Source organism: Salminus brasiliensis, chromosome 23, assembly GCF_030463535.1.
Source record: "Salminus brasiliensis chromosome 23, fSalBra1.hap2, whole genome shotgun sequence".
Lineage (NCBI taxonomy): Eukaryota > Metazoa > Chordata > Actinopteri > Characiformes > Bryconidae > Salminus > Salminus brasiliensis.
In genome coordinates this window covers 4,275,377-4,419,555 of record NC_132900.1, presented here as the reverse complement: position 1 = coordinate 4,419,555, position 144,179 = coordinate 4,275,377, and the positions used below count along the sequence as shown (strand labels likewise).

Here is a 144,179-nt window from a genome sequence, read left to right as displayed (position 1 = left end):
GTTTTAAGGGGTTAATAATCTAAAAGCCTAATCACAAAAACCTATTTTTAATAATAATATTTAAGGTAATACTAATTAATATTAATAATAATTCAAGATTATAATGCAAATATTTCGTTTGTAGTCATGGCAACCCCAGGTTCTGGTTCCCTGCCACAGTAAATAAATCTGAGGTGCTGTGTTATTTCACACCAAACAATTCCACTCTGAACGACTTATTATACTTGTTATAGAGTTTCAAATATGTTTGGAAAATTCTATGGAATTCCGCTTTAATACAATCTGAATTTAATACAATCTGACAGTAAAAATAGTAGCCACACATGAGTTTGGTCTTATAAATCAGCAGAATCAATATATGACCATTTCCATTCTTGCAACATAACATCCCAAAATATGCTAAATAAAAAATATAAGTACATAAAGTACAATAAATATCATTTATTATGAATCAGTAATTGTTGCACCCAATCGCATGAAAACATGGACGCATTTCTATAGAAATGAAGCCAGAACTGTCCGCCATGTTGTCAAATGTGCAACCAAAGTCTGAGCAGAAGACACCAGAGGCAAAGCCAGACTCATCGCCTACTCATTTGGTAGACTCACCCTCTTCTCCCATATCAAGTGTGTCTCAGACCACCTTCACTGAGCTCACAGCCCAGAAGCAGTGCGAATTTCCCCTGGATTCCCAGTTTCTTTGGTAAGTGGACGCTCCAACAGTAAAAGTGCAGCTCATGTAAGTTCCTCTACAACTCAGCTCCTCCAGGTAATGAACAGAAAGTACACCATGCAGGTCCTGCAGACGACAGGTCTTTTCCAGCCAAGGCTGTCAATGTCATGCAAGCTAGCATGCTAATTCTGGAAGTGTTTGTTATCCACTACCTGTTGCAAGATCAGCAGATAATTGGGAAAAAAAAACTACCACTAGATAAAACACACTATGGAGGGGGGGGGGGGGGGGTGCAACTCTATGCTAGCTAATACAATCCAAGGGGGATCAGTCTGACTGGCTAACTAGCATGATAGCTAATACAGTCAAGTGGGGTGGACCAGCTCGGCTGGCTAACCAGTAGCATGTTCGCTACATCGGCTTGCTAACGAGTAGCATGCTAGCTACATCAGCTGGCTAATGAGTAGCACGCTAGCTACATCGGCTGGCTAACCAGTAGCATGTTCGCTACATCGGCTGGCTAACGAGTAGCATGCTAGCTACATTGGCTGGCTAACGTATTGGGTCCTAAATGGTCCGGGGGGATAGGAATCTAATGGAATCACATGATCTTCTGACGACAGGTCAAACACTTAGATGGCTGCACCACTCAGGAGCACCAGGTGGAATTTCTTAAATTTATTGGGGTCTGTAGGTAAGATCAGAAAAAAGGGTTATGCTGGAGTACAGCCGTTCTCCAGGACCTGAACTGGAACCACTGCACCTAATCAACAGTACATCAGCTTCTAGGCTAGCTTGTGGTGATAATTTGTCATGATGTCAGTTTGAAACACATGATCTACAAGCCTGCTTCCTCATTCACACAAACAGTACATAGATTTGCCGTAGGTCCACCACAGATCCTCGAGTTCCTCCCTTTGTGCTTGTAGCCCCACCAAGCCCGAACAAGTGCTAAAGGCCCATATATCACAACACTTGCTAACCCTCAACTTCTGCCCTTGAGGAAAACAAGGAGGCATTAAACGTCAGCCTCGACTTCCTTCGCTTTGTAAAAGACGTCTTTATGCCCGGGTGTTTATGGAGGGCCAGGATAAGGGGCTGTTCTTGGCTCTTGTGGTTGGGGCGGTGATAGTGGATGGGTATCTGGGAGCTTTTCAGCTGTGCGAGGGAGTTGGAGGAGTGTACATGGAGCCGGACAGACGGAAGGGTCTTCTCAAGGCAGCGCGAGATGCTCTGGGTGGATAAGGAGACACCTGTGCACGTGGTGGACATGGCCCGGGTCAGCATGAGGCTCAAGAACATGAGGCATCAATCAGTAACATGGTTGTATGAGGCAGTTAATGATTAACGCAACTCCCAGGATGGCGTCCCCCTTTAAACTTGACGAGAGCAGGAGGGACTTCATCATATGTCTGGGATGGAAATAAATACATTTACCCCATCTTTAAATCTTTAGCATAGTTGCGCCAGTAAATGTAGAAAGTTCAGTTTTAGCATGTGTTGTGATATATGGGCCTTTAGCACTTGTTAGGCCTGGCAGACCTACAAGCACAAAGGGAGGCTCTAATATACCAGAGTTCAAAATACAACATATCCTCACTGCCACGCAAAAACCTTGTATCTTCAAAATAGCAACTTTACAGAAGACGGATAAAAACTTTTCTTAACTTTAAATTTAAGATTTTATTCATTTTAAGTCATTTTGAAGCTTTTCTGTTGGTCCTTGGTCATAAAACAGAACAGCTGCCAGATTCACATTACGTCAGAAAGTAAACAATGGCAAAAATGGATATACAAGTTTTTTTGTCTGACAGACGCGAGATGCTGTTTTTGCTGGTGATCATCATATTAATATCATTGCTGGTGATACGCAGAAGTGGCCAAAATTGGAGACAACCGTTGTTAGAGGACTAACTGCTAGCTAGCTAAAAGCTTCAGTCACAACCAGGCATTTTGCCACAGTAATGTAAAATGAACTTAGTTAATGTTTTAAAAAGAATCAATATTCAGTCAGAACCGATGTATATTACCAATAATCACTTCAAAACTGAGCATTTTTCTGTTGCGAAATGTTTTATTGTTACAGCAATGCTGTATCCAGTTAGCTGTAAACGTCCATTTGGGTCTGCTGGAACTGCCTGGGTGAGCTCAGCCAGCTACGTTGATCTATCTATAATCTATACTTTTGGTATGATTAGTGCCAGACATCCCCCCAGTTGTTGAAACATTATTTTGGTTGAGGTTGAAATTGTAAAATAGTACTGATATTTGTTGAAAAATATCAGTACTATGTTGGATAAGCGGTGCAGTAACGATGAATATTGCAGGTTCCAAACATTGGCTGCGATAAACATTGAATATACATGAAATTATTGCTGACCAGGAGATCCCTGAGCTCACCCAGGCAATTCCAGCAGACCCAAATGGACGTTTACAGCTAACTGGATAGAGCGTTGCTGTAACTCTACGTCAATAAAACATTTCACAACAGAAAAATGCTCAGTTTCGAAGTGATTATTGGTAATATACATCGTTTCTGACTGAATATTGATTCTTTTTAAAGTATTAACTAAGTTAATTTTACATTACTGTGGCAAAATGTCTGGTTGTGACTGAAGCTTTTAGTTAGCTAGCACTGAGGTAGATATAAACACTGACTATTTTAGCATAGTAAGCACTGAGGTAGATATAAACACTGACTATTTTAGCATGGTTAGCACTGAGGTAGATATAAACACTGACTATTTTAGTGTGGTTAGCACTGAGGTAGATATAAACACTGACTATTTTAGCATGGTTAGCACTGAGGTAGATATAAACACTGACTATTTTAGCATGGTTAGCACTGAGGTAGATATAAACACTGACTATTTTAGCGTGGTTAGCACTGAGGTAGATATAAACACTGACTATTTTAGCGTGGTTAGCACTGAGGTAGATATGAACACTGACTATTTTAGCGTGGTTAGCACTGAGGTAGATATAAACACTGACTATTTTAGCGTGGTTAGCACTGAGGTAGATATAAACACTGACTATTTTAGCATGGTTAGCACTGAGGTAGATATAAACACTGACTATTTTAGTGTGGTTAGCACTGAGGTAGATATAAACACTGACTATTTTAGCATGGTTAGCACTGAGGTAGATATAAACACTGACTATTTTAGCGTGGTTAGCACTGAGGTAGATATAAACACTGACTATTTTAGCGTGGTTAGCACTGAGGTAGATATAAACACTGACTATTTTAGCGTGGTTAACACTGAGGTAGATATAAACACTGACTATTTTAGCATAGTTAGCACTGAGGTAGATATAAACACTGACTATTTTAGTGTGGTTAGCACTGAGGTAGATATGAACACTGACTATTTTAGCGTGGTTAGCACTGAGGTAGATATAAACACTGACTATTTTAGTGTGGTTAGCACTGAGGTAGATATAAACACTGACTATTTTAGCATAGTTAGCACTGAGGTAGATATAAACACTGACTATTTTAGTGTGGTTAGCACTGAGGTAGATATAAACACTGACTATTTTAGCGTGGTTAGCACTGAGGTAGATATAAACACTGACTATTTTAGCGTGGTTAACACTGAGGTAGATATAAACACTGACTATTTTAGCGTGGTTAGCACTGAGGTAGATATAAACACTGACTATTTTAGCGTGGTTAGCACTGAGGTAGATATAAACACTGACTATTTTAGTGTGGTTAGCACTGAGGTAGATATAAACACTGACTATTTTAGCATAGTTAGCACTGAGGTAGATATAAACACTGACTATTTTAGTGTGGTTAGCACTGAGGTAGATATACACACTGACTATTTTAGTGTGGTTAGCACTGAGGTAGATATAAACACTGACTATTTTAGCGTGGTTAGCACTGAGGTAGATATAAACACTGACTATTTTAGCGTGGTTAACACTGAGGTAGATATAAACACTGACTATTTTAGCGTGGTTAGCACTGAGGTAGATATAAACACTGACTATTTTAGCGTGGTTAGCACTGAGGTAGATATAAACACTGACTATTTTAGCGTGGTTAGCACTGAGGTAGATATACACACTGACTATTTTAGCGTGGTTAGCACTGAGGTAGATATAAACACTGACTATTTTAGCGTGGTTAGCACTGAGGTAGATATAAACACTGACTATTTTAGTGTGGTTAGCACTGAGGTAGATATAAACACTGGCTATTTTAGCGTGGTTAGCACTGAGGTAGATATAAACACTGACTATTTTAGCGTGGTTAACACTGAGGTAGATATAAACACTGACTATTTTAGCATAGTTAGCACTGAGGTAGATATAAACACTGACTATTTTAGCGTGGTTAGCACTGAGGTAGATATAAACACTGACTATTTTAGCGTGGTTAGCACTGAGGTAGATATAAACACTGGCTATTTTAGTGTGGTTAGCACTGAGGTAGATATAAACACTGACTATTTTAGTGTGGTTAGCACTGAGGTAGATATAAACACTGACTATTTTAGCGTGGTTAGCACTGAGGTAGATATAAACACTGACTATTTTAGCGTGGTTAGCACTGAGGTAGATATAAACACTGACTATTTTAGCGTGGTTAGCACTGAGGTAGATATAAACACTGACTATTTTAGTGCGGTTAGCACTGAGGTAGATATAAACACTGACTATTTTAGTGTGGTTAGCACTGAGGTAGATATAAACACTGACTATTTTAGCGTGGTTAGCACTGAGGTAGAGTCTTTAGGGTGTCTGAATTCAGGTGTTTTCGCTCGCCCTAACTGACTTTGAATGATGGCCAAGTCAGTTATATAGAGCACTCAGGTGGGTACATGGGACGTTTATTGGAGTAAATAATGATTTTATAGGTTTTCAACGGCAACTGCTGCTTTATAGCAACAAGTTATAGCACTGCTTCCATGTAGAAACAGTGTCTTTCACACACCTACACACACACACATACACATGCCGCCCCGTCTTGCCTCCCAGGGTCAGGGGAACGTGATTACAGGCCATTTATCTCCCCCGCTCCCCCGAAACGGCCTTGTGGCTCCGGGGCAGAGGGAGAGGAGCGCCATCCTTGACAGACACCTTCAGTAAGCTCTTCCAACCCCCCACCCCTCCACCACCACCTCCAATCTAACCCCCCTCACCAAACACCCCAGTGCCCGTGCCCCCTGCCTGCCTCCTGCCTCTCTGCCTTGATAAACACTGCTGCTGAGGCTCAAACGAGGGTCAGGATAACCTCATGCTGACCTAGAGGCTCCGTCTTTTCTGTGTCTGAGGCGCACACACACACACACACATACACACGCACACACCAACCCCCAACCCTCCAACCCTCAACTCAACTGCTAGCAGTGCCACTACACACCTGCTGTCACCAAAGCCAATGTAGTGTAGCCCACCTTTTTAAAGGAGTAGTTCACCAAAAATGAAATTCACACAATTTTACTCTTACCCTGAACGTAGTTCATCAGTCACATCAGACACGTTTGGTTCTTTTATTTGGCACCAGAATTACTACGCTAATGCAGCTAACAGGTAATGGATGTCTATGTCACCCAAATCCTAGAATTTTACAAACTTTTGCCTGGGGAATGTTGCACTTGGAAAAATGGGGCTTTTGAGGGTTCCTTAGTCAAGGCCTTGGATCTTTATAGAGCATTTGGATGCTTATATGGTTCTAAAGAGTTTTCTGATCGGTGGAAGACCTTGTAGATCAGTTTATGCAGAACCTTTTAGAAAAGCAAGCCCTGTATATTATCCTTAAAGCTACTTCCCATCCTCCAAGTCATCCCAAACACAGGTCTGGGCTCTGGGGTGGTCAGTAGGTCAGTCAGCAGCTCCAGCGGTCTGATTTCGCTGTTTGCTTTTTCAGCAAGAGCTTCTCGATCACCTCCACGTTCTTGAAGACCCACAGCGTTGAGTTGTCGTCTTGCAGTGGAAGGATGGACACAAACACCTGGAGATGTTTTCAGATCTGAAGTGAGAGTGGAGCTTGATCTTCTCCTCTCTCTCGAAGATGAAAGCTGTAAGTGCTGTTTATCTGATGAGGGCAGTGTTGGTGGTCTACCAGGTCTTGCATGGGGTTGTTAGCAGCCCCATTTTCTCTGGGTCTTTCAATTATCACCTTAATGCCCTGCTTTCTTTCATCTTGGATAAATGGGTTATCTAATATCTAATATTATCTGACTAGAGGTTCTCCTGAAAAATGGGGAACTTGTCTTTCAGTAGTCTGACACACAGGACCAGTCAAAAGTTTGGACACGTTGAAGGTAAGCTGTGGTTTTTAATATATTTTAATGCCAAGGTTTATGATAAAGTACTCTGCACAAATAAACCGGTATCTCCAAAAGTGCAAAACTTCTGTCAACTGTCAATGGTCAAGTCATTTTTGAGCATTTCTATTGGTCCATTCATCATTGAACCTCATTGAAATGAACTGGACACAGTGTAAAGAACAACTGACAGATCCACATTATGTCAAATGTCAAAATATGACATTAATATGTCAAAAAATTATGCGGTTATGAGCAGCCAGAAAGGCCTCAGCATGTGTGTATCTTCTTTAGTCCTTCTATAAGGAGGAGTGTCCAGTTCATGACTGGTACTGCATATTGAGGGTTGATGTGAGTGTAATTACAGTGCCGCATGATGACATGATGTGCTGGCCCTCAGATCGGCAGATGGACGTCTATGTGTGTGTGTGTGTGTATACACAGTGCAAACAGGACCCTTGTACTGCAGGCCCAGAGCAGAGAAAATATCCCCCAGTATCTGAGTCTGCAGCCAAATTGTTTTTTGATAAGGAAGCATTCAGTGATAGCTCTTGTCTCAACTTTGATATGAAAACCGGAAGCACACACTTCATAACACTGCCGCTTCCTCTAGGCCCTCAGACTGACCCACATGGTGGTGGAATCGACTCAAAATCAGCACTTTGACTTTTGTGTAAAATATGAGGATCTGAAATCAGTTCTTTTAAAGGGAAATTTCACCTTCAGAATCAGATCAAACAATGCCATTAATATAGTACTCTGCAGAGGTTTTAGGCACCCAATCAAATTATTTAACCCCTAAACACTCCAAGGCTTATAACACACTAAGGTGTATTAGGAGTTTGTAATAACACGTTCGGCCCATTGGTGGTCCATAGGCTTTTTAATGGGGTTAACCCATGGCTTTCAGCAATGAGTTTTTAACATAGAAGCTCCAAATCCCATTAGAACAGATGTAGGTGAACATAAATCCAGTAAAAAGGAGAAACAAGAGCTTCTTATTCTGAAGAAAGAAAGTAGTGAGATCTTGTCTGTGAGCTAAGAACAGAGCTCGGTTCCTCCAGGTTTCTCCTGGACGCCCCAGTCCAGTCCAGCCAGCACAGCGTGGAGGATGTGTTCAACTCCATCAGCAGCAGCAGCAGCAGCAGCTCACCTGATTTACCATCATTAAGCCCTGATTTACCACCAAACCAGGTGTTGATATGAGGAGAACTCTAAATAACACTAGACTCCATGAGAGAGGAGAACTTTGGAGATGTTCTAATGATGAACACAGTGATGGAGAACCACCACCACTTTCTGTAGGAATTTTATTAGTATTTAAATATTAGTGTTTTACTGAGGAAATAAACATTTACTGCCCAGAGAAGCCGGTAGGGATCACTACACTTACAAATTCGAGATGATTAATCAAACCTGCCATGTCTTCATGGTTTAACAGAGTCTTATCACACATTTCTAGGCATTTATCTTATCAGCTGATTATCTAATGAGCTCTACAGTGGGGATTTCTCTGGGCACTCTGAGGCGAGATGACTAGGGCACCTGGCAGGAATTTATGATGCATTAAACTAAACCAGCTAATGCTGAATATGTGTAAGAGTCTTTTTTAACATGTTTAAACATCTGGACATTTGATCTTTATTTGACCGGTTTTGTGAGTGGTATCCCCATGGCCAGATCTGAAGAGCTCTCTGAGGCCTTCAGAAAGAAGGTTGTAGGTGCAGAGAAGTCTGAGAAGAGGTTTATAAATATCTCAGAACAATCAGTCATTCCACTGTCCGATCAATCATTTACTAGTTGAACAACTGACCAACATGGCCAGGTCAGGCCGTCCTAGCAAGTTCAGCCCAAGAGCAGAAGCCAACAGTCCTAACAAAAACCTACAGGTAGCTCTTCTTCCACAGCTGATGTTAAAGTACAGTATCCACCATCTGAAAGAGACCAAACAGGTCAGATGTTATGGAAGGTGTGTATGGAGGAAACCCTCACAGTCTATAAAAACATCAGGGCAAGACTTACGTTAGCCAGAAAACACCTAGACCAAGACCAGGACTTCTGGAGTCTTGCCTTGATGTTTTTGGTGTTTTTAAACCGTAAAACATTAAAAATGTAAACAAAGCACAACAAAAAATGGATTTCCAAGGTTTTTATTGTGACAGTTGCACCGTGAAGATGCTTTGATGTTTTAATTTCTCAACAAACATCATTAAATGTCTCTAAAATCTTGGATTTTATCATCTGTTTCGTTCCAAAACCATAAAGTCTTATATGTTGGAATATATGTTGTGTACAAGAAAGCTTTGTTGTAGTTTAGGAATATCAAGAACATATCAGTGGAAGACAGTCAGTCAAATTTGAACATGGCCAAAAATTCCCACTAAGGTAAATAAACCAAGATTGTATTAGAGTTCCACAGGGTTTTATTGTAGGGCCTAAGAAATTCCCATTAATTATGAAAGTAACATTGTTATGAAAGTGAAAACTTGAAATGTGGGCTTAGATACAGGGACATGGATGTGTCTATTGTGTTTTTAAAGTGTTTCATTGTTTATATAACACTGCATGCAAGCTCCTGGAGGGGGGGTGGGGGTTCCTTCTGCCTGATTACTTACCTACTGCAACAAGAGGAAATTCATCATTTATTAGCATATTATGATTCATTCTGCAAACTCTGACGTGCATGGATTTCAGCTTAAAGGGTGGAGACGTTATGAAGTTGTTATTTTGGTAATGTAACTGTAGTAATGAGTCTGAATACAGGTGGGACCTTTTCTGTTTAGCTGTCAGTAACGTCACACTGTGGTCAGTGAAACAATAGCAAGACAATGTGTGAACTGGGGTTACAGGTTAAACATTTAGCTCTCATTAAAGCCTGTTGGGTCTGAGGCAACACAGGAGCATTCCACTGAGAAGAGCCAATACAGACATGCCGGCAATGCAATATTGTCAGCAGACATACTGTCACACAGTGCAATCTTGTACCTACAGTCACTGGCCACTTTATTAGAAATACCCTACTATGAACTTCCACTCAGTGGCCACTTTATTAGAAACACCTACCTTATAGTTTCACTCACTGGCCACTTTATTAGAAACCCCTAAATTCTGTTTCCACTCACTGGCCACTTTATTAGAAACCCCTAAATTATGTTTCCACTCACTGGTCGCTTTATTAGAAACCCCTAAATTCTGTTTCCACTCACTGGCCGCTTTATTAGAAACCCCTAAATTCTGTTTCCACTAACTGGTCACTTTATTAGAAACACTCTACCCAGCAATATTCAGTCAAGAGTGGCTCTGCGGTCAGAAATGATGAAAGTCCTGAAAGACGAACTGGACATGAACAGATGACCAACATGTACAATAGCAAAGTGGAGCTATAAGTGAGGAGTTTCTAATAAAGTGGCCAGCGAGTGAATAAGGACTGACTGATGAAGATGAGAATGACCTCAGTATGGATGCTTAAGTGGTGTACAGAGAAACGCAGCATGCCTCAGATGTTTTAGGTGGTTTTCAGTCTGTCGAGCAAAGTGTGTTACATTGCTTTCCCCCGGCCCAATCTGCCTACATCTCCAGGTTTACACTGCATGGAGCCGCTCTATCCAAGCAGCAGCTCATCTGTCTGCTGGCCTGACACGCAGGCTAAGCCACCGCAGTAGCTTCACGCTCTTATCAGACACTGACAAATTTGAACGGATCAAGTGAGTTCAGACTCTCAGTAATGGCAAATACTGTAACGACAGTTGAGGCTTATCAGCAGCTCACGAATATATACTGTAGATTATTCCGAAAAATTATTCTTACTACTAAAATAACTATGTTTTTTTCATTTTAAAAAACATTGTTCTGAAATAATATTTACGTATAAATATTATACGTAAAATAAATGTAAATAAACATTTTTAATGTAATAATTTGAGCCTCCAAGAACAAATAAAGCCAAAAGAATGAGAAATATGAGAGAGTTTTAGAGACGGAGAGCAGCTGTGGTTCAGAGGTTGTTTCTCAAACATCGTTTTTCTAAATTAGAACGAGAAAAACATGCCATGTCCATGCTCACACACTCACACACACACACACACACTCACACACACACACACAAGGTCCAGGTGTTCCATTCTCAGGCAGTGGACTGACCTTGGCATTGGTGCCTAGTTGCCTCACCATTTCATGCCCAGTGTTCTGCAATGCATCGTTGCCTTTGAGTAACCCCTAACAAGTTGCATTAAAGGGCTCGTATCATATCGCAACGCTAAGCTGCAAAAACAGCCCATTTTGCCCATCACTGTTTTTGTGATGTCATTTATATCAATCTGGCTTAGACTGATCTTAGCCTCGCTCATTCATCCTCAAGTTGTACTGGTGGTTGCTATGGGGTTGCTAGGCAGTTGCTATGCAGTTCCAAGTGTTTTCTTTGAGGTTGGTAGGCGGTTGCTATGCAGTTGCTAAGGCATCACAGGTGGTTGCTATAGGGTTGGTTGGTGCAATGTAGTTGGTAACAACACAGCGTTCCCTCTGTCAGGCTGGGGTTTGGGTAGTAGAAGCCCCTACACTGTACTTCCACTCACAGGCCACTTTATAAGAAACACCCTCCTTTTACCTCCACTCACTGGCCACTTTATAAGAAACACCCACCTTGTACCTCCACTCACTGGCCACTTTATAAGAAACCCCCACCTTGTACCTCCACTCACTGGCCACTTTATAAGAAACACCCTCCTTTTACCTCCACTCACTGGCCACTTTATAAGAAACACCCACCTTGTACCTCCACTCACTGGCCACTTTATAAGAAACACCCTCCTTTTACCTCCACTCACTGGCCACTTTATAAGAAACACCCACCTTGTACCTCCACTCACTGGCCACTTTATAAGAAACCCCCACCTTGTACCTCCACTCACTGGCCACTTTATAAGAAACACCCACCTTGTACCTCTACACTCTGGTCACTTATAAGAAACACCTACCTCAAGTTATGTATGCTGTGGGGTTGGTAGGAGGTTGCTATGCTGTAGTTAAGGTATCCCAGGTGGTTGCTATGGGATTAGTTGGTGTAAAGTGTAGTGGGTAACAACACCTGCCTGACTGGGTAAGCACACCGCTCTACACAAGCCATAAAAGCTACATGCCATAAATGTAAATGTCTTTGCTGTTCCAGGTGGTTGATATGGTTTCTTCTTCAGGTGGTTGCTGGGCAATTTCTGCGTTTTACCAAGCAGTTTCTATGCAGTTGCTAAGTAGTTGTTATGGCGTTCTAGGTGGTTGCTGGATAAATGCTAGATTTTTCCAAGCCTTTTCAATGCACTTGGTCAGCAGTTGGTTGTTGTGGTATTTTAGGTGGTTGCTTTCCAATGCACTCAATCAATTATTATTATTATTATTAGCTGGCTGTCCACTGCTCTGTGTTGGCTGTCCACTGCTCCCTAGTTCACTAGTGTGTGTGTTCACTACCACAGATGGGTTAAATGCGGAGGACACATTTCGCTGTACAGTGACAAATACGTACACCTTTAATTAATGTAATTTTATTATTATTATTATTATTATTATTATTATTATTATTATCACTGTCTTTAATGAAATTCAGATATTTGATGGCTTACATTTTACAGCAATATCATCATGTTGGAAAGCTAGAACGCTTATCTGGGACTAATTGTAGTACCTGAATCACAGGCTGTCAGATAAGAGACTTTATTAACCCCTTGAATTGACTTAGACTATTAATTATTCAGTAACAGCGATTACACCAATACGTAAACAATGGGATTGAGGTGTAGGCCTAACCGACACGGTGGCTCGCGGGCCTTTAGCGGTGAAGGATTGAAAAGAATTCATTGATCAGCGATTGCACTGTTATCCGAAGTGACGTACAGCTGAATAATTCAGGAGCATCAGAAGTTCCATTGGCTGGTTGGAAACTAAAACGAAGTAGAGTAAAGACTCGCAGATTCACTCGCAGTACTGAAGGCGGCTCTGTCTGGACTTCCTAACAGGAGTAGAATTTGCTTCATAGACCCTTCAGACAGACAAAAACAAGTCTGCATCTGGCCGCTGCTGCTGCTAGCCAACCTCCTGCAACCTTGGAAGGAGTAGACTGGAATGCTAGGGCACTATCTGAAAGGGAAAAAAACATACTGAGGCCTTTTTCTGTTCTTTTGGACAAGAGAACGAGCTTAAAAAAATCAATATTCCAGAGTCCATCATGGCTCTTTCTCTCTCTCTCTCTCTCTTTTTGCTCTCTCGCTCAGGTTTGTAGACGTATGTGAAACTACAGAGTGACCCCTGGCAGAAGTTAATGCCTAACTCCGTTATCTCTCTTTTACAGCCAAGGGTTGCACCCCAAATCAATAGATGATGCACAAATCTCCCAGCCCTCAGCATTCCCCGCTCAAACACACCACCTTCAGACATGCCACTTTTTCCACGGGCCTCAGAGGGCCCAACACGCAACTCCGTTAAATCGCCCATTTCACTGAAGATGGAAACGGAATTCAAAATGAGGCAAATGTATGAAGCACCAGGTGATTTGTGTGCTGGTAGGTTGGGTGGAGCTGTGACTAGGAATGTAAAAACACTGAGTAGGTAAGTAATTAAGTAAGACGATTGGGTTGGGCTGCCTTTGAGCCTTTGTAACTCTTCGATACATTTCAAATAAAATACATTTCATTTCTTATCAGTTTTCAATGTTTTAATCACAAGGGTTGACCATTCAGAAATGTGGGAACCCATCTCTAAAACAGTGTCTCATTTGTTTACATGGTTTCATGCCTTCTGTCTTGGCTGAAAGTGGATTCAGTGAGTAGCAGAGGTGAATTTTAGTGTAGAATCACCAAATTTACACAGTATAGTTGCATTATTATAGTAGCATCCATTCTAATGACCATTCTAACTTGCTGTAAAATAAATTATTATAAATTAATTAAAAAAAAAACATCCAGGCAAGACTATAAAGTTGTCTAAAGAGCACCTACACAAGTCCAGGACTTCTGGAACCATATGCGCTGGACAGATGAATCTTGGCCTTGGTCTGATGGGTATTGTGCAGTTCTTCTTTTTCTGATGGTAGATACCATACTTTGACATCAACTGTGGAACAAGAGCTACCTGTAGATCCTGTGATGGCATTTAAGGAGTTTTAGAGATTACTGATATTGTGGTTATGCTCCTGGGCTGAACTTGCTAGGATGGCCGGACCTGGCCATGTCGGCAGCTGTTTCACCCGGTTTTTAAGCCCCTTCACATCCCAGACTCATCTGCATCGACAGCCTTCTGTCTGAAGGCCTCAGAGAGCTCTCTGGATCTGGCCATGCTGATCGTCTTCACCTCTCACTTCAACAATCGAGAGCCGACCAGACTAAACGTCCTTTATAACCATGTTCTGATCATCTGCAGCTGATGTCCTGCACCTGGTTCTTATTCTACACATTTTAGTCTGGATTCCCAGTCGTGGATTAAGCCTGGTCCTGGATTATAACAGCAATTTTTAATGGAGATGAATGAATTGGCTTAATCGGTGTGGCGCAACAGATAACACCACTACCTGCCACGGTGCTACCACACCATGTGGGAGACTGGGGTTCAATTCCCGGTCTGGGTGATTGTGCTGTGCTACACCAATAAGAGTTCTTGGGCAAGACTCCTAACACTACGCTGGCCCTCATCTGTTATATGAGTACCTTGTAAGTCGCTCTGGATAAGAGCGTCAGCTAAATGCCAGAAATGTAAATGTAAATCTCTGTCTGGGAAACCAATAAGTAAATTACTATAAGTCGTAATAAATGTGGGGGTGTTTCCTTATATTACACTTTTCTTATTAATAAAAATGAATGTAATTAACAATGTTTAAAGGCATTAAATATCCATCTATTTAAATATGATAAAAAAAAAGACAAAGACTAAGACAAAGACAAAGACAATGGGGTTTCCTTATTTAAAAAAAAAATTATAACATGACTTCACATGTTGTATACATATATAAATGTTTTTATACTGTATATATATATATATATATATATACATACACATACATATATACATATATATACACACACACATATATATATATACATACATATACATATATATATATGTCACAGAAAGAGAAGTCAGTGCTAATATTTCCTGCACTGATCCAGCTGTAAACATGCTTTCCTCTGCAGTGTACAATACGAGGCCTGCATGTGATGACCTCTCAGCCTAACCCATGCTAACCCATTTTATGACCTTTCAGGAACAACATGTGCCTGCCACATCATTAAGCATTCAGCACACAGTGATAAAATGCAGGCCTATGGGGAGATTCAAAAAGTTAAAAAGGAAAAAAAAAAGGAAAAGTTCAAACCTGAGCACACATCCAGTCATCTATCTCCAATCAGGGAATCAAACAGTGTTTCCCCAGGTTTACAATCCAGCCAAAGGTTGCGCTCCGAGAGCTTTATAGAATTATTAAGTAAGCAATTATGATAACCCGCCGTTTTAAAGATAATAGAATGATAAGATTCTGCCAGAGGTGCACTATCACTCACTCCAGGCCGCTCTCCTCACATCCGCGAGCACTGCGTGTTTTTCCTTTTCCACCCCCCTCCCCCCTCCCCCCAAAACAAAAAGCCCACGTTATGTCTCCTGTGTGCTGTTTTCTCTTCGGGAGGCGCGTTGGCACCTGCAGAGGGAGGCAGGCTAGAGGGTTAAAATGACCCCACTAAGCTAGTGGCATTTTTATCAAAGCTCATAAACCTTGAATGACTATATATTGATAAAGGCTGTTTAAAGTGTCATTGGAACGATAACATTTGCACTGTAAATGTGGCCTGGAGGCTCCAGCTCCAATCACGGCCCATTGATAAGCGCTCGGGGGCTGAACTCCTCGCAGCATCACCACACACTTCAAAATACTCCGCTTGATACTAGTATTTAATAATAGGATCAGATTATTTTGCTGCTAATAACTCATAGCTGTGCCATTTCAAATATCTGTGTCTGCATTACCACAAAGGATTTAACACCAGAAAATATAAATATAAATATAAACATATGATATTATGCAGTTACTAGACTGCTCATACGCTCATACAAAACCGTAACAGGGTGGTATCCTTAAACATTCAGCCTTTTCTGACTACAGGCTTTTTCATTCTATTTATTTATTTAAATAAAAATGTCCCAGTAGTGAACCTCTAAGGGACACTACTTGGACTACTGGGACTATTGGGACTATTGGGACCATGTTGAACCTTTTAGGGTATATTAATTTTAAATATTTTTACATAGTTTGTATCTTGCTGTGCAGAAATGTGTCCATATAGCGCTTTCTCACAGTCAGTAAAATATGTATAAGAACTACTTATAGATTGAACATTTCCCAAACCATCTCATAGTCAGTTTACACAGATCTGAACTCAATACACAAAACAGAGGAAACTCCAGAAGAGATTGTACTAGAAAATGGCTCATGTTTATGCTGGGAGATTATATATATATATATATATATATATATATATATATATATATATATATATATATATGTGTGTGTGTGTGTGTGTGTGAGTCAGCCATTTTCTACATATATAGTTTTTGTCATGTAAAAACCCACAAAAAAAGCTACTTTACATGTGGAGGGAAAAAACTTCCACATCATTTTTGGTCAGATTTATATTATATATAAGTTAAAGAATGATCATGAATTAATAAATACATAAATAAATAAATAAAATGTATAAAATAAAATAAAAGTATATATATATATATATATATATATAGTTGCTCATCTCATATCTCCAAAATGTCAATACGCAGCTCAGCTTCTCAGCTTCTAATAGAAGTAAATGTAAAAAGATTTCATTCTAAGTAATTCTGGAACGTTTGTATTGGTCCGTTCATCTTTAAATTCTGACACAACTGCCAGATTCACATTATGTGAAAACTTGAAAAACAGTGAAAACTGAGTTACAAGGTTTTTGTTGTATATATATATATATATACACTGCTTCTGTACACTGTGTAAATAATTCTGGATGAATGGACCAATAGAAATGCTCGAAATGACTTGGAATAAACTCTTATTTTACACGGACTTCCATTAAATGTGTGTGTGTGGTTGTGTGTGTGTGTGTGTGTAGTACATTAAGTACATATAAAATGTAAGTGTGTGTATAAAAATACATCACAACAACATCAAACAAATTGTCAATAAAATGATTAGTGATCAGACTGTGTATCATTACACTGCTCTACACACCTGTACGAGGTGTAATCAGGTACAATCACTCTGAGTACCGCTGAGCACTGTGCAAGTATTCAGTTATTCCAATAGTCTGAATTTCAGATTGTAAAATTTTCAGGTTGACCTTAATGATCTGTTCCACGTACGAAAGTCTATGTGTGTGTGTGTGTGTGTAAAATGCAGCTGTAATCTGCGGTGTGGTACGAGTCCGCCACACTGCTTGTTTGCTGAGCCGTTGGCGTCTCTCCCTGCTGAGCACCTTGAGCAGACACTTTGGCCACAGCAATATACATAAAGCAATCGGTGAGTCAGGCACCACGGGCAGGGAGTGAATATGGCTTCTTTATGGCTTAACTGTTAGGGTGGGGCGGGGTGGGGTGGCGCTGCCGTGGTCCGAACTCCACGGCTCTGAAGCCCAGAAGGCCCCGTCCTGGCCCTGCGGCCTTTGACCAAGCCTCGTCATTAACACTCAGCCATAAATATCCTCCAGCAGGCAGCGGCGAGGTGACGTGTGAGGACCTTCAGCCACACAGAACAAAGTGTCTCACAACAACACGCTAGCTAGCCATAACCTGCTACTACACACTAGGTGTGGTGGTAGTTGTTCACCTTTGAGTCAAGACCCGCTGCTTTCGGCCAGATTAGGACTGTTCAAGGGTCTTGAGTATGGATTTGGGAGGAAACACTACAGCTGGATCAATCAGGCGTTCCTCAGGGACTGATATTGCCCAGTCCTGAGCAGGCCGCTAACAAGCTCTGAGGCTTAGCATGATGACTATGCGCTCCAGATCATGGTGGAGAGAGTGCACTGCCACCTAGTGGTGCATTCTGGAACTGGGACATTGTCTTGAACATCTCGGAGGCATTCACACCTCTTTCTCTCAATTTACCTGATATCTGCTTTCTGAGGGCAGCAGAACCCTGGTGTGATAGCTAGCATGATCTGTGCTAAGTCCTAGTGGGGGTCTAATAGGGCTGGTTCTCTCCTCCAACACCCCACAGCCTGCTGTCACTCACACACAGCGGGAGTCTGTGTCTGTTTACTGTTCCCTGTAGAGAGACGGGCCAGTCAAAATGGAAGCGAAAGAATGGTCTGGAAGGGTAATCACCTCCCTGATTGTTTTTTTTTGGTTCTCTGCTGATATCAGAGCAGTTTGATGGTCTTCTTTTTCAGGTTGGCAGGAGAAAGCAGGTTTTGCTAGAGCTTTCTCCAATTATTTCACTGAAACACCTCATTTCTGAGTAATAGTTGAGTAATTGGTGTTTGCATCTCCAAGAAAAAGGCTAAAGAAAAAGCATGGCCTATTAATAGCAATCAATATATGCTTTTATATGCTTGAGGTTCTTCATGTGTTCTCCATAAATCAAAAGTTTAAATATAAGCCATGCTGGAAAACACCACCACCACCACCACCGCCGCCACCAGCCCGGACAGCTCAAGCTGCTCAAGCTGGTTGACCAGGATGATCATAGGATGTGTTTTTGTTTGAGTCTGGTGGTTTAGCTAGACGTGACCAAGCTAGACAACCAGTATGACCAAGCTTGACCAAGCATATGAAGCTATGACAACACAATTTTGGGGATAAGGAACATACCTGAAGCACCTCGACCACCTTGACCATCAAAGACCAGCTTAGACAAGCTTAGTACAGCATAAATGGGCCTTAAAATGAGATTTTAAGCCATACATGTTTCTCAGAAATATTCGAAAAGATGCCTCAGACTTTGGGCAGTGTTTTCATGACAATTCATGACCATAGAGGCATTAACGTCTGGCTTCATTCACCACCAACGTGACTCCCTAAGCTTGTCCAGAACAAAGAATTTTATGCCAAACCACTCTGAGGTGGTGGGATCTTCTTAGGATCTCCAGTGTGGTCTTTAGCCATTTCAAGGCACCTACAGATAATTACAGTGGAACCATTTGATGGTTTAGCTGGTCTACAAGCTTGACCATGCTGGTTGACCAGCATTTGAAGCTGGAACATGCCTGAAGCCTCTCCTCCCAACCCAAGGTCTTATACCTTCAATCTCTACCTAGGTTTTCATTTGCTGTGTTTACAATGGAGAACATTTGCATTTCCAAATTCCAAGTTTTTCTTAGACGGTAGGAGGATCTTCTGAGGATCTTCAACATGGTCAAGGCACCTACAAAGAGCATTTCACTGTTGCTCCAATGCTCAAAACCATACAACCAAACAGTGCTCAAACTTCTACAGGGACTAAGTTGCAACATGGTCCAAACTTCAACATCTGCAGGTTCAACTGTAAGAGCACTTAATCAACCGGCCCATTCTTAGTCAACCAGGACTGATAAGACTGATTAGCCGATTAATCATCAATGGCTTCATAAAGCAGCACAAATACCCCTCATTCATTTTTACAGCATTATGAGCGGCCGCAGAACTAAACGGCAGTTATTAGGGATATCAGGGAAAAGAGCTTGATTGACAGCTCTATCTCCCCCTCCATCTTTAGGGCTCCTATTTGAGCCATGCTCCTTCTTCTAGAAACCAGTAGGGCCTGTTCCAGTTCACTGGTCCAAACCATAGCAGCTACACCCACCTTGACAAGACCTGATACCCAGGGGTGTCAGACATAACAGCATCCCACAGCTCAAACACAAACACACACACCCACACACCCCCCTCTGGATCTCCACTATAAGCTACTACATAAGGAGATGGACGGATGATGAGCAGATTGACACTGGAGTACTAATAAATAATATTTAACATTTAAACAAAATAATAATTAATAAATAAATATATAAATATATAAATAAATAAATAAATAAATACATACATACATAAACCAACATAGGAACTACTTTTCCTTCCACCCTCGTCCAATACACCACCTTTACTAACTGTTACTAGGCAGGGATGCATTAATAGACGTCATCTTAAATTATAGGTTGATGAATAGGCACATTGTTTAGATACTATATGGACAAAAGTATAGGGACATCGGATTATCCATTGTTTCCTCTGAATTAAAGGGTATTTAAAAGAGTTTCTCCTGCTTTTGTTGAAGTGACTGTCTCTACTGTCCAGGGAAGAAGGCGTCTTTCTACTAGATTTGATTGCATTCAGCAACAAGAGCATTAGTAAGGTCAGGGTGTTGGATGATTATCACCCCACCTCTTCATCATCCCCAACTCATCCCAAAAGTATTAGCTGGAGCACCACCATCATTCCAGAGCACACTGCCCTAGTCTAGGCCATGACATATTATTGGCTCCAGAGAGTCCTATTCTATTGGCAGTACTTCTCTACAGGGACTAGACAAGCTGTATTCTAAATGCAATCATTAGAAGGAGTTTCCACAAACATCGGGCCAACAAGGTAGGTCTAGATTTGCTGGTTTGCTTTGAATCATTGTCTTGTTGCATGACCCAACTACGCAGGGAACGGTGACCTTTTCCTGAAGACTTCTCTGAAACAGAGCAGAATTTATCACCACCACCTAGGTGGCTGATTGCTCAGTGAAGCACTCACACTGGTGAATGGTCACTGATCCTAATTACTCTTCCATTTGGACGCTTTATCTGGAGGGTGGGGTGGGGTGGGCAAACCCCTTTCACACCTGTAGGTTGCATAATACACATAGATATCAAAGGCATGCTAGAAGTCGGCGTCAATGTTCTAGCCAGAGTCAATCTATTCACATTAATAGCAATCTATATTTACATTAATGACATGTTTGAGTTAACTTCTTACCTTACATTTACACCTGGTCACTTGTTTTGTTTTTTTCTGAGCATTTTTGGTGGGTTTCCGATATATTTACATTGAATTTGCGTTATATTTTGAGCTTGGATTTCCAAGTTTGGTTTGAGTGATCGGATTACAAAGCTTCCCGGAGACGCACTACACCCCGTTCACACCTGTACTTTGTGCTGGCCACTTATGATCAGATCACCCAGGGCGCACGTTAACACCAGGTGTTAACACAACAGGGCCAGAAATCCAATTACTGTATGGGGGGAAAAAAGGCTAATTCCGTCTTCACGCTTTACCATTTTAATTTTACTGAATTACAGAATTACTGGTGTTGCGGTTGTACTCGGAGGAGCTTTGGTTGTTGAATGAGTCTTGGGCTCTGTTCAGACTGCAGGTAAATCTGGTCAGATGACTCAATCACAAACCTACCTGCATGGGTTGCTGTGGTAACCCCACGTTGTCTGTTGAGTTGCAAGTGATGCAAAAGAAACTTGGAAAATCTGATTTGAAAGGCCAGAACGATCAGACTGAGACGCAGCCGTACAAATCAGATAGTAATCGCATTCCAAACCACCTCCAGGAAGAAGGTTTGGATCAGATTGGCCAAGAATTGGATTTCATGTGGTTTGCGGCTGCTCAGACTATCAAACATCAATCAGCATAGAATGTAGATATGGCAAAAATTGGACTGGGGTTGGGGCTGGCAGTCTGAACATAGCCTTGGAGAGACGGATGTATCTACACTGATATACCATGAAGCTCAAATGAGTCTCGGACCACCTGTTGAAGTGGTTTGAGAGATCAGATTTGAATCTGGTTTGGGTGTTTTCACACTTTAATTTTTATGTGGATTGGCCCCATTTAGATAGAATCATTTTTTTTATCATCAGTTCTATGGACTGCTTTTGTCAATTTTAAGGTCATTTGACCCCATAGCCCTACCCCATAGTCATTAATAACGAGTGTACTGTACCAGTCATGAAGTCACCATGACTGATACCCGTGTACCTTGCAGCCTTGTTTGGGTTTCAGTTGTAAAATGTGTATGTGGGTGGTGTAATTTACCACTGAAATCACAAAGACAGAGTGTGTCCAGCTCTGGTCTTGCTGATGCAGCACTCTCGCTTTGCCACAGCAGCACCGGCTGTTGAGGTTTAAAAACGGCATGAATCACTTTTATGTGAGCTGTGTACTCCAGATTTGTCCGACGCAGGGATACGCCGGCCTTGAGAGAACACACTTGGACAGTAGTGAGCCTGTTAGTGGAGAAGGCCACTCATTGAGAAAGTGGGATTATGAATAGGCCTCTCAAAGAGCATGTAAACACTTCTTGCGATGACCTGCCCGAGGCTGAGCTGCTGCTGCTCCAGCATCAGTCTTTTCCTGTAATTCTTCTCTCTGGGCAAGTCCCTTTAGTTTGACACCACAGAAATTGAAACTTACTGTCAGCAAACTATTCCAGCTCTCTCTTGTGTTTTTCTGTATTTCAGAACAGATCTATAAAACAGTGAAACTACGTCAATGTAGAATGTAGGGACGAAAATCGCTTGAGTAGTTGTACTCCATCACTGTATTTAGACCTCCAATCACCCACGGCCAATTAGATGTACTCAGTTAGTTCCAAGTTCCAGCCTAAGTTGTAGGGCTGTGAGTGAGTGAGTGAGTGAGTGAGAGAGGAGAGAGAGAGAGACCTTCTAAAATCATGCAGCCAAGTTAAAGAACATCAATACATAAATCTTTACTCGTTTACCAAAAATAGTAGACATTATTATAATAGCTCATCTCTTCCTTTCAGGGGAAAAATAAAATTAATAAACAAATTGTCAGTTTTACCACCTTTCACGTGTTTTATTTTCATGCCAATATGAAATAAATATTGATAAATTAATCAATACATTAAAGTCAAACCGATTCATGCTTTTTTACATCGCTTTTGGACATCTGTAGGCTGCAGTCAGTCAGCTGTGGTGGGAAACAATGGTTAATATAGATGCAAATACATGTAGACCAATAATGGTGGTAAGAAGGTGGGGCATCTGAGAAAAACGAGAGGTCTGATCACTCTAGTTAAAATATCCAATTTTAAATAAAACTATCTTGCAAAATTAAAGAAAAAAAAAAAAAAAAAAAAAATCCACGATGCTGACTCAGCATAGACAAAGCGTAATCTACCCTCTGAGCTCAACAGTAGCGACGCCGTCACCAGGCTGTGTAAAGAGAGAGACCTATGATGGAAATCGGGGCCAAATTTGGTGAGCTGATTAATTTGCGTTAATAAAAGTTAACATGTTAAAGTTTGCAGATTAATCACGTGTGTGAATACGATAATGCTGACGGCACTAGTTTTAACACTGACGTCCATTCAGAGTAAAGTTGGCAAGGTTTTTGTGCAACAGCGACGTCGAGTCGCACATTTCCTCATACAAATTAACAAATCTCCTTTACATCAACATCTCATCACTTACTCAACTTCACTACTGACTCGGTCATCAGCAAAGACAGAAGCACAGTCTGTGATTCCATTAGATCTTTATTCAGCAATGCATTTCTTTTTAAAAGCACTTTGCAATACATAGTGAACAGCTGTTTTCCATGATAAATGTACTGCATACATCAAACATTCATGCCAAAAAAAAAAAAAAAAAAGAAGAAAACAAACGTATCGAAACCTTTAAACCTGGAAGTCTTTATGTACTGAAAATAAGGTACAAAATAGGCCTTTAAGTAACCATGACAATACAACACATACAATACTACCATTAAAGTACATTAGTGCATCTAAGCATTGAATGTTAACTCGATGACTGAAAATGATACAAAATCTTAAAAAGGCAAAGTATGAAGCTACTTTTAGTTTTATTTATTTCGTCTCCATCAAAATCAAACAAACAAACAAACAAAAAAAAAAAGGTCTGGTAAAAGCTAAGATGGAACACGTGCCATCTTGATGCAGACTCTACAGAACTAAGTGAGACGAAATGGCTCTGTAGGTTTACCTGAACAGAGCTGCGGCATGTTTGTTGGTTGTTGAAACACTGTTGGTAAAGAGGATGGAGATCCAGAAACGCAGAACAGAGACGCGATCCCAATCTTCGATCTTCTAAAGGCGTGTTAGAATGGATGGACTACAAGCGCGGAAGGATGCGGCGTTTTGGGAAATTGTCCTCCCTTAGGCTACAAACTTGTTTGTTTTTGTTTTGTCTTTTTTCTCGTGACAAAAAAAAGGTGAGGACAATGACGCCCGAGTGTGGGAAAAACCCCAAAATCATAAAAACCTAGTTTCCTACTTGCTGGTAACCTTAGAAAAAATTCTCTGCTATTCGAATAACTTTTTATACCTCTTCTTGGCTTTATATTAGATTGTACACCCTAGTTCAGTCTTAAGTTTGGAATTAAAAAGATGAAAACATAAATAAAGACAGTAAAAAGGTAAAACAGCACCTTATCCCCAGAAGGTCTTGGACTATTAACATTTTTTTAGTTTTTTTTTTTGGAAAAACACAAAAATCAATGGTTATTAGCAGACTGTCTTTTTGCCGATGCCTGGTAATACAGCCTTGAAAACACAGCAGGACTGGTGGAGAACTCAACAGTGTGAAGAAAACCCCAAAAACATCAATTCTAAGACAACGCAGACCAACCTTGAAGCCTCCGAAGTACCGATGTGACGACAATACTCTCCTACACATGTGCAACGCAGCTGGTCCGTAGAGTAACCATCACATGCAGGTAAACGGAGGTCAACGTTGAGCATTACTGTGCGGCACACTCCAGGCATCTCCGCTTTCACTCATGGCTTTAAAACCATGGTTAAGGTGGAACAAAAACAAACCAAAAAACAAACCAGAGGGGATTTACTGAATGTAGACACGACAAACTCTGTTGTCTAAATGGCAGCGTGTGGGTCTCAGGCAGTTTTGACAAGAAGGTGACAGGCTTTAGTGTTCAAGACGTTTCTCGGCCTCACTGGCAACACTCTCGCTGATCACTGATCGACACTGTGGCTACAGATGTGTTCGCAGCAGGCCTTCTAGCTCAATATATTAGAAGGAAACGTGAGAGTGAGTCTTCTGAGGCTTGCAAATAAGGACTGACAGCAGAAAAAGACCATGCAGGTGTCAGAGTGTCAGAGCGCCAGAGCGGGAGCTGATCTTTGCAGCTAGAGCTCATTAGAAGCTGAAGGTAAATGTAAAAGTAGAGGCAAATAACCAGCAGGAAAAGAACCCTCGCTCTAAAAGCTTTCTTTGCAGTGTTAAATATATACCCCGTATAGACTGACCAGCCATAACATTAAACCACTGGTGTGGAGGGAAGTGAAGAGCACTGATTATGTGGTTACAACAGGGCCTGTCGATGTGGTGGATCTATTAGGCAGCAGGTAAATAGTCAGTTCTTGACGTTGATGTGTTGGAAGCAGGACTTTGCGAAGGACCAAACGGCTACACGGCTGGGTCAGAGGTGTTCCCAGTATGCAGGGGTCAGTACCTGCCCCCCAGAAAGACAACATCATGACTCGATGACAGGGTTCCCTAATGCTCATGGAGGCCCAACCTCACAACTTACAGGACTTTAAGGATCTGCTGCTAACGTCTTGGTGCCAGATATCACAGGACACCTTCAGGGATCATGTGGAGTGCAGGCCTCAACACATCAGAGCCGTTTGGGTGGCATGAGGAGAACCGACACCAGGCAGGTGGTTTTAGTGTTATGACTGATCAGTGTATACACAAACGTTTGTGGACACCCCTTCTAATGTGAAGTGAAATCAGCTTGCTGACAGGTCTTCACAGGCACACAGCTTGTATGACCACCGCTGAAAGTGGAGAACTGGGTGCTCTGGAGGCTTTGGGAGGCACACAACTGCCTAAGATCACCATGTGCAATGCCAAGTAAGGGACAGAGGGGTGTAAAGCTCCCCAGCGTTGGGCTACATAACTGTGTTCTCTGGAAGGATGATGTTACATTCAATCACTGGACTTGAATGAATCACCCATGCACCTTACTCATGCCTTTAAGGCTGAATGCAATTAAATCCTGACAGCAATGTTCCCAAATGTAGAAGAAAGCGAGAGCTGAGACAAGAGGATAACGTACTTAACCTTAACACCCCTGATTTGGAAAGACACAATGTATAAAAGCAGGTGTCCACAAACCTTTGTCCATACAATGTAGATTACGTGTAAATATATTGGAGTTCTCCTTTAAGACCGGCATAAGACTCCGAGTGCGAGTCTCAATCTTCTCAGAGTTAAGATGCTTCCGGGAAAGCCGAAAGCCCCCGAACAGTAAATGGAGAGTGCAGAAAGCAAAGGTCTCCTCAACGGTGTAGTGAACTTTGTCCCGAAAAACAACACTTTCTGCTGACAAACAGAAAACATACTTTGAGGCATTGAATACACTTGAGTCCAGGTTGGGTAAGAGCAAATAAAACGGCGAGGAGAGAAAGGTAAATGACGTAACACTGATGAATCTTAGCTTAGAGTGAGCCGCAGAAAGCCATGCGACCCGCAAGAGCAGCTACTGCAGCGATAGTGAAGGCCCAGCATTAGGACCGGAGCCCTAGTACAGCAGGATCCGTCGCTCGATGGCCTTTCGGCAGATGGGGCATTCGCTCATGCGGTCGCCACACAGCTGGCATGTCCCGTGGCCACACATGAAGATCATGTTCTTCAGGCGATCCAGACACACCGGGCACATGGTCTGAGTGGAGGGGGGAAAAATGGATGAACAAACAAATAAATAAATATTAAGGTTGGTTCAGACGTTAGCTTCCTACACGTAACAGCCTGGACTGTCGACCCAAAACTGGTTGGGTCAATGGATTCATGATGTTGGCACCAAATTCTGACTCTACCATCTGTGCGTGCCACAGCAGAAATCTACCATCTAGATAGGCTACGTTTCTCCAGCCTTCAACTGCTCAGTATTGGGGAGTCTGTGCTGAGCCACTGCAGCCTCAGCTTTCTGTTCTTTGCTGAAAGAAGAGGAACCAGACATGGTCTTCTGCTGTTGCAGCCCATCCAGCCTCCACAAGGTTGGACGTCGTGGTGTTCATTCTGAGATGCTTTTCTGCTTGTCCCAATTGTACTGGTAATCTGAGTTACATTTACATTTAAGGCATTTAGCAGACGCTCTTTTCCAGAGCAACTTACAAAAGTGCTTCACTGTTTACCCAAGAAAAACCTCAGCTAGTTTTAATAGACTAATAATTCAAAGATCCTCTAATCTTAGACTCTACTAAACAGAGTCAATATGGAGACCACTCTGCTATTCACCCAGGTTGTCTCAGAAGAGGAGGGTTTTCAGTCTGGGTTTGAAGAAAGCGGTTGTTGGACTCTGCTGTTCGGACACCCAGGGGAAGTTCGTTCCACCACAGCAGGACAGAAAAAAGTCTGGACGCTCGTCTTCCGTGGATTGAGTTACTGTAGCCTCTCTGACAGGTCCAACCAGTGCTAGCTAGCTGTTCTATTCGCCATTCTGAGAAACTCTAGGGACGATCATTGAGCTAAAAAACAAATCCCAGGAGATCAGCAGTTCTAGAAGTCACTGAGATCACATTTTCCCCATTCTGATAGTAGATGTGAACTTTACCTGAAGCTGCTGGCCCATACCTGCATTATGTGTTATGTACTGTAGCCACACGATTGGCTGGTTAGATAACAGCAGGAATGAGGAACAGCGACAGGTAAAAGTAAGTGTGGTGCTCTGTTCCTTACCTGTTCTTTGATGTCCTGCAGCTGCTGCTGAAGCTTCTGCACGTCTGCATTGACATTAGTGTTGTCCTTGTCCCTCTGCAGAGCTGGGATATTTCCACTGGCTGCAAGGCAAAGACGGACAAGGCTTGAGAAAACTCACTAGACCATCATCAACCACTGGTAAGAGACACCTTCTCCTGCCAACAGGTACCTGCTAAACCATGGGGCTTCAAACCATGGGGCTTTATGAACCCAGTTTAGGTGAGTAGTGACTGGGAGCTTAGGATGAAGGCAGCTGCTTTTATTTTATTAGTGGTTTATAGTTTGGTTTAAACGTGGTCTAAGGAAAATCGTCATGATATCTGACCCCACGTCAGAGATCCTCCTTGCACAGCAATGAAGCCAGTAGTCAGTCTTTATGTTCAAATGTCAATCTGACCCCTGACTATATCTAGAGCCATCGCTCGATAGAACCATCCACTCATGAAGAGCAGAACGGCCAGTCCGCCGCATGCTGAGACAGTGCGAATGAGCTTTGGACCCTGAGGGGCAGGTAGCTTGGAAGGAAGCTTAGAAGGAACAGAACCAAAGTGGGGGGTAGGAGTGGAATACTTACACCAACTTAGCGCCAGATTGTTGGGCTGGAGAAGATCCTGCGACCCCCCTGCCATTGAGTTAGAGCCCCCTGCTGAGAAGCAACCAGTCACAGTGTTACGTAATGCATGCTGCCCCGTAAAAAAAGATATTACTTTATATATCGCTCAGGGCCAAACTAGCCCAGCCTACTGCACAGTCTCAGGATGCACTCATTAGGCGGGAGAAAAGAAAAGAGCAGGTTAAAATGATCGCTTCGGTATCAGCTGTTAAAAGGAGGGCGAGGTTGCAGGGCTGTTTCACGGCAAGGCCCTTACAACGGTGGGCCGGTTGCAGAGAAGGTTTGAGAAGAATGGTTGCTGCTCAACAGCAGAGTCTGCTGCGAGAGCGAGGAACCGACTCGCTCGTTCGGACAAAAGCAGCAGTAAGAGGTCAGAGAGAGCAGGGGTGTCGAGCAGCAGAGGGGATCATTTTTAGCAAATGGCAAAATAAACAAATTAGACCAACCAGATGGTTTATGGAAAGTCCATCAGCATGGGCTACCTAACTCATGATCATACAAACAAAACCTGCCTTCATAAACTGGATTATTAATCCTACAATCTCTAAAAGCTGGAAGCTCGAGCTCTGTAAGTAACCCTCCATTCCCACCCTGGTGTTTTTACAGGCTGTGGTGACCATCGTTTCTACTTTTAGGTCAATGAGTCCTCGTATGTGGACGCTGAAGTGCTCGGGTCTGGTTGGAGAGTGTCTGGGATCCGAGTGTGTTGCTGTGACCTTTCGATAGGCTGTGTCCAGTGGAAAGAATTCTATGCTGTCTCTTACTTAGAGCCTCTTTAAGAAGGTGGAGAGGAATGCAGCAGGTACTTGAGAAGGTGCTGTGGCCCAACTGTATACTATACACTATATAGTGATGTCGTCACAAAGCTTTTAAATGGATTGGGTTCAGAGTACTACTACTACTACTAATTGTTCTACAATGTGCTGTAAAGCTCAACGAACTGCTGGAGAACATCAGCTGCAGAACTATGACTTCTACATAAACCCCCCCCCCCCAAAAAAAAACATGACATTTGTTTATATTTTTAAAGCAACCCAAAAGTTGCCATTTTACTAAAAAGGTGGTAGTGGAACCCTTTTTAGTGCCATGGAGAACCCTTAAACATGGTTGCATAAAGCATCATGACCGTAATAGAGATGAGTGTGAGTGTGAAAAACCTTTGAAGCCCTTTAGTAAGTACGGCCCAACTGGTGGGATGTGGCGTGGCTGGTCCTCTGGTTGTTTTTTTTTTTTTTTTGGGGGGGGGGGGGGGGGGGGGGAGACGTTTAACGCAGAACCCTCAGATCTGAATGTGACGCAGTGATCAGCTTTAGTTCGGCTAGTTCATCTAATCTGCTTTCACAGCATGCAGCGTGTCTCTACAACACTGCCGAAACGCCGCAATACCCGAGCTAATCAATGTACATATGCCAGACATCCAGGCCCGGGTCAGACACTTGCTCGTTTTAGGCCCGGTGCGCTCATTTAAACGACAGAAGAGTAAACGCTGGGCTTAAGATATGCTGACGTGGGGGGTTTCCCTTGTTATTCGCTAAAACAGCCAGACAAGTTTCGCTTTGCCTCTGATAATTTTACCACCCCGTCACATTACCTCATTAGACCATTTCTGACACAAAACTCAGAGCTGATTTGAACAAACGAACACTGCTGCCTCCAAGAGGCTGGAGTTACTCTAATCTACTCTGTAGATTCTTCTTACTGGAAATTTCCATTCCACCTTTAATAGAATATGAGCTTAACGCTGCGTGAAGAGGCAAATTTGGCAACCTTCGCTTTTTTAAGTCTTCAATATGACAATTCAAAGTAGTAAAGTCATGAAGTGTCAGTACCTTATAAGAAAAAAAGGGAAAAAAGACTATAATAATAAAGATACCACAGGATTCATGACCTGGACTCTTGATTATCTTTCTACAGATGATGTACAGCCGAGTTACTGAGTAAAGGTCAGATTCTCAAGCTCCTCACTGCTCATGCCAAAAGAACTCACTTGCGAAAGGGTTAAGATCTGAAGAACCTCCACTAGACATAGAGGTTCCCCTTTTTAACGGCTCTTCACTCTTAAAAATGCTTCTTTACGGAACTGAAAACTGTTGTTCTATGGCATTGCTCAAAGATCTCGCCAACACCTGGTCACTTCATGAGTATAGAGTATCAGGATTATATCTGGATGAGGCCAAACCACATAAAATGCGAGTGTAAACACAGCCAAGACTTAAACCAGATACAAACCCCATCACTCAAACCACTTCAGGAGGCGGTCTGATCTGAGAGACATTTGAGCCACGTTATAGTAGTAGTAGTACTGTTGACAACCAACACTCCTCCCAGTACAACCAGAAGACTGGTAATAATTGCATATTCCATCTCATACAGCAATCATTAGATTTTAGTCTGACTAACCGGAGACGCATTTGACTATCCAGTGTAAATGCATAGGGGCTACAACCTTATCAGGATGGAAGCCTGATACTAGTCATATGAAGTGACCAGGTATAACCGGAATCATCTGAAGCACCTTTATTTTTAGTGAAGAAGAGTTCTCTTGTATTTAAAGAGCAATTTAACCAGGTAATGAGCCATTTATCATCAAGTTTCCATACAGAACCACTGCATTATTAGTGCTATTAGCACAAAACAGTGAGTAAATATTTAGGACCCTACTTGCCACTCTCACACTATTAAGATCAGTCCACAATATATATGGAGTGCTTCCATTATTAGTGCTCAGTATACAGCCGGGACACAGCAACTGAGGATGGATGTCATTCTGTGGGGTTTGAAGCTAAAAGTGGCCCCCTATGACAAACAGAACCCAGGCATGGTAATGGGGGGGTGTGGGGGAGATAAGAGCAACAAGTTGCATTCCTCTGTTGAATGTGTGTGTGTGTGTGTGTGTGTGTGTGTGTGTGTGTGTGTGTGTGTGTGAGAGAGAGAGTGTGTGCACGAATGTGTGTGTGTGTGTTCGTTCATGACTAGGTCACCGGGGAATGTCAGCGTGGAAGAATCCGCCTGACATCTAAGCGTGGCTACAAAGAAACAGATCCCTCGAAAAACCAAAACTGTATACAAGTGAACTTACACCAGTGTCCCTTTGAACTTAAACTAAACCAACAGAAAACATCAAAGGGAGGACCATGAGCACCGTATCGATGATGAACGATGAGGGAATACAAACAGAAGACAGAAACATGAGAAAACAGAAACAACGACAAACAGTAAAACCCAGGTTTACACGTTCATTTTTACATTAAACAAATCCTTTAAGTAGTTTAATGGTTTCTCCTAATGGCCCTGAGGGCGTGAAATCCTCAACTGCGTTGTTACGAAGACGCTCCAGAGCTGTTGCTAAGCTCATTCCTGTACGATTAAATGGTCCTATTAGTCATAACCTTGGGGGGAAAACATGAGCATGTGCAAAAGCAAGACAGAGTGAAGCAAACAAAGCCAACATAAACATGGAAACATGGAAAAACAATAAGAACCAAAGGAGAAGGAAAAACAGTGTGAAATAATAAAAGAAAGAAAAGGGAACTTGTGGAAGTTCACTCACTAAGGTCCTCATCATCAGTGGCATCCTCCATACCTTTCCCTCCACAGCACAGGACGAAGGGTGTGCGCCGCTCCACCACCGCCCGACACTGTACACACTTCTTCATCAGGCTGGCACAGTCTGCAGCACACACACACACACACACAGAGAGAGAAAATAAACAGGGTGAGGGGTTAGGACCGAAAGCTACCTCATTAGCAGCCAACAATAAGGTGCATGCTCTCCAGTGTCAGAGGTTATAAACACAAGCCTTAGGCCCCGGAAAGGAACGTGCTGGTTTGTGCTATAGCTACGCCGGCTGGCTCGCTCTGCGTCCCATTCTAAATCATTCACGTCATCCCTGCAATCAAAACTCCCTGCTAGCGTAATTCCATGTTTCGTTAAAGGACAGCTGACCTTTACATTAACAGCCATTGCAATTATGACCATAACCATATAGTCTATATACCCTCTTAAGGTTAAAATGAAGGTGCTCTTTCAGTGATGCCATAGAAGAACCGCTTTTACTTCTATAAAGATCTACAGAACCTCCACTGACTGCAAATATTGTTTCTCGTACGTCTCTATTACAAACATGGTTTTTCATAGAACCAAAAATGGTTCTGCTATGGCATTCTTTAAAGAAGCATCTGAAGCGCCTTTATTTTTTAAGAGGTATTTAAAGAGCTATTTGAGGTTGAGAACGTCTGCCTTTATTACAGAACCCTGGGGTTCTCTGAGCGATGCCATAAAAGAACCATTTTTTGTGTGAAGAACCTTTTAAGGTAAAGAAAAGGTTCAAAGAAGCGTATGTAAAGGTCCTGTACCAATTTGAAGGTTCTTCAAGCTCACTTCTCACATGTTTTTCAGAGAAATGGTTCTTTATGGTACCAATAGTGGTTCTTCAATGGCACTGCTCAAAGAACCACCTGAAGCATCTTTATTTTTAAGTGTATTTGAAGAGCTATTTAACCACGTAAGAAGTATTTGTTGTCATATTTCCATATAGAACCACTGTCTATACTACAGAAACTTGTGGTTCTCTAAGCGTTGCCATAGAAGAAGCTTTTTATGAAAATATAAAAGGGGTGTAAAGGTTCTGTACCAATTTATTCTCCTCTCTTTCACTGAAATGGTTCTTGATGGAACCAACAGTGGTTCTTCTATGGAATTCCTCAAGGAACATCTACAGAACCTTTATTTCAAAAGTATAAAGGAGTGTTCTTGTATTTGAAGAACAATTTAAGCTGGTATAAGAACCATTTGTGGTCATATCTCTACTACAGAACCCTGGGGTTCTCTGAGCAATGCCACAGAAGAACATTATTTTTTGTGTGAAGAACCTTTTAAGGTAGAGAAAAGGTTTAAAAGAAGTGTATGTTAAACTTCTGTACCCATTTGAAGGTTCTTCATGCAAACTGCTCACTCATTTCTTTCACAGAAATAATTCTTTATGGAATCTACGTGGTTCTTCTATGGCATTTCTCAAACTTTTCAAGAGTGCAGGACCAAACACTGAGGGGTAAAGAACCATTTCAGAGCTATTCCAAATATCGACTGTATTCAGGATTAAGAGCTGGGAGGAGGCAGAGGTGGTGCGTGGTGAGCTGTTAGGACCTAAGCTAGCTGTAAACCATCATCCACTCCACACCCTGAAAGTAAAGCGAGTCAGGTGTCATATGATGTGCTGGTGACCATGATGGTCCACAGAAGGCCTGGATGACATGCACCAGCGAGGCGTGTGAGACAGCAATACAGAGAGGTGTAGAGGGGCGAGGAGATGGCTGACTTACTCTCACACGCGCACATGTGACCGCAGGGCTGGAAGAGGACGGCTGCTTTCTTGTCTGAGCACACCACACACTCCTCAATCTGAAGGAAGAGAAGAGTGACCTTGGTGTTAAACATGTATGCACAAATACATGAGTGTACACACACACACACACACACACACACAAAAGAAATCAGCAGCATTGTGCGTGAATTTAACCATTTCTAAGGATTAGTATTTTTGACCTCATACAGCTTTAATTTCATAAAATTTACTAAAAACATTAGGTAGATATATTTATATAGAGAACAAGAAATGAACTACTTTTTTCAACAAATAAAAAATAAATAAATAAATAAAAACTGACAAATTGACCATTTTTAATCCGTTTATCCATCTGTCCAGTGATCAGCATATATCCACTTTTCACAAACTTTATCCTTATGACTGCATATTAGCGTTTCCGTCCTCCTGCTCACAAATTGTGTCAAACATTATATCTGATTATAAAACTTCATACAATCATTATATTTGCCATCACTTTACTTGGACGGACCACTGCCTCATAGATGCTAACCTGACATTCAACTGAATATGCATTTAATACAACTGATCTCTAAGCTGAATGTAAAAGACTGTCTACTGACTGTAACCCTAAACCTAACCTTAAATCTTACCCTGAACCAAACCCTAAATGGTTAAAGGTTAGGTGCATCTGGCACACTGATCTGTACTCCTTATACAGCGGTAATTCCGTAAATGATCATAACCAAAAAAATATTTATTGAAGACCTATATTTCACAATGAAAACAAGGCAAGAACTTAAAAAAAAGAAGCAATAAAGAAAAAAAGATTTACGACACTACTTTTGTGAACAAATAAAAACTAAATGATAAAATCTGACAAATTAATTGAATTTTTTCAATTAATTTCTCCCCTCCTCCAGCTCTCAAACAACTTGGTAAAATCGTATGATATAACTTAAAGTACAATCATTATATAAGGCATCATTTTACTTGGGTGATCCATTGTAAAATCCTCGTAGACGCTCACCTGACATTCAACTGAACTTGCATTAAATACGACTGAACTCTGAGCTGAATGTAAACGACTGTCTACTGACTGTAACTCTAAACTGAACCCTAAAAAGTTAAGGTTAGGTTTAGGTGCAACTGCCACACTGATCTGTGCTGTGATGAGTGGAAGCAGGACACCGAGTGGAAGCAGCCTTGCACTAGGCATCTAACTTTAGCCAATTGCTGGAATTTTACCATTTAACAGGTCAGGTATAAGTGAGGAAATGGGGAAAGTGCTGGAGGGCTGCTGTACCTTGGTCCGAGACTGGACCTGGTCTTTACAGATGAGACACTTCTTGACCCGTGGCGAGCAGAGAGAGCAGGTGGCGATGTGGCCGCAAGGGCCGAACAGTGTGTCCCTCTTCATATCTGAGCAAACCATACACTCCTCCAGCGTCTCATTGTTGCTGTTTAGAGACGGGCTACGAGAGCCCACCTGTCCACTGAGGGAGGGAGGACATGATGGACAGAGGAATGGGTTTGAAATAGTAGAAATGGGTTTGAAATGTAAGGAAAGCAGCAGAAGGGAGAGAGAGAAAATGAAAAGCCACAAATGAAGGGAAAGGAAAACATGACGTAGTAAAGAAAGATAGGAGAAGGAAGGGGGGGGGGGTAAGAGAAGGCACTCATTAATATTAGAGCTGCATGATATTTTTGTGACTGATTATCAACCAATAAAATCCTCTGTTGAGACTAAAAACAAACTGATCTGGACTAAAAGGTGGGTACCTGGTCTTCTCTTTGTGACACTTGGCCAGGGCCTTGCAGAGGCTGGGGTCAGGACACAAGTCCAAAGGAGACTGGCCCTTCTTGTTGCGGATGGTGAGGTCGGCACCGTTTGCGGCCAGGAAACAGGCGATGGAGGCGGCGCTCTTCTTCTCTGCTCCCTGAGTGCCCAGTCCCATGATCAGCTGTGGAGAAACAACAACAAGATGGTTACAAGAGTGCAGTGAAGATGAAAATTCAGGGTAAAATCTGGTTTAAACCCAAACAAACCCAAAATACGGGTCATACAAGCTGACCCCGACCAACAGAAGGCTTGTATGTGCCTTATCCGGCAATATCTGGGGCATCGAAAAATTATAATATCACAAAGCAAAAAACGTGACAGTGTTGTGGAAACATGACCATGCATCTTGGAGCACTGATAATACTGTCAAATATTTAAATATATATATATATTGATAAATGAAATATATGATATCTAAAGCCATTCCAGTGTTTGAACCCACTCCTGCCTGTTCCTGCCAGGCCTTAAAGTCCTACTGCCTTCCAGCCTCCCAGCCCCGTTTTTTCTACTGCTGGTCTTATGGACCTCAGTGTCAAGACAGGTGACACAAGGATGTCACATTTAAAGGTTGTAGGTCTACAGAAAGTAAGTTCACGAGACTTTTTAAGATCCATGAAATAACTGCATTGACTGCGTTACTGGTTTGTTGTGGGCGTAGATCAACACAAGAGGGCAAGCCCACCGAAACGCATAAACTGCCAGCAGGTGTTACAAGAAAAAAAAGGCCAGCCTAGTTTTGCCAGACTGCCATTGGCTGCATAGAATTGTCAATAGCATTTCAACAGTGGGGAGTTTGGGACCAAAATCTCTGCTCTTTATTTATTTATTAAAATAAATAAATAATAATAAAAAACATTATAATAAAAAATGTAAAATCACCTCTATTTTGTTTCCTGTAGCTTTTCCTTAAGATGCTGACCACTGAATTACTCAAGTTTTAAGTGTGAAGGGCCTACAACCTCACAAACATGGCTTGTGACCAACAGCCATGCTGGACGAGGCCAGCGGTCATCGCGGTAGCATTATTAACTCCAAGGAAATGATGCTGTGCACGACTGACTGTCGTTGTGGTAGCGAACAGGGCTGCACAATACAGCATAGGTTTCAGAATAGTCATCGCAACATGCACATGGCAACAGTCATACTGCAGGATGTGCAGTGTCACATACGCCAAATTAAATCACATACATCAATTCTACAACTTGCTTAATACAAAAAGAATCTATCAATCATATCATTTAATATCATCCACACTGTAGAGGAGAAACTGCCCCCAAAAAACACATGCAGAAAGATCAGCAGATGAGTGGGGTGAAGATGTATGGCTGTTCTTTGAGCACTCGCTCTGAACTAAATGGAACAGTAAATGGCACGGTCAATCCATAACGCAGTGCAGAGGCGGATAATTCATTCATCTGCCGCGTTTAAGTTCGACGCTACATTCAGCAAATTAAGATGATTAAGATACTGGATGGATGGATTGAATGGATGGCCAGGCTCCGGGCCTGCGCGGCGGATAATGGGGCGATGGCTTGATAGAGGAGAGAAGTCACGCGGTGTGTGTGTGTGTGTGTGTGTGTGTTAATATATGAAGGGCAGCTTGATCTACAGCAGTCACAGGAGGAGCTAAAGAAACAGGGACAGGTCTGGGGGTCAGCGAGAATGGGCAGTTTGGTGACCGCGTCTGAGGGCTGGATGCTAATCCACAGGTTTAAGGGCAGCTGTTGGCTGTGACAGATGGAGACAGGAGGTCACAAAAACCTTAAGTATACAGACTGCACAAGGGTATTAATGAGGATGAGAGGTGGAGGATAACGGCAGGTCACACATCAGTTGCGCGAGACGAATTCAAATAAATGTGTGATGAAGGCACTGGATTTAACCCAAGAGGAGCAGACTGCCATTACAGACCAAAAGGGACTTTACAGTAACAGTGTTTGGGCTTTGACTGAAAAGAACAGGGCGTCTAGTGCCACACATGGTTCTTCGAGTGATGCCACAGAAGCAAGAAACACTTTGTAACCTTTAAATAGAGTGGGATTCTTTTATAAACTAGCTTTTACCCAATTACTCCCAATACCCCACCCACTCATCAGTACTCTCCCCCACTGGGAGGGTGAAGACTGACACACGCGCAACGGCACGGGGCAGCCAACGCACTTTCAGGAAAGTGCCTGGTACCCAGCTGCGATTCATTACACTGAATTGCAAAGACATTTACATTTACATTTCTGGCATTTAGCTGACGGTCTTATCCAGAGCGACTTACAAGGTGACTCGTATTACAGAGGTGGACCAATGTAGTGTTAGGAGTCTTGCCCAAGGCAAGGTCTTATTGGTGTAGCGCAGCATAGTCACCCAGACTGGGAATCGAACCCCAGTCTCCCACGTGGTGAGGTAGCTCACTAGCAGGTTGTGGTATTATCTGTTGCGCCACACCAACCATCAAAGACCAGGAGCATAACCCGGGAATCGAGCCAGCGATCCAGCAAATTGAGAAGGAAGCACTAGTAGAACGGTAACAGCACTGAAAAGATGATAACAGCTCTTCTATTATTTGCCAAAAACTATTCACTGTTCTTAAATCAGCACTGGCACCAATTCCCCTGATATTTCTCGAGGGTTAAGCGCTTATATTTACTTGTTCAAGGCCAGCTTTAGCCCATCAGTCTGTCTAGAATCAACTTATTTACACGTTAATTTAGTTTTAAGGGAGTTTCTATAGAATATGTCTGGAAGAATAAGTGAATTAATAAGATTACAGACAATTTAAATAAGCTAAACATTAATCTATGTAAAAAAATAACTGATTAGTAAAAGTGTCAGTCAATTGAGCAAATGTAGAGTAGACTGAAGAATATTTCTTAAAATATTTATATTTTTTATATGCAGTGTATATTAAGGCTGCACAATATTGCAACAAACTGACCTGGAGAAATGGTGAAATCTGGTGCAAACGCCTTTATTTTTTTAATATTGCAAAGATGTCATGATCCAACCGATCATTATATCAATAATGCACTGTATATCCATGCCTATAGCAAACATAAATAAGACTCTGGTCTATTAGATCTATTAGAATAATGTGCATTTTATTACATTTAATGTAATTTGCCATAGCAGGTCCCGTGATGAGACTATTCTATATATTATGTGCCGCTGTTCAAGGAAGAGCTAAAAGGAGGGTGCTAGCAAAGCATGTGGTGGCTCGAGCTTGAGGAGAGAGTATGAGGTAGACAGAAGCCTAATTGAGATCTGCCGCGCGTTCGTTTTTCCAATCCAGCGCCAGCACGACGGGGAGAATTGAATTAGCCGGCCCAGCGGCTCCGTCAGAGCAGATGTTAGAAGCGCTGAAGCGGGGCACGATCAGGGAAATGATCCCGAGTCATCGGAACGAGAGCTTTCCCTTTCGCAGTAGCCCTCGTCTGTTCCACTGACCCAAGCGGGAACGAGTCGACAGCGAGAGCTCTCGGCGAGAGGAAAGATGGCAGCCGGAGTCGCAATAAAATAGCTTAACAGCTGCTAAATGAATCGCTCGTTCTCAGACCATTAAGGCCCAAATTGGCGCTTTGAACGAGAACATACACGCTCTGAAGTGCCAGTTTATGAACATTTACAGCAAATCAGTGACTCCCAAACCGGTCCTGGAAGAACCGAGGCGATTGTGCTGCTGGACACTGACCCCTGTACGTATGTATGTATGTATGTACGTGGAGCTGGATGGGTGTTATAGTTCGATACTGCGCAGCATGTTTGATGCTAATGTAACGTTTACTACATTCAACCCCTGGTGTTCGCTTGTCTCTGAAGGCAATGAGACGTGAACGTGAGCATCAGAGGCTACACAACTGCCTCAATTCAACTATTATGGGAGTTCGGAACCAGTTCCAGTGTTGTACTGGAGGCAAATCCGTGATTATCGGAGTATATGTGCTGATGCTAGAGATTTTACTGCTAGTAAAGTCAGTCAGTAAAATTACACTACAAGTAAATGCAGAGAGAAAACACACACAGCTGCAGTATCTCTGTTGTGTTCACAAACTTGTGCTTCAGATGACATCCAAAGCCTTTGCATGGGGCTGATTTTTCATAGGGATGGTCCCAGCAGCAACCCTGGCCTTTCACAAGTAATGGTCTCAGTGCTGCTTATCCAGGCAATCTGGAAGTGCGATGCAAGTGCAGTTAAGAAAAGTGATGTTCCACCTTCAACTGCAAGCTCTCATTCTTCCGTAATCAAATCAACAGCCTCAAACTACATCCTGTACCATTTTGGTCCACTTGTTAAACTCTCCTCTATAAAGTGTGCTGCTATTAGAATCACCCCCTGGTGACCATTAACCGCAGTGCCAAAAATATCCTTACATAAACGTACCGTCATCCCCCCTGCAGTAAGAGCATCTGTGTTGATTGAGGGTGAAATGGCACTCGTACCGTGTTCTTTGAAGGCTCCCAGGGCTCCACCTTGCTGACGTCCTGCATGTCCTGGAGCTGACGGAGCTGGGACAGCGTGTGGTGACGCAAGGCCTCATGCAGTGGCGTGTCCCCGTCCTTGTCCTGCACGTCCAGCTTGGCCTCCGCTCTGACCAGCAGCTGAACATCAACACAAAAGGCACACACAGTTAACGTGGCTGGCAAAGCAAGTGATCTTCATCTGGTCATCTGGTCTAATGTCGGTACTGGAGGATCCCCTGCCCTGCACATTTGAGAGGTTTCCTGCGCACCACCTTCAACTCAGGATGGTTTACGAGCGGAGAAGCTGGATCAGGTGTGTTGGGAGCTGGGTAAAGTCTCCAATGTGCAGGGCAGGGAGTCCTCCAGGGTTGGAAACCTGAGAGAATGCTGCAGATCCAAGCTTCTTCTAGGAGTGTAATGAATTCATTAATTATCAATAAATGAGTTATAACAGCTGCAAAACATTAAATGTATTCAAAAATAATAAATGTGAGACTTTCATAACCCCTTCTATAATTTCCATATCTGCATTAGGAAACTTTCCTCCGTTCAGGCACTGAAGCAGGAGGTGCTTTCCCACCAAGCGTCCACAAGATGGCGCTACAGCAGCCTTTCCCAACTTCTTCATCCCACTCAGTTATTTCTTCTAGCACGGACTGAGAGTGTTGAGGACTGAATTAATTGAATCGAATGAGCTAATTCTGCTGCAGGAGGCTGTGCATCTTAAAGCCAAGCTGAGTTACTCTGAGTTTACCTCTTAAATGTGCACAAGTCTGAGGCGGAGGAGGAAGGGGAGGCCAGAATAGGGAATGAGAAATGGGGTAGGGTGTAAAAAATTTTTTAAATAAATGCAAGAAATGCATTGATGCAGAATGAGGCATCAATCTGAAGGCAGTGATTCAGCTGTAGTGATTATGTCATGGTGGAATCACTACTATTCAATAAAGTTCACCCTCAGTTTTGGTCAAAGATAAAAATAATAATAAAAAATATATATATTTAAAAAGGTCTGATTTTCATTACTAAGCATAACCCCCTGGCTAGGCCTTACCCTATTGCATGAGGTTACCAATCAGCAATGGCGAAGGCTAAACCCTGTGCATTTCATTTATAATAAATACATCAACTATAAGCAACTCTGAACATCACAATTTATTTGAAGCATAGTAAATTAGGACCCACTTCAGTCTAACTGAAGTGAGATCATCGATCGACACCCCTAAAGACAAGGCTCTCTGATCAGCTGCAGCAGAGAGAGAGAGAGAGAGAGAGAGAGAGAGAGAGAGAGAGAGAGAGAGAGAGAGAGAGAGAGAGAGAGAGAGAGAGAGAGAGAGAGAGAGAGAGAGAGAGAGAGAGAGAGAGAGAGAGATGGGGAGTGGGGAGAGACCGCTTACCCGCACTATCTGGGTGTGCTGCCGCTCCACGGCCAAGTGCAACGCCGTCTGCTGGTTTACATTCTGTATGTCCAGACTGGCACTTCCCTGGAAGGCAGAATGGCAGAGACAAAGATTTAGCCTGCAGCACTTAATCACATTTGGCTGAGTGTGTTCTGTCTAGACGTCAGCTCTCTCACGGTACAAAATACTTTCAATCAAACCCCATTAGGGAGATGGCATAAGCATGGATCCACTACCAATGGACTTGGCAATAAAATATGCAGCTCTTCAAAGAAGTGCATGTAAAGAATGAGGGGTAAATCTAATCAATAGAACCCCAGGTTTTAGAACGTAAACAATATATATATATATATATATTAATAAAATAAAATAATAAAAAAATTATAATAATTATTATTAAAAATATATAAATATAAAGTCAAAAATAAAAACATTGACATTCACTGAAAGTTAAATATAGTATTTAGTATTTTATATATTTTATGTATATAAATCTTTTCATTGGCTTCCACTGAAAGCTAAAATATAAAATTATATAAATTAAAATTCCATAAATAAAACATTTAATTTGTATATAAATCTTTTTAGATTTCTATTTTTTTTAATTGACTTCCATTGAGAAAAAAATACAAAATTATATTACTTCGATTTCTATTAATAAAACAAGATTTCACATGCAACATTTCTAAAGATATACATTTTATTTATTATACTTTTTTATACTGCCATTAAAATCTCATGTATAGCTGTTTCGATTTTGCGTGACTGCGATTATATAAAATTGCGGCCACTTAGTTATTCATTTTTCCTTCTTAACTGTACTAAAACAACCAATTTTAATTACTGTGCAATTTCAGGGACGTTCAGGAATCGTTTTAATATAACCAGAGATGAGAGATTTGCACATCTAATATATATATATATATATATATATATATATATATATATATATATATATATATATATATATACACATAGATACAATAGGCACCTCTTTCTGGACACTGCTGACCTTTAGGATGGTGGTCTTCACACATACAGCTTATACACACACACACATTACCTCCTCAATTCTGAAATCATTTTAGCATTATATGGTTCCTTCTTTTATACCTCTGCTCCTCAGCACGCTTCTAATTCTGCTCCCACAGGCTGTGTTCAGAAATGCGAGCTATTGGGCCGTAATGGTAATTTGTATTCAGATATTCCCTGGATGAAACCCCTTAGCAACACAGCCTCTCTGCACTGCTGCAGTGCAGCTCCTACTGCGGCTCAGCGGCGGAGGCTAAAGTCACTGGTGTGAACCCTCTCTGCCTCGCTACCGGCGTGGCAGCTAACAGACAAAAGGGACGACCTGAGCCTGCACGGCAGCCTCGCGGTGCCGCTGGAGTGTTGCAAAAGCGGCATCACTGAGCTGTGACACAATGCTGAGGCAGAAGAAAAACGTGGTGGTGCAGGGGAATGCTCAGTCAATGTGGCTTAGGAAAAAAAATAAAAAATTATATATATATATATATATATATGATGCTGGGCTTGTGAATTGCCCGGTCCATGCTCCGCCCACAAATGGGATCTTCTGCATCAACTCTTGTGATGTGATGTTGGCATACGCCTCCAAGAACCTGGCAAACCACCCTCCACTTAACACAACCTTGTATGTGACCTAGTAAATCACTTGAGCGCTGCAAGATTTACCCAAAGAGCTCTTGTAAAACTTTAATTACCGCAACTGGATCCATTACCAGCCTTAACTAATGCTGACCATTATATGCGCAAGTGCTTCCATACTAGGTTGTACAGCCAGATGGGAAAGAATCCCACTAACATGATTTGGTTAGTAGAAGGTTTTCAGATTGTTATAACTTTAGGTTCTCAGCACTCTGAATCAGAAAGAAATTCTAATAAATGCAGAACAAAAATAGGACTCTCTGGAGCAGATAACCGTTGAGCGTAATGGCACTGTGCTGCTTAATGCCAGGCCTGTGCTAGAGGGGTACACAGCCCCCCAGCATTGAACTGTAGAGCGGTGGAACGCCATATAATATTGCTGGGATGAGTTGGGGAGTTGTGGATGATGAGGTGTGGTGGTGATCATCCAACATCCTGACCTCACTAACGCTCTTGTTGCTGAATGCAATCAAAATCACACTGCAGTGCTCCTCCAAAATCTAGAAAGCCTTCTTCACGGGACAGTAGAGGCAGTTACTCCAACAAGAGCATGATCAACTCTTTTTAATACCCTTGATTTTGAAAGAACAAGGAATGAGCAGGTGTCCCAATACTTTAGTCCATTTAGCGCAAGTGTAAATTCAGAAAATATTCTATTCTGATCTTTACTGTACTTCAGATGTTCTTCAGATCTTTAAAAGGTTCTTCTATGGCATTGCTCAAAGCTTTATATATATTATTTTTTAGACTATAGGGATGAAAAGGGTGTGTGCATTTATACTCAGAGTGGCTACCTGGTGGACCAGAAGCTCCGCCACCTCCACGTGATTGTTCAGAGCGGCAAGGTGAAGAGCAGTGTATCCATCGTCCTTCTTCTCGTCCACTATCCAGGGCCTGGGCAGCTTGGACAACAGCACACGCATGGCACTGCAAGAAAGAGAGGTAGAGAGAGAGGGGAAGTCAGAAGCGGAAAATAAGCAAGTCTCTGTGCAGTAAAACTAACCACCATCCAGTAAGAGCAGTGAAGGCTAAGCCTAGTTCCTTTCGAGAGCCCTGTGCAAAGAACATGATAAATCTGTGATTCCTATGACCGAACACTAGTCCTTACTAATGGAGGGCTCGCAGTGCAGATTTGAAGGTTATATAGAGGGTACTGTGCCCCAGGAAGCAGTGAGCGAGATTCTGCAGAGAAGCTGAAGGGAGTTTAGGATCAGCTCTTTAAAACCTCCTCCCAGATCTGCTCTAATATGAGCAAAAAGCAGAGCCTGACCCCGGATCAGACGCTAGGGGCAGAGCGCGTGCCTCTGAGCTGCATGGGAATCTGCACAGCAGCACCTTGTAATGGGAGAGGGAAGACGAGCCCCAAGCATGTGACGAGACGAGGGAGAGAATCTTCTACAACAGGAGAACCAACGAGGGAAGTAAACAAATGAAAGGTGAACATGGAAGCGAGAACGAAGGAAGAGAGAGGAAGAAGACTGCTTCTGTTACATTACATTAAAGGAATTCTCCAGCGGCCTTCAAACTAACCTCTAACTCTACTGTTCAGTCACCACACACACACACACACACACACACACACACACTTTGACGCATTTCTCAAAGAACAAAAAAGCCATCGAATTCACACTCAGTAGGCTGAAGCAATCATTGACCACAGGACACACGGGTATCCAACGATGTCGTAGCTGGGAGGGGGGTTCAAGTAGGCCTAAGCTGTAAGTTGAGCTGAACTGGTCAGAGAGGCTATTAAGGCTATTTATTGATTTCACTAAATGAGCAAATGTGTATATATTAACCCCTTAGACCCTGTAGCCCACATTTCTTCAGCTTCATCACTACATTACTGCCATAACGTCCGTTTCACAGAACCTTGAGGTGCTCCACAACATATGCAGAAGTAATTGCACATGATTTGGTAGCTGTACTTCAGCATAAGGATTGATAACGGAACAATAAACCTGGGCTTAATGTACATCATCATACTGTAGCTGCAGGGTTTGAGAGGTATTTCCACCCTCACACACACACACACGGCCCTACAACATGGGCCTAATTAAAACAGCCCAGCAACGACATCTTCGTCATCGTCTTCGATGGATACCTGTGTCCCCCCCCACTGTCCTCTTTCCAAATACAAATATTAAAAATAAACAGACCGAAACAAAAAAAAAAGAATGAAGGAAAAAAAAAAGCAAAATTGGTCAGCCTAGTATATGGATCAAATGATATCAAGATGATTAGCAGATTATACTTTTGACTGGTACTGATTTTGTTATTATAAATAAAGGTGCTACAAAGGGTTCTCTGAGAAATGCCATAAAAGAACCACTTTTTCATTAAAAATAATTAAATAATAATAAAAATTATAATACACACACACACAAACAGATATAAACACACACATAATATAAATGCATACACACATATATACATACATACGTACGCGTGTGTGTGTGTGTATATAATAAAATACATAATTATTTATATATATGGAGATAAGATAATCCTTTATTAGTCCCACAGTGGGGAAATTCTCAGTGTCACAGCAGAAAGGGATAGCAAGACACTATACAAATAATTGACACTATATACACACAATATAAATAAGTAAAAAAGCAATAACAATATTATTTACAGATTAAATTATTTACTGATTATACACACACACACACACACACACACACACACACACACACACAGTATTCAGGCATACAAAGTGGACGTCACCCTGCTGTAAAGACAGCAATTCCCATAAGCTCCCGAACAAATACTTAAGCCAGACCAAGACATCAAAGTAAAGAAGTGAAAGGAGCAGGGCAGCAAAAACAAAAAAAAATGAAAGTGTAGTGCAAACTGACCAATATAATGTCAGCAATGAGGCAGGTAGCGGAGTTCAGCAGCCTGGAATTGCGCTTTAGCTACAGGCTGGATTTCGCTAATGCCAATGTATGTACGCTTTTTCTTTTTTTTTTTTTCTTTTTTTTTTGCTGAAGGGGGAGAGAGAGAGAGAGAGAGAGAGAGAGAGAGAGAGAGAATGTGAGTGTGTGAGAGCAAGAACGAACATCAGCAGCTCTGTACACACTCTGAGGGCTGCAGAGCCAGGCAGCAGTACTGCAGTGTGTACATGATGTACACAGAAACGCACACAGCCTTGAGGACTATTGAAACACAAGCTTTTAAAGCAAACCGGCCGTGAACATGCTGGTCCTTATCTTGTGGCAGAAAGGGTGTGGGTGAGGGACGCACAGGTGATGCATTTATGTAGCAGTTATGATGTCTTAATGCCTAAGCCTTGCATGCCAATAGGGACAAAACGTCCCAACACCCATTAGGGTCAGGTTCTCCAGAAGCACCCTGGGCTCGAAACAGCCGGTGCACTTCAGGTTCCCCTGTTTCGGCAGAACACCACCGCAGCAAGGCATGAAGTGACCGGTGAACAGTAGCGGTCAAAGCTCACCCCTGCCATCCTAAGTGTTAGTCACATGGCTCTGGAGCAGGGCTAGCCGGGTATCAGCCTGGATGAATGGACGGCTCCTGCACTAGCAGGGCGGATTGACAGGCTCCCTGCCAGGCCGGTAGAAATAGGCAGGCATTAATATTAATTCTGCTGGCTGGCACTGCTGCATTGCAGTTAGCTTGTCCGTCGGACAGGAGTTCAAAAGGAACAGGAATTGCAGGATTTCGAGGCGGGCCCCGCCCTTAAGACCTTCGAGGAAATTAAGCTTTGCAAAGAAATGAATTTCTTTTTTTTGCAGATAGACCATTTTTGGGTCAAAAGGGTTTACAAAGCTTTACAAGGGTTCTGCTCTCTATTCGCCTGGAGTTTGGCCCAAAGAAAAGGGACGGGTGGGATTGGGTGGAACAAGGTTAAGGGGATTCGCTGGCAGGGAAACTAGGAGGCTAAAGAAGCCGTCAACGCAGCACGAGAGGGGAGAAGAAAAGGAAGGAGGAGAGGAGAGAAGAGAGGTGAAGGAGAGGCGTGATGGAACTGGGTCACCCTGTGAGATGCGAAGGTCCCTCAGGAGCGCACCGGCGGCCTGTTGTCTCCAGCAGCCGCGCGGTAATTTGTCATAGAGCGGGAGCCCGCTGCCACTGAGAGGTTGGCACCAACACCATGTGACGCTGTGCCGTATTTGAGGTGGTCAGGCAACCTTGCCGAGGTAGCTGGCTGTGAGGGGACGAAATGGCAAAAGCGAGGCCCATCCTTATGTCAAGGCATTTGGGGCGAAAAACGGGGCAACGTCGCAAAGCCAGAACTCCATCCTAGTAATCACGACATTGCTGATGATGCACATAGTAAAAAAATTTAAAATATTTGGACAGGGTCCTCTTCTCCCCATTAAAGCAGCTTGCTACAAATACCAGAACTCCCACTGTTATTCAAACCATCATAACAGTTTGTCAGGACATCTGCTTCGTCTCAAGGTCAGATGAACGTTCGTTTTGGTTCCAATGCTAAACCACAAACTGATTTGAAATATGGCCGTCAAGCACAACTCTGTGACACCTGACTTCCTTACTCGCGGCTAGTACGGCTAGACAGACGGCAATCTTTCCATCATAAGGGTGGTCTCACCCCAATTCTTACGGAGCTTAAAAACATGCTTATTAATTAATAAATTCAATATTAATTAAAATAAATGTTAAGGAAGCCCTTAAGAGAGAAGTGAGTGCGCTTTCTGTGTAAGTACATGCAATAGGTACATCTTCAAAGTTATGCTAAAACCTTGCATCATCACAACGGCGGGAAAACATTCCTAACTTTCAATGGAAGTCGATGCAAAATATTTTATTCCAGTTCATTTCTGGAGCATTTCAAGAGGTGCAGTCACCATGAAATTAGAATTTTGTAAATACATCGTAAAAAGAACAACTGCTGACTCATATACTCTCAAAAATAAAATAAAAAAAATAGTAAAAATCTGAGATACAAGGTTTTGCTACAATGACAACTAATAAATGTGATTCTAAGGAATCTAAAATAATAATAATAATGATGACCAAGAAGGGCCATCAGCCATTAGCTACCAAATAAAGTCGTGGCCTGCAAAACGTGACCTTCCCCTGCATTCATCTACACCGGTCCAGTGGGCGTGTGCTGCGATTTAGCAGTATTAGCATGAAACCTGGGCTCCACCGCTGAATTTCTAAAGAGCTGGATGTTGCCACCGAGCAGTCGGCACCGTGATCAGGGGGAGCGGTTGTATTCTTAGGTCGGCATAAGTAGCACAAGGTCAATGGAAGAGAGCAGCTTGCGTGACACCTCGTCTTAACAAAGCATTCACTTAGCATTACAGATATGTCCTTCTTACGCGGATCGCTTCGAGTCAACGAGGGACCCAATGGCACAGTAATATCCATGACCCAATTATATATACTCCGTTCCTCCAGGCACGCTGATAAAAGGCTCGTTCCGTTTAAAACGCAAGCTCCTCGCTCTCTCAGCAACACGTTTCACATGACTCGCATACCTTAAACACAAGACAACGGCAGCAGAACGATTCGAGAAGTCAATGACAGAACGGGAAGGTAAAATAACGGGACCAACACATTAAAATGAGGATTACAGGCTGTACAAGATTACATCAGACTCTCTTTATGTGATCACACATTTCTGGACTGAATGAGTGCGATCTGAATCTTTACAAGCTAGACTTGGAAGCTAAGTGACGGGGCTGGGATTTTTTGCAGAAGTATCCGTCAATCAAGTGAAATGGTAGAACGAGTCGATCTGTGAAGCTCTGTACAAGTGAATATGCGCACACACACACACACACACACACACACACACACACACTTACTGGAAACAAATCTCCAGACAAAGGGCAGTTTTCTATCAGGCTGAGTGGTGGCTGGGATACAGGCCTTAGAAAGTAACTAGCAGGCTAAGGTTGGCTCCCGATTGCTGGTGAAAATAAAAATTCTCTATTAAAATTCCCTTTTAAATGTAAAGGATGCCCCTCAATCTGGAGCTGGATCCTCAAAAGTCTCTTATTTTTTTTTCTTAACTTCGTAATTAAACATTAAAATAATGGCAAACTTCAAATACCCTTTCAGAACTTTTCTTTCATTCCTACTTTTCTCCAAAATAATAACAATTGGTATTCTTTCTTAACCAGTTTGCAACTCCCTTTAGCACTAGCAACGCTCCCTTCACACGAGGAGGGTAAAGGCTTAACACGTCTCCCCCGATACATGCAAACCCTGCCGCCGCCTCTTTTTCTGAACTGTTGCCGATGTGGCACTGATTTTCAAAGGAAGGCTCCGGGTCTCCAGCTCCACCATACCAGCTAGCAAATGCCTGTGCCGGCCAACATTGTTTAAGAGTGACATTGGAAGAGAGCGCCATCTACCCACCTGGACACTGATTGCAATGCCGCATGGCTCAGGATTCAACCTTGTGACCCCCTGGGCCATAGTGGCAACGCAGTCGCCAGTTGATACAATTAATACAATTCGTATTAATATAAGAGTCCTTTATTAGTCCCACAGTGGGGAAATTCAGTGTCACAGCAAAAAAATTGATAGCAAGACACTCAGATGCAAAAATTTAGATAAATTACCAATATATACACAATATAAATAATAGAAGTAAAAAAGCAATAATATTATTTACAGATTATTTACAGGTAATTGCAAATGACTCTTAATTGCACACGTGGGGGGGGGTATTGCACATTGTATTTTTACATAATAGAATATAAATAAAACACAAAAAATAAATATAAAGAGATTTTTCATATGCACATCAAACAAATCTAGATTTCTAAGCTTAAATTGGTCTCACACGAGGTAAGATCATTTTAGAGGCTGAAGAGGTCATATTTGGGCCTTTTACCCAAATATGGCGTCGCCTCTGCTGGACGTCTGCCGAGAAAAGCAACTTCATAGACCAATCTTCCAGCCCTAATATTCAAATGGAGATGTGTTTGAGAAATTTTGCCGTCCAAACAGTGCTTACCGTTTTAAAGAACTGCTTGAACTCAGTGGAACAATTTGTATAGAAATACATACAATTCATACTGGTTTTCAAAATTATTATTAACTATTATGAACTAACTGACTATAAAGAAACACTACACCAGTAGCTTCCAGGAGTCTACCAGATGGCCTGTAGAAAAAACAAACGTCTGGAAGGAACTCTGAGCAGGGGTACACGTACAGAACAGTGGTATACGGCCCAAAAGACCCCATAAAGCTCTTTTAAAACTGAAGGACAAAACACACGACCGAAAGGCAAAGCGGAGAATTATTGTCTTCACGTGTTCGAGAATTCAATTCCTGGGACTCAGGTCTTCGATCGGTGGCCGACTGTGGCTCGGCCGGCAGAGGCTTTGCTGATGTATAGCGAGGCTATAAATCTCAGTCTTTAAATCACTTCAACTCCAAACTGTTTACCGGAGGTGGCAAAGTCCAGTCCACCTCAGTAGTAGTGGTCTGAACCTAGCCAATCAAAACTCACCGCAATAAAGATCTCCTCCATAACCACGATACGCTGAAGCTGTACAACTCTGAAAAACCTCCCTACTGAGTTTCACGTGTGTGGAGGAATCGTACTGCACATGGAAACGTGGTCGAGAGGAGAGAAAGTTGAGACAAGTCAACGGGCATCCGGATAAAGTGGCAGAGTAGAGGGTATTTTGTGTATTTTGTGTCAGTAGGAGCTGAAGAGATGTACCAGGGTACTGATGTACAGTAGGAAGCTCATTACTGCCAGTGATGCATTTTTAACAGGTACATCTAATGAGCTGCAACTGGGTTCTGTGAGCAGCGTAAGAGTACACAATGTGTTTGTTCAGTCAATAACAGTCAAATATTTTTGCCGCCTGCCAAGAAGAAAGCAGATTCAAGTGAATACCTCAATCAAACAGCCCTATGAGTTCTATAATAGCCTTCAACTGGATAAGTTAGATTATATAATAACTGTATACAGGAGAATTTAGACTATACAATAACTGTAGAGCAGAAAAGTAAAGACTATATAAAAACTGTACACTGAAGTAGTAATAATTATACAGTAAATGTAAAGAAATAATTTAGACTATATAATAACCGTACACTGGAATATTCAGATTATTGTCCATTCACATTATTCTGCATCAATGCAGCTCCATGAAATCACCCATTTCCTGCCATTCTCACTTCTCGGACGCCATAAGGGTCATTTGAGAAGCTGAGCCTGAATTATTCAGTGTTCATGGTTTGAGCATGGTTTAGAGGTTACCATACATCACCGTGTACTATAGATTTTCCTAATCCATTCACATGATGGAGTCGGCGCACTGGGAATTTATGAATCATGTTGCTTTTTTTTTTTTTTTGCATTGAACAGACTTTGCAAACTCTGAGAACATTCTTTAGGCACGTCTGATAAACATACAGCCAAAGACGTAGAGTTTGAGGAACCGAAGCCAGACCGACTGCACAGTCGACGTGATGGCACCATTAAACTGACTGAGGATTCCACAGTCTAGGTTTCGAAAAGTGCAGGAGAAGCACTTCTGGTCATTCACCCAATCTACCCCATTACCTCTCACCCCTACAGCCAAGGCCCTCAGTATTACAACACTGACCCTATCGGCAGGGACTCGCAGTCTGACCCACCCCAATAGGAAGTACAAGCTCTGTGATTGGGCACTGGGGAGCGGTGTCAGATTGTCCAGGGGTGTACTGGCTCCATTGATCAGTCCTTTGTCCTAGTGGTGGTGGATGCATGCCTGTAGGGGAAAGGTCAAAACGTGCCTACTCCAAATTCGCTACTCCTAACTTGCTCCATCCGGTTAGGTTACAAATGTACGTTCAGGTCGTCCACAAACTTTGTTGTGCAAATGACCCAGAAGTGTCGAAAAGTTAGATAACCGGATGGATGTCCTGTACGGTGACTCAACAACTCAACATTAAGATTCTGAAGAAATCCTTAAACAGCTTTGGGACCAACCACTACTCATTCCCTTCGCTGAATCAAAACAGATCCTACCAAATAATCTGTAAACATGAAATGAAACAAAGCACCTCAGCACTCAAGAGTCTTTTTACGCAGCATTTTCGCCGCAAGTCTTGCGGGACGGTGACTGGGCTGAGAATTCAGACTGGAGAGCAGCTACAGCCGCAAAGGGGCCGACTGGAACAATGGCCGGGGGCTCGGAGACCGCCTGCCACAGGCTTCCCCCAACAGCACTCGGGTCGGCCCTCTGTAAATCACTTTTATGCCGTCTGCCGCTCAGCAGCTTTAGCCTCCCTGATGATGGAGCGCTTAAAGGGCGGAGAAGGATGGAGAGAGAAAAATGGAGAGAGAGAGAAAGTAGTTTTCAAAACCAAGTGCATCAAGCAAGAAGTGCAAAGCCATTTCACAAAGGCTTGGGAGTAACGATGTCGAATGTCCTGGCGTGGCAAACGAAAACAACAAAAAGGTCTAAAGAATATTCATAATAAAGATTATTTTGAAGAGCAACACCAGTGATTGTGTATGACCGAATAAAGCCTGCTTGACAGCTAAGTTTAATTCGCATGACGTGACGTCAGCATGGACTGGGGGCCCGGCCTAAAAACAAGCCCTCAATCCTCAACACTTTTGGATTAGCCTTTAGCTAAAGAAGCGTTTCCCCAAAACTGGCCGTGACGTACTGCTCTGGTCTCCCCTGCTTCCAACAGAACTGCGCCAACTAACGTATACAATCAAACCCTGCCAACACCGAGAAATCAGCCACGAGCCCCACTAGTGCTCAGACTATGAGAAGATCTATGCGCTAAACTTTCTATGGCCTGCTGGTCAAAAGGAAGGACACCTAAACTGGTGGGAGAGGAGGAAGAAGTGTGGCAGGCGAGCTGGAGGGCGTGCTAGGCTAACGGCTAACACTAGCTGTTAATGTAATCATTTAATGTGGCTAATGTTACTGTAGTCATAAACAACCTCTTACTAAGGGGAGTAACTTCACGGCTCCGTTTGGGTAGCATCTTCCTGTGAAATGACCCGGCCAACGATTACGTCATGACGACCAGCGGCCAGGTTCTCCAGGACCCCCAAGGAGAGTGAGAAAGGAGGCGGGGCAAAAAAGCTGCTGGGGTCTCCAAAAACATCAGCAAATAAATCTTTATGGTGATGTCAGACAGCTTTGCGAGAGTCTGGAGGGGTGGGGGATAGTTGGTCGTAACAGCTGTGCCAATATAAACCAGAAACCAATAGCATTAAGCCAGCCATTTGTCTTTCGCACCACACGGCTCAGGGTAATTAAAAACCCCGTTTGAAACTTTCACAAATCATGACCGTTCTCCTTTTCAACCCCCACCGGGCAGGTATTGATGTGATTGAGGAGACCCTTTGTTAGGAGGGCACCAGAACTCTTACTGGGCACGTTTCAGAACCAAAGCAAGGTCTGTGGGCGGTGCATTCACTAACACAAGCAAACTGCCATTTAGCAAAGTCTCAAATCCTGAGCAATTTGGATAGAAACCGAAGAAATCGAAGGAAAGCTCTGCAGAACTTAGCAGCTGCATTTCCAAGCAGAATCAGCCATCCTGGCTAATGGACACCATCCTGATTTGCCCCGTCAGCTAAGGATTATGAATAAAGCCTTAAAAATAATCAGAATCTCTAGTTGTATTAGCATTGACATTTGCTCTCCTTGTTGCCAACTTTAAAAAGGGATGCCAACTGAAGCCATCAGCTTTGGAAAAGGAGTGGACTAATAAATTTGGGTTTTCTAAAGAAGGAAAAAGAGTGAAGTTGAAAGTTTCTGCCACTTCTTGGCACAGAAATTGACGAGCCTGAAACAAATTGGTCAAAAAATAAATAAATAATCGATACCAAAAACCAAACAAATTGCTACAAAATCACAAATTAGCCACCAGATTTCACTAATTAGCTTCTGAAAATGTACTTACCCACACACTTGCTCACGCCCAAGACTCGATCACACTGCCACGATGAGCTAAATTTTAATTATTTGATAGATCTGCTAATGACTAGAAGCTACAAAAATGTTCCTCAGGCAACGTCTTAACCACTACTTTTGGTTCCTTAAGGCATTGTGTTTCTCAGTGCTGGTCCTGGAGGCACCCTGCCCTACACGTTTGAGCATTTGAGTGGACTCCCTGCTTTAACACACTGCCCTGAAAGGACTTGTTGATAAGCTGATTAGTGCTTTTCCTGCTCCCAACACACCTGACTAAAACCTGAGAAACACTGCCCTAAGGAACCACTTTTGCAGTAGAGATGAAGGTGAAGAAGCTGGTGAGAAACTGGTGCGAAGTCTTTGAAAGGTTCACACAATAGCAAAAATGGTTGAACCTTTGGACTCGCTCTTATTTTTTTTAGGAGTGTATGCCAACATTACATTTACGGCATTTAGCAGACACGCTTATCCAGAGCGACTTACAAAAGTGCTTTGCTATTTAGTTAAGAATAACCTCAGCTAGTTAGAATAGACTAATAGTTCAAAGATACCTTTAAGCTTTAGACATTACTAAGCACAAGTCAGTAAGGTGACCATAGTACTCAGCTATTCGCCCAAGTCCTCTCAGAAGAGGAGGGTCTTCAGTCTGGGTTTGAAGACAGCAGGTTGGTGCACACCCAGACGCTCCAACAGCCATGTTTAGTGGTGGGCTGGGCCTCAAGAAGATGCACAAGTCAGCAGAATGCATTACTACACACCTGGCAACTAGTCAATCTTTGTTAGCCCCATAAATACGGGGTAATCGAGCCACCGTACATTAGCCTGGCTATGCATTAATTAAACTGTACTTCACGAAGCAAAAAGAATCGTCTTGAGAGTCGATTCGGATTCGACAATCCAGTCAAGCAGAACGAGACAAGCTCATGATTTAATTTACATCAAAAAAAGGATAAATAATAAAAGTTATTCTGCTACACAGCAGCTAGCTTGGCATTGTGAAGAGCACCAAATCAACGACAAGAGGGACCTTAGGTCAACTACCTCTTGAAAAGCCACTCTTATTTTAAAAGGGATATTACGCTAAGCGTAAAAGATTAGCCAGTGCCCTCGGCACCATTACCTTAGTGGGTGTAAACTGGGGGTGGAAGAGGTAGGAGGGCAAGAGGGTTACATTATTAGATCAGGCAAATGTGGCACAACAGTTAAAGACCTAGCAGAAAAAAAAAGGGAAGAGCGGAGTGGGCATTGCTTGCTCGCTAGCCGCTCAACTCCGCGACAGGACTTTCTAATTAAACAGATATTTCGGTGGCTGTGCCTTGGGAAGCTACAACGTGGCACTTGAAAATTAATGAAAGCTCAGAAGGGAGGAATAAAATCTGCACCCCTGAGGTAATCCTCGCGACTGCCCCAGAACTGAGACAAATTGTGTGCTGGGTCCAGGTTGCTGGGAAAGACAATAGCTGGGCTATCTTCAGCAAAGTAGGAACAGCTTCGATCCACGTTGCTCTCTAGTACTCGAACGGGCCCCCAATTTCCAGTTTGCCTTCCTTCCCCTTCCTTCACACCCAACTACACGTTACTAAGTATAGAGGCTAGCAGTAGGAAGATCTACTGTACCATATGCTGGACTATTTAAAAGAGGATGGGTGTTCAGAAGATGCAATGAGGAAAAAAAGAGGGGGGTGCTGTTACAAGACCGAGGAGGGGAAGAAGGGAGTGAAGGGAAATAGAAGTGGGACCATGAGAGACCACTTTATTTGGCAGTACTAAAAATAGAGCAGCGAATGGCAGCCAGGCAAGCAGGTCTTACGCTAACGCAGGCTAGCTGCTCGCCTTGCAGGATGCACAATCGATAGGTAGAACGCTGGATGGGAGGCTTCCCGGAGTTCGTGTGTGCATCTGTGTGGCGGTGTGGGGAGGGGAGGGGGAGGCGAGGGCTGCACTTGGAGAGGGTGGAGAGGGGGGTTATTTTTTGCACTGGTTGACTAAATATGGTCACAGGGAGGTGAGTGAGTGAGACACGGGAGAGGAGCCTAGTGACTGATGCGAGCGTTTTTCGAATGCTTCCCTGGCCGTAAAGTGCTAACGGCTTAGATCTCTGCACTGAAAAAGAGGCCGACCACAGTCACGGCTGGCGCCTGATCCTTGACCTTAGCCTCACAGGAGGCAGGCAGGACCACGGAGAGTGCTCAGAGGAGGACAGGGGATACTCATTTTACTTCTGGTCTGAATTTCCACAAGATTAAAAGTCTACTACAATAGAAAAGGAGAGGAATTATAATAGAGGGGGGTGTGTGTGCAGGGGGGGGGGGGGGCACTTCGAGTACTGGGCAGAATACAGACGGATCCTTTTCATGACAGAAGCAGCTCTTCACCTTTCCTCATTTTCCCTGCCCTCCAAAACTGCTGACAGCAGAAAACGTGGTTCTACCAAAGCGTTCGAGGGGAAAACTGACTGAAAGATGCAATGCCTGAGCACAGCCACGCTTCTCTAGTGGTGGTCTTCGCAAAACGCCCTGAACACACACACACACACAGGGAGAGAGCGCGAGAGCACGTGGCAGAGACTGGAGAGGGAAAAGTGCTGCAGTTTTAGAGTAGCGACGGCAGCTCCTCATGTCAGAATGATGCCTATCCTCCTCTCCTAAAGGTAAGGGTGCCTTCTCCTCCTCTATCTCTCTCACTCGCCCTCTCTCTCTCTCTCTCTCTCTAGCTCAACTGCTCCCCTCCTCCCTTTAGCAGACTTGCATGCTGGCTCTCCCTCTCTCTCTCTACCACACTCTCTCACTACCCCCTCAACCCCACCCCCCAGTTAGAGCAGCTGATTCAGCGAGTCGGCATGCGATGGCTGCAGCAGCTGGAGAACTCGAGGTCGTTATGGCTCTTCACACACTTGAGAAAAGGGGGCCAAAAAAAAAAAAAAAAAAAGGCGGAGCAAAGAGCGCAGGGAAACTGTGCTGACAGGTAATATACACTCCCTCGTGCCTTCCTCTCTCTCCGGACAAGACTTCCTCTACCCCAACCAAGCCGGACGGTCCGCAGCGACTACAGACATCTTCCGCCTTTGCTTCCTTACCCTGTATCTACTCCTGCTGCTCTCTCCTTCCTCCCTGCTGAATGTGCTGTGGAAGAAACTGCATGGTTCGTCAGCCCGGGTGTTGCGCGAGTGAGAGTGTGCGTGCGCGCGAGTGCATGCGCGAGTGCGTGCGTGCGTGCATGTGCAGAGCGGTCGGCAAAGGGGGAGTGGAATTTACTGTTCTGCAGCAGTGCACTCGGAGGAACGAGAAGTACTGCTCCTCCGACAGCACCTTCGGGAAACGAGCAAAGGGGGGCTCCCCTCTCAACTCGCAGGAAGGCAGCGTGGTAGCAGGTGACAGCAGAACCCGGGGAAGGAAGTTGCTACCTTCCACATGGATTTGCTTGCTTGCTTGCTTGCTCACCCACTCTCTCTTCCTCCATACTCATACTCCTCCTCCTCCTCCTCCTCCCAGCCCCCTCCCATCCCACACAATTCCATTGCTGTCCAGGCAGCAGGCTGCTGCAGCACAGCACTCTTTGGCTCATTAGCCCCTCATGGCTGCAGCGCTACTCCTACCCAATGACGGACTTGTAAACTCACTCAGTACCCTTTTTTTTTTCTCCTGTAACTTTCCAAAAAAAAAAAAAAAAGCCTTGGACTCTTCCACTTTGAGGCGCTTCCAAACGGAATACAGTTCTCCGCTGGGACGGCCACACACCTCGAGTTGCCTTTTTTCGCAGTGGCCAACGCATGGTGTTTCAACGTGTGGTCGCCCTTAATTTCCAGGACTGGTTTTTGGAGTTCCTGGCCCGTTTCTGGACACGGTAGGGGGGGGGGGATAAAATGCACATGCAACATGGATAGATGCTGACGGACTTGTGGTGGGATGCGAGTTTCAGACAAGGTGGGGGTGGGATGGGGTGGGATGGGGTGAGAGCAGATTGACGGAAAACAGCTGTGGCGCCGTATTAATTCTCCAGTTGGGTGGGGGTGGGGAGGCTGAGGTGGGTCGACAGGGTGGCTTCTGGGTATGTGTGTCAGTAGCTGAACCCATGACACTCAGGATAATAACCCACTTTCGTCGTGTGCCTCTCTGCATGCTCTCTAATCGCCAGGCAGAGGCAGGGGCAGGGGCAGAGGCAGGGGCAGGGGCAGAGGCAGGGGCAGGGCAATAGTGCTGCAATGCCATCCCCCCCAGCTTCACCTAAAGGAGCAAATATCTCTCTCTCCCCCTCTCTCTCTCTCTCTCCCCTTCTCTCGGTCAATCGTGTCCATGTCATGTGGCCTTAAGCCAAAGGAAAACATCCCTCGTTCACTCCGCTCCTCGGCCCTCTCGGACTGCCGTGACATTTCCTACACGGGACGTCATAGTTTGAGTCGCGCCTCTGCTTCCCTCCTGATTCCAAGCCTTTCTAACACTGTGGCGTCATCGGGCATCCAACTAATACCGGCTCGGTTCAGTCACGCCACCCTAACATATCTCTGAACTCTGAAGCACTGAGCCTCATCAAGGATTTCCACCACGGCCCAGAATAGCACGTCCAAGTGCCCTTCTGTTATTTTATCACCCCTGGCCTCTCCTGTCAGGCCTGTTCGATAGGCTTCGGCCAAGGGGGGCGGGTGGGTGGGGTGGGAGGTTTGTGGGTGAAAGAGGGCGGCGTGGACTTGTGGAATGTGTGGAGCTGGAGCAAAGATTCATTAGAGAGCTACTGAACATTTTACGCTACCATGCAAACTGTGATTGATCTTTAACATCTAGCCTCTGAGCTGAACAGCTGCTTCTTCTTGGGTACGACTGGAGGAAAGGCAGGGTTAAAATTAGTAAGGTGCACTACTAAAGAATTAAAAAAGGGGATGGGCTTAAAGGGGGAGGGAAAAAAAGAAAAAAAAAAAAAAAGAAAAAAAAAGAAAATCAGCACACCCAGTACAATCCACAAGTGCTGAGTGGGCATTAGCTCTTGCATGTGACCTCTGGCCTGGTCTGTGTGCCTAAAGCCCAAATCCCACTCACAATAGCTTCCTGTTCCACTTGGATCAACCTTGCTTTCAAACATCAGCAGCCGGTCTGTTCTACGACTGGGAGAGGCGGTCAAACGGGCAACTGCGGGGAGATGGAGAGGGGCAAAGTTAAAGGGTGTGAGTAAGTGGAGGAAGAGAGTGGAAGCGAAGGAGCTTTAATAACCTTAAAATGTGCCTTTGTTGCCAGGATGGTACAGCGAACTTCCAAGGACCTTAAGAGGAGTACTGAAGTCAAACAGCAAGGACGCTTTCCTCCCCCCCTGTGTCGACTCTTTTGCCTTTGCTATACTTTTTTTTTTTCTCCCAGGACAAAAACAGTAAGGACAGTGGTAACCTTTTTTGTATTTGCAACAGAAGTCCTGGGCGTTCTTTTCCGTATTCCCTATGGATTCTCCCAGATCTCTAGAGGACAGCCAGGGTCACTGGAGCAGACGGCACTGTGTGGACCTGAACTCGTCTAAATGTGTACTGGCGAGAACGTCCGGGGTCTGGGGTGAGAACTAGCCCGTACCTTTATTTTACAGCACCACTGAAAGTCACCTTACTTACATTATAGAGTGTACTGCCATACCACTGCATTCTGCAATGTGGGGTTTGGAAAGGAGGGGGGGGGGGGGGTTGAAGGGGAGGAGGAGAGGAGGAAGGGGGGGGGGGGGTTAAGCTGCTGGACAATAACAGAACGCAGAAGGTTGGTTTATCTAAAATATCAGCAAGACAAAACCTTACCAGACCAGACCAAACAAGGTAAGAGCACTGAGCTATGCTTGGAGTTACCTACTTGGTGTACATACTTCTTTATGTGCCCATATGAACATATGACAGCTATGGAATGTAAAGAAGTATGTATTCTTGGTCAGGTGCTGATCCTCAAATTAGGACTCTTCTCTGAATTAATGCTCTTCGTTACAAGGTTTTAATGAGCGTAAGTATGAGGGGACTGCGTCGCTGGGGCGACAGTAGTGTTGAATGAGGGTGCAGAGGTTTACTGCAGCATATATTCTGGAGGACGTTATAGCTCCCCATCAGGGACAACACACCAATATGCTCCCCCGTTAAGAAAGCAATCTGCATGGGAAATTGCTCGTTGGAGCAGGTAGCCTACAAAGTTCAACTGTCTCACAGGGTCGTTAAAAAGGGACATTTTTCGAGGCTTAAATGACTAAACACTACCAGAAGATACGCTGGTTTGTAAGGGCTCTAATATCCCAAGAGCATGAGAGAAGGAAAAGGAGAGAGCGAGCAGTTTCCAGTGACTGCTATGCAAAAAAAAAAAATGGTTGACCATCAACCAGAAATAGACAGTCGTTGAAACAGGGGCTCTTTTCATTACTGGCGAGTTTGCTGCATTATGGGCCTTGAACAGCAGCCAGCCGCAACTTAGCCCCTACTTCCGAGGAGGTAGTGGTATGGCGGAGCCAGTTCCAACGAGTAATACCATAATCTTCTCTGGAAAAGGTGAGCTGGGGACAACTCGGTCATTCGCTCAACCACACCAGGAGATTCTGACCGTTCCAGAAAGGTGCTGAGAGCATGACCGTTCGACCATTAACTGCAAGCTTACCTACAATGCCTGACAGTATAGCCGCCCACTCCATCCAGGGCCATCTACCCCATTCCACCACCGCAAACCCCAGCCCCACGTCCCCATTGTTCACGTTTGCAAGGCTTGCCAAAAGCTTTGGTGGGCTACAGAACAGTCAGATTAGGGTATGGACAAGTGACAATGCAGGATCAGTGTCAGGTCTGCCTGTCAGCTGATTTCAATTGTCACCCGCCTCTACAAACAAAAAAAGAACAGAGAAAAAGTGTTGCGCTGATGGGCTGGGGAGGTGGGGGCAGGAGAGGGACTGCGCACCATTCCCCTCATAAAACACGCAGACTGTCATGTTCTCAAACCGTTCCCCCCCTTGAGGGGTTCCTCGGGGTAAATTAGATGCTACACAGAGAACGCTGCATGTCATGGGAGTCTGTTCTCGAATGAGAACCTCTGATTTTACGAGAGCGGTTACGGCAGCACAGCGCTTTCTGCTTGTTGAACCCTGTTCCTGTTACCCTGACAGCAGGTACAGGTAATGTGCAGGAAGCTGGAGGCAGCGTCTGACTGTAGTTTTTACACTTTGCTGAAACTTCTAACCTACTTCTTCTCTTGAAACTTTACATTGTGGTGCTCCACATTGTTTCCTTTGTTGAGTTCATGCTTGATTTATGAGGGGAAATACGGTGAAAGCACTGCCGTTACTTCTCGCCATCCAAAATCTAGGCTGCTGAGACCTGGAGGACCTGGATTTTAACATGAAGATTTGAGAGTTAACGGATTTGGTCATGACTGGGCCTACGATAGAGGCAGAGAGAAATAAATGTGGCCCATTTCTCTGCACTCCAATGCAGGCTGTCCTCTGTGCCCCCCCCCCCCCCCCCGCTCTTTCCAATTTTATGCAGCGCTTGCTGTATGGGTCATTCCTGTCAGTCGTGTAGCTGGGATCCCTCCTCTCGTTCTCTCGCCCTCAACCTCAGCCTGACTGACACCCACAGCAGATGCTGACATTATAAAATGTTCAGCTGCTGTCCCTGGCTTTTGCCCACTTATGGCCAAGCATATTTGGGGGCAGAGATTTGCCCAGGTTGTCAAGCAAGAGTGTGTCTATCTACTGAAGGGAGGGAGGGAGGGGGACGGGACTGGTGGTGGAAATAGCACTTTACTGACCCGTGCTTAACGAGTGCCATATTGAGCAGCAGTGACCCCACTCTTTTATGCGCACGCGCACACACACACACACACACACACACACACACACACACACACACACACACACACACAGAGAGAGAAAGAGTTAGCAAGGATTTCCTTTTGCTATAGAGCAGTTCTGCTACTTCCAGCTGCTGGAACAACGCTCAAGCCTGCCTAACTTACTGTGAGCCAGCGAAACATCATAAAGCATGATGGTCTCCTTTGATAATGGCTGTCGAGAGCAGACGCTTGCGGGAAGCACAAATATCTCAGTTTGTTATTTTAACGTCACCATGGGAGTCGTCTCAGAGGAGCCCTGCTTCTCGACGCTCTCCGTAGTTGAATTAAGCTGGAAAATTAGCAAGGCTTTGAAACGTACCCTGGGATGACAATATTGGTAAAAGTTGAGAGTGTGCCGACTGCTACCGAGCGAGCAGCTCATCCCCGCAGCCTGAGCGGCACTGTGCCCACACCAGGGCCCATCCATCAGCGGCTGTAATTGCTACATGACTCCCGGACATGTGACTCAAGTGTACCACGACAAATTATTATTATCCTTTTTCTCTGGGTGCAATTTTTCTTTCTCTGCGAAGAGTGGGGAAAGCGGTGCAGGGACGGGAGGACGGGCCGGATTGGAGGGGGACGAGGGTGCCGAGACGCGGCAGGGCGATTGCGAGCCGTCCTGTACTGCGTTTAGGGGGTAGGGTCTTCTTTCCCCTAGAGTTTCAACAGGGAGCCTTTCTGCGTAATAAAGAAGTTGAGCATTTCCACAGGAGTTCTTTTGCCCGGTCTCTCCAAGCGGGGCGGTCCGATCAAGCCTTCCTGACCGGCGCAGTGACAGACGAGAGTCTGGCGTTTGTAGTGCGAAGCCCCAATGCTTTGCTAAAGCTGGTAAAATGGAACCAAATCACCTCTTCAATGGATTTGGTCCCCTTCAACCAGCTGTAGCTATGCTTTGATGACAACAGGAACATCCTGGATTGCTCCTACTGTTAAACCTGAACTGCAGTGTTTCTTTTCCTTTTTTTAATTACCATATTAAAATGTCTCTGACTCCTACAGAAATAAACCTTCAAGACAAAAAAAAATGGTTGCTTCTTATTTTCTCTTCTTCAGTGTTGACAAAATGATTTGGCCTCTGATCCGTGCTTGTGCCTGGATTAGGGGCAGGGGATACTCGTCTCTGCAGGGCGGGACACCGCGTGCTGAATATAAAATGCTGAGATGCAGCGTGGTGCAGAGGTGGGGTAAACCATGGGGTTGAAAAGCACACTAGAACATCTCAGAATGCCTTTTACAGGGAGGGGAAGGTGTTGGGGGGGGGGTGAAGGAAGCAAGCAAGCGCGAGAGAGAGAGAGAGAGAGAGAGAGAGAGAGAGAGAGAGAGAACACGAGAGAGCGCGAGAGATATACACACACAGTATGAGCTCACTGCGACACGCCCGGGCTCAGTAGCCTCTCTGCCTCTCAATAATCCTCCTGCTCACAAACAGTGGGAGAGGAGTGGAGATGAAAGCCAGATGCTATAGAGTGCGGGGGGCTGCGTAGACCCCGTATAGACACGCACACAAATCAGAGACAAGCGAGCAAGGTCCCCTTGCACAGTGCTGCAACGGAGGCATGCGGCGGCGCTGGGGCGCTGGGGCTTTCGGTAGAGCTTCTCCTTCTCCCTCTCGCTGCATCAGAATTCTGCCCCCAATTACTCAAATTCATCGCCGTGGCTTGCTGACCCTGTTGTGTCTGAATGGCTTGGTGGACCAACACCAATTACGCAAAGCAGCATGCACCGAAGACGTCCCTGTGGCACATGACCTTCAAAGGAACTCTGGCCATTAAAACAGAATGAACGGTCCGAGGTCTTAACGGATTTACAGTGAAGTCGGTTACTTGTTCTTATAGTGCACGAGTAAGAGTTACGGCTGGAGGGTAAAGGGGGGTTGGGGTTGGGGGGGTGCACTTGCAGGCCTTCCTGTTGTTGGGCTTAAAAACTTCTGGCGAATTATCAGTTTTGGTTTTAGGCACAACTCCTTGAGCCCGAAAGGCCTGCATGTCCTTCCAAGCTACTGAATCATCTATAGTACAGACCAAAGCACTAATAGTAGGTACTGAATCCTTATATACACACTGAATCATTATTGCAGTTAATGAATCATTTATAGAGTAGATACTGAATTGTTTTTAGCAGTTACCAAATTATTTATATAAAAATAAATATTCATAGTAGGTACTGAATCATTTACAGTATATAATGAATCATTTATATAGTAGATACTGAATTGCTTTTAGTAGTTAAATTATTTATAAAGGTAAATATTTATAGTAGGTACTGAATCATTTGTAGTAGACACCAATCACTTTCTAAAAGTAATGAAAAAAACTGTTATAGGTACATAGCAAAGCATTTATAAAAGATATCTAATTATATTATAGTAGATGCTAAATTTATAACATATGTATAACTGGAATCTAACTGGATAAGTAGATGAATCATTTATTGTAGACAATTCATTATTTATAGCAGCAACCAAATTATTTATAACAGTAAAGCATTTAGAGTAGATACTGAATTCTTTATAGTGCATATTGAATTCTGTAAAGCAGTTAGTAAACCACTGATAAAATACTTATAGGCCACTTAGTCTAAAGCAAATTATTTATAGAAGATAATGAATCATTTATCTAGATCAGTATAAAATCGATACTGAACCATTTGTATAGTAGATAGTGAATCATTTATAGCAGTAAAGCATGTCTAGTAGATACTATATATTTTATATAATAAAACATAATATATATTTATGTATACTGAATCCTGTATAGCAGTCATTTATGTAGTAGATACTTAACACTTTATAATAGATACTGAATCATTTATAGAAGTTCCAGAATCATTTACAGCAGTTTAGCATTTATAGTAGATACTGAATCATTTGTAGCAGATATGGAAGTCCTTAAATCGTTAGTTCAACTTTATCACCACTAAATAAAACCTGAGCTCGCTGATCAGGCGTCAACATCACAGCTATCCAAATTCCTCTCCAGAACTGTACGGTTCTTCCACGCAGCAGCATATTTGAGGATGGGACAAGAGTTGGGAAAAAAATTATACAAAAAGTGCAAGACTTATAAAGCGTGCCTCATCTGCCTCTGCAGGGTCCGTTAGAAGCGCTGCCGTAAGTCATGGGCTATTAATCGTATTGTTTACAGTGCTGTAGCAGCACTGGCTTCCAGCAGCCCAACACAGCGTCGTGGAGAGGAACCGGGAGGCTCAGGGCTGCAATAAACACACATGCACACGCGACGGCAAGAAGTGTGGATAACCGAAAGCGCTTCAGAGAACTCCACTAAACAGTTTAAACAATGTAAACGAGGCGGCGAAGCCTTAAAGCAAACCTCGTCAGCAGTCGAGAATCAAGCCTGAAACGAGTCCAAAGCCCAGAAATGGCAGCTCATGCAGGAACAGAAGTATCCAAACATTACACTGTGGAAATACAACAAAATCTATATCTACATCCATATACACACACAGTGCTGCGCAGAAGTCTGAGGCACCTAAGGACATCATTTAAAAAAGGATCACATTAGAACAGATGAAGAAAGTAGGTGAGATCTCGTCTGTGAGCTAGTCTGAAGAACAGAGCTCGGTTCCTCCAGGTTTCTCCTGGACGCCCCCCCACCCCAGTCCAGCCAGCACAGCGTGGAGGATGTGTTCAACTCCATCAGCAGCAGCAGCAGCAGCAGCAGCTCACCTGATTTACCATCATTAAGCCCTGATTTACCAAACCAGGAGAACCTTAAATAATACTAGACTCTATGAGGAGAACTTTGGAGATGTTCTAATAATGAAAACAGTGATGGAGAACCACCTCCACTTTCTGTAGGAGTGTTTATTTTAATATCAGTGATATTACGAACACTTACTGCTCAGATTAGCAGCTTTACATCCCAATTTCCACAGGGGACTAAACCTTTTGCACAGTACTGTACATAGAGTTGAGCACGGTGGGTGTCGACATTCACTCCTCAACTTTTCTGGCACGCAGTTGGACTCCTGTGATTTGTCTCTCTGTTTGGGATTCCTCTGTGGTGTGGTGTCCAACTTTCTCCAAGTATCCACCAGCACCGAAAGCACTCGGGCCACCATGAGAAAGGCAGAACTATGGTAAAGCACAGAGCGCGTTCTGTCTGCCTCGGATATTCCTTGCAATTTATGCAGTGTCAGTTAACCCTGAACACCTCAATTCTTTCAAAACTGAGCTCCTACCAAGCCATACTGTCCTCAAACATCTCAACTCAACCTCAAACACCAGGACTTCCATCGCTGCAAGATCCCACAGAAATCAGCTTGGGAACATCTCCATATATCAGTAGCAAGTCTAACCTAAAGCTCTTGAGACAAGATCAGTAGCAGTACAGAAACAAGGCTGCACGTTCTTGGCCTGTAGACACATCAAGCAGAGCGTCCAATTAGTCACATTTACAAGATGGATGGCATATTTGATTAATTCTGCTGGAAAACTGCCGCCCAGGACTGCCGTGTTTTCTTTCCACAGCGGTGGGTGGGTTGGAGGAGAATGGAGAGGAGATAGGGACACAGGCTCGGGAAGAAAAGCTAGCAAGCACTACTTAAACTCAGAGTTTATCTTAACAGGGTCGGAGTCGAACCGAGGCCTCCGTGCAGGCTGGAGAGGGGCTGCTCGGAGAAGATTGCAGCAGTGGGCACTCGAGCGAGAAATAAGAGTAAATGGTGAGTTGGAGAAGGGCTATATATCTTGAGGACTTTCTGATGACGGTGGGACAGGGCTTAACTCCAAAGCAACCCTCCACTGTACAAGCATGCCATAAATACTGACATGGGCACTTTTTCATCTGCAAAATCAATAAAGAGGATTCCCATGTTGCCGTCAAGAGATTGAATGAGAGATTGATAATTTTTTTTTTTTTTTAAACCTGATTGCCAGAGCTGGAACGTGTCAGGGAACAGGGTGGTGACTGTGGTGTCATAGCACAAGCAGTGCTACATCTACAACTACTGCTGGGTTCTGCAAGCCAAAGGAAAACCCCCAAAAACAAGGGCTCTCAATAGGATAAACCTCAGTAACAGCCAATCAAAATCAACCTCTAAATGACTCCAAGTGTCTTAACGATCAAATTAATTGACCAAAAGTCTCAGAATCAGAATCACAGTCTAATTAAATTATTGTTTAGTAAAATACAACAACAAAAATAACAGGGAAAATTAAATTTGGTAAATAAACGAATGCAATAACGAAGAAATAACTTTCACCCACTTAGACAAGATGAAAAAAGTGGGACATAAAATAAAACCCAGATAATTAGGCAGTTTCAAGCTTGACAAACTGCATGTTTACTCCGAGCTGATGATCTTAATTCTCTTAAATCTTGACAGAGCAGCAGAATTCTCCGCATCTGTTTTCATTCTTACCGCCTGAGCATAGTTAGGCCGCTGTAAAACTCTCCCAATATATTGATTAACCCATAGATCAACAAAATTAAGTTCATAAGCTATAGAAAAGATCATTAACTGTGTTTCAGATTTCACAGAAACCATAAACCCACTGGTAATCCTCGCTTATTACGCTACTCGCTCTCAACGTCATGGTAAATCTTGACCCCGGTGTGCTTTATGAATCCGCCCCATAATTGCTTATAATCGCTGGTCAAGCCCCTTGTTTTAGTCTTCCAGGACAGCTGGAGGTTCCACAGTGAACTATCAGGGATATCAAAACTCCACCACAACAAATTTCACACAGTAGACAAATTAAACCGCTAATGTAACACAGGCAGCCGTACCTGGGGTTCCCCCGGAGCGCAGCATGATGCAGAGCATTGAAGCCATTGTTATTGGTGATGGTGACATCAGCACCAGCCTCCAGCAGAACTGACAGCATATCATCCCTCTTCTTGCTGATGGCATCATGCAGAGGTGTGTCTCCTTCAGAGTCCTACAGGGGGCAGCAAATATTAGCTATTTTCTTAATCATTTATCAGTCCAGTCATTGCTGTTGACGCTACACAAGTTAGCAAATCATTTCCACATTAAGCCTTGGGTACCCTACAGAACCTACAGGACCTTTAAAAAAAAAAAAAAAAAAAAAAAAAAAAAAAAAAAACACACTGGGTAACTTCAACTCATTGCTGGACCACGTCTGTTTCGCGATACCGAGGAGATGCAGCTTTGCACCTTTGGATGGGTGAGGTTGTGGGTGGGAAGATAGAGTCAGCATGGTCTGTACAGACATGAGGCAGATGTTGTTCCATTCGGGGGGGAACAACACCTTTAACTAAAACACCTTTAAAGAAAGGAGGAGAAACGCTTTGCCCAGGAACAGAGATGGTTTTGATGGAAGACGAAGCAGAGGCTTGGGGCTGCCTAAAAATATTCAAACGAAATCAAAGCAGACTGCAGTGCAGGAGAGACAGAGACAGAGACAGAGAGAGAGAGATAGGGGAGAGAATATAAGTGTACTGTGATTCTTAGAAGTCTGTGTTTACTGCTGCTTGTCATGAGAGCATGAGAGCAAAATGAATATACACAGAAAATTAATCAAACGCACCAATCGAGTGCGTACGGTAATCGGGTGTGTAATGATTAGTGTAGTTATCTAGGTAGGCGCGGGGATTGCTATGATTAATTAGGGTTTCACTTCAACACAGCAAAAAAAAGTGCTTTCCATTCAAGAATCTATGATTTCTAAAACATCTGTACTGGAACAGATTCCTAATGATGAATATTCAGTTAAAGCTGTACTAATTCTCCCAGCTCAAGGACTGGAGGTAGTGTACAATCAACTGTACACTACAATCAATCGGGTTGGAGATTTTATATATATATATATATATATATATATATATATATATATATATATATATAAAATATGACCCAAATTTGCATTTTCTATTTATTTATTTATTTTTTAAATCACACAACGGAAGTACACACTACACACTCTTCAAGGGTCTCACCCTGGTTGCTTTCCCTTTCCCCTAGGACTGGACTCGCCCACAGATGTTGCAACCGTTTGTGCAGATATCCAAGGTGTAATTTTTTTATTATTATTCTACCTGAAAATGATTTTTTTTAGGATCTGAAACTAATTTATTTTTGATTAAAATGTGCCGAACCACGCTGGTCGAAAAAGCCCAACACTGATGCCACAGAAGAACTGCTTCTGGATCCATAAAGAACCCTTTTTGCAGGAGCTGTGACTGTGATTAACCTTTTGAAAAGGTAGTCAGTGTAACGGTTCTTCACCTGTTCAAAGGTTCAAGCAATCCCATTTCTCGTTTCAAAGACCCCTTGGAGGTCCGTGCTATGCTAATTTTGTGGGTCCCCGATGTAATACGCCTGGTTCAACTCGCAAGGCAGTGGTGGCTCAGCGCTTAGAGCACCTGGCTATTGCAGATGGCAGGGTTGTGGGTTCAATTCCCCAGGGTTAGCAAGTTGCCACTGTTGGGCTCTTGATCAAGGCCCTGCAGCAATGGCTGCCCACCGCTTCGGGCATGTGTGCTCAGTCACTGTGTGTGTTTTGTCATTAGTGAGTATGTGTGTCCACTGCATGGATGGGTTTACTGGTTAAATGCCAAATTCTAGCTATCTGTGTCCGACACTAATGGTGAATATGGTGGTCTTGTCTGGTCTCAATAAACACATGCAGGATCAGGGGAAAGGACACAGACTGGAAACGGCCCTCTGGATCGGTTTCTCCTGCCCTGTAAATTTGCCATAACCCTCTTAACCCCTTTGCTTCTTCCCTTCTTTCTTTTCCTCTCTCTCAAACCCTTGTTCTGAGATGACTCCCTGTCTCAGTCCTGCCTCAATCCAGCTATCCATTCCCTGCTTCAAGCTCGTCCGGCTCTGCTTCCTTGCGTTGATTTGTATACAGCAGGATGATGCTGCTTAACTGCGCAAGTAACTAGACTTGCTTTCTTGTATTTCTTGGTGCTATCCGGTGTCGACCACTTTAAATGATCCTACTCTGTCCTCCTCCCATGAGGTCCAACCAAAAATAACATGATAAAATGCAGTATCATACAGAACACTTTTAAACTGGCTATAGCAAATAGTTGCATGCTTGCAGAGCAGCATGTATGAATTCTAAACCCAACATTGTGTGTGTTTCTTAAAGATGCCCTAAAATGGAAAACTGTATATTCTTTGGCACAGGTGAAAAATCTGAGCTCGGTACATGGAGAGCCCAAACCATAAACCTGAATCTGAGCATCTCCTCATTGAGTTAAATGGAAATTCCAGCAGAACCAAAACAGAGCTGGAAAACTCCAAATCCCCCCCAAACACAGTTTGGACTCATATTTACACTCATGAAAGCCCACTAGTGAAACGCAAGAATATGGAAGCAAGGTTAAAATGGCTTAAAGCTAATGCTACTTGACTCATGATGGCCACGGGAAAGACCAGTGAAGCAGGTGCTAGCTAGGCTTTACCGGACCCTATTACTATTATTTACTCAGCTAGGAAACTGTACAAGGTGTCGAGTGTTAAAAGCTATACTAGGATAGGCTAGGCTAAGCTTGTGGTGCCATTTCATTAAGAGGCAAAATAACAGGGTGGTAAACAGGCAACATCTGATCATTTTGCACCCCAACCAAAGTTAAATACTTACTATTTATACATCAAAACTCAACAAACCAACTCCACGCCACATGTAATTGCCTGTACAGCAAAACAAAAGCATCATACCTGAAGGCTGGGGTGGCAGCCGAAGTCCAGAAGGGTCTTCACCACCTGGAGGTGACCTTTGTTGACAGCAATGTGTAGCGGTGTCTGCCGGCGCTTGTTTCTGGCATTCAGGTCGGCGCCGCCTCTGTGAAGCACCTCAATGACCGAGCCTTCATCTCCAAATGCAGCGTGATGCACGGCCCGGTCTCCATCCTTATCCTACACAAAGCACAGGGTGGTTAGTACAGGACATGCACTACCAAAAAAAGACTCTTTTATGAGTGAGGCTACAACAGAAGTCAAGGCTGGACTTCTGCAGCGTGAGGGTCTAAACTGCCTTGTCTTGTCTAGGCACAATAAACAGCATTCAAGCTGTCAATTTCCCTTAGTTTTGAGACGCCACAAATCACTCAAGTGGATTTTCTCAAGCAGCTTCATGAAGAGTCACCCGGAACACTTCTGAAACAAATACATGCAGACATTTTAGACACCCAGGCACATTATTAAATCATGTCTCTGAGAAATAAGAGGTTTTACTGTAGAAGCTCCAGATGCAGGTGAACATAAATCCAGTAAAAAGGACAAACAAGAGCTTCTCATTCTGAAATCAGAAAGTAGTGAGATCTTGTCTGTGAGCTAGTCTAAAGAACAGAGCTCGGTTCCTCCAGGTTTCTCCTGGACGCCCCCCAGTCCAGCCAGCACAGCGTGGAGGATGTGTTCAACTCCATCAGCAGCAGCAGCAGCAGCTCACCTGATTCACCATCATTAAGCCCTGATTTACCACCAAACTCTAAATAACACTAGACTCCATGAGAGAGGAGAACTTTGGAGATGTTCTAATGATGAACACAGTGATGGAGAACCACCACCACTTTCTGTAGGAGTGTTATTAGTGATTATTCTTATTATATAATAACCACTAACTGTCCAGCTAAGGAGCTTTTTAATTATGTGTGCATATATATTATATATATATATTTCAGACTGCTAGCTTGGAGAACAGCGATTTCTCCGTAAGCAGGTACAATTTCAGCATCTTTTCGGCTGAATAATAGCATATACCACTTAACTATTTCTCCCATGACACACTCAGGTCCCTTTTGCTCTCTAATGATAGCAGCAAGCTTGTCAATGACTGATTCTGTTCATTATAGGCAACCAAACACAAAAGACTACACCAAATATTTGCGAAAAAGAAAAGGGGCTGCAATCAAAGCCAACAGCGGGAATGGCCTGCTCAGCAGCAACAGACACCTCTCGGCCCCTAAATACCACCAGATGCCAGAACATAAATATTCCCCCTTGATTGTGAGCGGAGAAGCGGTCACATGTTTGGAATAACAATGCCTTGCTTTCTCAGTGTACAGTCCTCCCTCCCTCTCCTCATAAGTAAACAGCGGATGCGCTAGCTGCATGCTAACGTTCGCTGCTGTTCTTAATATGGGCGCTGTAGAAGCTCAGACAACAGCACTCCTCCGTCGTGTCAATATGTACCTTGGAGATGCTGGCTGTACTTACTGTCTTAATGTGTAAAAACTGTCCTTTCCACGGCCGAACATTGAAGACGCTGTGGCCTTTAAAATCAATAAGGCGCTTCCTTTGCGTCTTCCACACCAAGCCATAAAATAAGCCCAATAAAACTGAACAAAAGCATTTTTCGCAGCCCAAAACAGCCGTTCTTAGGGAAGGGAGATAAGCTGTTTAGAAATTACAGTCTGATTAATAGCCCAGGCACAGGAGGCAGAAAGCAACATTTTTAGCAGTGAATTAAGTAACTACATACAGGAGTCCTCTTTACAGGACTTATGAGGAAGGAAATCGGAGGGAAACATTAGGGCTTGTAGCAATAACAGGGGCCGGCGAACCTCAAGTAATCACTGAGGTAATATGCTCAAAACTGGTCTATGAGGACTACAGCTTTCATTCCGTTCAGCGAGTTAATTTCTCTTAAGAGAAAGCCGAGACATTTCACAGACAAATAACTCACAGTGTTTGATTTAGCATCATTAAGCACTGATTTACCAAAGCAGGTGCTGGATGATTACTATAAATAATACTAGACTCCCATGAGGAGAGCTTTGGAGATGTTTAAGGGTGTGTTTAGACCTGCAGTTCTGTTCCCTTGGTCCAGACCAAGCACTGGCAGGATGAAGGCAAAGCAAACCAGCACTAAAATTGGACCTATTTGCAATCAAACCAAAAGGTATGACGCACGTATGACAGAAGGCTGAAAGTGGAGGTGTCCGCAGGTCCAGTAAGGAACCAGTAAGGAAAAACAGCTGGATCATTAAACCAGTCTTATTAAAATCACGCTGTCTCGATCAGTATTACGCCACGAATTCTGATAACGTACACATGCTGACGGTTAAAGCTGTAAAATGTACCATTACTGTGGCTGCATCCCAACTCACACAGCAGCGGTGGCTCAGCAGTTAGGGCACCAGGCTATTGATGACAGGGTTGTGGGCTCAATACCTGGCCTTTACTTTACTGAGGCAGCTACACTAATGAGTGCAGGTCTAATGGGGACTAGTTGTGAATCACTGTATAGTTAAGTGTGGTTTGGGACACTAACTAAAGCATCAGACAGATGAAGGAAGGTGGGCAGGTCTGCACAGAGACTCATCCGTGATGAACCGGGCAGATGCGGACGGTATGACGTTGGCTTTCGACCCCCAATGCCCGTGCGCAACGGAATAGGCAAAAAAACGACCCTGCTGTTGTGGGGTGCGGAGTTGGAGGGGCAGTGTTCACACTCACTGATAACCAGAGGTCATTTTAATTAATTAAAATTGATTGGTCATTTTAATTAATCAGTGCCTGAAAAGCACTACTTTTTGTTTGTATTTATTCTAATATCAGAGTTTCACTGCTAATGCTGGGTGATACGACCTCAAATCAACATCAGGATTAATTGAATAAGTTCCCTCTCTTACTTTTATTTCCTCTGAGCTGGATTACTGCAACGTGAAAAATTTAGGATTAAGGCTGACATATATTGGCCATTCACATTCGGTTCAAAGTGGAGCAGCCAGTCTTCTAGTGGGTCACTGGACAGCTCAACACGCTTGAAGGAGAACACCAACTCCAAATTCTGTTGCATCAGCTAACAAACGCATATGTTAACTTGTATTGAGCTGAGTGATGGGGGGGGGGGGGTCATAATGCCCAACCCAAAAATAGCAAGGTCAATTAAACCCTCTTGGATTATCAGTTACAGATGGATAGATGGGTGGATGGATGGGTGGGTGGATGTGGCATCACCCAGGATCAAACTGAGGCACAAGATGCTCTGCTCTTTACAAATCGTGAGAGAACCAGGAATGAGCCAGAGGGGAGAAAACTGGCACCACCTATCCCTCAGAGGTCTATTTAAAAATAAGGACACTTGTCAGGCAGTTTAAATATGAGTAACTGCATCTATTTGCTTTCAGTTAGCTTCACATCACCGCTTTCAGGTCCTAAACGCAATTTAGGTTAAAAGAAAGAGGCAACAGTCCATTAAGGCAGCTGCAGGATGAAGGACTAGGTGGAGGACAATAAGATGAATCGTGTCGGGTGCACCAGATTACCTCCGCCTCCAGGTCCACGTTGTGTTTCAGCAGCAGCTTGAGCACGTCCACGTGGCCGTTCTGGCTGGCCGCCTGCATGGCTGTGTGTCCAGCACACTGACCGTTCACCTGGAAAGAAAAGGCAGGAGAGGACATGAGTCATGTGACTTATGTAGATATGTAGGACCGCATGCACACATCGATATACAGTACTGTGCAAAAGGTTTAGGGCTTCATGGTGGTAAATCAGGTGAGCTGCTGCTGCTGCTGCTGGAATTGAGGACATCCACACTAAGCTGGCTGGACTGGGGGCGTCAAGGAGAAACCTGGAACCAAGCTTTGTTCTTCAGACCAGCTCATAAGACCCCAGATCTCAACCACTTTCCTTAAAATGAGACGTTCTTGCTCCGTTTACTGTATTTATGTTTACCTGCATCTGTTCTAATAGCTTTTACTGTAAAACTCATTGCTGAGATGCTTTTTTCTCTAATGCTGCTTTACAGCAGATCACTAACATATGTCCGATCAACTTTCACAGGCAGCAGCAGCAGAGTAAAGCAGAGGTTTCATTTTCTGAGAGCACACACAGTGCTGGATGCTCTCGGCTGAATTCCAGCCTTCTATGAGGCTCTGCATCTATATAGTGAACTTAGATGAAACTACAGAGAAGCATTCATGTGTGGATGGAGAAGTTCGCAGTTTTACTGAGCAAGATGGATCCTAATAAAGCAGCCAATTTTCAATTCCACCTTAAATTACCCAGGCACCAGTAGTAACTACAGCGCTACTGGTGCTCAGTAGTGGCTCAGCGGTTAGAGCAGTGGGCTATTGATGGCAGGGTTGTGCGTTCAATACACAGGCCCACAGGCACCTCTCTGCCCACTGCACCACGGTCACTCTGTGTGTCTTCTCCAAAAGTCAATGATCCAACATGCCACGATATGACCGTGTAAGATTGGAGTAAAATATATAATATAAATATATGTAAAAAAAAAAAAAATGAAAATATTATAGAATTATAAAACCATCAGAATATGAAATTATTATATAAAAAATACTTACCTTTCATATTATTCTGATGCTTTTATAATTCTATAATTTAAAATAATCTGTTTGGTTTATATAAATTATAAAGAGGGAAAAAATGTGGTATTATAATTCTCTAACAATTTAAAATATTATATAATATTATATATAATCTGTAATATAAATAATGAAAATTATTTCATTTGCTTTACATGACATCCTGCAATGTGACTACTGCACATGCACTGCATTGTCGATTGCTGAAACGATTTATTGTGCAGGGACTTCTCATGAACAGGGATTTGGTGATTGGCCTTAATCCTCAAGTAAAAAAAAAAAAATATTTGTCCACAAAAAATAAATAAATGAATAATAAAATAACTAAAATAAAATTATGTCTAGAATGACTCTTTTACTGATACAAACCTGGCTAGTGCGCCCCCTAGAGGTTAAAGACTCAGTTCTGCTGCATCTGTAGCTCCGCCTCAACTGATGCTGAACTAGTGAATGATTTTGGTCCTCTGTTATGAAGCAGTGGGCAGAGACCTCCTGAGCGTTGACGCTCCCACTAGTCGCTGCAGTGACATTTCTTTGTATCCCGCCCACTCCTCATTAAGCTCCGCCTCCGCAGTAATTATTGACCTCCTTACAAGCATTTTTAAATGTGCTGAGAGGGCGGGAACTAGCTGCGAGTGATGGCGGATATATTCGGTACTAAGATTAACACAACTTCTGAAATTCTAGCCATTTATCTATACCATGGTATCGTCGATGGTCAGCACTCTAATAAACATGTATGCATGTTTTTATTTTATTTATTTATTTATTTTTTAGATTAAGCTTTTTGCTGAAAAGCAAGCAAAAACAACTAATCTAGGCTGCTAAGATTTAGGTTAGGTAGACAGTATTACAAGTACAAGCAAAAATAACACTGATGTGTGTGACCATGCATCCCAGTGCACACTGTGTGTGTGTGTGTGTGTGTGTGTGCGCATGAGAGACCGTGTGCTTGCTTTGCAATGCTCCTCTGTGTGATCTGCAGCACTGCGGTAAGTTAAAGCAGTGTGTGATGGCATGAATATTGATGCTGGAGCTCCTGGAGCGTTCACGGGACACGTCTTGTCCTGCTGGGCAGATCACTTGGCCAGTCGCCCCTGCTCCTCCCCCAGCCCACCTCGTCCCTGTTCTCTCACTCCCTGTGCACGCTGTAGGCGATTACTCCGATTGGGGACTGACTGGGCAGGGCACTGGACCAGGCCTTGCAGCGCTGGCACCAGCACAGAGGAGGCAGTAAACCCAGCGAATAGGCAAAAAAAGAAAAAACCTTTTGCCCTAATGAGTCGTTGCAGGCATAAGAGATTCACAGAGGGCATGTGTCCCAGCGGAGCCATGAGACTGGCTTGACTACAGAGAAGCTGAAGGGTATTTCTGACCTACTGGGGGTCAAAAGGGCATCTAAAGCCATGGTGGGGGTGTACAAATGCATGGGTGTAGACAGACATTTCTGCTCAAATACAAATAAACTTCTTTAACTGCTCATTATGTAAAATTGCAATGTAATTTACATATGAATGAAAGTGCACACCATGTCCAAATGTTTGTGGACATGTGGCTACTTTTTTGCACCCATTGCTGACACAGATGCACCCACACAGTTTGTCTAGTCCGCCAATAGAACAGGACTCTCTGGAGGAGATTAATACCAACCTATTGGCACTGTGACTAACGTCAGGTGCGGGCTAGAGGGGTATACACCACGGAACAGCAGTGTTCTCATCTTTGCACCTTGCACCTCACGAATGCTCAAATTCTCACAGCAATGCTTCTCCACAATCTAGTAGAAAGCCTTCTTCTCTGGACTGTAGAGACAGATACTCCAACAAAAGCAAGATCAACAACCTTGATTTCGTAAGGAACAATAAATGTCAGGTGTCCCAATACTTTGGTCCATATAGTGTATACTGTCCTACGACTAGCACGTTAGCTCGAGGCTACAGCTAAGTGATTAGTCTGGGACAGTAAAAGGCACAGCTCTCATCTGAACCACCAAGGCACTTCAGATACTCAAATTCACTTCAGTTTGTCGCACTAAGCATTCAAGACATTTTCTCAGCTTTATGATCTCATAATATTCCACTACATTAACTGTGAACCGTATTATTTAATACCATTTAGCAAGCAACCGAAAACCTCTCCAGTTCTCCATCAGCTCTGTTTGACAATATGTCAACCTTTAACTATGAAATATCACCATTGGGGAACTTGTCAATCAATCTTCCTACAATATATGAGACCTACTTACCAAGTAAAAATTAACATTCAACATAATAAATGTCCAACTTTACAAAAAGATGAATTTAAGACTTCTCTAAAAGTATGCAACTGACTTTCAAGGACAAACAAGTGATTTTTCACCCCTCACTGAACCCTAATTACCACATTATCCACAATTACATGTGCCTTTAATGCTCGTCCCAAGCGTGAGCTATAAAAGCACTCGCCTCTTTGTTACATAAACAGGTGGGCCTAAGGGAGAGAACAAGGGAATCTCATACATATAATAACAGCCACATTGCTTTGATGGAGGGTTTGATCTGATCTTGGAGAAGAAAATCTGAAGCTGCTTTTCAGGACTGTAGCAGTTCAAAGTCATGCTTCTATAAACGCAGATCCTCAGTGCACATGTGGCTCTACGCTACAGCAGCATCTTGGTAACACTAAGGGCTATAAACCTTCTCATCCTTCTTATTATGAATGGACGGCGAGGTCCGTTATTGATCCCTAATGGATTCATATTAAAAATAAACCTTTGTGATCCTCAGTACTGTAACTCGGGCCTAGAGAGCAAATGAGACTCTTACGTCGACATCTGGTCTCTTCAGGATGTCCTCGACTTTGGCGAGGTCTCCGTTGGCTGCTGCCTTCACCAGCTCCTCGTTGATGTCTCCAGACTCCTGGGTCTCAAACAGCTTCTTCAGTAGCTGAGACAGGCGCTCTGAGATGCAGAGTGTTTATTAGTTATGTTTAACTACACAGTTTACTGAACAATTCAGAACAGACACTGGATAATAGAAATACTTTTATACACAATAAAAGTCCTGCAGTTGATTCTGGTTGACTGGCTGATTCTGGAATATGAGAGTATCACTATTAGGTCACTATTGTAAGGATAAATCCTTCTATGTCTCTCCAGTCACACAATAGCTACCAACATGGAGGCATCTGGGTCTGCATGTGGCTAGACTCCGATTACAGCAACATTATGTAGCACATTTACCTTAAAATAGGAGCTTCAGCGTCATGTGGATGCGCTACTGACTATAATAGGGAGAATAGGGTCTTGGTCATTGTCACTCCGGGCCAGAACACTTGAAATCCCCTCCATATCTCTTAGTACATAGCTGTCAATTAAGGGGGCGCTTATTGGGGGTGAATACGGCTCTCTACATAGAGTGCTGACATTGGAGGGGTCTTCTGCAGCTCCAACGAAGTTGCATAGTGCAGGAACAGCACTCCTGCCTGGAGGGGCAATGACGGAGATGCAGAATCTCCCAATTCTCCCAATTGAGTGTTATTTTATTTTAAGGTAAAAAAAACAACTGCTACATAATGTTGCTTTAAAAGGAATCAATTAAACTTTAGGGTCACTTTTGAGCAAATAGGACAGACAAATAATAATAATACAAATATGATTAATTCCAATCAATTAAGTCATTTGGCAGCACTATAAGTTATTTATTTATTTATTTATTAAGTGTAGGATTGCCGCGATATACTGGTTTGCGTCATAGCATGGTATGAAAATTGATGGTCATATACATTTGCTAAATAAAATAAATAAATGAATAAAAACCCACTAATTTCTTATTATTTTCAGTGTTGAAAAAATGAAAAATATATTAATTAAAGAAGAAAATCATCAGCAGATTATTCCACAATAAAAATAATAAATTAGTTGGAAACAAAATAGTTCAAAAGCTCCACCTCACATACAGATTTACTTTCATTAAATTATTCTTTATAAAACAAAATATTGTAAATATTTCATTCAACCAAAAAGAGAACAATATACATAATAATAATAATAATAAAAGGAAGAAATGCTAAAATAACAGGGGGATACCATAAAAAATTGCAACCCCAATTCAGTGCAGCGAAAAGGACGGAAGTGTTCATTACCTCCAGAGGCATTGGTAACAGCAGAGCCGGCAGGGGCCACTTTAGTGACGGCGGCTGGGTTGTAGGTCCAGGATGTGCCGCACACCTCCACTTTCAGGTCACTGTCAGAATAGATCTGCTGTACTCTGCCCACTTTCCCCAGGGTCTGCAGAGGACAAAGCAAAACAAAAGACATCAGAGTGGGCGCGAGACTCTGCGTGGGGTTTGGGGAGGGGGTGTAAGTACATACTTGTACATTTATGAGAAAGAAGAAAAACAAGTAAAAGAAAGAACAAAGTTCACAGGTATAACAGCACCTGCAGAGCCACTGACAGCACCATACACAAACCACTCCATAACGCGGACTGAGAGAGTGGAGGGGATGAGGAAAGAGAAAAAGGGGGGGGGGGTGGATCAATAAGCCCATGGTTTGCCTTTTAAAAATGAGATGAGGCTCATTTAAGAAAAGAATACCCAAAGGGTCCTGAGCTTGCAGCACCATTTCTCATCCCTATTGCTCATAACTATAGCTATTGGAATTCTGTTAAGCTTCGTCCATCGAGGAAAACAAAGGCATGCTGTTCAAAGAAACATAAACCGAGCGCACCGGTCGAGGCCACTCAGCACCTGTCAAGCCTCTCATCCACATGCTGTAGGAAAGGAGGAGGAACGTGGGGAGTAACACCCAATAAATAAACCACAGCAGTACGAGTTTGAAGGGATGAGGAGCATCAATATCACACTGTGGGCAAAGACACAGTCATGTTGACATAGCCCAGGCTTGTTCATCTACAAAACGAAAAAGTACAAGGTTGAAGAAGGAAGGCAGACATTAAAAAGCAAATGATCAGACTATTCTGATGGACTGTGGTAGTCCACACTCTTAAAAATACAGGCACGGCTCAGAGCGGATCAGCGGTCTAATGAACTACCACTATGGAGCTATGGAGCTTTGCCATCAGCTGCCAGAGTCTGGCCATGCTCTCTACGGGTGGGTAGATGATGCTCTCTCTGCTCTCATCACTCTTAAGCGATGGTGGCCAGCATCCAAGGACCCGGCACTTTCCTCAGAGTGTGACTGCTGCTCAGCAATGCTGCATCGGCGGCAGTTCAATAAAATGCGCTGGCCTGCTTCATGTGCATCAGAGGAGACGTGTGATACGGCCTTAAGCTTTTAGTATCAGGAGGATTGCTAGTGCTAGGGGGGGCTTTAAAAGGCTGGGTTGACTGGCAGAACCAAATTAGGAGAAAAGGTAAATAATTCAACAAGGTAATTTATTAAAATAAATAAAAGGTGCTACAAAGGGGTCTCTGAGCCATTAAGGAACCATTTTTGGTTCCATAAAGAACCATTCTTGCAATAGAGATGAATGTGGGAGTGTGATGAGGGTGGCTCTTTATGAAACCATAAACAGTTCTTCCATGGCATCTCTCAAAGATGCCTTTTGTAGCACATTCAGTTTCAGGAGTCTATGGTCACTGAGGTACAGTAACTCTATGCACCTCAGTGTGTGAATAAACTGGACGCGATACAGGAAGCGCACCTTACATTTAGTTGTGAAAGCTCAACGTTTCTCAATGCCATTACCGCAGTACCGATACCCTTCTCTACGCTCAAGAGGCTGGCTGAAGACGCTCACCGGAAGCATGGCCTCGGCCCACTCGCCATGGCCCCTCTGCAGCAGCTTGATGCGGTCAATGTCGTAGCAGATCTGGACCAGGTCTCCAACCATGAACTGAGAGCTCCCTCCCTCAGCGCCAGCTGCCACCTCCCCGCTGCGTGCCACGTTGGCTTTGGTTAGCACGGCAGGATTAAACGTCCACCTACGGGACACACACACACACACAGTTTGCATTTATTTTTGATGTCCTTCACCCAACTAAAAGGTCGGTATCCGAGTCAATTAAATTTTTTTTTTTTTAGGCTAATTCCCCTCATCGTGCTCCTGTATGGCACAGAGAAAGGGGACAAATGGCAACTGCTCTTTCAGAAGTTAACAAGCAGTTTAATGCGTGCAGTGTGGAGCAATTTTCAGGAGAAAACAGCCCAACAGCCACTTCGTGAAATCAGCAAGGCGAGCTACCTCTCATTAAAAAGACACTTTACCTCACTGTATATGCGCTATAATAACAGCACCTGCAAAGCTGGGAAAGAGGATGTTAACCCTGCATGTTAGAGCAATGTGAAGTAAAGTGAGTTTAAAAGTGACTTAATCAAGACAACAAAACCATGGACTGGTCTCTAATGAAGTTCGAGTGCACAGTGGGGCTGTGTTATGCAGAATTATATGCAATTCAATATAAAATGAAACCTCTTCCCAAGAGTCTTCTCTAGTAACCGTCCCAGAAAAACTTACCATGGGACTGAAACACACACACAAAAAAAAGATGCATACTGGACAACGCAGAAAAGCTGGCCTAATGGTTCTCACCAAGCTTCTGCGAGGCCACTAAAGAGAAACTGTTTTTGATAATTGGTTGCTAAGGTGATGCTGGGTGGTTGCTATGGTGATGCTAACTGGCTGTTATTAGTGTATGTGTTTTTATCATGACACGAGAAGGAAGCACAAACTTTTGCACTCCATTAATTCCTATGGGCAATTCCTATGGTACCCAAAATTCGGGTGATTTGCAGAAACTGTGGATTCGACCCAAAATCTGTACATAAGCCACAATTTGCCAAACTGTCTAAAGCTGGAACGTCTGGATATGAGTTAGTCTGCCGAAATCCAGGAGAAAAAAAAAGCCCTGACCTGTTGCCGCTGGGATACTGGACGACGATGTCGTGGTCCTCGTCGATGCCGCACACAGTTCCGGTGGTGGTGAGAGTCTCGAACATGCCATCGGTCCAGCCTCCATGGCCGTGCTGCAGAGACTGAACGATCTCCAGGTCCAGGTCGATGTTGACCAGGTCTCCAATCTGCAGGCCGCCAGGGTTTCTGTTGCCATTTTGCTCACCTGGGGGGGAGGGCCCATTATTAACATGGTTAACTTGAATGCATCATATAATAAAATAAGAGGAAAATGAAGACAAATAAAGAGCGATAAGGAGACAGAAGACAAACCGAGAAGAGAAGAAGGTGGGAGGAAAACAGAGAAAAGGAGAGGATGAGAGAAGATACGTTCATGAGGTGAAAAGAAGAAGAGATGAGAAGAGAGAGAGAGAGAGAAGATGGAGATACAGACAACAGCACAGAGGATAAGAGGAGACGAGAAGAAGAGAAATGAAATGAGGAAAAAGGAGGAGAAATAAAGAGAAGATAGGAATGGAATAGCAGAGGTGAAACCAGGGGAGGGATAACCATTCTGAAGACTACGACTAACGCACACTACACGTCCAAATGTTTGTGGACACCCCTTCTAATGAATGCATTCAGCTACTTTAAGCTGCACCCATTGCTGGTACAGATGTGCAATTGCACACAAACACATACAGCTTGTCTAGTCCGTGTCGAGAAGCATTTCCAATAGAACAGGACTCTCTGGAGGAGATGAGCATAAACCCATCGGCACATTTACATTTAAGGCATTTAGCAGACGCTCTTATCCAGAGCGACTTACAAAAGGGCTTTGCTATTTACCCAAGAAAAACCTCAGCTAGTTTTAATAGACTAAAAACCAAAGCTCCTCCAATCTTAGACTCAACATAAGTCAGTAAGGAGACCATAATACTCTACTCTTCACCTGAGTACTCTCAGAAGAAGAGGGTCTTCAGTCTGGGTTTAAAGACAGCGAGCGTTGGACTCTGCTGTTCGGACACCCAGGGGACGCTCGTTCCACCACTTTGGTGCAGGACAGAAAAAAGCCTGGGCGCTCGTCTTCCATGTATTTGAAGGGATGGCGGGTCGAGCCGAGCCGTACTTGAAGCTCGAAGGGCACCATGCTCCCTAATGCCAGGCGTGGGCTAGTAGAGGGGTATAAAGCCCCCCAGCATTGAGCTGTGGAGGTGTGGAAGAACTGTGTTCTCTGGCTCCATCCAGTACTTTTGGGATGAGATGGGATGGTGATCATCCAACATCCTGAAGCTCTTGTCGCTGAATGCAATGAAATCCTTACAGCAATGCTCCTCCAAAATCTAGCAGAAAATCTAACAGTTGCCCCCCTTGAAGGAGCAGGCATCCCTTTTGTCCACATAGTGCATCTGCTGTACGTATTAATCAGTGATAACTACGTGCGTTTGGAGAGTTCCCCACAATTACAGTGATGGTAGTTATTTAGAGTATTCAGAGCGCACTGAGTTACTGAGTGTTTGCTCTGCAAGTGCACACGGTTTTATTCAGCCTCGCAACAGCAGCTAGGACAGGACAGGGTCAATTATGGCCTGGGGCCAGAAAGGCTTTTAAAGGGAGGCTGTGCCACCACAGCTTATGCCTGAATATCGCTCTTCCAATAGGGTGCTGACATCTAGTGGAGGCAATTCAGACCATACTAACTGAAAAACAGCACAGACAGATAATGACTGTGGCTTGTGGTTGGTCATTTTCACCACTTCCGACACCACATGTTTCTATGTAAAACACATTATTCCGAACGCATACGGGACGAGCACTCACCCAACACTGGACAGTGGTCTCTATAGAACGTGCCGCCTTTTGCATCTTGCACACATTTCAGGTCTGACTGTGATGACAAAAAAAAAAAAGAGGAGGAGAAAATTAACAAACCATTACATTTTCTTAAGTGCATTTATATGAAAGATCATAAAGTCTATTTTGGGCCTTAAAAAAGTACAACACACCTGCTCACAATTAGCTTCCAAGCTACTTCTACATTATGCTACTTGTCCAGCAGTGTCTACATCATGGTCCTATTTGCACATATCACCACAATTCATCATTTCAGTGTTAATATTCGATGCAAATAGCTGACCGTTGTGCTGGAGCTGAAATCTGATCTGCTCCACAGGCACCACACTTTGCATACTGCTGAAGACACCATTTTACATAAACTGAAAATAACCGTCAACTATGATATTTATGGATTTAACTGCAGTCAACCATACAGTTGTGGGTAAAGACTAACCAGAAGTCATAAAGTCATCGACACTTCCTTAGAAATACCACACGGCTTGTGTTTTTGGTGATCTGTTTTTAGTACTAAGCTTTGGGCTCATTTACTGTCAGGAGTCAACAGCTTTGGTCCTTATTTGCATGCATCTTACAATTTAGTACTTTGTGCATGTGCGTTTACACTATATGGACAGAAGTACTGGGACATTTCACCTATAGGAGCTTTTATGACCTCCCATTCTAAATCCATAGGCATGATTAATAAGAAGCTGGTCCCCCTTGCTCTAACAGAGCACTAACAGCAGCAGCAGGTCTGGAGCTCTGCTGCAGTTATTGAGTCAGTTGGAGGCTTTTCTGCACTCTGCTCTGAGCTCAGCACTCGGCCCTGACCCCGCTCTGTATCTTTACGTGGTCTGACAGACACTCGGTGGACACTGAGCTGCTCTCTGTGAGCTGTTCCTCCTAAACTCTTCCACTGTTCAATAATAATAACAACACCACTCACAGCTGATGGAGGAAGATCTAGGAGGGAGGAAATTCTAAAATTTCACCAGCTGACTTGTTGTTGTTGGTGCAGCGGTGTCTCCTATTACATACAGAACCACGCTGGAGTTCAGTGAGCTCTTCAGAACCTCCCGTTCTTTCACTGGTGTGTGTAAGAAAGGCCGACTGCATGGCTAGGGGTTTGATTTTACACACCTCAGTCAAAGGGACCAGAATTAAATGATTAAGAGGTGTGTCCCAATACTTTTCTGTCTGCACATGTATGCTATTATTTTATATGCTTTTTCTAATTTAGGGTCTGATTATTGTACGATACTGTGTAATATACCACCCTCACTGGTGAAAGAATAAATAAATAAATATATATTTTATTTTTAAAACTTCGACAATTTATAATAATTTACAAGTTAAAAAGTTGATACCACCCAAAACTCAATACGCTGGACCAAATATGCATTAATTATCTCTGCACCTCATCAGCTCCTTTTAAACCTAATATATCTACTGGCAGATGTCCCATCCGAGGTGCTCTGAGATTTTAAATAACAAAGAGCAAAGCTGTTACTGACTGAGCAAGCTGATTGGCTCAAATTTAGATGCAGCAGACCGCTTCCCGGCCAATGAGCACGCAGAATAGCATTTCAAGTAAAATAAAGAGAGGCACACTTTCTCCACACCACCCCCTCCCGGCCCGCTTTCTCCTTTGACCTCCAAGTCCACTCTGCAGTCCTTTTTGGAGAAAGGAAAAGGCAGCAGATTTCCTTTGTCATGTAGATGGAGCTTCCAGCTGCCTGAACAATAGGGGCCTCGCACATGCCTGCTGCTTGGGTTTCACAAATGGGACTCTGCCCAAGAACAGGCGCTGCTCGGCATGCATGCATCCGCGCGTGTGTGCGTGTGTGCGGGCTAGGGCGCAGAACACAAAGGCTGGCAAACTCCCTCTCTTTTGTATGGGCGTAGTAGGGGTGGCTCACCATGCCCTCAAAGCCGACTCGGTAAAGGTTCTTGGCCCCATTGTCCCAGAGGACGTAGGCTGCACTGTGGGGGCTGGCTGCACTCCAGTCCTGAATCTCTGTCACCTGAAAAAGGGAGGGGGGAGAAGAAGACATTTTGACCCTCACTAACCAAGACAGAGATACACCAGCCTTTTTAACATGACGGAAATTATTTAGTACATCTTTCAAATTTCAAAACTGATAGGAAGGCATCAGAGTACAGAATCAGTGACTGTGAACGCCCCTTAAAAAAATGAGTGTAGCCATGCTGCCGTGTCAAGATCCGAAGAGGCTGTTGTGGCTCAGTGGTTAGAGCACTGTTAAATTGATCACAGGGTTGTAGGCTCAATACCCTGGTCAACTAAGAGGTCACTGTCTCTGCCCCAGGAGTGCCATATCATGGCAGGCCCTGTGCTCGGACCCCGGCTTTCTAAGCTGAGATACGAGAAGGGAAGAATTTCACTAGTACTGTACAAGCATTAATGACAACGAAGGCAAACAGCCAATTATAGAAGCTAAAGCATTGTTTTTTTTTAATAATTGTGAACATGTGAAAAATTATCGGGATGGGTTGGGTTGGGGAGCATAAATCCACTGCATGAATCTTCTTGATATGGCACTAATTTCTTTCTATTATCTACTTTACAGACTGAATAATGGCCCAATTTGTATGTGTCGAGGCTAAATAAGTATTCCTTAAAGGATAATAATGGTCCAGAAATGCAGGCGGCTTTAAAACAAACCAAAAAAAAAAAGTGAATTACATTATGTCATGAAAGCTGCCCTTGGAAGAGAAGCGATGTTTATTTACTATGAAATACTGTCTGGCATCAAGTGGCGTCTTGGATCATTTTTGGTGTCATGCATAAATTTGCAGCAGCGAGGCTTTCGGCTTTATTTATAACAGCAAAAGTGAGTCAGCTTGTAACGTAGCACGGCAGCCTCTAAATTTACCAGTAGGGACTGTTTGGTTTAATGGCCCGTGGAACAACATGCAGGACGGTGATTAAACAGAGGTTTTACACTGGTCTAAGCTGAAAACAAGCCACAAATGCATCTGAAGTAGCATGGCTGGGCAGCATGACAACTGTGATATGCGATTCGATATGATAAAGCCATAAAGCTTAATGTTAAAGTATCAGTATTTACTTGTAACATCAAAAAACAATAGATAATTAGCATAATTTGCCCAACAGCGTACTCCGTTGATTTCCACACAAACACCCAACGCACACTCTTTTATGGAACGCTAGCCTGCATAGCATATGCGATATCGTGAATATGGTCATTTTAAATATCTTGTATATTAGAGTTTTGAATATATCAATATCTAAGATGTTACCCAGCCCTAACTTGAAGCTACAGAATGGTCTAAAGGTTAGAGAAGCAGGCTCTCTCTCCATAAAGCAGAATTTCTCAGCTAACCAGATTACTGGTTAGTCCAAATGTGAGGACTGTCCAATAGTAACGCCACTCAGAATTTCATTAAACTCTCATTAAACTGAGAAATCGAACTTGGTGAAATGCCCGATATGACTAACTCATTCTCACAGGGCTGGCACGCTAGATCAGGGCCTTAATAATCAGTTTAGGGAACCGTACTATCATGATTTTGCTGGATAAATGAAGCCTAAAGTCAAGTCTGTCCACCAGAAGAAGAGCTAGGGGGTATATTTCTAGTGGACAGTCCCCAACTTTGTCTCTGTCAGAAGGCACAACTCCACAGTGTGGTGCAGATTGTCTCAAATATTGTGCTTTTAGGATGCTGAATGATCCAAAACAGAATCAGTAACATGTTATCCTGCATAAAAAACCCAAACAAACAGGATTTAAAAAGCTTTATTTACCTTTCCTCTCCTGCCATTGCCTCCATCCTGGTCCTCCCACTGCCAGTCCACGCCTCGCACCACTCGGCCACCGGCGAAGATGCCCCGTGCTGTGATCTTCTTGGATTTGCGACGGGACTCCAAAAGCACCCTATGCAAAAAACAGAACAGCACATTATTACATTTTGCGAATTATGGAGGTTTTTTAAATCTCCAAAAATATTTAAACACACCCCTCACGGGTTCTCCTCAGCGTTTCCCAGTTCTAGCCCTAAAGATCTTCCACAGCTGCCTAAAGCTCATCTGATGCAGAGTGAGGTGGGTTACAGCACGATGAACACAAAAGTGTGCAGAGCATGGAGTCCTAGACTGGGAATCCCTGCTTTAAAGAATCAAGGCTCTTTACACGGTTCTTCTAGAGCATTTACGTTTTCAGTGTTTCAAGGCTGTCAGGGCACAATTTGCTCGCAAGAGACCTTTTAAAATGCCCACATTTCTATTAACCACGACCCTGAAAGTTGGAACTGCATCCTTAACAATATGCTTTGATTTTCTCGTAATGTTTCTGCTTTGGATTCCCAGAGCAGAAAAACAGAGCCCTCAGTACACTAGCCGGCCATCTGGAGATCACCACACGCAGAACCACAGCAATCAGGGAGCGAGTTCGCCAGATGGCAGTCTCTGCTCCTCCGAGCTTTGCTGCTATAGGAGTCATTTCTCTACTGTAATTCCCGACTCTCTGCGAAGCCTTTTTCTACACAAGAGGCAGAGTTACCGGATCAGGTCCTCCCCTTACAACAGTAAATAAGCATGCTACAGCTCGAGGCACTTCAGTGACTCGACTCCGAGGTACAGAAATGGATTCAATAGAGCCGCATTTGGTGCAAGGCTCCCATCTCCGAGAGCCCATTTTAGCCCATGTCTTCATTGAGTTTACAGAATTATCTACCATTTAAAGCCGAATAAGAGGGGGCACAACTGAATTATCAGCCTTACATTGCAATTAGTTAATTAATTAAGGCTCACTTAATTAATTAATTAAGATTTTTTGCTTTTTCACGGCATGTGATATGTTTGATATGGTTGAACATTAATTAAATTACAGTTATAAAGTTATAAATCACTATTCATTAATTATGTGATATTAATGCCTTAGAAATTGGATTAAAATAAATAAATAAATAAATAAATAAAATAAAATAAAAGTTAATAAGGTACGTAAATATTTATAAAGTAAATGATCGCCATGTTCGCTCTGTCTAAATTTGTACTCCGGATTAATTACCAAATACATTTATACACAGACATTTTGTATATAGGCTAGGAGAGGGGTATAAAGCCCCCCCCAATCAACTGTGCTCTCTGGAATGATGGATGTTGGTGGTCCATCCAATACTTCTGGGAGGTGGGATGGTGATCATCCAACATCCTAACCTCACTAACTAGCTCTTGTCGCTAAATGCAATCAAATCCTCACAGCAATGCTCCTCTAAAGTCTAGCAGTAAGCTTCCCTGAACAGTAGAGACATTTCTTCTTCGTCTGGATGGTAATACCCTTCATATCGAAAGAAACAATAAATGAGCAGGTGTCCCAATACTTTTGTCCATTTCATGTATATAATCCTGTAATAATACTGTATGAAGAAGATACCGCTGTTAACATGTCTGAACATCAGCAAAGGCCTTATGAACTCATAGATATCCATTTTACTCTCCCAGTAGAAGGTGAACCCTACACATCCTGCTGAACAAGCCTTGACTTGATTATAGATGACTTGCAGCTGCAGCACAACGCCCTGTTTAACAGTTTAGCATGAAGAATTTAAGAGCTAGTGTGGTGCATGCTAATTATCATGGTCTCCGAGACAGCCACTTGCAAGAGCGTCAAACTTTTCAAATGCAACTATCCCTTAAAGTGTCTGCGAAGCTCATCCTCCAACCGTTTCCTAAAATTCTGGCCATTCAGGCCATTATTTACAACCTCATCACACTTTCCAAACTTTTGATCTCGTCTGTGTAAAGGAGTAAACGTGTAAACGACGGCCGCCCAGGCCGCTGGAGCAGACCTAGCAGCTGGTAAGCAAGGTCTGAGTTCATCAAAAGAGACACTCCGTAATGGCTCTAAAGCAAAAGGACTCCTGCCAGCCGCCGTCAACCTCCCCCATTACTCCTTCCAAACGTCCCTCCTACCTCCTCCAGCCACTGTCGTAATGCAATATCCATCAGCTCCCCCCAGGGAAAGGGAGAGACTGCACGGAGCTGAAAAGAGACCAGCTGCTGAACTAAACTATTGTTTCCCGTCTCGTTTCGAGGGCAGTTGTGAACGGCAGCCATGAGAGAGTGTCTCTGAAACGGGACCTGATGAAGGGCTGGCGTCTCAGTGGTTACAGGGTTGTGGGCTTAACACCCAAGTTCACACTGATTGTGTTTTGCTGGATAGTCTACTCATCTGAACTCCTGCAAGACATCTAAAGGAGGTTCTGGCAGCCAAGCTTAAAAGTACCAAACACCTGAAATGTCCATCCATGCAATCCATCCAAAAGCTATACTGGCAGTGGCTCAGTAAATAAAGCGCTGTGGGTTCAACACCCATGTTCGCCAAGCTGTCTCTTTTGAGGTCCAATGAGCAAGAACCTCAACCTTCTCTGCTATGCTGTAGCTTGGCTGACCCTGAACCCTGGCCCAGACCTTCTCGGCTGTGAATTTCATTGGCCAGGGGGGGGAGTCTGCAAATAAAAAGGGCACATATCCTGAATTTGGGTGTGTTTCTTCCTCATGCAAAATAGACTTGTGAAAGTCTGGACAGTCTACAGGATCACCAACGCTACAAAGCAAATGACCCACTACGCCATGCCAACAGTGGATATTAGGAAAGGATATGGGTTTAGATATTAACAAAATTGGCTGGATCTGGTATCGGATAATTAGGGTGATCCACGGAACCGATCCTTCACTTTAACTTGCTGGTGTGAGACTGAACTAAATGTTTACATGTTTGTTTAATTACGTAAGCTCTTAGATTTTATTTAGAATTACTGTTTACACCAAATATTAAAAAAATACGGTTAATTACTGTTTGACAAAATGAAGCTACTTATTTATTTTTAATCTATTTTATTATAAGAAATCTTAAATATAAGAAGTTTGACTCCTTTTTTTAATGCTGTGTGAAGGTCCTGCACAATTGTTTATTATTTTAGTGAGAAATAAACAGCAATTTAGTACATGTATCTTTGTGTGTTAATTTGTTATATACATATATATATAAGTTTAAGTCAATGCAAACGCCCTAAGTCTCTCCCACATGGTGATGTATACAGTTTATTCATTCAACAAAATTATATCAGATTGGTATCGGGTATCTATTGATATGCAAAGTTTATGTATTGGTATCAGAACTGAAAAGGCACACATGGCACACTGGGGGTCCCGGGCCAGCAGAACACGCTCCACCACTGCTGTTTTCACAACCATCACGATCAAACTGCATGTCACGTAAGGAGGACATCTGTGAAAAGCCACCAGCGTAAACACAAACGCAGCAAACCCAGCTGTGTGGCAATGCATCGTACTGCGTTAGAACATCCTAACGTCTGGGACGGCTGCAACGCAGCCTGTGGAGGACATGTTCGTTAATGCTCGGCTCCCAGCTCAGATCAGGGCACTATAAACACAGCTCGGAAACCAGTCTGAACGGATCAGGTTAAACTCTGTTCTGAAGTCTCAAATAGTTTGTTTTTTTTGCAGCTACTGATGCATTTTGTCTGCGATCACGTCTATCGTGAGGTATTTCGAGTATCGTGAAAATGTCTTTAAATATTGTGATAGAATATTTTGACCATATCGCCCAGCCCTAGGTGAGAACTACGAGGATGTGTCATCATTGCTATTGTGATACTGTGTCACTAATGCAGAATTAACACTACATGATCTCATCCCTGACTTTCCGTTCGCTGACAGGTTTTGGATGTTGCAGAGAAAAAAAAAAAAAAAGCAAAACAAAGAACATCAGCAGCTCACAGGCAAATCTGTGTTCTCTCGGGGTTCAAAAATTGAACAAAGTTAACGATAAATTAATAAATAAATTAGAAATAAAATAAATTAAATCTGGCATGCTAAATATCTGGACCTGTCTGCTAGTGAACTCTTGTAGCGTGAAAAGAGTCATGACCAGGTTACAACTGGAAGTGAGTGCGGTGTCGCACCCCAGCCAATGAGAACGCAAGGAGAGAGGAAAGCCAAGGAAGAAGCAAAAGGACTCCAGTCCTTGTGGTGCAGGGAGATAATATAGTTTCTATCAGAACACACTGGTGTAATAGCTACATTTTCATTGCAAAAATGTATATTTATTTACTTCCAACTCCCTCTGCAGAACAAACAATCCCTGCTGGTCTCGCACCCCAACCGACTACTTCACCCATATTCTTTAATTTTTCGTTTTTTCTGTACACAAACAAAATGAACCGCTCGCTTCTTGCAGACATCCACATTAAAATGTGTGTTGAAAATAATAAAAAAGAAAAAAAATAATTATTTGAATCCTCCTCCGTCACTTCTCACGTGTTTTCGTGACAAAATGAGAACACTTATATAATGTGAAGTAATAAAAATTGAGTTGTGTAGTTCGAACATTACACAGCGCCACAGTTGCGAGCTTGAACACTGAACAACTGTACTTTTATTACATAGAAGAGACGACCAGGATTAGCTGTAATGCATTTAGCGCCCCCCATCAAGTAAAATACAACAAAAACGCTGCTCAAAAAAATAATAATAAATCAAAAAACAGAAAAACCTGACACCCACTTTTTATCATAAATGTCTGATACTGTACTACGGTCATAAAGTCCACCACTACTCTCCTCTGCACTGGGGTTTGTGACCCCAAAACCAACCGAATTTAATTTCCTAACCGTCTGATTTCTTCTGAACAGTTTCACAAGTCAGCTACACCACCAACCACCACCACCACCAACCACACTCGCACTGTACTGGATGCTAATGGCGTACATTCTGCAAAGGCTGATACACCCACATCACTAGGGCAAGCGTAGGAGTGGCTACTCTGTTGCCTGGCAACAGAAACCCCATAACCCACGAATGCATGCATCGGTTGGATTCTAGGCTCCACTGCAGTGTCCAGGCATGGAAAATGAGCAATACTCCCAAAAACAGGCCGATTCATTGATCGGTGCCATCCTCACCTTTCGCTGCCCGGCGTAGTGATGCGGTAGAACCTGTGCCGCAGGTGGTGTTTGTCGCCATGGTAACAGGTGGTGCACAGGTCATAGTTGGTGCACTCCGCACACTTCCAGCGGATGCCGATGATCGGCTGCTGCCGACAGGTGTCGCACATCGTGCCATCATGCTTGATACCTGCAAGACGAAGAGTTGAGTGTGTGTTATCACAGGATATCGATAATTAAAACTATTCACACACTTTATTCCTCATCCTCAAATTTAATACCACCCCCTTCCACCAAACCCCCCCCCCCAAAAAAAAAAAAAAATACACACCCACACATCTCAAATGTCCGAACTTTATCCCCAGGACATCAGATCCCCCAGGACTGACAATGCATGCTTTTAAAGTCACACCTTTTCCCAGATCCTTCCAGACCTGAGGGCATCCAAAACACAGTTTATCCAGACACCTCAGATGATTTGTAGATACCCGTCCTATCTCCCGTAACGTCCAGACAGCGAAATATCCATTAAACTTAACTTATAACCCAAACCCCCAATCCGACACTTTGAACAGACAACCACATTGCTCCAAATCCTAATCACAACAATCCTAATAATCAACAGCATTCCCACACATGGGAGATCTCCATACCTAAATACCCAAATTCCACTTTCTCCCAGATCCTTCCAGACCTGAGTGTAGCTAAAATCACTGACACTAACAGTTTGGGTCATTCGGAGATACTGAACCTACTTTTCAGAACTTCCTGACATCTACACTTGCCCAAATCTCTGTTTCACTGGATAGTCGGTTCATTTGAACATGGGCAGAACATCAGGATCTGATCACCAGGACAGGTCCGAAAACCTCCCAGACCTGAAGATCCTACCCCTGCTCAAAAGCATCAGCATACATTTCTACAAAGCCTGAGAAAGCTCCTCTTTTGAGAAGATAGGAACTGTGGTTCACTGGAGACCCCTCATTTGAACACCTGCAGGCTAGCTATAGAGGGTTTAGTGATACCTGAAGAACCTCCCTTCTCCACAATCTTCCAGACCTGAGCTTCCAAACACCCCCCTAAGCATTAAATTACCCTAAATGTCCCCTCAGACCCCTCCATCCTCTAACGTCCAGTGTGTTTCTGAACTCCGGACCATTTCAGCCGGAGAGCTTCCCTCACCTGTGGACGCACTGTCGAGAACATAGGAACTGTGGTTTACTAGAAACCCCTCATTTGAACACCTGCAGGCCAGCTATAGAGGGTTTAGTGAAACCTGAAGAACCTCCCTTCTCCACAACCTTCTGCACAACCTCCCTTCTCCACAACCTTCTCCACAACCTCCCTTCTCCACAACCTTCTGCACAACCTCCCTTCTCCACAACCTTCTGCACAACCTCCCTTCTCCACAACCTTCTGCAGAGCCTCCCTTCTCCACAACCTTCTGCAGAGCCTCCCTTCTCCACAACCTTCTGCACAACCTCCCTTCTCCACAATCTTCCAGACCTGAGCTTCCAGACCTGAGCTTCCAAACACCCCCTCCTCCACTTTCAACCCTTCCCAAAAGCATTAAAATGACCCTAAACGTCCCCTCAGACCCCTCCATCCTCTAACGTCCAGTGTGCTCCTGAACTCCTGACCATCTCGGCCGGAGAGCTTCCCTCCACAGTGCGTCCACAGGTGAGAACATAGGAACTGTGGTTTACTGGAGACCCCTCATTTGAACACCTGCAGGCCAGCTATAGAGGGTTTAGGGAAACCTGGAAGAACCTCACATCTCCACAATCTTCTGCACAACCTCCCTTCTGCACAATCTTCTGCACAACCTCCCTTCTGCACAATCTTCTGCACAACCTCCCTTCTCCACAACCTTCTGCACAACCTCCCTTCTCCACAATCTTCTGCACAACCTCCCTTCTGCACAACCTTCTGCACAACCTCACTTCTCCACAATCTTCTCCACAACCTCCCTTCTCCACAATCTTCTCCACAACCTTCTCCACAACCTCCCTTCTCCACAATCTTCTGCACAACCTCCCTTCTCCACAACCTCCCTTCTCCACAACCTCCCTTCTCCACAACCTCCCTTCTCCACAACCTCCTGCACAACCTCCCTCCTGCACAACCTCCCTCCTGCACAACCTCCCTCCTGCACAACCTCCCTTCTCCACAACCTCCTGCACAACCTCCCTTCTCCACAACCTCCTGCACAACCTCCCTCCTGCACAACCTCCCTTCTCCACAACCTCCTGCACAACCTCCCTTCTCCACAACCTCCTGCACAACCTCCCTCCTGCACAACCTCCCTTCTCCACAACCTCCCTCCTGCACAACCTCCCTTCTCCACAACCTCCTGCACAACCTCCCTTCTCCACAACCTCCTGCACAACCTCCCTCCTGCACAACCTCCCTTCTCCACAACCTCCTGCACAACCTCCCTTCTCCACAACCTTCTCCACAACCTTCTGCACAACCTCCCTTCTCCACAACCTCCCTTCTCCACAACCTCCTGCACAACCTCCCTCCTGCACAACCTCCCTCCTGCACAACCTCCCTCCTCCACAATCTTCCAGACCTGAGCTTCCAAACACCCCCTCCTCCACTTTCAACCCTTCCCAAAAGCATTAAAATGACCCTAAACGTCCCCTCAGACCCCTCCATCCTCTAACGTCCAGCGTGCTCCTGAACTCCTGACCATCTCGGCCGGAGAGCTTCCCTCACCTGTGGGCGCACTGTCGAGGATTCTCACGTCGTACGCCCCGGAGCAGCGGTAATTCGCGGCGGTGCCGTTATCCCACACCACCACCACCTCCTCGGGGCTTTCAAAGCTCCGGACGGTGCCTACATGGCCCTCTCCTCCGTCCTGCTTCCCCCATTTCCAGTCCGGTCCGCGGATAACTCTGGCTCCCACTCCTTCCATCATGACTCGGTTATTCCTGCCGGTGGTCATTTACGAACGACTCCAAATAAAGGGGAACACGGGGCTAGCTCAACCCAGCTAGCGCAAAACGACGTCCAGACGACCCCAAGAGAGAGTGCTTTACATCTGGGTCGATTAGGACCAGCTCGAAGAAACAGCAGCGACAAAAATACCAAATTACAGAGAGAGAGAGAGAGAGAGAGAGACACAGAGACACAGAGAGAGAGACACAGAGACACAGAGAGAGAGAGAGAGAGAGAGAGAGAGAGAGAGAGACAGAGACACAGAGAGAGAGAGAGAGAGAGAGAGAGAGAGAGAGAGAGACAGAGACACAGAGAGAGAGAGAGCAGCCGCTGCCCTAAGCTAGCAAGCTAATGCTAACTAGCTAACCGAGACCAACCCAGCTAGCCTGCGAGATAAATAGGCTTAATTGGATTGGCTTTAGCTCAATATTTACTACTTATCTAAATGTTATGCAGGTTGTTTCCATTATTTACAAGTAATATATGATTATTTGCCTGTATAACGTTCAGAAATATTCACTTAGCTTCACTAGCTAACTAGCTAACAGTGTTTACTTCTCCAGCGGCGTCCGTCTCCGTGTCCGTCTGGCCTAGTCCTCACAAAAGCGCCAGCTGTCTGTCTGTCTGTGTATCTAGCTATGTATGCTTGCCTATATCTGCATTTATAGATGTAAATGTAAACATATATACGTCTATAAATCGCCCAAATGTCTGTGTTATTACAGGCTGCCCCTCCGGGAGTCGAGCTAGCCGGCTGGCTAATAGCGGAGCCGCGGCGCTGTTGCTATAGCTAACTGGCTAACAGTTGCTCCAAAGTTGTGAGCTAAGCTAACGCTGCTGCAGCGGTACTTTCCACACAAAAGAAAGAAGAGAAAATGTTAAAAAACGAGGGGAGAAGATACTCGGACGACGCCAATAAAGTGTCTCCCTTTTTCTCGGACTGCATCAATGACCAAACGCGAGAAATCCGCAGCTGAACTTAGACGACACTCAACAGATGGGTGTCCAACTTGCTGTGAGGCGACGGCGAGTTTTCTTCACGGTGCAAAAACGCCTAAACACACACACACACACACACACACACACACACACACACACACACACACACACACACACACACACACACACACACACACAAAAAAGGGGGACCTTGGTTCAGTTTGGGCTGTCCAACCACATCTACAAAACAACACAGCATTTAAAAATAATAATAAAAAAAGCTTATTCGCTTTTTCTTTATTAAAGTTAAAGATTAAAGTTAAAGCAACCATTTAAAGCCAACTTTAAATAATATTGTTATTGCTTTTTTACTTCTTTACTTTATTTATTTATTTATTTTGTGTATATAGTGTCATTTATCTACTGCTGTGACACCGAGACTTTCCCCATCTTCTCTTGTCTTATATTCACAGGGTTTTGAAAGTGATAATTAAATAATTAATTAATTGCCTTAAATAGCATATAACTATAAAACTAACATAAGTACACTATATTTATGCAATAATACATATTAAGAAATTAGTGTATAATAATAATAATAATAATAATGATAATAATAATAATAATAATAATAATAATGACTCATGACCCCTAGTGGATTATCCGTGCACTGCATGCACCTGAAACGTATAGCATACAAAGGTCGGTAGTTTAGTGTCTACATTTTTAAAAGAGTAATATTATAATACTAATATAAAAATAATATTTACATGCTTAACTTAACCGTTGTCTCGATTTAATAAAACAATTTCTTAGATTTTATAAATCCGCTCCTCAATTGAACAAATTATTCCCCTGATTTAATATAGGCTAGCTATCGTTTCCTAGACTGTTTTTGTTTTAAGTATTAAAATACATTTTTTTACTTTGATACTTTATATGTTTAGTATAATATATATATATATATATATATATATATATATATTAGTATATTTAAAGGCTACTCTAAATAAATAAGTTTGTAAAATGTATTTTTTTAATTATCTATAAAAGCTAAACTAAATGTAGTTTTATTAACGTATAAAACATTATACAAAATAAAAGTTTGCAAAGGTTTATTTTATTTATTTATTCTATTTATTATAACTGGACAGAACGTAAATATAAGATTGACATTTTAAATGCAGTTTTAAAGGCTACTCTAAATAAATAAGTTTGTAAATGTATATTTTATTTTATTAAATGTTTAGTATAATATATATATATATTAGTATATTTAAAGGCTACTCTAAATAAATAAGTTTGTAAAATGTATTTTTTTAATTATAAAAGCTAAAATAAATGTAGTTTTATTAACGTATAAAACATTATACAAAATAAAAGTTTGCAAAGCGTTATTTTATTTATTTATTTTATTTATTATAACAGATTTATTTATTATGGACAGAACGTAAAATAAAGTCAGGTTTTAAAGATTAAATATTTTATTATTTGATGGTTCGGGTATTAAAGGGTTAAGAAACAGTGTGAAAGAGAAGTAATCAGAGCTCCTCAGAACAAACCAGGCGAATTCCACCACCCGTGTGTGTGTGTGTGTGTGTGTGTGTGTGTGTGTGTAAACAGCGGGGCCACATCGCCACGGCTCTCCGCTGAGCCATTGTTTTAGCGCCTGCCCCATATTTCTCCTCCCCGGACCGGAAGCTCTCCCCCCGGTCGCGGCTGCACTCACCTCCTGCTCTGCGGCCCTGCAGCTCCGCGCTGTTTCCCCGGAGACGGAGCCGAACCGAAGCGCCGCTCAGCGCGGGACGGGTCGCGAGTCAAGCAGCGCGAGGCGCCATGAGAAGCAGGGAGGAGACCCGAGGATGAGCGTGACGTAAAAGCGGACCTTAAAGTGACCGTCCAACAATAACAGGACCAGACCGAGACTGAAATAATAATAATAATAATAATAATAATAACCATCATCATCATAATATCATAACCATAATAATTACCATAATAATAATCATCATCATCATAATATCATAATAATGATCGTAATAATAATAATAATAACCATCATAATAATAATAATAATCATAATCATCATCATCATAATAATCATCATCATATCATAACCATAATAATTACCATAATAATAATCATCATCATAACCATAACAATTACCACAATAATAATGATAATAATAATAATAATAATAGTAATAACCATCATAATAATAATCATAATAATAATCATATCATAATAATGATAAAAAATAATAATGATGATGATAATAATCATCATCATAATAATAATCATAATCATAATAATAACAATAACAATAACAATAATAATAATATCATAATAATGATAAAAATAATAATAATGATGATAATAATCATCATCATAATAATAATAATCATAATAATAATGATCGTAATAATAATAAAAATGATAATAATAATAATAATTCTATATATTAATATGACTTTAAATATTAAAATGCATGTGTAAATATCCCACACTGTATATATGTTGCACTTGGTACCGGTGTACTTGGTACTTGGTACTTGGTACTGTATTTACTTTTTGTAATTGACATTGCACACGTCACTTTCCACTACATTTACTTAATAAATGTTATAATATAACATTTATCGATCTGTCTATGAAGAATACATACACACATGTATTTAAAGTAAAGTAAAGGTGCACGTATCTGTCACTGTCCTCCACATTTTACTCATCTGTGGTAGTGAACACACACACACACACACACACACACACACACACACACACACACACACACACACACACACACACAGGGAGCAGAGAGGGTGAAGGGCCCGGGCCCAACAGTGGCAGCTTGCCGAGCCTGGGTATCGAACCCACAACCCTGTCATCAATAACCCGGAGCTCTGACCACTGAGGCACCACCACTACCCATGTTGGATGATCACTACCGCCTACCCCTCACTCCCAACCCCAACCCCAACCCCAACTCCTAACTCATCCCAAAAGTATTGGATGTAGCACCATCCATCATTCCAGAGAGCTCAATGCTGGGGGGCTTTATACCCCTCTAGCCCACACCTGGCATTATTAGGCAGCATGGTGCCAATAGGGTCATGTTTATTTATCTGCTCCAGAGAGTCCTATTCTATTGGCAGTACTTAAGCTGTATGTATGTGTGTGTGTGTATATGTGTGTGTGTGTGTGTGTGCATTTGCACATCTGTGTCAGCAACGGGGTGCAACTAAAAAAAGAGCTGAACGCATTAATTAGAAGAGTGTCTCAGGCTGCAGCTGCAGTGCAGGTGGAAAGGCGCCGCTAGGGGGTGCTGTTGGCGGTAGCGGTGGCAGTAGCGGTGGCAGTAGCGGGAGCTCCAGTAGAAACACCGCTAGCGGGCTTGGATTAGCGGCGCGGAGGACGTTGCGTTTGGCGTATCGTTAAACTATCGTTAAACGCAGTGTTTAGCTAGCTGTATGTGCCGTGGAGAGATTAACGACCATCGCCTGATCGGAAATGTTTTCTCTGCCGTCCCCTGTACAGCCGCAGGTAACCGCGAACCCAGCACGGAGCAGCGGGGGAGCCCGGCTAACCTTAGCTAATGCTAATGCTAATGCTAACGCTAACGCTAACGTGGACGGCAGCGGGGCTCAGCCAGCCGGCTAAATGTCAACATTAGACAGTGCCGGGTTTATACAGCGGTTTACAGTCCGTATGGATTTGGGCTAGCTAATATATCTAAGCTTTAGCTTTAGCTTCGTTGTGAACTCCAGGGTCTAATACAGCCTAAGGTTAGCTAGCTAGCTAGGGCTTCACCCACTGTCCATGAACTTCACCATGGAGTGTGTGTGTGTGTGTGTGTGTTTTAGTGTGTGTTGCACTGGTGTTACAAGTGGATCAGACGCAGCAGTGCTGCTGGAGTGCTTAAACCCCTTAGTGTCACTGCTGGACTGAGGATAGTCCACCAACCAAAATATCCAGTGGGCAGCGTCCCGTGAAGGACTAGATGATGACCATCATGAGCCTCTGTCTCAGACTTTAGCTTCATCTACAGGGTGGACAAGCTAGGTAGGAGTGTCTAATAGACAGTGGGCAGTGAGTGGACAGACATAGTGTTTAAGCACTCCAGCAGCACTGCTGTGTCTGATCCACTCGTACCACCAGCACAATACACACACTACTAACAACACCATCGCCACCGCCGCCACCACCACCACCATGACAGTCAGTAATGCAGTGCTGAGAATGCTGACCCACCACCCAAATACCACTACCTGCTCTGTGGTGGTCAGTCCTGTGGGGTCCTGACCATTGAAGAACAGGGAGAAAGGAGGCTGATGTAGAACTGCACCCTGCTCCTAGATGGGAAGTGGAGCTGATCTAATGAACAGTGAGTGTAGAAAGAAGGAGGAGGTGGTGTTAAAGAAGTGGCTGGTTGGTGCGTTGTATTGCCATGCTCTCGGGTTAGGCACCGATACTGTAACTTTAACTGTTATAGCACTGAATATTTGATGTTTTCCTCATTATTTTTACAGTGTGGGGGTGAAAGTGATCCATCTAAACAGGTTTTTGTATCACAGAATCAAAATGTAATTAGATTTGAATGAATAAAGTGAGATTTCATTAATAAAGTGACTGTATTTTGTGCGCGTTTCTGTGGAGAAGGTAGAAAAGTCATATTTAGGAACTTCCACAGATCGCTGGTTCAAATCCCAGGTCATGCTGCTTGCCATCACTAGCCGAGAGTCTGAGGGAGCATAATTGGCCTCGCTCTTTCGGGGGTGGGTTGATGCCGCTTCCTCCCCACATCACTCCTAATGTGATGTTTGTCAGCACAGGCCTCTGTTAGCTGTTGTATCAGAGCTGGGAGGCACGCTTTCCTCTCAGCATGCCGCTACCCAGGGATGCTGCAGGTCGCCAGAGGCTGTGGCTGATTTCGTATGTGTCAGAGGAGGCCCTCTGCTAGTGTTGGAGACATTGCCAGTGATGGGGGAGTTTACATGAACAGGGGTTGGGTGATTGGACTTCCAAATTGGGTAAAAAATGGGGTTAGAAATAAATTAATTTAATGAATTTGATTCCATTCATTTAATACATTTGTTCCTTCGATATCTGAGTTGAGGTTTCACTTTCACCCAAAGCTGGTTTGCTGTGGTCTTGGTTTGGTTTGGTTTAGTTTGTTTTGTTTTCTACGCCAGAAGGTTCTCTCTGCTGATTGGTCAGACCCGTCTGGGGCAGGCGTAGGAAAGTAGATACTGGAAGAAGGTCCTGTTTTCTGGACTAGTGCAGATATCTGTGCAGTTTAACATGGAGCAATTGGGCATGTTGGGCTATGGGAGCTAATTAGCTTGAACTTGCAGAGTACATCTGATGGTTGGGTCTGATTGCGGTCAGATCACGTTCTTACCACAATTTGGGACCAGACTGAGACCACCTTCTCTCAAGGGTCTTGATGCGGTTGTTTTGATCCGAATCCGACTGCAATTACCGTACTGTTCACACCTGCCCAAAGGAATCTCACTAAGGGTAAAAACGAACCAGAGTCTGATTTAACCAGACTAAAATTTGCAGGTTTGAAAGCGCCCTCAAAAATAAAGCTTCGTAAATACTTACTTTGGATGTACAGTTTTAAGTAAAAAAAATATATTCAATATATATTTTACATTATATGAAGGTTTGAAGAGCCACCCATGGTTCTCTACGCATGTGAAAGTGCTTCTTTTATGTGTTTTACAACTTTCAGGAAAGGTTAAACCCTAAATCTGGATATTTGATGACTTTAAAGAGGGCAGATCTTGTATTTTGAGAGTTTTAGTGGGTCTTGTGTTACTAAAGCTTCTCACAGGGCTTTTAGTCTGTTCCTGTCGATAAGGGTCTTCATTCTACATATTCATATACATATTCATTCTAGAATAACTAGATCCAAGACCAGCAGTTCTGCTCTGAGAAGCTTTCTGAATGCAGGGCCTGGATGGGAGTAGAGTGTCACGGTAGTGATGTGTGCTTGCAGTGCATCACTGTGTTCTCTTTTAAGATAAATAATGACCACTGTTCTGTCCATTCTCAGGTAACAGTTCCGTTGAGTCACCTTATCAACGCCCTGCACTCTTTGAAGGGTTCGGTGAGCAAATCAGTCAAGTCTCAGCACAGGGAAAATGCCCCAGAACAAGACCTACACATCACAGAGGTAAGGATAAAGTGCATGGTTTAACGTGGGATGTCTAGTCCATTTGGAGACCTCCAGAAAATGAATTCATTTCAATAGTAGCGTATACAGTGCAGTTTACAGTCCGCTAACGTTTACTTTGGATGAAATCCAGCCCTGATTGGTTAGAAGGAGCTCTAGCTTTGCATTTTCATTTCAGACACCAATCAGCTTGAGCTTAGCTTAGCATGGCATGTTGCTAACAGACATCCAAAATGTCTTATATATACACATAAAACTAATGTTTTTTATTATTATTTATTAATTTACTCATTTTTGTAGTATTATCATTTTATTAAAAAAAAAATTTTCACCCAAATTCTCCCCAATTTGGGTCGCCACTTACCTAACCCACAAATATTCTGCCCTTTCACATGCAATGTAAAAGGGCACACACCTCCTCCGACATCACCACACAACCAACGCTCTCGGAGGAAAGCGCAGTGTATCCGACTCTGCCAGCAGACGCCAGTGTCGGGCAGCATTGCACTGGAGTGATGTGGGGATAATGCACCATCTACTCAGCCTAGAGAGAGGAAGGCCATTTGTGCTCTTTTAAGGGCCCCGGCTGCCGATGGCTAACTGCATGACTGGGATTCGAACCATAGTTCAATAAAAACAGCCAGTCAGATTGCTGGAAACGGGTGAAGTCCCACCCATTAACAACACTGGTTACGCTGCGAGCGGAAATGGCAGACGATATCGTGGCCAGACCGTGTCAAAATAATCCACTTATACAAACGAAGCATTGAAAGCTAAAATGACTGTGTCAGAAAATTAGTGATCCCCTGTGTTTTCTTTTTTGTTGATCTGAAAAATTATGGGAAAACAAATTTACTATATTTATTATATTTATTTACTTTATTATATTTGATTGATGCTATTTTGCACATTCTTTAAAAACACAATTAAGATATCAGCGTTTTCTTCATCTTTTATATCAGCAGGAAAGTTTGTGTAGGGTTGATTATTTATCACCATGTATTTGTCTGTTGTTCAGCCTGTGTGGAACCTCAGGGATCTTGGATTGACAGATCTGGGCGTGGGTCAGATGGATGAGCTTGTGGACAGACTGTTGCCCCATGTGACTCAGAAGGTCTCCTCTCCTCCTGCTAAAGGGGGACCAAGCACCTGGAAGGCCTCATACCTCTCTACTGACTCCTTCTTTCACAACAAATATGGTGAGAGGCAGACCAACGACGTGGATCACCCAGACACTTTGAGCGATGCCATAGGAGAACCCTTTATTTGGTTCAGAAAAGACTTTGTAAAAGAGATAATTAGGGTTAGTGGGTCCGTGTAAAGGTTCTTTACTCATTTAAATTCAATTTAATTCAAATATATTTCTATAGGTCTTTCACAACGAATGTTGTCACATAGCAGCTTTACAGAGATCTGAGTTCTGGCCTCTTTTACGCAAGCCATCGGTGACGGTGGCAAGGAAAACTTTCTGCGATTGAGAGGAACCTGGACTCAAACCGGGAACCAATCCTCCTTGGGTCGACAACCCACACTCCTTGGGATAGCACAAAAAAAGCAGTACTGAATTAAGAGAACATGGCAAAGTGCCATGGAGACAAAAGTATTGGGACGCCTGCTCAGTCATTGTTCCTTCTGAAATCAAGGGTATTAAAAGTCCTGCTTTTGTTGGAGTAACTGTCTCTACTGTCCAGAGAAGAAGGCTTTCTAGTAGATGTTGGAGGACCATTGCTGTGAGGGTTTGATTGCATTCAGCGAAAAGAGCATTATTGAGGTCGGGATGTGTGATGAACACCACCATAAGCCATAAGAGATGAAAACGTCAGTGAAAGGAGAAAGTCCTTCAAGCAAACACTCACAAGCACAGCCGTGCAGTGAGGTGAGGGTGAATCAATGCAGGGTCCCAGAGCAGGACGGGTCTGGCGGTACCAGAAGGGAACAGTTGGATCTGAACATTTCAATACATGAGGAAAGGGAGGGTTTGGAGGAGTGGGACAGGATCCAAAGAGTAGCCAGAGGCAGGCAACCACACCTGGACTCGGGAAGACAGCAGGGGCAGCTCAGCACATGGGGGTAAGAAGGAAACAGGGTTTAGGAGTATGAATAGACTGGATGACCGACTGAATAGACAAGGTTCTTCACACTCCCAGTTTCTTTACCAAGAGGGTTCTTCTGTGGCATTGCTCAAATAACCCTTTGTGTGCTGTAGGCTTGTGCACCTCACGCTTCTTTAGGAAATTTCCCTCAATTTACTAAATGGATTTGAGTGCAATTCGGGATAATGTGTAGAAATGAGAATACACTAATAGGAGTATTTACATAGGCCTGTAATACAGACAGTATAACGGTGCTCTGTTGCGCTTTATTTATTATTAGAATTTTTTAGTATTTAGATGCAGTGTTTAATTTGCCTACAAGAATATGTACAGGGTGGGCCATTTATATGGATACCCCTAAATAAAATGGGAATGGTTGGTGATATTAACTTCCTGTTTGTGTCACATTAGTATATGGGAGGGGTAAAACTTTTCAAGATGGGTGGTGACCATGGTTGCCATTTTGAAGTCGGCCTATTATTATAACTTATTGAGAATTTCACAAGAAAAACAATGGTGTGCTTGGTTATGTAACTTTATTCTTTCATGAGTTATTTACAAGCTTCTAATGTGCCACAAACAGGAAGTTAATATCACCAACCATTCCCATTTTATGTAGGTGTATCCATATAAATGGCCCACCCTGTACAGTGATGTGTGATCAGATTTGTCTTACTCTGCAGTCACAAAGTCCTGTGATATATTTAATTATTTTATATATATATATATATATATATATATATATATATATATATATATATATAAAATAATTAAATATTTGAGGGAAATATATATATATATATATATATATATATATATATATATATATATTTATTATTTTGTATTATTTCCTCTCCAGGTTTCTCGGTTGCTAAGATAGGGGGAGTTTCGCCCGTTTTCTGCAAACAGAGCCCTTCCCCTCTGCAGGCAGTGTATACAGATCTGAAGTTCTGGCCCGGTAAGAACTTGCATATTTCATATACATTTAAATAATCAGTCAGGCCTTTCCTTTACCTGAGCCTTATACTTTGTTTCTCAGTGTGGGTCCAGAGTCGAGGTTTTAAAACGTTGAAGTCCAAAACAAGACGTCTACAGACCTCAGACCTTTCAGAAGACCATGTCATTCACACTCCACCGTTAAAGAAGGTATGACCGGCCTGTGCTGCATTGCTTGTAGTTCAGTTCAGCTCAGCTACTGTTTAAGTTAGTGCATGTAATTAACACCATTAATATAGAAGGGCTTGTCAGTCTGCACCCCACTCTCTCTCATCTCTCTTATATTACACACCAGCTGATCGCTATAGGGACAAAAGTATTGGGACGCCTGCTCAGTCATTGTTTCTTCTGATATATTAACAAGAGCCTTTCCTGCCTTTGTTGGATTAACTGACTCTACTGTCCAGAGAAGAAGGTTTTCTACTTGATCTACTTGAAAGGTTCATGTTCATCTCTCCAGAGAGTCATGTTTTATTGGCAGTGGTTCTCTACAGGGCCTAGACAAGCTGTGTGTGTGCGAATTTGCACATCTGTGTCAGCAATGGGTGCAGTAAAGACATTTGGACTATATATATATATATATATATATATATATATATATATATATATATATATATATACACACACACATGCACATTATTTGACACTTTATACACTTTATTTGATTGGTTTAAGTACATTTTATAAGGAGATGTTGACCAGGCTGACAAATGTCTGTTTTTGTCTTTAAAGGATTTTCAAGTTCAGGAGAAAACGCCGGAGATGGAGGCTCTTGCGAAGCTTTTGAAATCCAAAAACATTCCTTTTGAACATAGGCATTCTTTCAAGAATGGTTTTGTTGAAGGCTTCGTCAGTGCTCTGTCTTATACTCATAAAACACAAGGTGACATTTCTGGTACTTCGTGTTATTAGCTAAGAAAAACGATGCTATTGCTTGTTCTGTATGTTAAATGCCTGTTTACTTATAGGAACACTGAAGAAGGCACGGATTATCCTGCTGATCCTTTTGCTGTTGGGGTTGTACGGACTGTCCAAAATACCATTTCTATCAGGTAAAGGTTCTGTTAGGGGCCTCCATCCCTCTGTTTGTCTTTGTTTCATGCTGTTTTAAGTAGTACATCAGACTTTTTAAAGACCAGTGAACCATTTAATTCATGTGAGTGCAACAGCAAACTTTGAGAGTGTGTGTGTCGTGTGCCTTTGGTGTGTGAGCTGTAATCTGACTGCTCTGGACAGTGCGATTCCGAACTGCATCAGGCCTAGACGCAGCACTGGACCCCGTCCAGTTGAAGAACGTCACTTTCGAGCATGTGAAAGGCGTGGAGGAGGCCAAGAACGAGCTGCAGGAAATTGTGGAGTTCCTCAGGAACCCACAGAAGTTCACTGCCCTGGGAGGGAAGCTACCAAAAGGCAAGCTTGTTTACATTGTTGTAGAACACTAATATAGCTATAAAGCCCCCAGAGCAGCCCTGTGGGAGCTACCTATGCAGTGTTACACTCATGCTGGCTAGCCGTGATAATGATACACCTAACCACGAGCCTATTTTAGCACCAGCTTGAGATATACACTATATGTCCAAATGTCTGTGGACACCCCTTTTAATAAAGGCATTCTGCTACTTTAAGTTGTATCCATTGCTGATACAGATGTGCAAATGCACACATACACACTGCTTCTCTAGTCCCTGTAGAGAAATACTGCCAATAGAATAGGACACTCTGGAACAGATAAACATGATCCTATTGGCACCATGCTACCTATAAACTCTTCTTCAGTACCCTTGATGTGGGGGGGAAAAAAACAATAAATGATCAGGTGTCCCAATACTTTTGTCCATAATCTTTTTGCATTCACAGTTAGATCGGTAATGATCTAATAATAATATAACAGCATAATAATGAAATTTCCCCCTTTTTAACCTCAGGGTTAAAACTACACCCTTTTCTCCTCAGGGATCCTGCTGGTGGGCCCTCCAGGCACTGGGAAGACACTGCTGGCTCGTGCTGTGGCCGGGGAGGCTGTTGTGCCTTTCTACTATGCCTCTGGATCAGAGTTTGATGAGATGTTTGTTGGGGTTGGTGCCAGCCGCATCAGGAACCTTTTTCGTAAGTACTCTGGGGTCTCCTACGGCCTTTAGTGGGGGATGTATTCACTGCTTAGGACTAGGACTTATTAATGCCATTTTGCTGTGTGATGGTCTGTCAGAAGACCTCTTGTCCAAGAACTTCAGGGATGCCACCTAGTCTTACTTAGGGCTGGGCAATATGACAATATTTTATCGTATTGTGATAAATACTGTTATCGTAATGATAATTTGCTTTTTTAAGTATATGGAGGAGACTGTTAGTGCTTAATAAACACTGATCAGCTGCAGGTTTCATGACTAACAGTGTAATTAGACTACAGGAGAGGATCTGAATAGTAGTTTTAAAAACACTGCCAGTGTTTTTATTGTAATAAATATCATATTGGGGGGAAAAAAGTCTTTAAATATCGTGATATAGTATTTTTACCATATTGCTCAGCCCTACTCCTCCTGTTCCTTTATGCTAATCCTTACTTCTTCCACTAGGGGAGGCTAAAAGTAATGCTCCATGTGTGGTCTTCATTGATGAGCTGGACAGCGTGGGAGGGAAGAGGATTGAGTCACCTATGCACCCGTATTCCAGGCAGACCATCAACCAGCTTCTGGCTGAGATGGACGGGTGAGTTTTGAACTTACATGTTCTTTACGCTGGACTTATTTGTGTATAGTAAAGTGGTTATGTGTTATTCATCCTCATCTTCATCTTCATCTTCGACTTCTGCAGATTTAAGCCAAATGAAGGTGTCATCATTATTGGTGCCACAAACTTCCCTGAAGCTTTGGATAAGTATGTATCGTCAGAAGATCTCAGATCTCTGGTATCTCTGGTAGTTCTTTAACAAACGTATATAAACTGCTGATGAATAAATCCGGATGTAGATCTGGAGCCTTTAAATAACAATTCAGTCCATCTTTCCCTTCCTCCAGTGCTCTGATCCGGCCAGGGCGGTTTGACATGCAGGTCACTGTCGCCAAACCGGATGTGAAGGGACGTACAGAGATACTCCAGTTGTACCTCAAAAAAATCAAAGTAGACCCAGGTACACATCACTCTACAGCAGTTATGTAATTACATAGTAAATATATAATTAATATAATTAACTTGCTTTGCGCTCTCTGCAGCTGTGGAGGCTGGGATCATTGCCAGAGGAACAGTGGGTTTCTCTGGAGCTGAGCTGGAGAACCTGGTGAACCAGGCTGCCCTGAAGGCTGCTGTGGATGGCAAGGACATGGTGACCATGAAGGAGCTCGAGTTTGCAAAGGACAAGATCCTAATGGGTGAGAATCACTTCACTGAGGCAACTGGGGTTCAGAGGGAACTTGGGTGGGGGTTGTTTCACAAAGCAGGGATTCCCAATTAGCTGAGAGACTTAAGCCAGGACATTCCTGTAGGACAAGCGTTAAATCCTTACACTTCCCAGTTTGTTGTTTTCCTAGTCTTAACAGAGCCGATTTTCCAGAACAGGCTGACTGTGTTCCCTCTTTGTCTCCCACGTAGGCCCAGAACGCCGGAGTGTCGAGATAGATAAAAAGAACAAAGTGATCACAGCTTACCACGAGTCAGGCCATGCCATCATTGCATACTACACCAAAGATGCCATGCCCATCAACAAGGCAACCATTATGCCAAGAGGGCCCACTCTGGGTCATGTGAGTTACCCTTGCTGCTATCTTTATGTTGCACGTCATGCATGTTATATATATATTTTGCATAACAGCAATGCGATGATATGAGGTTGGATAAATGTACTGTACTGTAAAAGTACTGTATAAATGTACATTACATACGCTACATAGACAAAAGTATTGGGACACCTGCTCATTCATTGTTTTGTCCAAAATCAAAGGCATTAAAAAAGAGTTTATTTTGCTTTTGTTGGATTAACTGTCTCTACTGTCCAGGGAAGAAGCCATTCTTCTAGATTCTACTAGAGCATGGCTGTTAGGATTTGATTGCATTCAGCAACAAGAGCGTTAGTAAGGTCCGAATCCAGCGACCCGACCTCATCCAAATGTATTACAATGGAGCACCATCCTTCATTCCAGAGGACACCGTTCTCCACTGCTCCACAGCTCAATGCTAGGGGGGTGGGGGTATACCCCTCTAGCCCACACCTGGCATTAGGCAGCATGATGCCAATAGGATCATGTTTGTTTATCTGCTCCAGAGAGTCCTATTCTGTTGGCATCACTTCTCTACAGGGACTAGTCAAGCTGTGTGTGTGCATTTGCACATCCGTGTACAGCAATTGGTGCAATGTAAAGCAGCTGAATGCGTTTATTCAAAGGGTGTCCACAAACATTTAGACACAGGATATAGTGACATGTCTCCTTTATATGGATTCCTACTTGCTTTCATTCATTGATACTGATGAGTTTATGTCCAAAAAAAAAAAAAATGCAGACCCTGTAGTTTGTGCTTGTTGTCGTATCTTCCAGGTGTCTATGCTGCCAGAGAATGACCGCTGGAGTGAGACCAAAACTCAGCTGCTGGCACAGATGGACGTGAGCATGGGTGGGCGAGTGGCGGAGGAGCTTATCTTTGGAAATGAGAACATTACCACAGGTGCGTTTTTTTTTTTTTTTTTTTTGGGTACTGTCTAAACAGGTCCTTGCCATTTTTTAAAGATGCTGGAAAACCCCTAGCCTTGACCACAACAATTCCGTCAAGTAAGAATACTGTGGAGATACTGTTGAAAGTATTCCTGCCGGGATAACATCAGTCCTACCAAGCTCCACTTGTGCCACACAATCTACAGAGCAACACTCCCACATTCCAGGACTAAAATTGAGCAAGATTATAGAATACTGGGACATTTTGACCGCCCCGCAGAATTGCAGATAAAGACAGCAACACTTGCTGGCTGGAAACGGTCAGTTTAATTACAATACCAAAAATGTGTTGGTATTTAAGGCTATTTTAATGGATCGGGTATTGGCTATTTTATTTTTATCTACCCAATCACCCGATCCCCGGTCATGTGATCTCCCTGTATGGCTAGCAAAAAAAGACTAGCACATGTGACGCCAGCCACCACCTCTTTTTGTAGCATCGCAAGAAAGCCGGCGCACTCAACTCCAGTATAACAGCCAACAGAGGCCTGTACTGACCCACATCACACTAGGAGTCATATGAGGAGGAAGTGCCATCAACTCACCCTTGAGAGAGCAAGGCCAAATGTGCGCCTTATTTCACATGGGCACTCGGAGTCCTTGTTTTAACTACAGTGTTCAGAGCGCCATCTATCCTCAAGGCGGCATTAATGGACGTTATATCCAGCCATCAGCAGTAAAGATGTTCACAAATCCCTATTAGTATTTAATAAAATTGACTCCAGCCAACAAGTATTGCTGGTTTTCCATCTTTCGACCAGCAAACCGACCAGTGCTGGAAAATGCCAAATAGGCACACATTCTATTTGTAATGTGCACCATAGTCATTAAATGGACAGGAATAGGGGGACCTTGGATAACCAAGGGTTAGAAATATGTGATGTGTGCAAGTAATGTTTTTTCTATTTTCCAGTTAGAACATTTAAAATGGTGTTTTTAGGAGGTCTGTGAGTTTCCCATGAGAATTTATGGTGTTATTCAATCTGACAGGTGCGTCAAGTGATTTCGACAGCGCTACCAAAATAGCCCAAATGATGGTGACCAGGTTCGGCATGAGTGAAAAGGTTTGTGTTGACTGAGCCTTCGAAAAGCAATGCTGTTGTTTTAGGGGGACGGGTTTCACAAATGTGGCTCTGAAAGTTTTATATATGGGACAGATATTGTGGTCATTCGTCATATGTTCATATCTTCATTTTTGTGTGCGTGTTTCTTTTATTTCGTCCAGTTGGGTGTCATGACATACACGGACCTCAGCAAGCAGAGCCCAGAGACACAAGCAGCCATTGAACAAGAAGTCAGGAAACTTTTGAGAGTAAGCATAGTTCTCAAAAGCCAGACGTTAAGCATTAAAACCATTCATCCACATCCACTGTATCCATCTTTCTGTCTGTCTGTATACTCAGTGCTTTGCAGAGGTTTTAGACCCAAAGTCACACTATTATAACCTGTACGTTTTACTGTAGAAACTCCAGATCTCATTAGAACAGATGCAGGTAAACGTAAATCTTGTGAGCTAGTCTGAAGAACAGAGGTCGGTTCCTCCAGGTTTCTCCTGGACGCCCCCAGTCCAGTGTTGTGGTGTGTTCAGCTCAATCAGCAGCAGCAGCAGCTCACCTGACTACATCATTAAGCCCTGATTTACCAAACCAGGTGTTGAGCGAGAACTTTAGTTGTCTAGTAAATAATACTAGACTAATGAACACAGGGATGGGGAACCACCATCACTTTCTGTAGGAGTGTTATTAGTGTTTATTTTAAAATTAGTGTTTTACTGAGCAGATAAACACTTACTGCCCAGGTTACTCTATTCGTGTGCGTGCGTGTGCGTGCGTGTGCGTGCGTGTGTGTATATATATACACACGCACACACACACACACACGTATACATACATACATACACATATATATGTGTGTGTATGTGTGTGTATGTGTGTGTGTGTGTGTGTGTGTGTGTGTGTGTATATATATATATATATATGTGTGTGTGTGTGTATAAAATAAATGAGTGTGTACATATTTCAAGTTTTTTCCAAGTTTTTTCTCTCTGCTTTTAATTTATTTTGTTTTATGAAGTGTTTATTCTTAGACAAACGGTTGCAACTGTAACAACTGCAATTATCCTCCTGGGATCCTCCTGGGATCAATATCCTGGGATCCTCCTGGGATCAAAAGTATCTCTGATTCTGATAAGATGCTTTCCATTTTGATTTCCACAGAAGTCTAAAACATTTGCACAGTACTATATACTTTTGATATGTATGTATTTATTTAATGTTATTGATTTAGCTTTGGAAGACTTGAAAACTGAAACTGATCATATCTTTTGCTTATTTTCCCCACAGGATTCCTACGAGCGAGCTAAAACGCTCCTAAAGTCCCACTCCAAGGAGCACAAAAATCTGGCCGAGGCTTTGCTTAGGTACGAGACACTGGATGCCAAAGAGATCCAGATGGTCCTGGAGGGGAAGACGTTAGGCAGCAGATGAGGGACTTGTGCAGTGGGCAGAATCATGAATGTATATATGCAATAGACTATCTTGGTAAGCTTAAACTCCAGAAGGTATCTACACCAACCTCATTGTATATTTTCTGAGCCAGCACTTTCTAAGTGAATGAGGAGCATTGAACATGTCTGTTTTTAAACACACTCTTCAGGTCATATCTTCCCTCAAATGGATACATTTGTGCTGTCGATTAGCTCTTATTTTCTTTACCACACCAACATTTTCAACAGCTGTCTGAGTTTCGCTGAGGAGGGCTTTCATAGTGGCCTTCAGTAACTTCTGTAAGTGAATATACAGAATATTACTGAGCGAGTAAGGAATGTCTCAAGGCACTTTGGCAAGTGGGATTGCTTACAGTGTGTATGTTTAGGATGCGTACTTCTTTAGTTCAGCTGCTTGTGAATAATGCAGCTACAGCAGTCTTTGAGCCACTTCATAGATCTTCAGTCTGGACACCAGTCTGGGCCACTTCCACACAATTCCATGGGCATCTCCATAGGCTGTCTGTCTTTACAGTACAGTGACTTTACCACAAGTAGGGTTTCATTAAGTAAACTTTCCCCAATAGTTGGTTTACTTGTTCCTTTGTTTTGATGATGGCGTCAATCCTGTCAGGTAGACTACCCTTCAGCCCTAGAAATAAAGCTACGAAGGGATGGGTTTATTGGTACTACCAAATTGGGAGGAAAAGGGGAAAATTGGTTCTTTGAGATTTTCTGCCCTTTCCTGCCCTGGACTGTGTAATCCTTGGTAGGTGTGGGTCTGCCTTCCCTTAACTTCCAGCATGAACAAGATCTCGGCCGGAAAACTGGATTCAAGATCCAAATTTTGAAGAACCAATTTTGCCATAAAGAATTTGTCCATGTTTGCACAAAATATGTAAGTGTGAAGAACCATTTAAAGGAACCTAAGGAACCCTGGCTTGCTGTGAAGGGTCTTCACGCTCACACACGTCGATTACAAACATGATTCTTTACAGAACCGAAAGTGCTTCTCTTACAGGACACTTAAAAATAAAGGTGCTTCAACTGGTTCTTTGAGCAATGCCATAGAAGAACCACGTTTGCTTCCATGAAGAACCTTCACTTGATGTAAATCTTCTCCACACTCACAAATCTCTATTACAAACATGGTTCTCTCTAGGGCATCCCTCAAAGAATCATTAGAGGCACCTTTATTTTTAAGACTGTTTCATGAACTGTTTTTTCCAAACATGTCCAATGGGGACTCGGCATTGACACTCCCACATTCCTGAATAAGAACTGTAGAACGTGCTGTGGTCCAAATCTCAACAGACCTGAGGGATCACTGGAAAGCAGCAGACTTTGGGGCTCAGTCCCATGTGAAGCCATTTGTGACAGGGGCTCCCACCTTCTCAGCACTGGTAGCATCATGTATGGGTGGGAATTGGAAATTATTTAAATTGGGGATAAATTAGTGGGGAGGGGTCACCAGACCTCAATCCCAGTTCTCAACTGGGACAGCAGGCGAAAAGCTGATAGGTGCGCGCATGAACTGTAGCTGAAATGTGCACCCGGCCCCAACCCCTGCCGACAGGACTGATACTGTTATTAAGGCAAGAGGACATGCACATACTTAGAAAAGACCAGCGAGCTTCCATTATACCCAGTCTTGAGCAAACACGTCGGTCAGTAGAGAATTCAACGCCTATACGAAGTATATTGGTAGTCACTGTAACCCAAAAGGCTTCAATGGAAGTCAATGTTCAAACAAAATAAGTGTGATTCCAGGTAATTTCAGAGCATTTCTATTGGTCCATTCTTTAGAACATTTGGATACACTGAAATAACAACTGCTAGATTAACATTGTCAAAAAGTGAATACAGACAAAAATGGAGATCCAGGAGTTTTACACGTCGGTGAGGATATTCTGCATTATGTAGTAAATCTGAGCATGTATTTAAAATCCATACGCAATCCTTAATCTTCACTAAAGGTGTGGCTGAGGTTTCAGGCTGTCTCTCCGTTGCTGCGGTAGTAAAATACATGTTATTTTCGAAGCTCGGTACAAGTTTGCTTTGAGCCATCTTTATCTTTTACTGTTATTTATGTAGGTCTACCTTTTGAGTTGACTCCGCCTTCATACATATATACGTATGTCTTAAGTTTAGACGTGTGTGTGTATATATATGAACAAATACTGCGTGGGAACATTTTATCTTTGTATATAGGTGATGTATAGAGGACTGTAAGCCAGAGGTTTGATTGAGTTTTGAGTTGGATGCTGAAAATTAATAAAAGTATATTACAGCTATGCTGTGGAGGTGTTCATTGACCACTAATCCTATGTGGAGAAAAATAAAACAACCTCTGCCTGTTTCCAGGCTATAGATGAATGTGATTGGTGGATGTTGTGATTACTTTGTGGAAAGAAAAGAAAGAAAATCGAACGTTCCTCCCATCCCATCTTCACGCTTGAATTCCAGCTATGGTGGAAATGCTCCGTTCTACCAGCGGGAGAACCGCACTCCTTTCTTTGGTTCTAAACCAGCTCTAAATGGCTCCTCCAGAACCGAGAAGGAGCCCACTGCCGATGCTAAAGTAATCAGAGTGCTGAGTTGTAAAGGAACTGGGAGCTGAATGGTCCGGTAGGTCAGTCAGACTGGACTGTAAGATATTAAACACTATAGAGTTTAAAACAGTCGCTTAAAAAGTTGCTCCAAACAAAGTAAATCAGATTAGAATTTAGTCTGATTTTAGAAACTGGTACTAAAAATAGTGACTTTAGTGTTTAGTCACTGTTGTTTACTATTGCTGTATTATTTATAAAAACACAGAGATCGTCATTAAGAGACTTGGATCGGATCTTCGGGACATCCCTACTGTTGTCTATCAAAACAAACAGCTCCGCCATCTTGCAGCCTGAATTTGTTAGTGGAAGGCCAGGGACTGACCAGGGATCAGGAAAGGAGATGAGGCCGCAGTTATGACAAAGAGGAACCCAAAGCTGGACAGGACTGCTAGACCAGCTGCTGTTGGGGACAGTGGTGCTGCTCAATGGTTAGAGCTGTGGAGCAGTGGAGGAACTCCACAGTGCTCTCTGGAATGATGGATGGTGCTCCATCCAATACTTTTGGGATGAGTTAGGAGTTGGGGGTGAGGTGGGGTAGTGCTCATCCAACATGGGTAGTGGTGGCTCAGCGGTTAGAGCTCCGGGCTATTGATGACAGGGTTGTGGGTTCGATACCCGGGCTCAGCAAGACTGCCACTGTTGGGCCTTTGAGCAAGGCCCTTCACCCTCTCTGCTCCCCGGGCGCTGCAGCAATGGCTGCCCACTGCTACGGGCTGTAGTGTGTGTTTACTGCACTGCTTAAATTCAATCTGTGTCACAAATGGTAAATATGGTGGTCTTGTCATTTTGAGATGACACCAAGGCAGGCCACCCTCACTTTATTCCTCATGTCAAACCTGACAGTGGGTGATCAGATGAGTGACAGACTTGGTGCTTTTCTCAAACTCCTGCTGCCTTGATATGGATGTAAGAGAGGATACCTGACAGAAACGTTGTGAACATTAGCCTAGTTAGCCATGCATTGTAAAGTAGCTGGATGTGTCAACACTAAACTAATACTGTAAGAGGCACTGACTATACCATGTATGTACAGTATCACTGTTTAAAACAGAAGCCCCTCTGTCCAAGAAACAGCCCCATTAAGCCTGGCTGAAGTTTGCAGCTGACCCAGGAAGAAAAAGCCTCTGGAGGGAAGGTCGGATGGCTGATGTTTAATGGAGTAAAGGTTGGAGCCTCCAAACCCAAGAACTGTGATGTTCAATTAACTCAATTAAACTAAACATAAGAGCCAACACCCACCCATACCCACCCACCCACCCACACACATCTGCGATTGTTACATACAGTCTTTTTGGGAGAAAATAAAAGATGTATTAAAGATATTCTGGGATACTCAATTCCCAAACAATACAAAGTTAAGCATCTTTAGGATATAAATAATAACATTTTAGACAGTGATCAATATTTAACAAAGATCCTGTTGATGGCAAGTAAAAAAGGCTATAACGTGGTGCAAGATGGACCCTCCTACTATTGAACAATGGGTAGGACATGTTAGACAAATCTATATATTACAAAAACAAGACTTACCAACGTCAACAAAGCATTTGTAATATTACTAATTGGAGAAAATTGTAAATGACAGTAAATGACACCACAGAAACAAATCAGAAAGAATAGAGCAGCCCAACATGTTTCCATATGTATTAATTCCTTATTTATTTAACTGTATTTTTCTGCTGTGTTAGAAATGATACTTTGGTTCATCTAGTGCAATCTGGATTAGAGTGAGGCTCAAAACACTATGATACCTTATAATTGAGCTCCTATTGCTGCGATACCTGACCATTAAAGTCATCCTGGACCTGGCCTATTCCTGTTGTCCAAGACCTTCTCCCTGATTGTGGCTTAATGGAAGTAACTGGAGAAATGACGCCACATGTCTCCCCAGCCTCTTGCAGAAGTGTATGGCTTTAAACAGGAGGCTCACTCACCGTGGCTCACTCACCGTGGCTCACTTACACTTACTTATAGCGACTTGGGTTAGTCTGATAGCCAGTAGTCCTTAATTTGTTAATTGGGGTTTGGGCTTTTTTAAGAAGTAAAAGAGAAATGAGTTTTTATATAATAAAATTCTAAAAAACAATTATGAAAATTCCTAATAATGAGGATAAATTATAAGATCAGATTTATCAAGCACCTATTTTAAAACCTGATGAAATCTAAACAGTGACTGCTCTCCTCATTTCTAACATCTCTGGTTGTATATACCAGATGATAAACTAGTAAATACAACTTCTAAATACAAACATCTGTCTATTAATCATGGAGACCCGTTGGCTATCCCAAAGCATCGACATCGAGATGTCCATAAACACTGCAGAATTTAAAAAGAAAGTAATATAATTAATATATTATTAAGTGTTGGAGTGTAATGACAAACAACAACAACAACAATAATAATAATAATAATAAATTTAAAAACATGGAAAATGTGTCGCAGCCGTTTTATTCATTTTAATATTTCATCAAACAAAGCTGAGTTACCTGAATCTGCAGACTAAGACTCGTGGAGAGCCGGCCGAGACATGAGAGCTGTGAAGGTTATTTCACCATAGTGATTTCTGAATGCTCTCAAAGTTCAGATATTAGCACTGTGTTGTTTAAATTAAATTAAAATAATTAAATAAAATGTAAAAAAATATATATATAATTATAAATATATATAATTATATATATATATATTATACATATAATATAAATATTATAATAATGTATTTGCATTATTTAAGCAGTTGTCATTAAATAAGTAAATAAATGCTTTAAATAGTAATATTTCTATTTGGAGTTTAGGGAAATGTTGACCATGGTTTATGAAATACAGCACAAATGTTAATAACCCTGAACACACTGCCTATAAACAGTAAAACCAGAGATACTGATCACATAAGGTGGTCTCTTCAGTTTTCGGAGCTGTAGTTCTGACTCCGAGTGGTGTTCATTTTATTGGAAAAACGAATTTCCCACCAAGAGACACCACATGAACACCCTCCGAAGTCAGGAGCTGAAATCGGACACGATGAAATTTCCTATGCAGCACCTCCTGTCTGAGTTGAGACAGCTCATCACTGGCAGGATATAAAAATTATTCTAAATGAATTTTAATTAATTAACATTTTTAAACATCTAAAGTCAATGCATGTTACTGTGCGTAAAATACGTTTGTCAAATAAATATATAAATATGAAAATATTAAAAATACATTAAAAAAGAAAAGCTTGACGGCCTCCACATCAACACGACCAGAGCACCTAGACCTCCATAGACCTCCACCTCCCACCTGCCTGTTTACAATGGTACAATCATACAATATTTCCCAGTTTATTCCCTTCCCTGCCTTCCTCCCTCCCTCCCTCCCTCCCTGCCTCCCTTCCTCCCTCCCTCCCTTCGACCCTCCCTTCTTCCCTCCCTTCCTCCCTGCCTCCCTCCCTCCCTTCCTCCCTCCCTCCTTTCCTCCCTCCCTACTCCCTTCCTCCCTCCCTCCCTCCCTCCCTTCCTCCCTCCCTTCGACCCTCCCTTCTTCCCTCCCTTCCTCCCTTCCTCCCTCCCTCCTCCCTCCTCCCTCCCTTCCTCCCTCCCTTCCTCTCTCCCTTCCTCCCTCCCTTCCACCCTCCCTTCCTCCCTCCCTTCGACCCTCCCTTCTTCCCTCCCTTCCTCCCTTCCTCCCTCCTCCCTCCTCCCTCCCTCCCTCCCTCCTTTCCTCCCTCCCTACTCCCTTCCTCCCTCCCTCCTTTCCTCCCTCCCTACTCCCTTCCTCCCTCCCTCCCTCCCTCCTTTCCTCCCTCCCTACTCCCTTCCTCCCTCCCTCCCTCCCTCCTTTCCTCCCTCCCTACTCCCTTCCTCCCTCCCTCCTTTCCTCCCTCCCTACTCCCTTCCTCCCTCCCTACTCCCTCCCTCCCTCCCTCCCTCCCTCCCTCCTTTCCTCCCTCCCTACTCCCTTCCTCCTTTCCTCCCTCCCTACTCCCTTCCTCCCTCCCTCCCTCCCTCCTTTCCTCCCTCCCTACTCCCTCCCTCCTTTCCTCCCTCCCTACTCCCTTCCTCCCTCCCTCCCTCCCTCCTTTCCTCCCTCCCTACTCCCTTCCTCCCTCCCTCCTTTCCTCCCTCCCTACTCCCTTCCTCCCTCCCTACTCCCTCCCTCCCTACTCCCTTCCTCCTTTCCTCCCTCCCTACTCCCTTCCTCCCTCCCTCCCTCCCTCCCTCCTTTCCTCCCTCCCTACTCCCTTCCTCCTTTCCTCCCTCCCTACTCCCTCCCTCCTTTCCTCCCTCCCTACTCCCTCCCTCCCTCCCTTCCTCCCTCCCTCCCTCCCTCCTTCCCTCCCTCCCTGCCTCCCTTCCTCCCTCCCTCCCTTCGACCCTCCCTTCGACCCTCCCTTCTTCCCTCCCTTCCTCCCTCCCTCCCTCCCTCCCTGCCTCCCTCCCTCCCTTCCTCCCTCCCTCCTTTCCTCCCTCCCTACTCCCTTCCTCCCTCCCTCCCTCCCTCCCTTCCTCCCTCCCTTCGACCCTCCCTTCCTCCCTCCCTTCGACCCTCCCTTCTTCCCTCCCTTCCTCCCTTCCTCCCTCCCTCCTCCCTCCTCCCTCCCTTCCTCCCTCCCTTCCTCTCTCCCTTCCTCCCTCCCTTCCACCCTCCCTTCCTCCCTCCCTTCGACCCTCCCTTCTTCCCTCCCTTCCTCCCTTCCTCCCTCCCTCCCTCCCTCCTTTCCTCCCTCCCTACTCCCTTCCTCCCTCCCTCCTTTCCTCCCTCCCTACTCCCTTCCTCCCTCCCTCCCTCCCTCCTTTCCTCCCTCCCTACTCCCTTCCTCCCTCCCTCCCTCCCTCCTTTCCTCCCTCCCTACTCCCTTCCTCCCTCCCTCCTTTCCTCCCTCCCTACTCCCTTCCTCCCTCCCTACTCCCTCCCTCCCTCCCTCCCTCCCTCCTTTCCTCCCTCCCTACTCCCTTCCTCCTTTCCTCCCTCCCTACTCCCTTCCTCCCTCCCTCCCTCCCTCCTTTCCTCCCTCCCTACTCCCTCCCTCCTTTCCTCCCTCCCTACTCCCTTCCTCCCTCCCTCCCTCCCTCCTTTCCTCCCTCCCTACTCCCTTCCTCCCTCCCTCCTTTCCTCCCTCCCTACTCCCTTCCTCCCTCCCTACTCCCTCCCTCCCTACTCCCTTCCTCCTTTCCTCCCTCCCTACTCCCTTCCTCCCTCCCTCCCTCCCTCCCTCCCTTCCTCCCTCCCTACTCCCTCCCTCCCTCCCTCCCTCCCTCCTTTCCTCCCTCCCTACTCCCTTCCTCCTTTCCTCCCTCCCTACTCCCTTCCTCCCTCCCTCCCTCCCTCCTTTCCTCCCTCCCTACTCCCTCCCTCCTTTCCTCCCTCCCTACTCCCTTCCTCCCTCCCTCCCTCCCTCCTTTCCTCCCTCCCTACTCCCTTCCTCCCTCCCTCCTTTCCTCCCTCCCTACTCCCTTCCTCCCTCCCTACTCCCTCCCTCCCTACTCCCTTCCTCCTTTCCTCCCTCCCTACTCCCTTCCTCCCTCCCTCCCTCCCTCCCTCCTTTCCTCCCTCCCTACTCCCTCCCTCCTTTCCTCCCTCCCTACTCCCTCCCTCCCTCCCTTCCTCCCTCCCTTCCTCCCTCCCTCCCTCCTCCCTCCTCCCTCCCTCCTCCCTTCCTCCCTTACTCCCTCCCTCCTCCCTCCTCCCTCCTTCCTCCCTCCCTCCCTCCCTCCCTCCTCCCTCCTCCCTCCTTCCTCCCACGTCAGCTGCAGCCAGTCGGCACTGTAAACACGGAGGCCATGGACGACGACGTGTTAACCACTTTAAAAATACTAATTATTGGGGAAAGCGGCGTTGGAAAATCAAGGTAACTCGACTTAATTTGATATAATATATCTGTATTTGTATTTACCTGCCTTTAAAAGCCGCGTTTAGGTCGAGAAATGAAGTTAGAAGCTAGATAGCTGCCATAAGACGGCTAACACTAGGCTAGGCTAGGCTATGCTAAGCTAAGCTAAGCTACGCTCCGCTCGCATTCTTGAGGTCTGGGCAAGGAAAGCGTCTTTTCCCCTGACAAGCACGGAGTGCCAACATCTCTACCAAGCCCACACATGTCTAGACATCATCTACAGTTCTGAATAAGTGTCGGGGAAAGGGTCCCTTTGCCTAAATGTTGAGCCTCCCCCTCATCAGCTGATCTGCTAGCCTTGTAGCTATAGCTAGCTAACAGGCTTGCGAAATAAGGACGGCTGCGTGTGAGCGCGATAAGCAGCCTGTTAAAGTATTTTAAAGTATTAATAGTCAATTAATAGAGTATACATATTCATTTGGACCAAGTCTGAGCATTTGAGCATCATCTGTCGTCTATATTTAGCGTTAATTTCCACTAATAAAGCAAGAAATGCTTCATAAGGGTGGCTCAGCTTATCTGAGCTGAATGGCTCCACCATGGTCAAGTTGGCTGACATGTTATCAGACCTGTATGATCAAACTGTCAACTTTTATCTTATGTGTTATGAAATGTGCCCTGTAGCACTGCTATTTGGCATCAGAGACCTCTGAAGAAACTGAAACTCAACCCTGATGCAGGGCCTGATGTGAAGATCTGACCTCATCCAGTGTCAAATTCAGCACCTCATCCAGTGTCAATTTCCCCTCCAAATGTGGCACGATATCACAATATCAGATGATATTTTAGTAGTAAGGAGTAGTAAGTGGTTTAGTGTATTCTGCCTTTTTATTTTTATTCTCTTAAAATGACTAAAACCAAGCCTTACAAGGTGTCGAAACCTCTACCTGGGCCGAGATCACATTTCCAGAACTTGCGTGTACTACTGACTTCACCTGGATTCAGAACTGCTGATGAAGGACATAATAGACGGACATTCAGTGGCCTACTGCTGCTGTGAGATCTTGGAGATGACGGGTGAAGATCTCAGCAGTATTATATATATATATATATATATATATATACTGAAACTAAACCCTGATGCAGGGCCTGATGCGAAGATCTGATCTCATCCAGTGTCAAATTCAGCACTTTCCCCTCCAAATGTGGCACGATATCACAATATCAGATGATATTTTAGCAGTAAGGAGACGTCACTGCTTCTCTGTTCTGACTTAATGTCTTATAAGAGTGGTTTAGTGTATTCTGCCTCAGTGGTGTTCTCCTAAAATGACTAAAACCAAGCCTTACAAGGTGTCGCAACCTCTACCTGGGCCGAGATCACATTTCCAGAACTTGCGTGTACTACTGACTTCACCTGGATTCAGAACTGCTGATGAAGGACATAATAGACGGACATTCAGTGGCCTACTGATGACGGGTGAAGATCTTAGCAGTATTATACACCAATCAGTCAAACACTAAAACTCCTGACCACTAATTATCTGGTTCCACTAGTGACCGTTAAGGAGTGTATATATTAGGCAGTCAGTTCTCGAAGGTGATGTGTCTCGTCAGGTGTTCCTGGTATGCAGGGGTCAGTACCTACCAAATCGGCTCCAAGGGAAGACAGCTGGTGAGCAGGGTCATGGGCAACCAAGGCCCCAGTGATGCTCATGGCAGGTCCTAAAGGATTTGCTGCCAGCGTCTGCAGGACACCTTCAGAGGTCTTGTGGAGTCTATGCCTCGGCGGGTCAGGGCTGTTTCAGCAGGACTAGGGGGATCTGCACAATATTAGGCAGGCGGTTATAATGTTGTGGCTGATTGGTGTGTAGGTGCTTTCCTTTTAACAGAAAATGTGCCCTCATGTCATATATCACAGTATACTTGTACACAATCTAGTATGAGTATAAAAATGGTAGCTTGCTTTTGTGTCGTCCACTAATGTGTTAAAAAAACTCTCTCTTCTCTAGTTTGCTCCTGAGGTTCACAGATGACACGTTCGACCCCGAGTTAGCCGCAACCATCGGTGAGTCAAACTCTTATCTCATTCCGGTGAGCTGTTTCTAACGGCATGTCTGCATTTTAGACACATTACATCAGCACATCAGAATTTAATCATGCAACACGTGTTGCAGTTGAGCTTTCAAATGAGCTTTAGTAAGATTTAGTGAATACTTACGTTGACCAATACTAAAATGATGTGAAAGACCTATTTAATTGGACGTTTCACAGTTTTTTCCCCCCATTAAATGTATTTATTTGCTGATATACAGACCTGTGCAGAGGTTTTTTATGCTCCTAATCACATTATTTAAAGCTAGTTTTTACTGTAGAAGCTCCAGATCTCACCAGAACAGATAAAGCAGGTGAACATAAATCCAGTAAAAAGGAGAAACAAGAGCTTCTCATTCTGAAGAAAGTAGTGAGATCTTGTCGGTGAGCTAGTCTGAAGAACAGAGCTTGGTTCCTCCAGGTTTCTCCTGGACGCCCCCCAGTCCAGCCAGCACAGCGTGGAGGATGTGTTCAACTCCAGCAGCAGCAGTTCACCTGATTTACCATCATTAAGCCCTGATTTACCACCAAACTCTAAATAACACTAGACTCCATGAGAGAGGAGAACTTTGGAGATGTTCTAATGATGAACACAGTGATGGAGAACCACCACCACTTTCTGTAGGAGTGTTATTATTAGTGTTTATTCATACTGAGCAAATAAACACTTACTGCCCAGATAAGCAGCTTTTACTTTTACACAGTACTGTATCTGAAAGCAAGATGGTGAAATCTTCTTAAACAGTGTGATTTGTAGCTTAGCCAAGATGAAACTGTTATGAATAAAAAACAATGAATGATGAATTAATGTCTATTCAATTGCAGGTGTGGATTTTAAAGTGAAAACCATAGCAATAGATGGCAACAGAGCAAAGTTGGCGATATGGGTAAGTACTTAGTGACTTACTTTCACATGTAAATAACATCATTTTTCACGGTGTGTCTTTATTAATCTCTTAAAAATGGCAATGTTCATCAGTTCTTAGCCCTAAAATGTAGCATACAGTTCATAAAATAGAGTTCCTGTTTAAACATTTATGTTTTAATATGCACACAAATGTCTGTATACATTATTAATAATAAATAAAACAACTTATTGATTATCGGATCATATTTTGGTGCCGCTTTGTAAATGCATTAAGCCATGAAAAGCCCTATGCCACCTCAAGAAGGAGAATAAAGACAAATTAGTGTGATAAAGTCACTCTTACAGTCTGCTGTGGCTTATTGCTCCTTTATTTTGTAACTATTATAAAACTGAGATGCAAGTTATGACATTTTGAGTGTGTGGAAGTGAAGACGCACAGAGTTGAAGGGGTTAAACTATAAGGGTTTATCTTAATAACTGTTCAGTACGTTTGTCTAAGAGGTTAATCACTCCCAATAGTTGTTGTATTTTTATATTATCTGTGTTTAAAAAAATACGCCAAACACCTTGTCCACAAGAGGCCACTGCTGCACCACTGTAGTGATGTTGATGTAAAGCAAGCAAGGAAGGCTAAGCTCACATCCTGGCTGGAGTCCATCCAGAAATGCTGTCTTAATCCATGCATCAACTGTGCAACTGTGTGAAACAGCTAATTTAGACAGCACTGTCTGCTCTTTCTAGGACACAGCCGGACAGGAAAGGTTCAGAACTCTGACGCCCAGCTACTACAGAGGAGCACAGGGAGTAATATTAGGTGAGTGGAAGTCTGAACCTGTCAAAGAAAAGTTAGAAGGATAAATGTTTAGGCTTGATTATGAACTCTAGGATCTAGGATTTCCGTATCAGTTCATTGTTGTCTTTAGGGGTCTAAATCTTTGCCCTCGCGACATTTAGATTTTCTGACCATTCTTTAGGAAACCATTTAGTGCACCCTGACATCTCCACTCCAGTTTGATTCTGGTCAGATGACGACCTGTTGCAAATCATATATCCTATATAAACAAATTTGACTGGAGGAGCTGTTTTTAATATAGATGAATGTAGATGAATGTCGTGTGTATTTGGTGTTTGTGTACACACTATATGGACAAAAGTATTCTTCTAAAATCAAGGCAATTAAAAAGAACCTATACTGCTTTTGTTGGAGTAACTGTCTTTACTGCCAAGGAAGAAGGTTTTCTACTAGAGCATAGCTGTGAGGATTTGATTGCATTCATCAACTCAGAGTGTTTGTGAGGTCAGGATGTTGGATGATGATCACCACCCCACCTCATCATCCCCAAATGCCCAGCAATATTTCCAGAAGTATTGGATGGAGCACCATCCATCATTCCAGAGAACACAGTTCTTTATCTTTATACCCCTCTAGGCCATATATATATAATGTATGTGTGTATATATGTATATTTATATATTTTATTGCAGTGTCTGTGACATTTTGCTGAGAAATGTCACACGTACTTCCACATACTTCATTATCTTAAAAGGTAAGGTAAAGGTGCACATATTTGTCACTGTACAGTGAAATGTGTCCTCCGCATTTGACCCATCTGTGGTAGTGAACACACACACACACACACACACACACACACACACACTAGTGAACTAGGGGGCAGTGAGTACACACACACCCAGAGCGGTGGGGCCAACTCCAGCACCCGGGGAGCAGAGAAGATATACATAAGGGCCCAACAGTGGCAGCTTGCCGAGCACGGGAATCGAACCCACAACCCTGTTATCAATAGCCTGGTGCTCTAACCGCTGAGCCACCACTGCCTCCATCTTTAGATGGCTCCATCACAATAACCTAATTCAGATTACACCCTTTATTGAACACGCTGTTACAGGTTGTGGTAAATGTGTATTGTCAGAGTCCTCAAATGCAAGTCTGTTTACTCTGCAGCCATCTTTGCATCTGGCAGTTATATCGACTCGTACAAGATCAAGCTTCTATCTCAATGAATGGGCAGAGACTAAAATACTGGAAAATGACGATCAAGTTACTGCTTCAGAACCAGATTTTAAATCACTGATACTTAATAATGCGCAAAAAAAAAAACGTATTTTTTGGACTGGGGGGGTTGAGATTCCTCTGCTCACTGCATAGCCAGCAAGCTGATTGGCTCGTTTTGTTGAAGGACGGGACTTTATCTGTAAACAGACATTTTGTTGAGTGTTATGGGGTCCAGTCCCCTCATTCATAACGCTTCTGGTATCACTCATTAGTACAGTAAGTGTTGTCTTCTCTTCTTTAGTCTATGATGTGACGAAGCGGGACTCCTTCACAAAGCTCGAGAACTGGCTCAACGAGCTGGAGACGTACTGCACACGCAACGACCTCGTCAAAATGCTGGTTGGAAACAAAATAGACAAGGTTTGTGTGTAGGCAGTGTGAACAGTGGCATCTGACATATCATGACCTCCTGTTCAGGAAAACGCTCAACATTTTAAAACTAAAAATGTGCTCTGTAAGATGTTCAGAGCTTCTTTTGGCTCTGCTGTCTGATCCCCCGAGTCGAAATGTGAAAAACAGAATGTTCTTGTTTCAGGACAACCGTGAGGTAGACAGGAACGAAGGCCTGAAATTTGCACGCAAGCACTCTATGTTGTTCATTGGTAAGTGGACTTTTTGGCATTGATGAGGCATATTGATCATATTTATGTTGAAATTCACAAATTGGCTTAAAAATGGGATTATTTTTTGTTGAAGATGTTGAAGATTTTTCATTTTTCATGTTCCTCTTGGCCATCAGAGCTGTGAATCAGGACTGTGTGTTCTTAAGAGCAGCCAGCTAAATCTTTCTGACTGTTTAGAATTTCCTTAACAAGTGTTTTTCTTTCTAAGAGAGGTCAAACTTCACGTTGTATGTAGTGCTTCATAACGCTTAGCCAAAGGCACGCAGTGAATAGACCAGAAAAGGCAATCGTACGTTTAAAAGTCTTTAATATTACATCAGATTCAGACTACAGAAATGAAAATCGGTTTATCATGGCTCATATCATGGTTATCAGACCTGCCTGTTGCGAAAGCTGCTGAACTTGAAGCTCTGTAATCTGACCTCTGCTGCTAATTTCTGTCGTCATCACCAACATGGCCATGTGCTTTACCCTTTGGAATGATGTCATCAGTATTGAGTCACCAGAGCCTCATATCCTTTGTACCGATGACATATTTCATGTTAATCTTGAATACATGGTAAAATACCATCTTAACAGCTAAATCTCAAATAATATAAAGTATATATTTATATATATAATTAATAAGTTAATTTATGGATATTTATCAGGTATATACCTTTATGTCAAGTGGGTTTTATTGTCATTTCAACTACACACAGAGTACACAGTTTTGTCAAATAGCCAGACTTGCTTGGTGCATAAAATTGACAAAAAGACATAAATCAGGGTCTTTTTCTATTTGAATGATATATTTTAGTGAATCAACATCTTATTTAATTAAAATACATAAATGAACTTCTTTTGACGTTTACATATTTAATTTAACATAAGACATATTCTGCACCGTGGGCTTCCCTGACATCTCCACTAGACGTTTTCTTTCGTCATCAAACCATTAGGGAAGTGATCCAGTTGCTCTGCCATCTAGAGCTGTTTGAGAACTTTCCACTAGAAACGCTGGAGCCTTTTGTGGACGTCTTTCTCTGAAAGACTCGAAAAATGGCAGCATCCCTTTTAAAAACACTCTGGTCTCTTCTTCAGCCCAGCACCATCTCCCCACTTCTGGTTGTTTGTTTTGCTGCATCCCAAACCACACACTTCTACACTTCACTCAGTACCCTATTGAATGCACTTTCAATAGGACTTTCAAAGGAGCCCAAGAATGGAAAACTGTATTTTCGCTTGACATAGTCAAATATCGAGACCCTGGCACTGACAAGACCCCCAAACCTCTTGTTATAGTTACACCTTTAAAATGTATGTAGTCCCAGCCCGCTAGAAAAAGCCTTTTGAGGCTAATGCAACAGCTACTTTGGGAGAATATGGAAGCGAGGCTAACTATGGAACGCTAGGCCAACTAGGAAATTGTTTAACTTAGGATGAAATCGTCAGTTTATTTCTCAGACTGTTTCTCAGACTTTCCGTCATTCTCTGCAGAGGCCAGCGCTAAAACGCGGGATGGAGTTCAGTGTGCCTTCGAGGAGCTGGTGGAGAAGATCCTGCAGACGCCCGGGCTTTGGGAGAGCAGCATGCAAAGCCACGGTGTGCAGCTCAACGAGCCGCAGCAGCAGGGCCATGGAGCCTGCGGAGGCTACTGCTCCCTGGTCTAACTACCAACAGCACCACGGGCAATGACGGACTGGGTTGCGAAAGACGAAACACGGCGGTTTCCAGCTTCTGAACGAGCGCTCCTTCTGAGAGGGCAGGCCCGCTCCCTCCAGGCTGCTCAGGCAAAGGGAGTTCTGACATTTGCACACTTACACTCTTTACTTCACTCAGTGTTTGTCCTCACACACTTCAAGTTCTTATATATGACACTCATCGAATTTATCATACGGCTAGTGTATCGCGTGAATTGCTGTCAATGTCCTGGCTAAGGTCACATTCTAAATATCTTCCCCTGAGTCTCTTATGCCCCAGCAAGAGGAGCGAGTTGAGTTGCTTCTCTCTCTCTTTTGGAGCGCTACCTTTTAAAATGATGAGTAGGGGCCAGTAGAGCGGAAATAGTTGGGAATAGTTTTGGGAATGGACGTCTTTTTGGTCTGGTGAACTCACTCCAGAGGCAAACAGCCATAAAATGTCCTGTACGGTCTGTACCTTCTGAAGTTTTCATGACGTTATACTATGTGCTTACGCCCTTTGCTGTGTAATGTATTCTCTATTTCCTTACGTCTTCATTTTTATTATTACTCCCCCCAACTCCAACCCCCCAAATGTTAATTGCTTTTAGCTTGGCGACAAGCTGTCCCGTTTGCTGTTTTTATAATACGTGGCCTCGTAAACGCTGCTTCGCATGGTCCTTCCGTCAATGCGGAGAAATATTCCAACAGAAAAAGAAAGCTAAATCATAAGGAATGCTCTTTTGGGTCGTCTTTTTAATCAACTCTTGACTATTATAAGCTGGCCAGCTTGAAGTGAGCCAGATCTTTAATGTCTGTAGAACATGCTTAAGGTGCAATAACTCTTTATTAGTTATTTTATGGTTTTTGTTGTTTGTTTTTTTTGCTGCCTTGCTCTATGTATTCTTCATTACCTATTATCCTTGGACCAGGGGTATATAGAATTAATAGCATGTGCATAAAACAGTTATCCACAGTGGACTCCGGGTTTCATGCAGTCCTGCTTATATAAACAGCTTCTTGAGCTTCAAAAATATGTTACCGTTTTTGATTCATCGCAAATTAATATCAAAAATGTTTGGCTGCATCTGAATGGCTTTTTTCAGTCTATTTATGTTCATACACATCTTTTTAATCAAGACTTAACCATGCCTTAACATTGACTAGCTCACACGACTGTGCTGCTTGTTGAACATGACCGTTACTGTTGTGGGTATTGTTTCACACTAAATCTGTAGGACGGGGTTGTTATTATTATTATTATCATCAGACGATGAAGGTTTTATCTGTAGTTTATGAGCTTATCGTCACCGTTTTCAGTCAGTGTGTCTGAAAAGGAGCCAGTCTTTGGTATAAAAGCTGGTTGTGTTGTAATGGAGGCATTCGTTCTTTCCCAGGCTGATGTTTCTGTGGTCTTAAATTAATCCCTAAATCAGTGCAGTGATGAATCTATTTATCTCAGAAAGGAAACTATAAACAAACTGTGTCCTAGTGATCATATTTAAAAGGAGCTATATGTAAAAGTAATCATGTAATGAGGCTTCAGCTTGCAGAGTCTGCCTTTGCAGTTGTTATAGATGCAAGCAGTGTACAGTAGATGTCCTGCCCAGCTGACAGCAGCCAGATGTCTGTCCTGGAAGGTGTTTGTAGAAAGCCCCACATTTGTTATGACTAGGAATGTCCTAATCTGACCAAGTGGATCAAGATGTCAGGATAGGGGCAGATCCAGGTATGTTTTAAGCTCAATTCAGTTCTGATCCTTTGTTTTTACCGCTGTGTTCTAGCAGGAAGAGCTCTGGTGGTCTCTAGGCCCTGTTAACAGACGTTAACAGACGTCATTGCCAAACCAACACCAGTGAGGAGTATTTTCAAAAGGTACCAGAACAGTTGGAGTCTGCAGTATTTATCACAATACATGTAAACACAGACTTAAAACATCAGTAGCGACAGATTCTTATAAACTACTCTATTCAGATCCTCTCCTGTACTGAATACAGTGATTTATACTCTATAACATCTGCTGCTCTTCATCTAATGAACCCAGTCTAATCACACTGTTAGTAATGAAACCTGCAGCTGATCAGTGTTTATTAAGCACTAACAGTCTCCTCCATATTCATGGAAAAGCTAATTGTTATCAAGATAACTAAATTTATCACGATACGATAAAAGTATCGTCATATTGCCCAGCTCTAATTGGAACCGCTTTTCCTCCGTACTTCTGCCTGTTTTCTGCCGCTTTTCACCATACCACCAAACCTATGTGAGGAAATGCATCTCCGTCACAGGTTGAGTCTGGAATTATGGCCGGTTAGAAACAAATCATCGCAGAAACACTCTGTTTTTCCAGTGGGGGAAATGCTTCTCCTTGGTTTAAAACCAACACTAAACCAAGAGGGCAAGGCTAGTACTAATGCATACACACTCTAGAAACTGAAGTGATGCTGGTCAGTTAATGATCTTCACGTGATCTGTTGCACAGACTGATGAAGAGACTTTAGGATTATGCATCTGCTCATTACACGCTCTTACATATAGCTCCATTAGTGGGTGTAGTTGTGAATTGGTGATGATTCTGAAAGCCACGCTGGCTCTGAGAAGGCGAACCAAAAGTCTGTATTCCGTTCTGTAATGGGTTGGGGTTAAAGATGCATCTCCGAGAGCATCCGTACTGTTTTCTTTTGCAATAAAATCTCACTCATATTACTTAACTTGTTCTTCATTTTTAGCGCTTATATAGCTTTCTCATAAGTGTGCAGTACTTATGTGATGCAGATGCATATATTTATATTTTAGGGCTGGGCGATATGGTAAAAATACTATATCACAATATGTAAAGACATTTTTCATGATACGTGTAACTAAATACCCCAGTAGCACCAGATTCTTAAAAACTACTATTCAGACACTCTCCCAGACTGAATACAGTGATGTATACTCAACATCTGCTTAAACCAGTCTAATTACACTGTTGGTAGTGAAATTTGTAAAAATGCATTTGATCAGTTTTCTATGAGCACTAATAATATCCTCGACATGCTTAGAAAAGCATATTGTGTATCACCATAACAAAGCTTAGCACAATATGATAAAATATCGTCATATTGCCCAGCTCTAATGTATATAAATAAATTGTATAAATATTGTACAGCAAATGAGCTCCAGATGAGGTGTGATAATCGTTTGGTTTTGCGACCTCCCTCAAAGTAAAGCAGCTCATTCGTAGAAGGGCAGGAACTCGATCCCGCACCTCAGTGTCTTTTTACTGGGGCAATAAGCAGAGAATAGAGTCAAAACATGGCCAGCTTGTAGCAACAAATACCAGGATGAGTAGGACCATTCATGTGCCAGCGATTTCCTTGTTATTGCATTCACATGTGGTGTACCTTGGGTCACCTTCCTAAAACTCGACCTTTGGCGCGTCCATCACTCAAAAGATGAACTCCGGTTTCATAACGATGAACATGTCGGGAATGAAAACACCTAAATTTGTCCGTCATTGAGCACCAACAGAGTCGAGGTTGTTCTCCATGAGCTGTTTGTCTAACGTAATGCCGTATTTAGGTTGTTTCCTCAATGGTCCGATCCCTGGAATGGTGGTCAGTTTAAAAGAAAATTGTATAAGGTTACCAAAAACCTGACCGTCCCTCTATTATGACTGCTCTGGATGTTTTTTCTCAATATTAAGTGTAGACACACCTCTAGTTCTTCCAAGTACGACGAGATCGGTCAGAGGGTCTGAATTCTGAGGCTTTTTAAGTGCAGTATACAGTCAGATCTATGGAAATGCCATTGATGGTCTGCCTGTCCTCTCATACTTTATGGGCAAAAGTATTGAGACACCTGCTCATCCATCAAGGATATTACAAAAATAGTTTATCCTACTTTTTGCTGTGAGGTTTTGATTGCATTCAACGATAAGAGCGGTATATTGGTCAGGATATTGGATGATCACCACCCCACCTAATCCCAATTTATCCCAAAAATATTGGATGGAGCGCCATCCATCATTCCAGAGAATATGGTTCCACTGCTCCACAGCTCAATGCTGGGACCCCTATTCTTCTCTAGCCCACGCCTGGCATTAGGCAGCATGGTGCCAATAGGTTCATGTTTATCTGCTCCAGAGATTCAGGAGTATTGTTCTAGTGTCCGCAATGGGAGCATGTTAAAATAGCTGAATGCATTCTTTAGCAGGGGTGTCTGCAAACATTTGGACATTTACTGTGTGTGTGTATATATAAATATACTTTCTAAGAATGATAAAGGGCAACATTGCGTCCCTTAGCTTCATGTTTAACAGAATTCACATCACATCATACCTAGCATTACTCAAACACATCAACCAGTCATCAGAAATCCAGTGAATCCTGACTGCTAGCCTAGCTACTGACCTACAGACTTAATTGATACAACCAAGCTAGCATTAGTGCAACTCTTATCTCAGTCACCAAACAAAATTGGACATCAGAGAGGAGGTTTGATTTGGAAGCAGCTTTTTAGTAGCAGTAGCTAGCTATCTACCTTCCTTCTGCATTCGCCAGCTAACCCATATCCACCCCAGAGCAGCTGTAGATTTGCAAAGGTTCCTCCGACCTTCGAGATACATCATGAAAAAGGGGTTCTCCCAGCCATTACATGGGGAAATCTGATCTGAAGACTACGGAGACGCAGCTGTGAGAGGTGAGTAAGCATGTTTACAACAGATCTACAGATATTAGAAGCCAAATGTTACCATACACACAGGCAAAAGACCTCCACGCTCAGTGTTTAACTCTACACACGTGTGACAATGCCTGAAATGCTCTGTTTTACCAGCGGGAGAACCGGAGAACCACTCAGCTATGGAAACCCATATCACAGCACATTCACCCACTATAAACCAACTATTACAGTAGTCCAGAGTGTGTACCACCACCACTACACACTCTCACACCCACACACAGGAAGTGATCAGACTGCAGTGTTGTAAAGGAGCTGGGAGCTGATTGGTCAGGGAGGAGAGTCAGACTGGATTATCAGATATTAAACACTATAAAACATCATTTTAAGAAAAGTCTGGACTAAACTAAATCAGTCAGTCCAGAAAGTCTGATTATAGAAACTGATACTGAAAATAAAGGAGTTTACTGATCAGATTAATCAGCAGCTTGTCTGATCTAAACTGTGGAGCTGGATTATTTATAACAACACAGAGATCAGATCGGTATCGGACGATACTCAGCATTAAGAGCCTCAAATTTGATCTGGAGACAAAATAGCCTGATCAGGACGTCCCTAAATAGAACAGTATTTACGTTTGTTCATATGTGGAAATCTGAATTGCGGTGCTGTTCGTGTAGACGCTGTAGTTTAATGACTTTATAAGCTCACTTTATACGAAGTAACGAGGTATTTGAGATTCAGCCAGAAACATGCTTGTGTTGTGATGTCAGCGTCTTCATAAAGCTTCATTTTTCCTGAGTCTTCAAAGCTCTCCACCATGGAAAAGCTTCATTTTTGTGACCAATTTCTGTGGACAGGAGGCCAAAAACCTCGGATTTGAAAAAGACATGGATACATGTGGATGGGGCCTGTGTGTAACGGCTGCATAGGTACAGTAATTCACTCCTGAAGAGGTAGCAGACCAACCAGAAGCTTCTAAAAGTCATCAGATTTGAGTCAACTTGGTGGATGTAACCTTTTAACCCGCAGAAAATCTGATATAGTGAATAAAGCTGAACGTGAACAATGTAGACGTCAACGTTTGGTGACGGTTTTCACCTTTCTGGACTGTAGCCATGGCTGCATTTTTCCATTTTGGCCAGTGTGTCCCTTTTCAGGAACCATGGGGGTAACAAAAACAGCTAAAGGTCCATCCGCTGAAGTAAAAACAACACTAACGCTGTTCTGGTTGAACTGCTGTTCCGTCGTGTTGACACAGAGGGTGTAATTCCTCAGCAGACGAAATGTACAGCCCTCAGGTGATGGAAAACTGAAAACACACACTAGGAATCGTGCCTCTTCTCTGACCTCTGGACGAGGAACCTGCTGAAAACCAAACACAGTAGCAAAAGCACGGGTTATGTGATGGTCACCAGACTGTCCTGGACGTCCAATTCCGTGAAACCTGGTTATGTAAGGTTAACAGCTTCCAGACTGGCTTTTGTGGACGTATCTGATCACTCACGCACCATATCTAATATTGTTATCAAGGCGCATAACTGAAATGCACATACTCGTCTGTTAAGCCCAAATACATGCTAACATCAGAGCCTTGTTTGGACGGGACTAACTGTTTCAGCATGAGGAGAGCTATTTCTTTATCAGATTGGAAGCTCCTTCACAGAGGCCTTCCCTCCTAGAAATATGGCCCTGGCTTTAGTTTCCACCCTACTGTACAAGTTACTTAAATTCTGGGTGGAATAAGTCTTTTTTTCCATGCTGATGTGGTGTGAGCGTGTATCCTGGGGAGTCTTCAGTACGTTGCCCCTTTTATATGAGGTGGGTTGGATGGAAATGCTGGAAAAGTCGAGAAGAGCAAATAAACATAGATGCCTCAGATGGTTCTTTGAGGGATGCCATGGATAATACAAGGAGTACTTTGTTGTAGAACCCAGTTTTACTCCCCAATTTTAGATAGCCAATTACCCCAACCCACTCATTAGTGCTCTCCCCCAATCACATGTAACATCACCGGCCAGCCAAAACACTCGCCACAAAGCGGCAGGAACTAGCTCTGATGCATCAGCTAGCAGACGCTATCGCGCCTACTGTGCTCTCTCAGGCTCCGGCTGCTGATGGCACCTGTGATTCGAGTTAGCGAGCCTTTGGTCATGATGGCAGCACCTAGGCCCGCCAGGACCACTCGGAGCCCCTGTTTTCCTTAGACCTTTAAAAGGTTCTTTACACTCCTGCATGTCTGTTAGATAAACTGGCTCTTCTATGGCGTCCCCCAAGGAACCATTCAAAGAGTGTGGCTCTTTCCGAGATAACCGCGGCTATGTTCACGGGTAATGGAAGAGCTCAGCCATTCTCACATCCTCAATCTCTTACACCTACAGCATTGCCATGGTTGATTACTGTGGACGTTAATGTCCCTGTACTTAAAAAATCATTTACTTGAAGCATATTTACAATAATAGGTGCCTGGCAGGTGCTTCAACATCTGCCCACTATCTTCTGAATATTATAATAATAATAATTAACACAATAACAACTGTTATTAATGCAGAACCAGCAAACCAATGCTTTCCCCTGGATGGAAATGATCAAATAATCACGTAAAGATACGGTATGTAAGAATTCAATGGAAATTCATTAGGAACTGTATAACCATAATCAAAAACAAAACACCAGTCGTTTTCTTAGTCGTGGGACTAAACAATCCTGCCTCAATTAACTTAGAAAAATGGTAAACATTATATGAATATATTACATTTAGGACCACAGAGAAGATGGTCTTTGATAACAGGTGATGACTGCAGATGTCCGAGTCAAAAATAACAATAATAATAAAAAACATAATAACAATACTACTAAAGAAGGAAGTGGTCATGTCTTCAGGAGCTGAAATGCTGGAGTTCAGGGGCGTAAACAGTCCGAACAAAACAGAATTCCATCCATCAGAGCTGTGCTTGCTGGACAGTTATGCCATTAGTCTTACAGGAATGATTTACTACAAATCACTCGTATGCAATTGTTTCCTCAGCCCAAGTGGACAGCAAGCCAGTTTAGTCTAGGAGGACACCGGTGATACAGGCCGTAACACTGATTTACTGGGTAAAATAGATTTATAAAATAATTAAACTCTCTGAAATGCAGTTTTTACTAGTAGAAATTCCCATTTCCAAAATCAACGCTGACATTTTTACTATTGATTTTTGACATTTTAATTGGTCATATTGCCAGGGTGACATGTCCTTCATGTAATTCTGATTAGTCATGACTGATGTACATAAAATCTTACTCTCTCTTATCTATAATTACATTGTTACCAGTAAAATGTCCTATTAAAAACCTGTACAATTATTTACCTGTAGAAAATATCCCATAAATCTACACTGCAATTATAATTAGTGGAAATTCTACTTTGATATCATTATTATTATTATTATTATTACTAGTCAGAATCTGAGTTGATTTGCATTTTTACTTGTCAGAATTCATGAACTGTAACAGAATTCAGCTACACTGTATGTCCAAATATTTGTGGACACCCCTTCTAATGAACACATTCAGCTATTTAAGTTGCTGCTCATATAATAGGACTCACTAAAGCAGATAAACATGACCCTATTGGCACCATGCTGCCTAATGCCAGGCGTGGGCTAGTAAAGGGGTATAAAGCCCCCCCCCAGCACTGAGCTGTGGAGCAGTGGAGGATCTGTGTTCTCTGGAATGATGGATGGTGGTGCTCCATCCAGTACTTTTAGGATGAGATGGGGTGTAATCATCCAACATTCTGAGCTCACTAACGCTCTTGATTAAATCTTTAGTATTAGATAGTTTCTTTAACAAAAGCAGGTATTTTTTAATATATAATATATATATATATATATTTTTTTTTGTAATAATTACATTTGATTTTGGAAACAGTGAATGAGAGAGTGTCCCCATACTTTTGTCCACGTAGTGGACATGTGAACCTGGACTTTTTTACTAATCATAATTAAAGTGTAGATATGTGGAATTACAACTGCTGCTAGTGAACAATATTGTATAATATATTAAGTATTGTATTTAATTGGAATTTGTACTAATAAAAATGTAATCGTACATAAGAGATCGTTTTCATTGTCTAGTCAAAATTACAGAAAAAGAAATGGTCACCCCAGTAATATATATATATATATATATATATATATATATATATATAATATATGTATAATATCCTATGAATCTACACTGTAAATATTATTATTGGAAATTCTACTTTTAGAGATCATTAATACAATTATTACGAGTATGTGTGTGTGTATATATATATATATATATATACACATACATGCAGCTGGTCAGAACGACCTCATAGATCTGTAGATCTGATATTATTGCTGGTAAAATTTTCTTTGTTGATGTCTGAAATACAAAGTGAGTTACGAGGTTTGAGGCCTGTACAGCCTGTTGTCCGATTGGCTACATTTGAGGTGAGGAAAACAAATGAATCAAATTTTTCATCCCTTCATTCCTTTAAAGTCGATATAAAGGCACATTGGTAAAACAATGCATGTCACATCTTACAAAATACTGCAATGGATCATTTTGTGGTTTTCATGGCTATCAGAATTACCGCCCCCAGTCCAGTCCAGTCTTTAAGGAGTCTCTTTAGCGTCTCTTTTCTTGTCACTGGGGCTCAGTTATGGAGCTGCTAATGGTGGGGCGCTATGGGCACTTTAACAGTCTTTATTTCTGCTATATGGGAGGATTTCTGGATGATGCAGCTGGTCGTCCCTGTAGTCCCGACACCCTCGTCGCTCTGGGCCAGGTTGGTCAAGGCCATGGCTGCGTGGATCTCCTTCCAGTAGGTGGCGTCTTTCACATGACCCGCTCCTTTACGAGCGCCGCTGCTCCTGAAATGCAGACGAGACGATTTTAGAGATCGGAACCGGGAATCAGACAATCAGATGCACAGTTATTGTCCTTCTTAGTTAAAACACAGTCAAGATGTTCGTAGACGGTTTTCGTAAGTTGCTTCTTTAGTTTTAGCACTGGAGCTACTAAGCTAACGTAGCTAGCAATAATACTTTAAGTTCAAATATACTTCAAATGAATGCCTCGGGGGGTCAGACAGTCTGGTGCTAATGTGGAATCTGACGCTAGGTGACTTACTGTTATACTGTAATAGAAATAAATGCAATATGGACAGTATTGGCAGCCTCCTGGAGCAGAGAATGCGGTACAGTATACAGCATCGGATCTCTTCGAAGCCTAGCTCGACATAGGCTGTGACCAAAATGGGTCCCTACGCCCTCGAAAGCGCAGCACTAATTACTTTACTGAAGCTGCGTTCAGACAGCAGGTAAAGGCCCAAATCCGATCTTTTTTGTCAGGTGTGTTATCTGTGTGGCAGTGTGGATATCCTTCCAGTAGGTGGCATCTTTCACATGACCCGCTTCTTATACAGCATCAGATCAGTTCCAAGCTTAGCTTGACAAAGACTAGTGTCACGCTATATAGGAGGGGCAGTGGTGGCTCAGCAGTTAGAGCGCCGGGCTATTGATCACAGGGTTGTGGTCCAGGACTTTTGTGTCCTTGAGTTCCTGGCTTCTTGAGAAACGGCATCAGGTACAGAGACCAGGTACGACATCCAGGTACAGTCCAAACGCCCGGATGTGTTCTTGTCCTGCCCGCGTTATTATTATTGTGTGGACATGGCACAGCCAAATATCTTAGAATGCAATTCTGGGACCAATATCCCGCATAGCGTCCTCCCGTCTTCGGGACTTTGCACTCGTGAGTTGGTACTACCCAGTACACCAGCCCAAGCTTGGCCTGCCTTGCCCCCCTAGATGTTGGGGTGAGAAGGCGGGGCTTAAAAGGATGTAGCAAATGTTGGCGTGAGATTAGTTCAAAGTCCAGGACATTTTATGAAATTTTGAAGTCCAGACCAGACGATATATTTTTTTTTTACTTAGGGGACAAATTTGTCCAGGACAAACAGGAGGTATGGTCACCCTACATTAGCCTCGTTGCTCCACAGCAAGGTCAGAGGGGCTGAGGATCTACAATTACAGTAAAATTGTCTGTAATAATCTATGCTGTTAAATTTGGGGAGGATTTCCAGTATATAGAGAAGTGTTACCTGTCACAGGGATGTGAGCCGCAGTCCAAGGATTCTGGAAACAGTGAAAAAAAAGAAGCGTTAGTGTTGTTTGTTACAGCGTGAACCTCAGAGATCTCACAGCTGAGAAGTTCCCAGGTTCTGCAGGGAAAACCAGAGGAACAAGCAAAACGAACACAAACACAGGCTAGATAAATCACTCAGCTCACTAACCACACGGCCCACACGAACCTCAGAGCAATATCCCAGGCCTACTTCTGCCGTTCCCCTGACCTGCCTGTTTCTGCGTATCCTCGTTCTACCTTCCTGGAGGGATTGGGGATGAGCCGATCAGTTGAACGATCCAGGCTGGAAGGATCAGGAGGACTCCAGGCAGGTTGGGAAAGACTCTCTCAGTGCCTGTGCGTGCTAGCAGGCGAGTGTGCGTCCGCTTGGAGGTTTAAGCAGAGTGCTGCAGGCCGTTTGACCATGCTGGGGCGCTCTGGCCAAAACAAATGCAATTATGTCTGTGCAGCGCGGAGGAGATGGAAAAACCATATCTGCGCTGTGTCAGAACACAGCCGCCCTGTTCCATCGCTCCACAGCTCATTTGCATCATTTAACGTTATTACAGCTTCTTTTCCCCCTCTCTCCGCGCCCCCGACACTGTTCTACCAGACTCTCCAGCGAGCAACTGTAGGCACTGTACAGAAAGCCCCCAACAACAGACGACCTACCAAAATACATCTGAGGAATTGCAGGCATTCTGAAGTGCCTGAATCATTAACATCAACTACGGGAGAACGGTTCAGCTGGGCCTGAAAAAAAAAAGGCCTCACAGCACTTTGGTGGCCGGACGAGTGGGTGTGGTTTGCACTGTTACTACAGGGTGACTGTATGGGCTCTGTAGGCCTGTAGGCGTGGCAGGCTGCACTAATGGCAACGCGGTGGGCCCTGATTGACAGGCCACAACCTATGACATCACAGTTACCCATACTCAACAAGCTGCACGGATGACCTCACAATGGCTGACGAATGACTGGCCGCACTGATATGGTCCCAGTGGCTTATTAGTGACAGGCTGTACTGATGACATCACAATGACTCTTAACTGAAAGTCCACACTGATGACATCACAGTAGTAAATGAGCGACAATGTAGCGGATAAGTGACGGGTTGCACTGATGACATCACAGTGATAAAGTGACAATAGGCTGCACTGATGATGACATACGAACTTTGAAATGACATTCTGCATCAATGACATCACAGTAGTACATGGCTGACAATGGGCAGCACTGATGATGTCATAATGACTGATAAGTGACGGGTTGCACTGATGACATCACAAGAACTCTGAACTGACATTCTGCATTGATGACATTACAGTAGTAAATGTCTGACAAAGGGCAGCACTGATGACATCACAGTGGCTGATAAGTGACAGGCAGCACTGATGACATCACAGTGGCTGATAAGTGACAGGCTGCACTGATGACGTCACAGGAACTCAACTGACATTCCGCACTGATGACTTCACAGTAGTATATGAGTGATACTGATGACATCACAATGTCTGATAAGTGATATGCTTATCAGACACTGTGATCTCACAATAACTCATGAGTGACATTCCTCACCAGTGACATCACAGTGACAGACTACACTGAAGATATCACAATGGCCTACAATTGACAGGCTGTATTGATGACATCACAATTGGTCCTAACTGACATGCCACACTGATGACATCACAATGGCTTTTAATCAGCAGAAGGCTGTGACTTGAGGTAGCGATGGTAAATGCCCTGACAGATGGGGGGCATGCAGTGGCGTTAATGCTGCTTGAGTACTTCCATGTTAGGAACAGAACACCTAAGGGTGGGCTTTCATCAAGGTTCTGGATGTGCTGTCCACGACCGGGTATGACTGGACCTCAGCTGCGAGCCTTAAGCTCCTGTCTTTCTCAGAAAAATCAGCATCCTGTTTATTCCGCTGCTCTGACAGACAGCAAAAGCTGGGGAAAATGAGCTGTTGCTGGAACGTTCCGCTGACTGCTGCTGTTGCCGCTGGCGGTGGGAGAATTGTCTGTCACTGCTCTGTTGAATATGTGGAATATCCAGTTTGCCCTTGTCCAGCTTCTGCCATAGTAACTGCACTACTGTACTATGTTACTGAACTGGAAAAATGACCAACAGTGGACTGAAATGTCATAAATCATAAGTCGAATCAAGTAGAAAAGTGCAAGACATGACCTCCACTTTGGTAGAAGACGTTTTATCACATTTATCACATGCTGTAAACCTGCACAGACCACAGCTTACACCTTTACGAAGACTGCACTGGGTTAGAAACTGGCTCCAAAGAGCTGCAGGTGATAAAGGAACATGGCACTGCTGTCACTCAAAACCTTGTATCTCCATTTGCACTCTGTTGTTTTTACTTTGTAAGAAGCCACACTGATGACATCACAATGGCCCATACTTGGCAGGCCGCACTAATGACATCACAATAACTTGTGACTGATATTCCGCACTAATGACATCACAGTGGCGTCTGATTGAAAGGCCAAACTAATGACATCACAATAACGCTTGACTGACATTCCACTCTAATTACATCAAAGTGGTGTCTGATTAAAAGGCCACACTGATGACATCACAATAACGCTTGACTGACACTCCGCACTAATGGCATCACAGTGGCGTCTAATTTGAAACACTACACTTATGACATCACAATAACTCATGACTGACAGGCTGCACTAATGACATCACAATAACTTATGACTGATTTTCTGCACAGATGACATCACAGTGGCTACACTGATTGCATCACAATTACTCATGACTGACTTGATTGAAAGGCTACACTGATGGCATCACAATTACTCATGACTGACACGCCGCACTAATGGCATCACAGTGACGTCTAATTTGAACGGCTACACTTATGGCATCAGAATAACTCATGACTGACAGGCTGCACTAATGACATCACAATAATTTATGACTGATATTCTGCACAGATGACATCACAGTGGCGTCTGATTGAAAGGCCACACTGATGACATCCCAATAACTCTTGGCTGACAATCCGCACTAATGACATCACAGTGGTGTCTGATTGAAAGGCCACACTGATGACATCACAGTAACCCATGGCTGATATTCTGCACTAATGACATCACAGTGGCGTCTGATTGAAAGGCCACATTGATGACAACACAATATCTCATGACTGACACTCCTCACTAATGACATTGCAATTGCCCCTACCTAAGTAAAAGCTACACTAATGACCTCATAATGACAATACTTGACATTCCACTCTAATGACATCACAATGGCTAATAAGTGACAGGCTACACTGATAACGTCGCAATGGGTTCAATACATTGACTTCCACTGAAGGATAATAGGGTTGCCATTCTTGAGATGCAGCTACATCTCAGTGTGATAACGACGCGTTAATATTAACATATTGTAAAGATCTATTTTTGGCTGCATGAAAATCATCGGCCACAGGCGTGTAAATATAGGCGGAATAATCAGCACCACAGACAGACACATTTCTGCAGTAGTCTTTTGGACCCAGACTGTGTTCACGTGGCCTTTTCTTAAGCCGTATCTGCTTCAGTCTGGCCTGTAACTGTGGAACTGCTTCATTATTCTGCTGGAAGCAGCCAGATCAGTGAGGAAAAATCTGTCTTAGGGGAGCCGTGAGAGGGAAAATTGGACTGCGACCCCTCGCACACCAAACACAATTTTCAATAGTCTTTGCCTAAAACATCTCCCACTCAGATTTCTTAAAACAGCAGCTGCGCCAAAGCCTACTATAAGGCATTAATAAATCATTTGGCCTCGAAGGCAGCGCGCTACTGAATGTCTCTCTTCAGCCACTCTGGCTTGATTGAGCCTCTCAAGGCAAAGAAAACCTGCTTGAGTTTAATTGTAATCAGCTGAATTCTGCCGTCTGATCAGATGGAATATGTGGAATTGTCAGTAACAGAATGCCAAATGCCTCAAAGTCAGAGTGAGGTTTTGCTGGACGTACAAATTGCTGACCTACTCATCACACATTGGTTTTCTTCTTGTTGGGAAGAGCTCACCTTCTCAGCTGTCAATGGAAGTCATTTCAGTCAGTGGGAGTCATTTTGGAGCGTTTCTATTGGTCCATTCATCATGAAATTCCGACACAATGTACAGAACAACTGCCAGATTCATATTAAGTTAAAAAATTTAAGTATTCGGACACGACTCGTTCATTGTTTCTGTTGAAATCAAGTGGATTAAAAAGAGTTGATCCTGCTTCTGTTGGAGTAACTGTCTCTACAGTCCAGAGAAAAAGAAGACTTTCTACTAGATTTTCTGTGAGGATCTGATCATCACCACCCCACCTCATCATCCCCAACTCATCCCAAAAGTACTGGATAGAGCACCAACCATCATTCCAGAGAACACAGTTCTTCCACTGCTCCACAGCTCAATGCTGGAGGGCTTTATACCCCTCCAGGCCTTTGCGAGGCATTAGGCAGCAGCATGGTGCCATTAGGTTCATGATGTTTATCTGCTCCAGAGAGTCCTATTCTATTGGCAGTGCTTCTCTACAGGGACTAGACTGCAGGGACCACGTTTACACACTCAGTTGCTTTTAGTCAACATACTGCTTATTTCCTCCCTCTACCGGCCCCCGTAAGCTCCCCCTTGTGTGCTTTAAAAAGCCCGGCTCGGCCCCCCGTTGGGTTGTTCTCATTGCTATCAGCGGCTAGACGCGCCTTTAGACCTGGCCGCTCTCCA

General features: G+C 43.3%; 4 protein-coding genes across 8 annotated transcripts in view; 2 read left to right on the top strand and 2 right to left on the bottom strand.

The window, feature by feature from the left end:
* Positions 1 to 23,425: 23,425 nt before the first annotated feature.
* mib1 (MIB E3 ubiquitin protein ligase 1) lies at positions 23,426 to 98,279 on the bottom strand. Of its 4 annotated transcripts, none has more exons than XM_072668412.1 (23): positions 98,175 to 98,279; positions 95,285 to 96,560; positions 92,582 to 92,753; positions 87,399 to 87,528; positions 85,531 to 85,635; positions 83,597 to 83,663; positions 81,797 to 82,001; positions 80,684 to 80,867; positions 79,065 to 79,209; positions 77,747 to 77,880; positions 73,881 to 73,988; positions 70,330 to 70,527; positions 67,422 to 67,573; positions 43,742 to 43,874; positions 41,277 to 41,363; positions 39,862 to 40,020; positions 35,370 to 35,551; positions 34,894 to 35,083; positions 33,586 to 33,664; positions 31,814 to 31,933; positions 28,225 to 28,296; positions 27,630 to 27,730; positions 23,426 to 26,613 (listed from the first exon to the last, which is right to left on the bottom strand). In XM_072668412.1, exons 2-23 carry the CDS (start codon positions 95,511 to 95,513, stop codon positions 26,473 to 26,475), a joined length of 3,093 nt encoding a protein of 1,030 aa, XP_072524513.1. In that variant the 5' UTR covers positions 95,514 to 96,560; positions 98,175 to 98,279; the 3' UTR covers positions 23,426 to 26,472. The 4 variants fall into 4 exon arrangements, with proteins under 4 accessions (XP_072524513.1, XP_072524514.1, XP_072524516.1 ...); XM_072668413.1 differs by having other exon boundaries at positions 28,225 to 28,293; XM_072668415.1 differs by having other exon boundaries at positions 31,847 to 31,933.
* A 1,497-nt stretch (positions 98,280 to 99,776) lies between these two features.
* On the top strand, positions 99,777 to 115,191 carry yme1l1b (YME1-like 1b). Of its 2 annotated transcripts, none has more exons than XM_072668944.1 (18): positions 99,777 to 99,985; positions 102,504 to 102,623; positions 103,642 to 103,822; positions 105,576 to 105,674; positions 105,756 to 105,862; positions 106,445 to 106,595; positions 106,681 to 106,764; positions 106,949 to 107,122; positions 107,666 to 107,818; positions 108,286 to 108,418; positions 108,524 to 108,586; positions 108,727 to 108,839; positions 108,922 to 109,077; positions 109,298 to 109,449; positions 110,239 to 110,365; positions 111,403 to 111,476; positions 111,638 to 111,724; positions 112,755 to 115,191. In XM_072668944.1, the coding sequence occupies exons 1-18, from the start codon at positions 99,953 to 99,955 to the stop codon at positions 112,896 to 112,898; spliced, it is 2,151 nt and encodes a 716-aa protein (XP_072525045.1). In that variant the 5' UTR covers positions 99,777 to 99,952; the 3' UTR covers positions 112,899 to 115,191. The 2 variants fall into 2 exon arrangements, with proteins under 2 accessions (XP_072525045.1, XP_072525046.1); XM_072668945.1 differs by lacking the exon at positions 99,777 to 99,985 and adding an exon at positions 100,756 to 100,826.
* A 6,028-nt stretch (positions 115,192 to 121,219) lies between these two features.
* rab18b (RAB18B, member RAS oncogene family) lies at positions 121,220 to 131,345 on the top strand. The gene is made up of 7 exons (XM_072669192.1): positions 121,220 to 121,337; positions 123,332 to 123,387; positions 124,239 to 124,300; positions 125,023 to 125,095; positions 126,597 to 126,715; positions 126,891 to 126,957; positions 128,458 to 131,345. Exons 1-7 carry the CDS (start codon positions 121,270 to 121,272, stop codon positions 128,628 to 128,630), a joined length of 618 nt encoding a protein of 205 aa, XP_072525293.1. The 5' UTR covers positions 121,220 to 121,269; the 3' UTR covers positions 128,631 to 131,345.
* A 6,643-nt stretch (positions 131,346 to 137,988) lies between these two features.
* Positions 137,989 to 144,179, bottom strand: part of mkxb (mohawk homeobox b) — a 17,489-nt gene continuing 11,298 nt past the window's right edge. The window contains exons 5-6 of the mRNA XM_072669146.1: positions 139,423 to 139,456; positions 137,989 to 138,184 (exon numbers count right to left, since the gene is read on the bottom strand). Of these exons, the coding sequence (XP_072525247.1) occupies positions 137,989 to 138,184; positions 139,423 to 139,456 (230 nt within the window). The remainder of the gene's footprint in view (positions 138,185 to 139,422; positions 139,457 to 144,179) is intronic.

Excerpts from the sequence above, each read along its gene's own strand:
- rab18b (XM_072669192.1), top strand. The coding sequence starts at position 121,270 with ATGGACGACGACGTGTTAACCACTTTAAAAATACTAATTATTGGGGAA. Across the intron at positions 123,388-124,238 it reads CGAGTTAGCCGCAACCATCG|GTGTGGATTTTAAAGTGAAA; the intron begins GTGAGTCAAACT and ends ATTCAATTGCAG. Across the intron at positions 125,096-126,596 it reads AGCACAGGGAGTAATATTAG|TCTATGATGTGACGAAGCGG; the intron begins GTGAGTGGAAGT and ends TCTCTTCTTTAG.
- yme1l1b (XM_072668944.1), top strand. The coding sequence starts at position 99,953 with ATGTTTTCTCTGCCGTCCCCTGTACAGCCGCAG. Across the intron at positions 108,840-108,921 it reads AAAAATCAAAGTAGACCCAG|CTGTGGAGGCTGGGATCATT; the intron begins GTACACATCACT and ends CGCTCTCTGCAG. Across the intron at positions 110,366-111,402 it reads AAATGAGAACATTACCACAG|GTGCGTCAAGTGATTTCGAC; the intron begins GTGCGTTTTTTT and ends TCAATCTGACAG.
- mib1 (XM_072668412.1), bottom strand. The coding sequence starts at position 95,513 with ATGACCACCGGCAGGAATAACCGAGTCATGATGGAAGGAGTGGGAGCC. Across the intron at positions 83,664-85,530 it reads GAGTCGGCTTTGAGGGCATG|TCAGACCTGAAATGTGTGCA; the intron begins GTGAGCCACCCC and ends TTGTCATCACAG. Across the intron at positions 41,364-43,741 it reads CGGAGCTTCTGGTCCACCAG|GGAAGTGCCAGTCTGGACAT; the intron begins GTAGCCACTCTG and ends TCTGCCTTCCAG.